Source organism: Pelobates fuscus, chromosome 1, assembly GCF_036172605.1.
Source record: "Pelobates fuscus isolate aPelFus1 chromosome 1, aPelFus1.pri, whole genome shotgun sequence".
NCBI lineage: Eukaryota > Metazoa > Chordata > Amphibia > Anura > Pelobatidae > Pelobates > Pelobates fuscus.
Genome location: NC_086317.1, coordinates 369052007 through 369196185, shown reverse-complemented (window position 1 = coordinate 369196185; position 144179 = coordinate 369052007). Strand labels below are relative to the sequence as shown.

The 144179-nt window shown below is 41.9% G+C and overlaps 1 protein-coding gene across 1 annotated transcript; it reads left to right on the top strand.

The window, feature by feature from the left end:
• Window positions 1-76636: 76636 nt before the first annotated feature.
• LOC134600849 (uncharacterized) lies at window positions 76637-79931 on the top strand (the record flags this gene model as incomplete). The annotated part of the gene is made up of 2 exons (XM_063445239.1): window positions 76637-77095; window positions 77889-79931. Coding segments are annotated over 2 exons (2502 nt in total), but the record flags the coding sequence as incomplete, so codon positions are not given.
• Between the last annotated feature and the right edge of the window lie 64248 nt (window positions 79932-144179).

Sequence of the window (144179 nt, the reverse complement as noted above, 5' to 3'; positions counted from 1 at the left end):
AGATTGTAAATGTTCCAATGAAACATTCATTATCTGCAGATGTGGCAGGGACAGACATGTCAAATGCAAGTCTTTTGGGATTTTTTTGAACTCATAACCACAGAAAACAGTATATAAATAAATAAATTGAAAGAATTCCCAAGTTTCAATAAACCTACTGACAGCTTATGTGAAATAAACTGAGGTAAATTATGTTTCAATATATAGAAACAGAATGTGCTTTCTTGAGTTAATGACCAACTAGTTCCGAAATCTGAGACGCATGACGTGGAAGGTTGAAAGTGTTGGTCAATTGCCCATTTAACTTTTCCTTTACTTTAAAAAGTGTATCATTTTTTTCAACAAAAAATTACCTCAGATCCCCATTTTTCATTAATACAATATAGTAAAAAGTGAAATTGTGTTGGTTTGAAATTATGCCATCCTGAAAATTTTTCACACAAAGTGGTTCAGAAGAAATCTTTTTTTCACAGTACGGAAATTTGTTATAAAGTATTGTTACAAGCAGACATATCTTTCCTTACTTGTTTAATCATTTACTTAGATATTTAGTACTGTATGAGCCACAACAGAAAAAAATATCAAGTATCTGGATCCAAAAGTTAAACTGAAAAGAAATTAAATGTGGGTGATCAAAGAGAGAAATGAACTAAAATCATTATTTCATGTAAACATGAATAAAACAGATTGTAAAATACATGATAAAGAGTGAAAGAGAAACCCTAGATAAAAACAAGAAAAAAAATGAAATGGAAAACAGAAAGGGAGGAAAAACACTTGCCTCCTGTAATTACTAAAATTAAAAATGTTAATGCTGAGAAATAAATGAGAGTGGCAATGGTCAAAAGTAAAATACACACAAAATCCATCGACTGCATCTCATTCTGTATGTGCGCCAGAAGAGCATTATTCAGCAACAAGTTGCACAGAAAGCACAAAACCACATAGATGTCCCCCAATATAGCATTTGTCAGGCCCAGTGGGTGACATAAATTAATACCATGCAACAAGCTACATACTAGGGGATGCTTACCAAACTGAACCCCCTGAAACAGAACATGGGAAGCTGAAATACCACATTAATAGATCTAGATCTATAGTGTCCCAAAGAAAAAAAGATGAGAGACAAAATTCATAATTGCAGTAATAGGGTCTGTAAAGGAATCATGATCCATTGACATAGACGCTGCAGACAGATAGCAGCATCTAGTGCCCGGAGCCCAGGAGTACCATAGCAGGTATCTATCTGCAGCCGATAATACAGTGACCTGCCAAGAAAGTGTTCAAGCTATGAGATGTAGCATTACATCCAGGATCAAAGAATGAGTGTTCTCTTTTGGATCCATCCGAAAATCCAGAACACCTAAGAGAAGGAGAGGACCCTCACACAATAGCTCCAGAATGCCTGGGAACCAAGTTTTGCTCTGCAAGAGATGAGCCATAATGAAAGATCACCAGAGCCAACTTGGCAAAGGGGGGGGGGGGGTGTATGCCCTCTCCCCCAAGGTGGCAAATCTCAGAGAAAGACATAATCTTTCCTGCATTTCTGATCTGGCAGCCAGCTGAAGAACGCTGGATTTTGATGATTGTGCCTGGAGGTGAACAGGTCCAAGTAAAATAGTCCCCTGCTCATGTAGAGGAGGGAAAACACTGTCATCTCAAGTTTACAGAAGCTGGTGTTCCTCCAATGCCCGGAAGAACAAGTCTGTGGTGAAATTAGTCTATCTCGAAAGGTTTTCCCCCTTCAGGGAATTGAGACAGACAGTAATCATAGATTTCCCTTGTGAGTTTTTGTGAGGCAATTAATATTCCACATCGCTGACACTCCTGAGTAGGATGCAACAATTTGACCTGTCCTGTGCCAGCAGGGCCGCCATCAGGGCATGACAACCGCAACGGTTGTCATGGGCCCGGAGATCCTGGGGGGCCCAGACTGCTCAGGTCGTCTGGGCCCCACATTCAGTGGGAACATACCGGATCGCAGGGGGCCCTGCGACCCCGGTATGTTCCCACTGGGCCAGCCTCTTCTCCTGGGGGGCCCAGCAGCCGGTCACCTCAGGGCCCCCCAGAGGCTGGCCCTGCTGACACCCGGCGGGCGCGCGAGGGAGCACTCTCCTGTGAGTGCTTCCTCTTCAGCTCCCTCGCGCACCGTACTGATGCCGGAGCCGGAAGATGACGTCATCTTCCGGCTCCGGCATCAGTACGCGGCGCGTGAGGGAGCTGAAGAGGAAGCACTCACAGGAGAGTGCTCCCTCGCGCGCCCGCCGGGTCACCGGGTGTCAGGAAATTTGAGTGGGTGGGGGTGAGGGGGGAATTTGAATGAGTGGGGGGGAGAGGGAAGGCAGGAAATTTGAGGGAGGGGGGAGGGAGGAAATATGAATGAGTGGGGGGGAGAGGGAGGGAAGGGAGGAAATTTGAGTGGGTGGGGAAGGGGGGAATTTGAATGAGTGGGGGGGAGAGGGAAGGCAGGAAATTTGAGGGAGGGGGAGGGAGGAAATATGAATGAGTGGGGGGGAGAGGGAGGGGGGGAGGGAGTAAATATGAATGAGTGGGGGGGAGAGGGAGGGAAGGGAGGAAATTTGAGGGAGTGGGGGGGGAGAGGGAGGAAATTTGAATGAGTGGGGGGAGAGGGAGGGAAGGGAGGAAATTTGAGGGGGGAGGGAGGAAGGAAATTGGAGGGGGAGGGAGGAAGGAAGGAAATTGGAGGGGGAGGGAGGAAGGAAATTGGAGGGGGGAGGGAGGAAGGAAATTGGAGGGGGGAGGGAGGAAGGAAATTTGAGGGGGGAGGGAGGAAGGAAATTGGAGGGGGGAGGGAGGAAGGAAATTGGAGGGGGGAGAGGAAGGAAATTGGAGGGGGGAGAAGGAAGGAAATTGGAGGGGGGGAGAAGGAAGGAAATTGGAGGGGGGAGAAGGAAGGAAATTGGAGGGGGGGAGAAGGAAATGAGAGGGAGGGGGAGAAGGAAATGAGAGGGAGGGGGAGAAGAAGGAAATGAGAGGGAGGGGGAGAAGAAGGAAATGAGAGGGAGGGGGAGAAGAAGGAAATGAGAGGGAGGGGGAGAAGAAGGAAATGAGAGGGAGGGGGAGAAGAAGGAAATGAGAGGGAGGGGGAGAAGAAGGAAATTGGAGGGGGGGAGAAGAAGGAAATTGACGGGGGTAGGGGGAGAGATTGACATCCATCACACACACACACACACACAATGCACCCCTTGCACACAGAAAAACACACAATGCATTACACACAGACACACATACACAAGCAATGCATCCCTTACACACAGCAACACACAATGCATCCCTTCCGCACACTCAGTGCATCCCTTACAGACACACACACTGCATCCCATACATACACAAACTCACCTTGCAGCCCTTACACATACAAACACAGATTCACACAATGCATTCCTTACACACATCAGGACACCCCCCCCCCCCCACACACACACACACCCCTGTGAACAAACTCATTGGTGGAACATGAAGGTGGACCCTGGGACCCAGACCTTGAGCTGTGTAAAGGGCCCTCAAAAAATGGAGCTGCTTCTCGTTCTCCCAGAACATTGATTTTTGTGACCACAGTTACAAACCGCCTCCAGAGAGCCTGTTCTACACCAGACCAGTGGAGCCAGACGGCAGCTGAAGCCCATCATCATCCTCATCTGGTTGTAAGTAGGCAATCTAGTATATTATTCATGGCACTAATCTTTAATTTACCTCACATTAAAGGGACACTATAGTCCCCAGAACCACTGCAGCTTAATGTAGTGGTTCTGGTGTCTATAGCCTGTCCCTGCAGGCCTTTTATTGTAAACACGGCGGCACTGCAGCACTGTGTTAGTTAACATGGCAGATCATATGGGTGAGGCACTGTGCTGCCACATGGGGGGGCGGCAAACTTTACTTTTGCCTAGGGCGGCAAAAATCCTTGCACCGGCCCTGCAGACACTACATCCCTGTGGGCGGACTCAGGGGGGGGGGGGGGGGTGGGGGACTCGGGTGCAGGCGCCGGGGGGCCCAGACCTTGAGCTGTGTCAGGGGCTGCAGATCACAAATGAACCTGCCATTAGTTCTAGACATCTGTGCAAAGAACTCACGTTTTGACATTCCACACTGCACCCAAGCCGCACAAACTGCCATCTGACTCCAGTATGAAATATGCTTGGGATCATAAAATCACCCAACCATTCCATGCTTGAAAATTTCAAAGAAACCAAAGGAGTTCCATCGAAGCATCCTCCATCAGCAGGCCTTCCTGATAATATGAAGGTGTCCTCTGGAGGAATCTGCACTTCAGGCAATGTATTGCCCAATAAAGGAGTGGACTTCGCTTGGATGGAAGAGAAAAGCAGGCCCACTATCCTGGCCAGTAGGAAGAGGGGAATTGACTTCTGCAGAGGTAACAAGTTCTTTGTGGGTAGCCACTACTTTGATGCAGAGAAGTCAGAGAATGCCAGAGATTGAATCAATCTTAAAACTAAAAAACTGCACTGACCAGGAGAGTCAAGCATGGATTTTGGGCACAATGTGTCAAAACTTCTGGTACAGGATGATCAGTGAGCAAGATTGCTCACCTCTAACCAGCAGCGCACCAAAACCAGGGTGTTCATCCCCTAACCAGAAGTAAACCAACAAAGAGCAGGTTATATTTATCAAACAAGAGAAGCAGACCCACACCAATCTAGGACATTCCCAGAACCACAGTGGGCACCCTGAAATAAGACAAGGGCCTCTAGGCCACAAGGCCACATCTTCATGTTTCCAGGTAAGAAACAACCAATGGCCCTGGGACTGCCCTGAAGTCGAATAGAGGGTAGTCCACAGCACAGCAATGCATGGTGAAGGTTGTAGTCACAAAACCAACTAGCATCTGGTGAGAGGAGAACCAAAGAGAATAGGAATTAATAAAGAAGGAGCCCTAACAGACACCCTCTAAGTGGAGATGATGTGCAGTACAGCAAACAACGTTGTTAAGACTCAAACCCCTGATGTAATGGACTAAACATTGGTGGCTAAAGCATTAGGGGATAAAGCAGACCCAACAGGCAAGGGGCATATCAAAGCCCAGGATAAAGGAGAATTGGATCAAAAACTCCAGAGACAAGCAATAATGATGTAAAAAAAATCTATAGATATGTATAATTACACATATACATATACATGTGCCTACAGTCACCAATGCTCCTATGTGAGGCAAATTGAATTGGACCTTTTCCTGGACATCATGCTAGGAGAAGGCCATGGCAGGGCTGAAGGAGATTCAGTGCTGGAAAGAAGGTGAGTAAATCATGTATTTTCATTTTGTATTTTTTTTTAAATTCAGTTTAGGAGGGCACTAAAACTACGAAGGAACATAAATAATGTAGCATTAGGAATACAGATGTTTGTTCCTAATGCAGTGTTCCTTTAAATTCTTAATTATAATATGAGAAATACTGCTATACAATAAAAAGAATACCAGGTTCAGATATTATAAACATTCTCTCATTTGGGCATTCTACCAAAAATACCTGGCACATTGAAAGTATGGTAGTCTGCCGAAACAATGCTAGTCTAATTTGAAAACATTCAATTTGATGATCGATTTAGCAGCATTGAATAGCAGACGTTTTCATTTCATTGTTTGTATGTCTGTTGTGTTCAATAGTAATTGCAGTTTTTCAATTGTTTACCAATAGAACATCCTCCATCATTTGCGGAACATCGGGCAAACAACATTTTCACATATACAAGAATATACATATACCTTTCATACTTTGACTTGTTATTATCATTAGTTGTTGTGTTTGCACTGTCAGGGTACCTGAGGCCTCTACCTCTAAGGGAGGTAGAGACTTGGTGGTGTATCCGTCCAGGCGAGCTGTTTCCTCCGTTCCTCGCGGTTCATCCAGTCACTTAAACACCGGCCGCGAGGAATCCACGTCCTTTTCTAGCAGGACGCTCAATACGTGACGTCATGACGCTATCACGAGCAATCTGTCACTCAAGTGTCCGATATCCAATCGGTACTTGTCAGAGGCGTGATTTCCATCCAGAGCCAGGGTATTTAAGCTTACTCCTTACTTCAGCTCATTGCCCTGTCGTGGTTCTAGCTTGTCTAGTCACTCAGTGCTCTGGTATTCTAGTTTGCTCTATTGGTTTTGACTCGGCTCGTTGTACTACCCTGCTTCTCTGTTATCCCTTGACCCGGCTTGTCTCTCGCTTATCTGTCTTCTCGTTCCCTCGACCTCGGCTTGTCTCTGACTATTCTTTACTCTCGGTACGTTAGTCCGGCCATTCTAAGGCCCGGTATACGTACCTTTCCACTCTTTGTACTCTGCGTGTTGGATCCCTGTCCCGATCCTGACATGCACATATCTTCTGGCTTGATGTTCACATATTTTCTGTTTACCAGCTAGCCTTTTGTGTGCATGTTTGTATCCTTCTTATTATCCACTTTCAACCAAAATAACTTTTTTTTTGTACAGAACAAAAGAAACATAAATAAGTAAAAAGAATAAAATATATAACCTAAAATATGCAGCATGCTCCATTTTAAATTTACTTTAAAGCTTGTAAACTTTATAAAATTACCTAACACAGGTATAATTACAAAATACAGTAATGCATTGCAATAAAACAGTATTAGTGTATTAGTTGAAGATTGTTACTTTTGAGTCATGAGTAATTTTTGCTAAGATAGCATACAGTTATATCCTTCAGCCTTTGTCAAGTCTAATATAATATGTGCAACAACCATAATTATTTTAATCCCAATAACTATAAAGCATCAATAATTAGATCTCAATAATGAAATCATTTGACTCACATGATCGGGAGCGAGGACAGGCCAGGTGTTTTGACCACACCTTGCCAGAATCGACATCAGGGACCTCTGATATCACACCTAAAATGTGGTGTTGTCATGCTGTGCAGCAGTTCAATCCACACAAAGAAAAGGAAATAAAGGCAATGAGAACCAATAAAATATTCTTGCTGAGGTGCACAAATAGTGCAAAGGAGGATAAGAAGTAATTGTCATATCGGGTGGGTGTGACTCATGATCAGTGCATATTATAATAAATATGTAGATAGAATATTAATATTGACATTTATTTTAATGCCCTTCAAAAGAATTATGATTCAGTAAAATAGAATTACAGTAATAAAAGTGTATATATATATATATATTAATGTATTAATGTGCGAACACCCACCATATATGACAGTTGACAGTATCCTGAAAGGTGTCTATCTGGGTTACAACTTGATTTTAATATAGCCGATTTGTAGGCTGATTTTTCTTTGTGTACTATTTGTGCAACTCTGCAAGAATATTGGATTGGTTGTGATTTCTTTTTTATGGCCTTATTTTGGGTGGATTGTGTCATTACGCAGCATGACATCATCACATTTTTACATGTGATGTCAAACACCTTCTATGCAATTCTGACAGCACACCTGCCCTCATTACAAAACAGTATCCATAAGTTTAAAGAAAAAAAAGAGCACACACAGAGTAGTACAGTAAACTCACAAGATAGTAATAAAGACAGGCAATTTAGAGTTAAGTAGATCCGCTACTGATCTCTTCTTTTCTCATTTCAAAGACAATGAAGGACATCAAGATACTTTTTTTGCATGATCAGTCATATTTGCAAAATCAATGCCAAAATTTCACAATTTCTGCCAGGGCATGCAAACTTGGAGCACAACTGTATACTCTAAAAGCACTAGTGTAGTGTTGATTTCAGAGAGGAAGACTTTTTCATTCACTTACCCTCTAACACCACCACAACACTACTCAAAATTATTCAGCCCCCTAAATAGAATCCTCACAACAACAAATATGCAAAACAGGTGTTGTCTCAAGCACACCTGATGAAACTAGTCATTAGTTGCACCAGGTGTTTTTGAGCTGGAACAGTTGAAATACCTGAACTGTCAAGGGGTTTGTTGAGTGTCATGTTTTACAAAATGTTAGAAATCAAAATAATGGTCTACAGAGTTAAGAGAAGAGATCATTTCCATTCACAAACAAGGAATAGGATACAAAATAAGATAGCAAATGCACTGCATGTTCCTAGAGATACCATTGAAAGCATAGTTCACAAGCTCAAAGTTGAAGGCTCAGTGGTTACACTACTTAGACGACACAGAAAAACAAAAGGTCTCAATGGCTGCAACCAGGTTTCTGAGAAGGCAGGTTGTGAAAAACCCTTGAGTGACTTCAAAAGGCCTGCAGCAAGACTTGGTGGCAACAGGCACTGAGGTTTCAGTAAGCACAGTAAAGCTTACTAGAAAATACGCTGAAAAGAACATTCTGCCTAAAATTAAGCATAGCGGTGGCCCAGTTGCTGCTTTGCATCCTTTAGCACGGGAAACCTGCAGTGTTTGGACGACAAGTTGGATTTATTGAAGTATAAAGAAATCCTAGGAGAAAATGCTAAGCCATCTGTGAGAAAGCTGAAGCTTGGGTTTCCAACAAGGCCTAAGCATACCTCAAATTCCAACAAGTCTTGGTTGCAAGTCTTATGGGATTTGAAGAAGGCGGTTGCAGCATGGAAACCCAAGAAAAATAGTAAACGAGAGACCAATGTTCATGATCAATGTGCTAAGTCTCCTCAGGAACTCTGCCATAAGCCGGTGTTTGGCTATGTATCTCATTTGCAGCAGGTCATAACAGCAAAAACTTTGGGGTAGTGGCTACGCACGGCACAGAGGATCAAAGTGTGAGGTGTAAGCTCCTTTGCTGGCTGTGCATTTGAATTCACTCAGGTGGACCCTATGAATGGTCCCCCAGCCCCACAATAAAGCTCCAATAAAGCTCTGGGGGTCTAAAGGGGGTCTGCCTTGACGTTGGCAGGCGGGCAACCCTCCAATGGCCATTGGAGCAACTAAATGACCTCCATTTGTCTAAATATACATAGGGATTAAAGGAGAAAGCGCAAGTAACATTTTCTTTTCTTTGGTTTTTACTATATATTGGGGCTGATGTGTGTTGCAGTCCTAGCTGCTTAAGCGCAGGACTTCTCTTTTTGTATTTGTATTTACTTTGTATCACACAGCCTGGTTACAATGCTGCTACCCATCCCATGTGTTCCCTATTAAGGGTTAATAAGTAAAGGGGTGTATATAAAAAATACCCCTTTCTGTCTCATTAGAGATATCTTTGCCAGAAGCTCAAGGAAGCAGACTGAAGGGTCAGTGTTAGGACCCGCTTAGGGGGGTCTGCCTTGACGTTGGCAGGCGGGCATCCCTCCAATGGCCATTGGAGCAACTAAATGACCTCCATTTGTCTAAATATACATAGGGATTAAAGGAGAAAGCGCAAGTAACATTTTCTTTTCTTTGGTTTTTACTATATATTGGGGCTGATGTGTGTTGCAGTCCTAGCTGCTTAAGCGCAGGACTTCTCTTTTTGTAAAGCTCTGATATATACCAGAGCCCGTCACCATCTAACAACGACTATTATCAGCTGGTGCAATGCTGGTTTAGAAAACCCGAGCAAACACTGCAACTGGAGGAATCCTGGAAATCAGCATGTTGACTGCTACAAAATCAGTGTTATTTTCAGGGAGCAGACGAGCAAACTAGTGATTATACAGGAGAGGGGATAACAGCCCCTACTAAAAAGCTGCTCACAAGATCACCATTGAGCCATATTAGCCCAGCTACCTCAAATGGGCCAATGGAGGCTTCTATGGAGGAGGATGGCATGGACCTTCTTTTACACTTGAAAATATTATATTTACCACCAGACAAGACTCCACAGGGAGTGGACTTTTGGGAGATATCAGTTTTTCTTGCAAGGCTCTAGAAATCACAGAGTACCGGGCGCGAGATCATCCTCCAAATCATATTTTGTTTTTAATTTGTTAAACAAGGTCCAGATTAACAAGGTCCGTTTCCGATGCTAGGGAACCAGGGCAATCTGACAAAAAGTGGGCTACTGGAACAAATCATTCCTGGACACGGAGCGAGAAACTACACCTGCTTGAATGCTACTACAACAGCAGATACAATGAGCTATGGATGAACAAGAGACCATCATCTACCCTGACACCAAAACAGCTGGTTACACAATGTTTAAACATCTTCAAGAGAAATCTAGTGTCACAACTGGAATTAAACGGACTACAGAAGAAATCACTCATGCACCATGAGGAGAAAGAAATTCCCATAACCACATTCTTACCAGCACCAGAGAATTGCCAACCTGAATCCTTACCCCAAGATGGCATAACAACAGATATAAGGGAAAAGATCCTAGAAAAACTAGCAGTTGTTGACCAGCTGACAAGACTACCAAAGATCACTGGAAAGCTACCACCAGACAGCATGCTAGCTGCAGTTAATGAAGCATTGTCCACAATCCCGACCTGCACCATCACAGAGACCAACAGGCTCAAATATGCCACAGCTACTTGACTACAAGATCAGGCTCAAGGAATAGCAATACCCACCATGGAGACTACGATTGGTAGCTAAGATAAAGACAACAAGAAAGGAAGTTAGTAAGCTGGATCAGCTTAACAAAGGTGGAAAAATCAAAGATAGATCCTGGCTGCTGCGGAAGTACAAGGATATGCCCATACCAGAGGCAAAGGCTGACAGCACTGGCAACCAGACTGAGCAGATACACCAGAGAAGCAGAGTCTAAGAGAATCAATGCCCTCTTTACCAAATAACCATCCAAGGTGTATGCACAGCTACAGGGTAACCTCCACATCTCCTCGCAAGACCCACCCAGAGCTGAGTCTGAACAGTACTGGAAGAATATCTGGATAAAGAAGTTAACAGCGCTGCATAAACTCCTAGCAGCACAAATTAACGAGCTACTAGCAATAGGCTCCCACCATGACTGGCTAACACAAGGCAGAACAATACTGATCATGAAGGAAGGGAACAACACCAGCCAACTACCAACCAATAACCTGCCTCCCCTCAACATGGAAACTCCTGTCAGGCATCATAGCCTCCAATATCCAAGGGCATATGAGACAATATACTTAGAAGGGAATTGGAAACAACACCAGAAGTTTAAAACACCAACTACTGGTAGACCAAGCAGTCGCAAGGGATTCTAAGACCAGACAGACCAATCTGTGCATGGCCTGGACTAACTACAAGAGAGCCTATGACACAATGCCACACACATATGTAGCGGAGAGCTGATTTCTCGCAGCTATTCTCCACTTTAGATCCAAGGGAGGCTCAGGAACAAGTCATTAGTAAATCCACAGCAGAGTTTCCAGCAGGTAAAAAGGTTCAGCGAAATCCCCACAGCACTCCCAATAACTGGACGACACACAGTTTCAGGAGTAGAACTGACAATCGTTTATTCCAAGGTTTCTTATAAAGCCTGCTCCCATGCAAGGGAGGGAACTACAGTAATTATGACAGTAACCAATACCATTCTTGTTACCTCCCACACATCTCCTCCCCTCAGAGTGAGTCATAATCCCCTTAAGTTATACAGTACTTTACCCCAAACTTGGATGTACCCCTAAACCATCACATATCCTTAATATCAGGGTACCGCTAGGTAGCCCTGATCTGGGTGAATATAATATCCAAAATTCACCCAGATCGGACCAGGGGTTCGGTAGTTACAGGCAGGGGAAGTTTGACCGACCGCACACGAGTTGGTATCCGAAAAGGGTTCCACGAGAATGGGCCCTGCGGTCGGTCTCCGTTCGGCAGTTAAAACAGGCATTTATAATTGCCATCCACATTTACATTCACCTAGATAGTGATTCCCTCATTCGGTACTTTATTACTACCGAATGGGGATTCGTTATGTTTCTCCGTTCGGCAGTTACGGAGCTCTGGAGGTCTCAGCGGTGTTTGGTTGTTTGAGTGTCCGATTGGAGTTCCAGGCACTCGACGACCAAACACCGCTGGGATTTTCATGCGTAAGATGGCCGCCGCCACGTGTACGCATGCCGAATGGCGGCCACCCAGATACAATGCTAATGAGCCGGTTAACTTGCGGTTGGAAGGAATGTGAACTGTAATAGCCGGCACACTTCTCTCTGGGGTGGTCCCTCCGTTCGGTAGTTTCCATAAGTATATAGTACGGATGGAAACTACCGAATACCATACAATTCACATAATACACACACGAATAGCAATTTCAACATAGGGAAAACATATACAAACATAGGCACACAGGCATTTTGCAGGACAGGCTCACTGCATTCCGCTACACATGGATACTGGAATGCATGGCTCTCTACAAGGTCAGCAAGACAATAACAGCCTTCACCAAGAACTCAATGGGCAAGTGGAAAACAACTCAAGAAGCCAATTCCAGGACAATAACTCAAGTGAACATCAAATGTGGCATATACCAAGGTGATGTGCTATCCCAAAAGTTGTTCTGCACAGGCCTCAAATCCCTTAGCCAGATAATCAAGAAGAGTGGATACAGATACAGGTTCAAGAGTGAAGCTACCATCAGTCACCTACTCTACATAGATGGCATCAAGCTGTATACCAATAATGAGCAGGACACCTAACTAGGATATACAGCAAGGACATCGGAATGTTGTTCGGACTAGAGAAGTGCCGGCGGATGATAGCAAAAAGAGGAAAGATGATCAGGACAGAAGGAGTTAAAGTTCCATAAGGCCAAATAGAAGATGTAAAGGGAAAGCTACAAGTACCTGGGGGTACCACAAATGCATGGCAACCATGAGGAAGAGGAAAGAAGGATAGCAACATCCAAGTACCTCCAAAGAGTCAGACAGGTCCAGAAGTCCCAGCTCAATGGCAAGAACAAGATCCAAGCCATCAACACATATGCCCTACTGGTCTTTAGGTACCCAGCTGGAATAATAACCTGGCCAAGAGAAGAACTGGTCAACATGGATGTCAAGACCAGAAAACTACTCACTTTGAATGGAGGATTCCACCCAAAATCCAGATTCAAGAGACTGTATATCTGCTGGAAGGAAGGAGGTCGGGGCCTGATGAGTGTCAAGGCCACAGTCCTGGATGAAACACAGAGCATCCACAAGTACATCATGAAGATGACTCCCAAAGATGAACTGCTAAGGGAATGCCTGAGACTTCAGCAGATAGATGCAGAAAAATAGGAGGATCCTTGGCAAGACAAACCTCTCCATGGGGTGTACCACCAGCAGATAGTGGATGTGGCTCACATGACAAAATACTACCAGTGGTTGGAAAAGGCAGGACTGAAAGAAAGCACTGAGGCACTAATCCTAGCAGCACAGGAACAGGCACTCCACACCAGATCAATAGAAGCTGGAGCCTACCGCTCCAGGCAAGACCCAAGGTGCAGACTGTGCAACGTGGCCTCTGAGACAGTCAAGCATTTAGTAGCCGGATGAAAGATGTTAGCAGGAACAGTATATGCGGAGAGACACAACCAAGTTGCTGGGATTGTGTACCGAAACATCTGCACAGAATATGGATTAGACCTGCCTAAGTCCAGATGGTAGATACCACAAAGGGTAGTTGAGAATGACAGGACTCAGATACTGTGGGACTTCAAGATTCAGACAGTCAGGCAAGTTCTGACCAACCAACCCGACATCTTGGTGGTAGACAAGGAACGGAAGACTGCAGTCATGGTGGATTTGGCAATACCCAGTGACTATAACATCAGGAAGAAGGAACATGAGAAGGTAGAGAAATACCAAGGACTGAAAGAAGAACTAGAAAGGATGTGGAAAGTAAAGGCAGTAGTAGTCCCAGTTGTGATATGAGCACTCGGGGCTGTGACTCCCAAGTTGGGAGAGTGGCTTCAACAGATTCCTGGTGGAACATCTGAGATCGCTGTCTAGAAGAGTACAGTTCTAGGAACAGCTAAAATACTGCGTAGAACACTCAAACTCCCAGGCCTCCGGTAGAAGATCCGAGAATGAGGAATAAGCATACCACCCAGGAGGGGTGAGAAAAATCAATAAAAAAAATATATATATATATATACATATACATATACATATATATATATATATATATATATATATATATATATATATATATGTATAACTTCCCCCTTTTTTCTTCTCATCTTCTCCTCTTCTCCACAGTCCCTTTGCTATTTGTTGGGGATCCAGATATTCTTACCAGTTCACTTTTGTAAATTGGGGACTGGTCTGATAAATTCCATCTTTTCAATTATTTTGTTTATGTTAAGCTCAGTCAGCATCTGGATGCCAGTCATATGCCACATTTCTCCTTAGATGTGCATTACATTTCTTGGTAAGTTTCTTTTTTTCTCCTGATAACTTGGTGAGATTTGCACCATCTTATGATAGTTACGTGGTTAGATTACTGTATATAATTATATACAAGTTTTGTATTTTTTTGTTGCTTATATTCTCTCTTTTTCCTTTCTTTCTTCTTTTTTTTTAAAGTAATTAGCTTTGGTACTTTGAGTCTAAGTTGTATGACAATGTTCCAATCAAGAGAATAATTTAGTACTTGCAATGGCAAATTGTAAGATGATGACTTTGGAGGTCAGGGGGCTAAATACCCCAGGAAAACATACTGTTCTAATCAACAAGATGCATAAATGCTCCCCTGATGTATGCTTTATTCAGGAGACCATTCTGGTCCAATCTTATATTAAAAATATACTTCACATGCATATTACAGTAATTATCATAAAGGGAAATCCAAAGGGATTGCAATTATTTTTCTAAATAATGTTAACTTTAAACTGATACAATGCATTACTGACCCCCAGGGTAGATTTTTATATGTGAAAGGATTGATTAATAATGTGAAATTTACTTTCACTAATTTGTACGCTCCTAATAAGCAACAAGTGCAAATTATCTGTAACATTTTAAATAAGCTTGATATTACAGAAGGAATTTGTGTGGTAGGGGTGGATTGGAATATGGTCGGCCAGATATTAAATAGCCCTTTTAAAGGTAGGCACCACCATACCATCAAAGAGTCTTATTTAAAAACAATATCACATTTACATCAATTAATGGATAGCTGGCAAATGGCTGATCCATCTGAAAGGGATTACACTTATTACTCTCACATAGCTAACAGCTATTCCAGATTGGACATGATCGTGTTATCTTAGAGACATCTCTATTACAAAAAATGCATATTGGTAATATTACTTGGTCGGATCATGCTCCAGATTCTTTACATCTTAATTTTCAAGGGTTGAATAGCCCAAACTCACAGTGTTGTTTGAACGAGTCCTTACAGGCCGACCACATGGTGGAGGAGGGCATAAGGGCTACTCTGGAATTATGTTTTAAGAATACTGCAAGCTTAGACACCTCAATCCTATGTATTTGGGATGCCCATAAGTGTGTTGTTAGAGGAGGTTTGATTAAATGGGGTAAAAACACACAATTGGATCAGCGTTCAATAACAGAAAAAAATAAACAACAAGGCAGCAACCCTAAGAAGGGGAACCCTCTCAACCCTTCAAAATAAAAGAAAAAAGAAAGAAGGGCGGTGCCACGTAAAAGTTACGGTCACAGGAGATGATAAAAATTACAATATTTGTTTAATTGTCATTTTTATCATCTCCTGTGACTATAACTTTTTTTGTGGTGCAGACCTTCTCTCTTTTTTCTTGATTAAATGGGGTGTCTAAATTAAAAAAGTAGAAATTTCCAGAATTGCTTTATATCCCAACAAATACACTTAATAGAATTGGCTCATAAACATAAACCTATCAATGAGAATCATCAGCACCTGGTGGCTCTTCGTAAGGAATTGAAAAGTATACTTAATTTATAGTCACAACGTGCCTTTCAATTGACACGTAAGACATTCTATTAATCCGGTAATAAATGTGTCAGAGCATTAAAGAGTAGGCATCAAATTTCATATATAGCCAAAATTATAGATGACATGGGGAACCATCACATGACTACAGACTCAATAGCAGAAGCATTTCGCTTGTTCTTTTAAAAAGTGTATAATTTCCCATGCCCATTAGGAACTAGGAATCTATGCATGATTATATGAGTTCTACAGTGTCTCAGAAAATATCTAATTATCAGGTAAATATTTTAGATGCACCCTTAACAGTGGGGGAATTTTAAAAGGTAATTAAAACTGTACCAGCAGGGAAGTGTCCAGGACCTGGCGGTCTTACTGTACACTATTATAAAGTATTCCAATCACAGTTAGTATCACAATGTATCTGTACTTTTAATTCCCTACTTCTTAGAGTTTCATTAACTCCCCCCATGTTACAAGCCTCAATTACAGTTATTCCAAAACCAGGAAAGGACCTGGTAATTGTGGGAGTTGTAGGCCAGTCTCCCTGATAAATACCAATTTAAAACTATTTGAGAAGATGGACTACACTGAGGTGTAATTGCCATGTGGGAGTATATTGGACTTAAGAGCCATATTCACTGTACCATCCCACTGGAGACTGCTCTGCTTATTCTCATCCACAGTTAAGGTACCTACTACAAGTTATTCGAATACATGCTGGGCTGATACATTCTTTTTGCTGACAACTGACTTACATACACTGAGGTGTAATTGCTATGTGGGAATATATGGAGATTAACAGACCATGTTGTGCCTTTTTGATTGCATTAGTTGCCATAAATGGGTGTCCTCTGGTTCTCATGGCACACAACCTTGGGTGAACCCCGTATATCCACACAGGTGTTCTGCACATTCCCTACAGGGATCTCCCACATCCTTTATATTGTCTGGAGATACACACATGCTGTACACCTGTTTTATTGCTGACCCTTGAACATACGTCACATTGGAAACAATTACGAAGATAACCCCTCAATATCACCCCAAATGGGGAATTAAGCAGGGGATCAACCTCATAATTCTGAGACTACCACATGTCCCATTCACTTAAGGGAAACACCCTTTCATACACCTAGAGTTTGAGCCCCTCTTCATGGCACTATCATTGTAGACGGATATACTGTGAAGTCGATTCCTGGGTGAGCCCCAGTTGTACTAGGAGCCTGGCACCTTGCGTGCGTCTCCACTTCTCTTGCTCCCACTGATTGTCGCTCTCCTCTTACAGGCAGACCGACCACCATGAGCGACACACCTCCACCAGTAGGACTTTAAGGCCATGCTTAATTCCACAGTCGCGGCCACAGTGGAAAAGGCCACTGTGGCCGCGACTGTGGAATTAAGCATGACCTGACCCAGGTCCACGATGGGGGATCAATTCTAGGGGAAAAGCTCAGTTGAAAAAAAACCAAGAGTTTTGAAAGAGTGGACTGGCAAGACCTAACCCACTTTGACTCCAAGTACGTGATCGAAAACCATGCTAGGTGATGAATATCAGGAAAAGGATACCGGCACAACTCTGCCCAAGCCCTCCGGAAGGAGGTTTTTCTGGATGAAATGGGGGTACCCATGTTCAATCCACGCACTTTACGACACCCCAGGTCGTCGGTATGGACACTGCCGGATCATCGGGCACAATTTGTCCATTACTGGCTCCACAAGCCACTGGACAAGGAAGTGCAGGCACGCCTACAAACCAATTGCTCCATCCCCTTCTCCTCCCAGACAAGGTGCCTATCACTCCGGAGTTTGACACCACGATAGTGGTTTTCATTTCCAGGACTGGAAGAGACAAGACAAGCCGTTGGATCTACTAGGCCCATTGGCTAAGATACTATTCTCTGTGGATCTGGCCCTCTCACTGGGCACGCAAATGGACCCAAGTGACTTCTGTAAATGGGCCCAACACTCTACCTGCATGCTGGGTAACCCCAATGCGGCCCTCTGTACAGAGAGACGCAAGACAGCACTGTTGAGGATGGACTCAAAACTCCTGGAATTGGGCTCCAAAGAACTGGGACCCTTGGCAAAGGGACTCCTATTCGGTGAGCCTTTTATAGCAGAGTTTAAGCGACAGGTCAATCTGTTCATGACGCTGACCAAAGCCCAACCTTCACTCAAGCATGGTTTCAGACCACCAACCTGCAGGGGTGGTTTTGGGAGTGCTTGTTGGCAGAGTGGCCGAGCCACCAGCCAAATTTGGTCCACTGGACCCAGATCTTATTTACAATCTCCCTCCTTCATTCCTACAGAACTGGTTGAAGACCGTGGCAGATAGTTGGATCCTGCAGACGGTCCAGGGCTATACCATCGAGTTCGACTCCCAACCCACACAAACCGCCCGACCACCTCTGTTGCAGGTTTCACGGGAACACTGACTCCTCATAGACAATGAGATTCGCTCTCTATTCGCCAAAGGCACAATTCACCAAGGACGATTGGGGCTTCAACAGCAACATCTTCCTTGTCCGAAAAAAATCGGGAGACTTTCAGCCAGTCATCAACCTACACTGGCTCAACGATCATGTTGCCTATTGACATTTCATAATGCAAGGTGTACATCTACTCCGGGATCCCCTACTGGCCAACCCGTCTCGATCCCAGGGTCGCGTATCATTCGGTACCCGTGGCGTCTATGAGTCGTTGCTTTTTAAGGTTTGTATGGGGTCGTCAGTCATGTCAATTTACTTTGGCCTCAGTTTGACTCTGTGGTGCCTCACGAAGCTACTGAAGCCAGTCATGGCCCATTTCTAATCCGGGGCATCAGTCGCATTGTCTACCTGGACAACCTGCTGATCTTCTGCACCGCAGAATCCAGACTGCGCTCACAGACGTACTTTGTGGTTCCTGGACTTTCTGGAACTGTCTAATATGAGGTTCAAGTTGGCTAGGCCTCCAGCACCTAAATATCCTAGTCTCTGGGATGTAGATTTAGGGCTGCGTTTTTCTTCAAGGCTGACCAGATAATTTGGGCTTATCACTGAGACAGCTTTCCGCGAAACTTACGATACTGTTGTGCCTCATCTACTTCAGACGCATTTCGTATATTTGCGTCTTCAATGTGGATGGTTCTTCCTTTTCCCTGGACGGTGTTTCCTTTGTTTTACATGTCAGACAGGATTGGATTCTTCCTCCATTTTGGATCTGTTTTTTCTAGCAATTCCCGATGGGTTTTTGTTGTTGTTTTTTTTAACAGTGAGCAGTCACAGGGGAAGAGCAGAGAGAGCCGGGGGTAGTGGGTGAGAGCAGGGAGAGCCTGGGGCAGAGGGGGAGAGCAGAGAGAGCCTGGGCAGTGGGGGAGAACCTGGGGCAGAGGGGAGAGCAGTGTGTGTGTGTGTGTGTGTGTGTGTGTATCTGTATGTCTGTATGTCTGTATGTGTGTCTGTGTGAGTATGTGTATCTGTGTGCCTGTATCTGCATGTATTATTGATGTGTGTAACAGTGTGTCTGTGCAAATGTATGTGTGACAGTGCTTGTATCTGTGTGTCTTTACAACTGTATGTGTGGCAGTGTTTGATACACATACTGAACCACATGCAGATGCACAGACACACATTCAGTTGCACAGACACACTGATACACACACTGACACACATGCAGATGTACAGACATACAGATACAAACATTGCCACATATGCAGATACATAGACACATAGATGCAATCACTGACACATGCAGATACACAGACACACTGATACACATACTGACACACATGCAGATACAGTGTGTCTGTGTATCTGCATGTGTGTCAGTATTTGTATCTGTGTGTCTGTATCTGAATGAGTGTTAGTATTTGTATCTGTGTATCTGCATGGGTGGGGAGCCTGGGGCAGAGTAGAAAGAGCCTGGGATGGGGGGGGGGGGCAGGGAGAGCCTAGGGCAGAGCAGGGAGAGCTTAGGGCAGAGGGGGAGAGCCTGGGGCACAGGGGAGAGCAGGGACTGTCTGGGGGAGAGGGGGAGAGCAGGAACTGTCTGGGGCAGAGAAGGGGGTGGAGTAGGGAGAGTCTGGGACAGAGAGGGGGTGAGCAGGGGGAAGAACAGGGTGAGCAGGGAGATCGTGGGGCAGATCAGGGGGAGTCTGGGCCAGTGGGGGTGAGAAGGGAGAGCCTGGGGCAGAGGGGAAGAGCAAAGAGAGGTTGGGGCAGTGGGGAAGAGCAGGGAGATCCTGGGGCAAAGCAGGAAGAGCCTGGGCAGAGGGGGATATCAGAGAGAGCCTGGGGTAGTGGGTGGAGAGCAGGGAGAGCCTGGGGCAGAGGGGGGGAGCAGAGAGAGCCTGGGGCAGTGGGGGAGAGCCTGGGGCAGAGGGGAGAGCAGTGTGTGTGTGTGTGTGTATCTGTATGTCTGTATGTCTGTATGTGTGTCTGTGTGAGTATGTGTATCTGTGTGCCTGTATCTGCATGTTTTATTGATGTGTGTAACAGTGTGTCTGTGCAAATGTATGTGTGGCAGTGCTTGTATCTGTGTGTCTTTACAACTGTATGTGTGGCAGTGTTTGATACACATACTGAACCACATGCAGATGCACAGGCACACATTCAGTTGCACAGACACACTGATACACACACTGACACACATGCAGATGTACAGACATACAGATACAAACATTGCCACATATGCAGATACATAGACACATAGATGCAATCACTGACACATGCAGATACACAGACACACTGATACACATACTGACACACATGCAGATACAGTGTGTCTGTGTATCTGCATGTGTGTCAGTATTTGTATATGTGTGTCTGGATCTGAATGAGTGTTAGTATTTTGTATCTGTGTATCTGCATGGGTGGGGAGCCTGGGGCAGAAGGAAGAGCAGGGAGAGCCTGGGGCAGAGCAGAAAGAGCCTGGGATGGGGGGGGGGCAGCAGGGAGAGCTTAGGGCAGAGGGGGAGAGCAGGGACTGTCTGGGGCAGAGGGGGAGAGCAGGAACTGTCTGGGGCAGAGGGGGAGAGCAGGAACTGTCTGGGGCAGAGAAGGGGGTGGAGCAGGGAGAGTCTGGGACAGAGAGGGGGTGAGCAGGGGGGAGAACAGGGTGAGCAGGGAGATCGTGGGGCAGAGCAGGGGGAGTCTGGGCCAGTGGGGGTGAGAAGGGAGAGCCTGGGGCAGAGGGGAAGAGCAAAGGAAGGTTGGGACAGTGGGGGAGAGCCTGGGGCAGAGGGGCAGAGCAGAGAGAGCCTGGGGCAAAGCAGGAAGAGTCTGGGGCAGAGGGGAATAGCAGAGAGAGCCTGGGATAGTGGGGGGAGAGCAGGGAGAGCCTGGGGCAGAGGGGGAGAGCAGAGAGAGCCTGGGGCAGTGGGGGAGAGCCTGGGGCAGAGAGTGCAATGAGAGCCTATGGTAGAGAAAAACAAATATATTTGAAATAACAGCAACTATGTTCATTACAAACATTTTGCTAATATGTGGGGTACAATTTATGGAAACGGGCTGCCAAGGGGTACTAGAGTGAAAAAAGATTGGGAACCACTGCCCTAAAGGAAACATTATGCAAGTGCAAAGCAACATTTGCTCGGAATTTCAGACCTAGCTTAAATTCAGGTTATAAAACCCAATGAATGGATGCAGCGTTTAAATATTTTCTCCTCTTTAGTATTATGATTTTACTAAGATAATTTTTATGTTATTTTGACTGTATAGCTTACATGTGTAGGTGAAAGTGAAAATATATAGCATATATAGGTGTGTGTGTGTGTGTGTGTGAAAGCACGTCTAATTATATCAGTGTGTCTGTGTGTCTGTGTGTCTGTGTGTGTGTGTATTGCATACACATGCATTCAGAATGATTACACACAAAAAATTATTAACATATACACTATCAATAGTTTACATATGCTATGTTAAAATGTTTATGTATGGGGTTGATAAGACTCAGCCAGGTATAGGGGACTCTAATACATTCATTGTCCTTGCTTTTGTACTGCTAATATTGTGTCAGTATGAATTAAACATAGTCAGAGGTAAAAGTGGAGCATAAATAGTTTGCTATTGTAAAATAACCTGTAAAAATATAAAGGATGATCATGAGACATGAAGCAATAAGGAATGATTAAAAAATAACTTGGAGGGGGAAAAATGCATGCTAAAAACTACCAAGATGTGGAGCAAGAAAAGGCTTCTTGCTGTGCTCTTTTAGTATAGATGCTGCTTAGTTAAATTGAGGCATTAATAGCAGCTGGAAGTGCTTGCAAACATATAAAATGAAGGATAATTTTCTATTCCCTACATGCAGTCCTACCCAGTTGAAATGTTGTCTTAAAGGTCTTCATGTTACATTAATTTGTATTTGATTAATTACCAGCTCAAAGACCAGCTTTAGGGATTAAAAAGGTATCTTCACTGCCATTAGCAAGCATATCAAGTCACAAGAGTAAAACTAAACATGCAGTAGAATTAATATTATCATAGGAAGGGGAATTCAGAAGGATCAAGTAATTGTACTATTAATTAAAATATATAAAAAAGGGAACAAGAAAAAAAGTTAAGCAATAATCAATTATGTGTTTAATTGAATAGCACACAATCTGCTATTGTAAAGAGAACATTTGAAATAATCAATTACAGAAGTGATTAAATAATATATGCTATAGTTGTTACATAATAAAGAAAATAGATAATACATTACCAGATTAAATAACTAATGCATATTGGTCTTAACCCCTTAAGGACCAAACTTCTGGAATAAAAGGGAATCATGACGTGTCAGGCACGTCATGTGTCCTTAAGGGGTTAAATACAACCAAAAAAAAAAAAAAAAAGGCAACGTATTATATTCGAGATAAAAAAACAAAACTATATGTTGTTGTTTTTTCTTGTCATATAGATACAGTATATAAAAAACAAATCTGATGTATTGTTTAATTAATGTTCTGTTAACTATTAAGCTGTTTAAGTATGATTTAAACTAGAGTTCTAGAGTTTCTGAAAAATTGCTAATGAAATAAACATGCAGATATGGGCTTTGCCAAGATTATTACTATTATTTTTATTATTATTTTATTATTTATATAGCCCCATCAAATTTTGTAGAGCTGTACAAAGCTGTCAAAGCTACTTTGATGATAAAAGAACCCATGGGTGGTTAAGTATTCAATAACTATATTTCAATAACAAAAAATGTGTTTTCAACAACAGGGAATTCTGAATAGATAATTTTAGGAATTTGTGTGCAGATATCAGGACCTTAGACAATTTTATTGAAAGTTTATTTCAAGACAGGTTAACCTCAGGACAGCAGTTACAGACATTGATGAGATTTACTCTTCCAGGCAGCAGCTGCTATTTGCAATTCAGTCTTATAGTCAGATAGTCAGTGACGTCACTGAGGGGCGGGGGGGGGGGGGAGGAGGACATTTCCCCCTCTACATTTTGCAGTTCCTCCCCCAATTGAAATTCAAGTTGGGAGCACTAAGTCTCCCTTTTTAAGCTGCAACAGCACTGTCACTGTGGAACTGTGTTCCACCCTTTTTCCACGTGTGGCCAGAGGGGTCATAAAGAGCAGCGCAGGGGAGAGACAGGGAGAGGAAGCTCAGCTCTGCACAGAGGCATCTGGGCAGCTGCTGGTAAGTGTGATTCAGTGTGTGGTTCAGTCTGTGTGTGTGTGTGTGTGTGTGTGTACGTATGGGTCACTCTATGTGTTTGGGTTGGGGGTTCAGTCTGTGTGTGGGGGGGTCAGTTTGTGTGTATGGGTCAGTCTGTGTGGGGGGTCAGTCTGTATGTGTATGGGTGTGGGGGGATAAGTCTGTGTGTGTGGGGATCAGTCTGTGTGTGGGGTGGGGGGTTCAGTCTGTGTGTGGGTGGGTCAGTCTGTGTGGGGTGGATCAGTCTGTGTGTTTGTGTGTGTGTGTATGGGTGTGTGAGGGGGTCAGTCTGTGTGTGTGGGGATCAGTCTGTGTGTGTATGGGTCATTATGTGTGGTGTGGGCCAGTCTGTGTGTGTATGGGTCAGTCTGTGTGTGTGTGGGTTGGGTCAGTCTGTGTATGTATGGGTCAGTCTGTGTAGGGGAGCAGTCTGTGTGTGTGAAAGGGTCAGCCTGTGTTTGGGGGGGGCAGTGTGTGTGTGTGTGTGTGTATGTATGGGTCTGTATGTGTATAGGTCAGTCTGTGGGTTTGTATGGGTCAGTCTGGGCTTGTATTGGTCAGTCTATGTAAGTAGTTGAGCTCCAAGTTAGATACCTCTTATCTCATGAGGGAAAGAGGAATATTCTTTTTTTATTTGTAAACAATTATTAAAGTAAAAATTGTAAAGCTCTGCCCTATCCCACCCTCTACACCCCCTGAACACAGTACATGCTCCAGACAGTGAACCCCCCACATACAGTACACTCCCACCAACACAAAGTACACCTTTGCATACACACACATCATCTATCCACCTACACTTCTTCCCCACATACCTTTAAACCCACACACACATACAAATATACATACATACATACATACATACATGCTCCACCCCATTACACACCAGATCTCATATATAAACATATATATATATATATATATGAAATCCAAAGAGGTAGCAGCACTCACGGTCCAGATAAAAAATCCAAATTTTATTTAAAATGATCGACGTTTCAGTCCACTACACGGGACTTTCCTCAAGATCAACAGTTCTAACCAATTATATATATATAAAATAACTACAGTTCCTTGATAAACACACAATGAATACACATACACTCACAATGCAGACCCTAGATGCACACGCACATACTTTACAGGCCTTTCAGCACACACACAAACATATTTTTGCACACACTCACAAATTCCTATTTTTATTTTTATTTAAATCCACCCAGCCTTTGGGAGAACTGAGTTGATCTTTCCCTTGGTTCCAGTGTGTTTCCTCTCAGTCTTCCTGCAGTTTCCCTCTGCTCCTCTGCGCGCTCTCTGTAGTGATGCCGGGGTCGGAGTGACATCATGTCACTAAACAGCGCGCAAGGGAGCAGAGATGAACTGCAGGAAGGTTACTGCTCCCTTACGTGCCGCCTCCATGCTCCCTGTGGCGGCCAGCTCTAATGTTTCATGCATTGCTTAGCAAAGGGCTGACAAATGCTAGGCGCCAGGGAGAAATGTCTAGTCACCATGGTGACCTGGAGCCTGGAATTTGTCGAGCCCTGTGTATGTATGTTTGTGTGTGTGTATGTATATATGTATATATATATATTTGTGCTCGGAATTTTTAATAGGTTATGGAATGTATCACAATATGCAGAGTTGGTTGAGGTGTGCCAAAACCAATGTACGAGTAGGCCTGTAATAAAAAGTGGGCCCACAAAGGTGAAATGTAATATATAGATCGGTGGATGGGGTCAATCAGCTTGAACGGCATAGGTGAGTAGGGGCTAGGAGTTTAAGTAGGGGCCATAACTCTTCCTACAAATTCACGCCTAATGGCCTTTTAACTTGTGCTCGGAATTTCTAATAGGTTATGGAATGTATCAGAAGATGCAAAGCTGGTTGAGGTGTGCCGAAACCAACGTACAAGTAGGCCTGTAATAAAAAGAGGCAAAAGGAGGATTGAAGGAAAACACACTTTATTGCAAGTTACAAAGCTAGACTTCTGAGAGCTTGTCGAGGTTCTCTCTCTGATCGTGGTATGTAAGTATTGTAAATAGAGGATTTCCAGCGGCCCAGTCTCTTAATGATGTGGACTGGTGTGTTTGAGCTTGATGCTGAAGATGCTGCGCCTATACGGTAGGAGTGACCGGAGAAGGAAGCCGGGTTGTAGCCCAACCTTGACAGTAGAGTTCTGACTTGAGATGTGAATTTAGCTGTGGTGAGTGGGTGCCCTTGGAGTAGTAATAGTGGAGTGTCCAGTATATATAATGTATATGTGTGTGTGTGTATGTATATATGTGTATGTGTGTGTGTGTATATATATATATATATATATATATTGTGATCCTTGTTAGTAGATAGCACGGTCCTCTAGGGCAAAACATGCACAGTCCTTTTTTTTTCTTATAATCCCGGCAACTTTATTTGTAAATTTACACATCAGGCAGCAGCAAACGAAACATAAATGCAATGATGTAACACAAATCCCTACAACAAAAAGCCTAGCTCGTCTGAGCACTAACTCACATCAGATTCCCTATCTATCAGGGGTTAAACTATAACAAAATTTGTGGGTTTCACCAACCTAGTGTATTTGTCCGCTCTCAGCACTCCAGAGCTCCAAGCCAGCCTTGACTGCTTCCTTCCGCACTCCTAGTGCTCCAAGCCAGCACTCCCAGTGCCTAGTCTCCTTGACTCTCTTACTGGAGAGAACACCCTCTCTCTTACCTGCTTCCTGCGAGAAAGCCAGCAATCCCCCTGTACCTGCCTAGCAGGGAGTGGTTTATTCCCACTGCTACAGCTGATCATCTCCAGCTGAGCAGTGGGCTGGAGACAGTCCAAAAACCCTGGACTGGATCTTTGTCTCCCAAGAAAACTACTAAACTGTGGAGTGGAGCATTGGCCCACCCTTCTCCAAATACTCTACCCCAGGGGCCCATAACTAAACAAAGCTTTGTGTTGTGCAACACAAAAACTACACATACTTCCCCTGGGGTTAAAAGGCCTCTCTGCCTTCACTTTATCACAATATATATATATATATATATATATATATATATATATATATATATATATATATATATAAAATCACAAGCTTTGCACTCCTACTTACAAAAATGTAGAACCTGGTGCTAGATTGCACTAGACATGCAGAACAAAAAAAAATCAGCTGAAGTTTCCTTTCCTACCAGGAACTTTCATCAGGATAACAAACAATCTAGTTATCCTGATGAAAGTTCCTGGTAGGAACTGAAATGTCGATATTTGGAGTAAAAAGAAGCTTTATTTAAAAGAGTGATGATTTTTTTCTGTTCTTCTATATATATATATATATATATATATATAATATTGTCCAATGCTTGCACTCCTGTAGAATTGTCGATATAGCCCGGTGCTTGTCAGCAGAATTTATAGAGATCAAATGTAGGAAAAGCACTCCAAGGAATTCTTTCAATGTTGAAAATAAATAACTTAACTTTATTCGGCAACTGCCATGAAAAATTCATGGCAGTTGCCGAATAAAGTTAAGTTATTTATTTTCAACATTGAAAGAAGTCCTTGGAGTGCTTTTCCTACATTTGATCTCTCTCTCTCTCTCTCTATATATATATATATATATATATATATATATATATATATATATATACATATATACACACGTTTTATAACTGCCCCCTACTAGTTTGTCCCTGGCCACTTATGTGCCCCCCCTAAGTATGAATCCTGGAGACGCCACTGCTTATAATTGATGCTACACAATATTTAAACGTTTTCATTATTATTCATGCACTTAAACGACACTCCAAGCACCAAAACAACTACATCTAAATGAAGTTGTTATGGTGCCAGGAGGCCCCTTGAGGCATAACCGAATGCTTTAACCCCAAAGTTATCTCCAGTGACAATGTCCTCTCCATCTCTATATTTAAAATAGGAAAAACTACCACAACAAGGGGACATAAATTAGAAGGGAAAAGGTTTAAAAATAATATCAGGAAGTATTACTTTACTGAGAGGATAGTGGATGCATGGAATAGCCTTCCAGCTGAAGTGGTAGAGATTAACACAGTGAAGGAATTTAAGCATGCGTGGGAAAGGCATAAGGGTAGGTAGATTGCACCTGAGGACCTATCTGACGTCAAAACGCATTGTGCTATTGTTATACTGTAGTGAGAAAAAACAAACAAACAATCATTTGTAATAAATACCTTTATTATCTACAAGTTGGTTCCTGGTTCCTGTTTCTTCTGGAGATTCCAAGGTTCCAGAGATACACCTTTACAAATATCCCAATAAGTGGATGAAATACCTTTATAGTTCAGAGCCACTCTTTAAGGGTTCTGGAAAGTGTGAGTGTTCCATTTTTTTGTACCACTGTTATATTTATGTATACAAGTTAAATTATGGTTCCTCTGCTTTGTATTTGTTACATAGTGTCCTGTTAAGAAAAAGACCCGCTGCATTACGTTTTTCCTAAAAGGTAAATAATAGTAATCACAGTGTGCTCTTTGACACTTTTTTCTCTGTGGTATTTTTGTATCTATGTTAAGTGTACTTGGTGATAATACACTTGAAGTGTTTTTAGGCTGCACTTGGATTATTATTTGTTTGGAGCGCCCTATAGCCCTTGTTTTTTTCTTTCTATACATAAGGCTATCATAGCTATAATATAAGGCCAAGGACTAATGAAAGTATTTTGTAAATTGGGCAGACTAGATGGGCCGAATGGTTCTTATCTGCAGTCACATTCTATGTTTCTATGTTTCCCAGGTGGCATACAGCTTCTGAATTTTCAGATTCACGAAGCGCAGAGTGGTGCAATGAAGGGACACTGCTGACTGGCTGAGAACGGTCAGCTGACACTCTCAGCCAACTCAGTAACTCCCCATTCACTAAACTGGTTTTAAAAGAAACATACTCTTTCAAAGCCAGTTTTGTAAATGGAGAGTCACTGCCTGGTTGAGAGCATCAGCTGACCGCACTCAGCCAATCAGCGGCACCCCTGCTCAACAAAACTCCGCTCTTCCTGAATCTGAAAATTCAGAAGATGAATGCTGCCTGGGGGTAGAGGCAACTTTGGGGTTAAATAATTCAAAAACTGTTTAACCCCTTGAGGTAAGAGTGCTTCCAGGCACCTCCTGGCACCATAACAACTTATTTAGATGAAGTTATTTTAATGCCTGGAGTGTCCCTCTATTGTAGTATTTAACAGACCATAGTTATTCCAGTTATTTCCAGTTATGCTAATTCATCCATCATTTTTATTATGTCCTGGCTATTATTGCAGTTCTCTAATGATAAAGTTCTCAGTGCACTATATTTTCTATACTTACAGCAATGAGTTTCTACATTAACTAGACCTGTGCATCTGATGCTTGACTTTGTCCATGGAAATATTGCCAAGGTAAAATAATTCTGGGGAATATTAAGATAAACCAAAAAGAGTGTGAAAATGGGCCATTCATATATTTAAAGATATATAGATAATATACATATTTGCACTTTTCCTACCAATAAAAAAAATAAAAATCACAATTCAGTAGAAAATGGAGGTGTAGTAAAAATCCTAATTCACAATATCTTCCCTCCACCCACCCCTTCCTTTTAAATTCATATAGCATCACTACCTGGCCTCCTCTCAAATTGATTAATTTTAATTAATTATTCAGTCTTTCCCATATACTAATCCTGATTGATTGACATACATTTTTTCATTTTTGATCTCATATTATATTATTACTATAGGTGATATATTATTGATTGAGTTGAGTCCATATCTGTTTTAAGAATGCATTATGTAATGGTTGCAGAATTTCCCTCGTGTTTTATTAACTGCTACTTTTATTAAGCAGTTTTATAAAGTTCAAACATTTCCTTATTTATAGTTTTGGTTTAATATCAGGGCATTAATCTGGCTTATTTAATTTATGCTGTATCTATATATATAGAAATTACAGTGGAAATCTGAGAACAAAACTACAGATATGATCAATATAAATGTAATAAATTTTAAAAAATAAAACAATATATATATATGTATTAAGGCCGTTTGGCCTGTATTTGTGGGAGGGGCTTAAATTAATTCACTCCCCTATATAAGGGACACCCCTTACTTGACTCATATCGATTGAGGTCAGCAGCAGAATGATTTCCACTTCCGGGTCATCCAGATGCCATTTTACCTGATTACTCCATGAGGTTTTCTAAGCAGAGCTGTGTCAGGAATCCAGCCACAGGCTTTTCTGGCCTACCACCTTCTTTCTTCAATCCATCACTGTGGATGGTGTCCAAGTGACTCACAAACCGTAAGTCGACCTACCCGTTACGCCAGGCATCAGTCCCACGGCACCATGCACGGGTCAGGTCCTCACTTTACGGCTGCATTTTGTCTAAGTCTGTTCTAAAACCATTGCAAGTTCATGCATATCATTCGTTTAAACCCCCTACTGGTCTTTGGGTGTACTACAGGCTTCTTAGACATTATCACATTTCATGTACAAACCAACGAACCACTGCATTTTCGCCTACACACTGACCCCTACCGGTCATTCGGTGTACTACAGGCTTTTCAGACATTATTGCATTTCATGTACAAACCATCGAACCACTGCATTTTCGCCTACACACTGACCCCTATCGGTCATTCAGTGTACTACAGGCTTCTCAGACATTATTGCATTTCATGTAAAAACCAACCACCGCATTTTTCACCTACACACTGACCCCTATCGGCCATTTGGTGTACTACAGGCGTCTTAGACGTTTTTTGCATTTTCATGTACAAACAACTAAACCACTGCATTTTCACCTACACACTGACCCCTACCGGTTTTTGGTATACTACAGGCTTCTTAGACATTATTGCATTTCATGTACAAACCAACGAACCACTGCATTTTCGCCTACACACTGACCCCTACCGGTCATTCGGTGTACTACAGGCTTTTCAGACATTATTGCATTTCATGTACAAACCATCGAACCACTGCATTTTCGCCTACACACTGACCCCTATCGGTCATTCAGTGTACTACAGGCTTCTCAGACATTATTGCATTTCATGTAAAAACCAACCACCGCATTTTTCACCTACACACTGACCCCTATCGGCCATTTGGTGTACTACAGGCGTCTTAGACGTTTTTTGCATTTTCATGTACAAACAACTAAACCACTGCATTTTCACCTACACACTGACCCCTACCGGTTTTTGGTATACTACAGGCTTCTTAGACATTATTGCATTTCATGTACAAATCAACGAACCACTGCATTTGCGCCTACACACTGACCCCTACTGGTCATTTGGTGTACTACAGGCTTCTCAGACATTATTGCATTTCATGTACAATTCAACGAACAACTGCATTTTCGCCTACACACTGACCCCTACTGGTCTTTTGGTGTACTACAGGCTTCTTAGATATTATCGCATTTCATGTACAAATCAACGAACCACTGCATTTGCGCCTACACACTGACCCCTACCGGTTATTCGGTGTACTACAGGCTTCTCAGACATTATTGCATTTCATGTACAAACCAACAAACCACTGCATTTTTCACCTACACACTGACCCCTATCAGTCATTCGGTGTACTACAGGCTTCTCAGACATTATTGCATTTCATGTACAAACTAACAAACCACTGCATTTTTCACCTACACACTGACCCCTATCAGTCATTTGATGTACTACAGGCTTCTAGGACGTTTTTGCTTTTCATGTACAAACAATAAACCACTGCATTTTCACCTACACACTGACCCCTACCAGTCATTCCGTGTACTACAGGCTTCTCAGACATTATTGCATTTCATGTACAAACCAAATAACCATGGCATTTTCGCCTACATGCTGACCCCTACCGGTCAATCGGTATACTACAGGCTTCTCAGACTTTATTTCACTTCATAAGCAAACAAACTAACTACAGCATTTTCGCTTTTATACTGACTCCTATCTGTCAAACGGTAGGATTAACCCCTTAAGGACATATGACATGTGTGACATGTAATGATCCCCTTTTATTCCAGAAGTTTGGTCCTTAAGGAGTTAAAGGGTATTTTAACATACAATCAGCATTTCTGACCCCTACTGGTCAACAGCAACTGTCTTCACATGTCATATACAAGTTACCAGCCAATATAAATTACACATAAGATTGTTTTAAACATAACCATAAATTAAACTCCAGCACGGGCTCAACTTCAGGTTTTATTCACAATAATTTACATTTCACATAAAGACCAACAGTGGTTCTATCAACACTGCCACCTACAGGTCTGTCAAGTACGTTGACAATTTTCATGGGGTTTTACAAACACCAAAACACTGACCCCTATAGGTCAACAGACAAACAACATTTTACATACCAATCAGTATCCAACTGCACTGCCACCTATAGGGCACTCTGCAGATCTCCAGTGCACTTGCATTTTGCAACACCATGTTCACTGACCCCTACCATTCAATAAGACATACAACAATTCACATAGCAAGCACTATGTCAACATCTGGTATAAATACATATATTATTACACAGTAGCAGACGCATCTGTATATACGTAACTGGTAATATAGTTCACATACATTTTTCACAGCACGCTGCTCACACAACAGACTTTCCCCTAGCAAGGGGACATACAACTTACAAGGTGGGGACAGACCAACTTTTCACTTGTACATACGGCACTTAATGGGTTAAGATTGATACATATTTAACCAGTATGGCTACGATGTTTAATATTTACACATCACGGCACTTTACTTTTCACATATACTGTACGTATTAAGATAAGCTTGGTCTATGCCACATTTCCTTATGCCATACGGTTTTATCCATTCAGGTTACAGTTACTACTAAAAACCTATACGGATTGTCAGGTTCAATACCATACTACCAGGTACATACACCTGCTCACGTAGTTATTCATCTCTTACCTTCCCTGGAATAGTAATAGTGTACTGGCAATTAGGGTTCTAGGGCCCAATAGGTATTACCCCCTTTTTTCTCTGCATTATGCTTTGGTTAGTGGTCCCGCGAGGCCAACACCCCGCCTCACTCGTCGGAGGCATACACCCCTCGGGCCACTCATGAGCTAGCCGCCTCGCATTGTATCATAGAGAGGGCCTCACCTGTCACTCCCCTTCCTATTTTCTGGTTACTGTCACCGAGAGGCCAACATCCTGCCACAACATTCAGTGGCCACACAAAATCCCCTCGCGCCAAGCATAGATAGAGCCTCTCAAGCCACTTGGCAACTAGCAGGGCCTCACCAGTCACCCCCAAAAAAAAACAAAAAAAAAAACACCAAGCCTAATCGTTTCGCCTTACGGCTTAGCTAGCAAGCCAGTACAAGAACCCTGGGTACAAATAATAATTGCATCTTTATTGTTATTTAAGTATTTCTCCAAAAGATGGTGAAGAATCACCTCTTCCTAGCACCCCGGCTAGAATTGATACACCTTCAAGCAGAGGAGATGTTGCTAGTCCAGCAGCAATCAGATCCTGGACGATCCCACACATTACCATCGACCTAAGGAGGTGACAAATCCCCTACCCTGCTACAGCAAGGAAAGCAGAGTTATTCAAACTCCTCCATACATCAACGGACAACACGAAGGCAGGGGAGGGCCCAGCTACATCAACTCAGGTGACACCCAGGCTATGCTAGCCTCACTCATAAACTCATGAGCCCTCCCAAAAAAATAAAAAAATAAAAAAATAAAAATAAAAAAAAATTATGATAGACTGGCAATCTCGAGTTGGTCACCACAGCCCTCACAAGGCTGGGCCTCACACTACTCTACAACCAGCACCAACCGAAACTTGGTTACCTGGTACAATCAATTCTTATGACACACAAGACGTTAACCTTGCACGTATGATCCCAGCACATTGGGGAAGCAAGGCATATATATGTATCGGTGATGGTCAGATCCAGGGATTCCAGGTAAATCGGGAACTGACCATCCCTTGGTTGGGTTGGCATTTTGGAATATGTAGAGATGTTTATTTGTGCAGGTACCCATACAGAAGGGAGTTTGTCCCAAACAAATGGATGAGCACTCTCAGGCTCCAGGTACCAGCACCTCTGAACTACCAGAGACCATTGATATGAGCAGTTGCATTGCACATAGACTGTTGCATATATGTTCAAATGGTTCAGGGCACATGACAAACCATGTGTCCCAATACAACTTACAAATAACGTACGCACCATCTGTACACACTAATGCATTTTCAACACTACTGACTCATCACCCTTCCAGACTTGTAGTAGATTTACTAAAGCTCTGGAGCTTCAAAGGGCTCCCATACAGGTATCATAAACACACCTTCAAGGAATATAGCATGCCCTCACTTACAGTCAGCACAACAAAACCATTGGCTGTAAACACACTCATAGCAAAGATTTGCAGAAGGGTCTTCCAATCTCCACCATTTACAGCATGGCACCAAACACAAACACATTGGTATTGTCACAAGGAATCTTCCCTTAAACAAAGACTAACCGTAGCCTTATTGGCACCACACACCTCGGCTACCCCAAGTCTCAACTCCCTCATACCCTCCGAGGAGTTTTCTTACTATACAACACCATTGATCTACCTTTACAGCTATCACTCAAGCATGGGTTGAAGCTTGGTTAAGGAAGACCAATATCATCAACGCAGTAAACGGCTACCATCTACCCTACACACTGGCACTTACATGGCATAAATTGGGCAATCCTTTCCCTGCTCAACTTTCGAGCTACAGATTAGCCTACTATCGATATTCGCAGATACTCTGTGCTGGTTATGATAACATATCCAGAGGCCTTACAGTCATACACTATCTAGAAGACTTCTTGTTGATCAAAGATAACATATTTTTCACTAGAAGCCTCACGGCAGCTTAGTCTGGTTGACCACTTGGGCGTTCCAGTACACCATAAGAAACAGAAGGCTCAGACACTATCATCACATTACTGTACATATGACTTGAGTCGGCATCCATACACGCAAGTTACCACAAGACAAATAGGGAACATTCTCAACTACATCAATCACTACCTCCTGCTTAGTACTTACAACTGCAAGGAACTACAATCCCTACCAGGTTCCTTAATTTTGCCATGCCAATCATACCACAAGACCACGCTTTCACATCCAGAGTACTTTCCCCTTTTTTCCACACTTCCAACATGACGATCAGAGGATGTCCCTAGACTGTTGGCCATGGCATCCAGGTTTGGAAATTTTCCCACCACCTCAGCCCCTTTGGGAGAACTTCCCAATTGTAGCCGCTGCTGTGGCATGGGGTAAATCATGGTCAGGGTCATCAATCCGTTGTTACTCAGACAACTAGGCACATGTCATATCATCAACAAACGCCACTACTCATCCATAAGGTCATGATATTTCTGGGGAACTCACTTGGTTGGCCACTTATCACATTTCACTTTCATGTACCAGACGGGGGTATACATCCCTGCCGACAATTGTCTCATTTATATTCCAGGCATGTTCATCATACGCTTCCTACAGCTGCCCATACAGTCACGGCCACTCTTTCGTTCCAGAGACAAAATCATGGATTAGACATACTCATGCAGCATAGCATGCACTATCCCACCTAGCACTTTCGTCCCATACTTGTCTGAATGCATAACACAGCTTTTTACCTGGCTTAAAGAATCTCATTGGAACACAACATAGCTCAACCTGTGTCATAACATTTCTCCTAGGTTTTGCTTCTTTTTGCCACCTTAAACTATCTCACACACCATTAATTATATTTTACAGGCATTCAACAACACAGGATAACCTATGGCCAAAACTACCATAACTTCATGCTATCATACCAGACAAGAATATACTCAGAGGTTTTCAGGAATCCATTCCCCCATGATACTGTCAGAGATTACCAATAGCCATCCAACTTTTCATCCTTATCGGACCTATTAGATCTACAACCATTCAATTATACACCAAGTCGGCCATTACCAGCCATGCACATTGCCTTTTATGCCTTTCTCGGGCCAGAGAATCCACTACCATCACCACCACTCAGACAGATCATTGTCTTCAACGATCCCACGTACGTAAACACATATATCATTACCTATTGGCTCTACCACATTCCGAAACGAGTCAACACGGACCAACAGTAGAGATAACATACTATCCTACCCACAACAAATGGTGTCCACTTTCGGTCCTAGATTCCTACCTTCAAAATTCTTCCAGGAATTAAATACTGTAATGCATTTAAGGAAATGTCTGGTTAATTTGTATATATTTGTTGACTGTATTAAATCTTTGATTATTCATTTTTGCCCTCTTTATTTACAGGCCTACCGTATCGTCGGTCTCGGCACACCACAACCGACTTGCTCCCTTTATACTATCCTACGCTTATGCTGGATCCTTACTCCATATACGGCTATTTGCCCCTTACACAAGTATTAAGGCCGTTTGGCCTGTATTTGTGGGAGGGGCTTAAATTAATTCACTCCCCTATATAAGGGACACCCCTTACTTGGCTCATATCGATTGAGGTCAGCAGCAGAATGACCCTCCCACCCACTCCTCATTTCAACACTTTCTCTTTTCTTTCCATTTACTTTACTTTCTTACTCCTTGGTGGGCCCTCTTTATTTACAGGCCTACCGTATCGTCGGTCTCGGCACACCACAACCGACTTGCTCCCTTTATACTATCCTACGCTTATGCTGGATCCTTACTCCATATACGGCTATTTGCCCCTTACACAAATATATATATATATTTATATACATATATACATATTGTTTCATTTTTTAAAATTTATTACATTTATATTGATCATATCTGTAGTTTTGTTCTCAGATTTCCACTGTAATTTCTTTAGTGCATTTATAATTCACCACATATGGATTACCTTTTTTCTTCTTCTCTAGTTCACCTAGCTATGTAATCAATAAAAATAGGCATTTCCCTATTTTTATATCTTCTCTGCTGACCCTATTTTAATGAAATGGCCTCTTTGGACTCTCTGAAAAGCACAACACATTCTTGTAAGAGTTGTTGCCATTGCCTAGAATATATTATTTGATGTTGTTTTCTACTATATATTTATTTCCTTTAGTAGCCCAAAGGGTTCCTTTTAACCTCTAGTATGTTTTAGCTGTTAGCTTTTATCTCTAGAAATGTGGGAACATGCCTAGATGAAACTGGTATACCACAGTATTTTCTTTAACAGTTTTCATCAGTTCCCATATTTACTAAAAATAAATTATGTATGTTCATTGATTATAGACGCTAGAGTGAAACGTTAGATCTCTTTTGCATTTAGTACTTTCAGCATGCTGTAGTTACTTTATACAATTGGTTTCCTACAGGAATTCAACCAAAGTATACAATGTGTGGGGAAAACTATGCAATTTTTATTTTATATTAAAAACTTTTTAAGATTTTTCCTTTGGAGACAAAGATTTTAAAGTATAATTTTTATTTTATTTTTATATCACAGTATTAACTATATTTTCCTCTAGTGCAGCTCCTCACTGGCCTCTTGTTTTTATTATATTTTGAATTCATGTTTTAACTGTGATATATATTCTCTTTTCTGTTTTTGAATAGGTGAATACTTTAATGATTACAAATCTTTGGTAACACTGTTATTCTCTAATTTAAAATGTATACTTAAAACCACAAGAATTCTATCTGAAATCAAATCCCATAAATAAAGTGGCTACCGCTTCTGTTTACTATTAGTCTACAGCAGTGGTTGGTTAGACTGGGAAAGTATTTATGATAGCTTGGTCTTAATACAATTACTAGATTATTGAACAACATAGCAAAACTATTAGGTTAGATGAATTTTAGAAAATACTTCTACCCAATTTAATACAGTTTAGAAAATACAGTCTAAGGATCAAATCACAAGGTCCCCGACTTTACAATGACTGAATTTACAATGGGAACATGTTCCATTAACAAACCCTTTCCTCTCTATATTTTAACAAGATCAAACATTTTCCCTTACACCAATTGCTCTTAATTTCTGCACAACTCAGGATATCTTCTTTGCCGAAGATATAAATGGATCACAACTTTATGAACTGCCACACAAGCTAATAGACTTTTGCCAGGACAAAACCACAACTGACATGGTGAGATCCAACCATTATTATTAATCTTTTGGAAGATTTTAACCCAAAGTAGTGGATAGCGCAAAACGGGTTTGTTAAAAAGTGTAACACTTATGATAATAGAGATCTTAGAAATCAGCAGCAATCACCCAATTTGTGTAAAACAATCCAATATCCAGAAAAAGATGTTGCACTAGAGTATTAATATGTGTATCTAGTAAGGTCTCCCCTGAAAAAAACAATATGTGAACCACTAAAAATGAATTTGCAAAAATTTCATAAAAAAAGGTGAAAAAGAATAAATAAAGATTGCCAAGTCCAACATATGAAATCAGAAATAGTACACAGCACCATTGACTGTTCGTTAGGCAGGAGACAAAATCTTCCAAAATCCAGAAAAAGATGCACTATTTTGTCTGTATATGTATCTTTTAGATGATGTTTATGAAGGTTTACCGGTGAGATATGTACTTCCTAGATACACATATTAATACTCTAGCGCAACATCTTTTTATGGATTTTGGAAGATTTTGTCTCCTGCCTAACGAACAGTGAATGGGGCTGTGTACTACTTCTGATTTCATATGTTGGACTTGGCAATCTTTATTTATTCTTTTTCACCTTTTTTTATAATTTTTTTGCAAATTCATTTTTAGTGGTTCACATATTGTTTTTTTCAGGGGAGACCTTACATTTTTTTGACTATGGGATTACAGTAACGGCTACATACATCAAATCATGAGGTAGATTCACCGGACTATGAATTGGTCATTGCCGGAAATTTGTCAATTATTTTTCTGTCATATGGTGGCAGTAACCTCTGGGGTTTTGCTCCTCCCTGTGGACAAGACCTTTAACAAGCTTTTTTAAAAGGATCCTCCCCCTTTAGGTATAAATACTGAACCCGCAAAACCTACCCCAGTCTTCTTTCTTGTCCCGATAGGGATGGACAGGACTTTCGTTGATGGTGAGGCACACGGGCTGTTGTCTGGGGGATCCGGTCCGAGAGCTGCCCGGGTGGGAGGCTGAGTGGCCCATGCTCCGTTGTCTTGCCGTTACGGAGTGAAAGAGGCTGTTGGATTTATGCCGAGAAGGTTGCCGGCAGAATGCTTCCCCGGGAGGCGGAGCTCGCTCTGAGCAAGCGCACAGCGGTGGAACGCACGCCCTGGTGGTGATTGCGTTCCACCTAAGCTTCCGGGTGCGCAATGACGCATGCGCAAACGGAAGCTTAAAGATATACACACAAAAAAAAAAAAAAAAAAAAACCCGCGAAATTTGAATGTAAAAGCTGTGCTGGTACCCACTGACAGCATGGATGCAGGTCAGAAGTGGTACGCCGTGTCACCTGCCCCCCCACACGGCTCAGAGGTATTTTGAGGTAAGATTGATAAAGTAATCTTTACTTTGAAATACTTTCTGAAGAAGAGTTTGGATTCTAAGTGCCTCCATTTATTTTTTTCCAGATATGTCTAGTCCACCTGAGATGGATAAGGAAAAGCTAACCCCCACGCCTAGAAAGGCTACGGTGAAGTCCAAACATATTGTTTGCAGCGAATGTGCAACTCCTCTCCCAGACGGGTCTAGGAAGAAAATATGCAGTCAGTGTACTGCAAACTCTTTGGAAAGAGAAAAGCAAAAGGATATGCAATCTTTCCTATCCTGGTTCCAGGAGAACTTGTCCCATACCTTGGACTCGATTAAAGAATCTAAAAGGGTAGAAGCCCCCATTCATCAAAAGATTAATAAAAGAAAGAGAATTTCTTCATCTGAATCATCTTCGGGAGAATGTTCTTCTTCTGGCGAATCAGTGGATTCAGGTTCCTCGTCAAGCGAACCAGTGGGGTTTCCCCCTGAGGCAATCCGCAAATTTATTAAAGAGTAAATCTGACAATCCTACCTCAGGGATCGGAAAATCCAAAGAAGGGCTTTTCTGTCCAACAGAGCCTAGTTGAATTTGTATTTAGGGAATGGAAAAACCCGGAAAAACGTGCCTTTATTTCCAGACACTTCAGGGATGTCTTCAGGCTGGCTAGCGACGTTATGTGGGAAGATCTCCCAAAGGTTGATGTTCAGGTGGCACAGATTGCCAAGAGAACCACTATCCCTATAGGAGAAACTGCAGCGTTAAAGAATCCTATGGATAAAAGAGCCGAAACCTCGTGTAGGCGGGCTTATCAGACAGCTGGTTTCCAATGCAAAGCCTTACTGGCAGGAGCTGCAGTAGCCAGAGCTAATGAAGTGTGGCTAAAATTTGTGCAGGAAAATTTATCGTCTGGTCATATTGAGGATCTAAGTCACATGTTTCAGAACATGCATTTGGCGAATGAATTCCTTTTGGATATGTCGACTGAGGTGCTTAAATTGGCCTCCAGGATTATGGGTTTGTCTTCTGTAGCAAGACGTGCCCTATGGTTGAGGTCTTGGTCTGCGGATACAGCGTCAAAAGCAGTCCTTTGTGAACTTCCTTTGGAGAAGTCTAAATTATTCGGCGCCCCCTTAGAGGAAATCATAAGACAGATGTCTGAAACCAAGAAGGCACTTCCTCAAGCTAGGAAGTCCTCCTGGAGACCGGGGTACAGAAATTACCAATCTAGGGGTAGGAGATCCTTTCAAGAGAGACCACATTTTTTTTCAAAGAAAGGAAAAAAACCGGAAATTTGAAAGTAATGAGGTCAAAAGATCCTTCAGAGACAAGGGGAGACGTTTTTGACGCCAGAGGTGTGGGAGGACGGCTCCAATATTTTTTTCCGGTGTGGGAACAGACCACGGAGGATCCATGGGTTCTAAAGATTATCCGAAAGGGACACAAGATTATTTTTCTGGAAAAACCAAGATCAAGGTTCCTACTTTCGACTTACCAGTCTGCAAAAAAATCTCGAGCCCTAGATTATCAGTCCAGGCTGCTTCTACACAAAGAGGTTATAGAAAGAGTTCCAAAAAAACAGGAATTTCGGGGAGTCTATTCGAGACTATTTCTAGTTCCAAAACCGGACAACTCGTTTCGGCCCATTCTGGATTTGAAGAAAATAAATCAGTTTATCCCCTATCACAGATTCCGCATGGAATCAATCGCATCGATTTTTCCTCTATTACAAAAAGGCGACGTGATGGTAAAGATAGACTTAAAGGATGCATATCTTCATGTTCCGATAGCCACCGCTTCAAGGAAATATTTAAGATTTGCAATAAGAAGAAGAAGAGGTCACATCCTTCATTTCCAATTCAGGGCCCTGCCTTTTGGTCTGTCGTCCGCTCCAAGAATCTTTACAAAGATCCTGTCTCCTCTAACTGCTCATTTGAGGGAAAGGGGTATTTCAATTATCCCATATTTAGACTGGCTTCTAGTGGCTCATACCGAGGATCAACTACACAAGGATCTGCAGGTCACTATAAGGTTTCTTCAGGACCATGGCTGGATCTTGAATCTAAAGAAATCAGTTTGCATTCCAACCAGGGTTATAGAGTTTCTCGGTTTCGAGATCAATTCAGACTCCATGTCAATTTTCCTTCCCAAACGAAAGAGGAAACAGATCCGAAGAACGATTTCCAACCTCCAAAGGATGAAAACTTGTTCCTTCAGAGAGGCCATGAGTGTGTTAGGCCTTCTTACGGCCACCTTCCCGGCGGTCAAATGGGCAAGATCAAAGGTCAGGCCCTTACAATGGAACATCCTGACTTCCTGGTCAAAGAAGGTGGAAGATCTGGACACAATATTCCTGCTGTCCCCTCAGGTGAAGACGCAATTAGATTGGTGGAAAACCTCAGAGTGCCTTTTAAAAGGTTTATCCTTTCTACCAAAGGTCTGGCTAATAGTCACCACAGACGCTTCAAACTCAGGTTGGGGAGCCCACTTAGGCTCCACCATGTTCCAAGGAAAATGGTCTTCCAAGGAAGCAAAGGAGTCGACAAATTTCAAAGAATTATTGGCGGTTCTGTATGCTCTTCATCACCTCAGACCTTGGCTACTGCAAAGAGCGGTCAAGATACAGTCAGACAATCGCACGGTAGTCTCTTATATCAATCGACAGGGAGGAACCAGAGCAAGAAGGCTTTACAGTCTTTGTACAGAAGTTATGGAATGGGCGCAGAGAAATCTAGAAGACATCGCAGCGGTTTACATAAGAGGCAGCGAAAATGTAATAGCCGACGATTTGAGCAGAGGGAAGTGGGACCAAAAGGAATGGTCTCTACACCCAGACGTATTCAGAATCTTGACTGGAAAATTCGGAGTCCCAGAAGTAGATTTGATGGCAAGAGAATCAAACAAAAAGGTTTCCCACTTCGCCTCCCTTTTCAGAACGGATCAACCCAATTGGATAGACGCTTTATCGATAAAGTGGGATTTTCAGCTGGCTTACATCTTCCCTCCTCTGCCCCTGATCCCAAAGGTCCTCCTCAAGACACGTACGGACAAGGCGAGGATATTGGCGATAATCCCTTATTGGCCAAACAGAGTCTGGTTTGCGGCCCTAAAGAAGATGACTATCGACTATTGGGAGCTTCCCATTTCAGTTCATCTCATTGTGAACAGGAACCTACCCTTGAAAGTACTGGAAATGTTCAGGTTGACGGCTTGGCTACTGCAAGGCTGATCCTTCGGAACAAGGGCTTGCAAGATGAGAGAATAACAGTCTTACTACACGCAACTAGAAGATCAACTTCTAGGATATACTTCAGAATTTGGTCCAAATTTCTTCACTGGGGTAGGGATCACCGGGTCTCGATATTACAACCGTCTATAGATAACATTCTTCAGTTTTTGCAAGACGGCTTTGACGCAGGCCTGGGAGTCTCCACTCTCAAGGTTCAAATCTCAGCTTTGAATTTTTTTCTTATTAAGGATTTGGCAGCCAATGTTTTCGTCAGAAGATTTTTTAGGTCCATCAACCTCAAGAGACCTCCTAAACGATCGATCTTTCCGACGTGGGACTTGTCCCTAGTCCTTCAGGCCCTTAGTACTAACCCGTTTGAACCCTTGGAGGAAGTTCCTTTGAAAATTTTGTCCCTTAAGGTATTGTTTTTGGTAGCCATCACGTCTGCCAAAAGAGTGGGAGAACTTCACGCCCTATCCTCCTCAGATGAATTCACCATTTTTCATGAGGACAAAGTGGTTCTTTACCCAAGACCATCTTTTCTTCCAAAGGTTTTATCTTCAAAAAATGTTAATCAGCCTATTGTTTTACCTTCCTTTTTTAGTGCGCCCTCATCTCTTCAAGAGCACAGATGGCAAAAGTTGGACGTCAGAAGAGCGTTATGTATATATTTAAACAGAACAAAGGAATTCAGAGTTTCGGATCACCTGTTTGTTAATTTTCAGGGTCACCAAAAGGGCAAGGTGGCTTCCCGTGGGACCTTATCTCGTTGGCTTATTCGGGCTATCGATTTGGCATATTCTTCCTCAGGTCTGCAGTCTCCTGCTACAATCAAGGCCCATTCTACTCGAGCAATGGCTACCTCATGGGCAGAAAGAGCACTTGCATCTCCAGAAGTCATTTGCAAGGCGGCATGCTGGTCGTCCTTCAACACCTTTATCAAGCACTACCGGCTAGACATATTCTCTGCCTCTGAAGCTGCTTTTGGGCGTAAGGTGTTACAAGCCGTCGTGTCATAGGTCCCGCCCAGAGGGATTCTTGCTATATCCCAGAGGTTACTGCCACCATATGACAGAAAAAACAGAAATTTTTACTTACCGTAAATTCTTTTTTTCTTAATATGGTGGCAGTATTATTACCCTCCCTCTTTATTAAAGAATTTTTTGCATTGGATTGTTTGCTTGTTCTGGTTTTCTTTACTTGTTACGTACTGGGGTAGGTTTTGCGGGTTCAGTATTTATACCTAAAGGGGGAGGATCCTTTTAAAAAAGCTTGTTAAAGGTCTTGTCCACAGGGAGGAGCAAAACCCCAGAGGTTACTGCCACCATATTAAGAAAAAAAGAATTTACAGTAAGTAAAAATTTCTGTTTTTGCAACTGTTCAACTTGTTCTTTTTGACATGTACTTATTATTGATTTTGAATTCATGACATATACCTATTTTTATGTACAGTGCCTTACAAAAGAATTCACCCCCTTGGCATTTTTTGTGTTGTGTTGCCTCACAACCAGGAATTAACATGGATTGTTTGAGGATTTGCATCATTTAATTTACAGAACATGCCCACAACTTTGAAGATTTATTTTTTTATTGTGAAGCAAACAACAAATAGGACAAAATAACAGAAAAAGTAAATGTGCATAACTATTCACCTCCCTAAAGTCAATACTTTGTAGAGCCACCTTTTGCAGCAATCACAGCTCCATGTCACTTTGGATAAGTCTCTATGAGTTTGCCACATCTTACCACTGGGATTTTTGCCCATTCCTCCTTGCAAAACTGCTCCAGCTCCTTCAAGTTGGATGGTTTGCGCTTGTGAACAGCAATCTTTAAGTCTGACCACAGATTTTCTATTGGATTGAGGTCTGGGCTCTGGCTTAAGGTAATCGGTTGCACAAGAGCTTTTTATGGGCTTCATAACAAAGGGGGTGAATACATACGCACATGTCAATTTTCTGTTTTCTAGTTCTAAAAAATAGTTTTATGTATATATTTTTCTCATTTCACTTCACAACTTAGACTATTGTGTTCTGATCCATCACATAAAATTCAGAATAATAAAACATTGAACTTAAGGCTGTAATGTAACAAATTGGTAAAAAGTCAAGGGGGTGAATACTTTTGCAAGGCACTATATTCTGTGGCAGAAACCTTGCTTTGTATGACCATATATAATACCTATTTCTGCACCCTTCTAAATAATAGCAGCATATTTTTCTTTATTAACCCCTTAAGGACGCAGCTTCAGAAGCTGGACATGCCCTTAAGAACACAAGCAATTTTTTGCATTTTTTGCCTTTTGTTTTCAACTGCAATTTGCATCAACAGATATTATATATAATTTTCTAAAGGACAAAATGGGCTTTAATTTGGTGAGACATATACATATATAAAATCTAATTTATTATTAAAAGAAAAATTTGTTCACAGTTTTGGCAATAATAGCATGTGCAAATTATGTCCATCTTAGGAAAAGTAATTCAAAATAAATTAATTTATGTGTCTTGTTTTTCAAAGTGCATAATATGTATAGGATTTCAGCTTATTTTAAAAGTTACAGGTCACAAAATACAAGGAATAATATACAATTTTAATGTGAAACAATTTTAGAAGTTGGTATGTTTGACTTGTAAGTTTAATGACAGTCATATACAACAACACTGCTAAACAAAAGTATATATTTATATAAAATGGATATCACAGGCTATTTATCTAAGGGTATTCTGACACTTTATTCATAGTCATTTCCCCACCAATCTCTGCTAATATTGTAGTAAAATTGAGTTTTTTTCAGTTTTTTGACATATACACATATAACAAGGTTTTTTTTAAGGTGTATTTTGTAAAGCTGCTGTGTGCTATTCCTGGTTCAGCTACATCTGCTGAGTACAACAATACCCTCATTGTATGCCTTTGTCACTATTTTGGGAAGCTACAATGACATATAAGAGGCAAGACTATTTCAGTTTCTACAGTTAGAAAATTCAAAGATGGATTTGATGGACCTTTGTCTTATTTTGGGTCATTGTAGTAGTGTGGTTGTTCAAATTACCACATAAAGGCCTTCCATTCACTAAAGTAGCCTCAAGATGTCGTCATTTTTTTACCATTATATGTCAAAGTTTGTGGTAAAAAAATATTTTTCACATTTTTTACTTAAGCATTACATTTGTGCTGGGTGTTATGTATATTTGATATGTTCCACTATGATCGAACACCCCTAACTATACTCAGCTAACACTTCTGAGTAAAACAATACCCCCCATGTCTGCCTTTGACAAAATTTATGTGACGCTAGAGTGCCATACAGGAGATCTGACCATTTCAGTTAGGAAATAATTAGGAATAATTAGCACTGAGTGCAGCTTCTGGTAAAATACCTTTTCTACTCCAGGTGGTTTGTGATCACCTAAACAATGACCGTGACCCTATTGCATTGCTAATACACATTTGTCTACACGTTTTAGGGTGTTGTAGGGTTAAGGTGAAGGATAGGGAAAGGTTGGGTAAAATTTAGTGTAAGCATTGGTCAAGGTGTATGGTTAGTAGAGAGTTAGGGGGGAAGTTGGAATAGAATTAGCATTACCTATAGCAGAGGTCAACCCTTCCCAGGCACCAGGTCGCCGTGGCCACAAGGATTTGAGTCCTTGCGCCTGGGATTTGTTTGCTCATTCAGCCCAAGGGGGTCAGCTGCCTATGAGTGGAGGCGGGCGGCCGGCTCATAAAGAGCATGCACATTCGATCGTCTAAAGGGAGAGAAGTTGCAGTCGGTCGGCCAGCCATCTGATAGAGAGCATGGGGTGTTCGCACGGGCGGGAAGCTCCTGGAGGATTGAGACAGATGGACAGGCACGCAAGGGAGCTGTAACCTCCCTCCCTGCTCTGTTCCCTCGCGCATCCTCCAGTGATGCCGGGAGCCGGAATATGACGTCATTCCAGGCCAGGCATCACTAAACAACACTCTATGGAGCAGAGCAGGGAGATGACCGAAGCCGCACTGCACCCCAGGGAAAGACGAATTACTCCAGCTCCAGGTAGTGTTGTTATTGCAGTGACAGTGAATGTGTGTGTGTGTCAGTGAGTGAGTGTGTCTGATAGTGAGTGTGTGTATGTCTGTGAATGAGTGTGTGTTTGTGTCAGTGAGTGAGTGAGTGTGTGTGTGAGTGTGTGTCAGTGAGTGAGTGTGTGTCTGTAGGTTTGTGTGTCTGTGAGTGAGTGTGTGCTTAGGTGACTTGTCCCCCTTCAATCACACATGCAAAGGGGTTTTACTCACCTTTTTTCCCCCACATTGTGCTGGTCTTGCCGCAGCTGGCCCTGACTACATGACTGCGATCATCAATCTTGATGATCTCAGCCAATCCATGCTTTCCAATAGGAAAGCATTGGGAGGCTATTGCGCATGTGTTGCAAAACGCCATGCTGCGTCAATCAACATCTCCTCATAGAGATTAATTAAATTAATGCATCTCTATGGGGAACATTCAGCTCCTTCATGCAGAGCATGGAGATGCTAAACGTAGGTGCTGCGTACTGTGCAGCACTGATCCAGGATGCACTTTAGAGGCCGTCTGAGTGACTTTCACTAGAAGTGTTACTTGGCAACAATGTAAATGTTTGTCTGAAAAGGCAGGGTTTACATTGAAAAGTGTAGAGGCACAGGTTATAGACACGAGAACAACTACATTAAGCTGTAGTGGTTCTGGTGACTATAGTGTCCCTTTAAGAATTGTATTTTTGACATTTTGACCTACTGATCTCTCCTGGTGCTCCTCCTACCTCTCCCAGCGCTCTTTCAGTGTTTCTTTCTCTGACTCTGCCTCTTCCCCCAACCACTCTCTGTCGGTGTCCCCCAAGGTTCTGTCCTTGGTCTCCTACTATTCTCTATCTACACTGCCTCCCTTGGTAAACTCATCAGCTCCTTTGGCTTCTGTGGCGAAACCAACCTCGCCACTGGGCCCTGGAGAAGCCTGTTTGCTAGCCTCCTACCTACTGACTATGGCCCCTGGGTCATTTGGGGCATATTGTACTGTATATTGCTGCTACTGGCCCTTTTAACAGCATCTATGGACATATTGGGACTTTTGGGACTACTGTCCCTTTAAGACTGTGAAGCATATTCGAGTGTACTGCCTGTAATATTATATATGTATTTATAGATGTGTTAAGTTTATCCTGGGTGATTTGTATGCAGCATTCATCTGATTGTTCGGTAGAATCACTCCATTCAGTATATTGAGTGAAACTACCGAACAACCAGACCACCCAGGAATGAGTGTGCCTCCAATTACCGTTTGCAACAATGTTGCAAACAGGTAATTGGCAATCAGTGCAGTGTGGTCTTTTGTCCTCTGGGTGGCCGCCATTCGGGAAACAAACACGTGGCGGCGGCCATCTTAAACTACCGAACAGCGGTGTTTTGCCGTCGAGTGTCTGGAACTAAAATCGGACACTTGACTAGGCAAACACCGCTGAGACCTCCATACTTCCAGAAATTCGTATGGAAACTACCGAATGACCCGCCGTTCGGTAGAAAGAGCCCCATAAACAAGGGAATTCATTCAAACCCTCTCCAGGCTCTATAACACAGGCAATTCGCCTGTTTTCATTCCCTTGTTTGTGACCGACCGCAGGGCCAAAATGCATGGAACTGTTTTCGGATACTTTACCCCTGCGGTCGGTCAAATCTTTGGAACCCCATATCTCACGAACCATTCATCCGAATTACTTGAATTTTGGATATGTTGTCCCCCTGAATAAGGGCTATCCAGCGATGCTGGATTTAAAGGTGTACCCCCGGGTTTTGGGGTACATCCAGAACTTGGCTGAAAAAGGGTACCGGATAATTGAGTTTAATGTTATCTGAGGGGAGGGGATGTGTGGGCTGAACCATGTATGTGCTTGGTTATTTTATGCCTCCCCCTGGGTGTGGCCTGTATGTGGATTAGTGTAATAAAAGCCAGGCTGGATGAGCCAGTCCAGAGTTCCTGTTTTAACCTCAAAGTGATGTGTCGTCTCATTATTGGGGGAAGGATTGATTGTATGCTGTTCCAGTTGACTGCTAGGAGTACAGGCCTATTCGTATGGTTCCTATTCAATGGTCTACAGCATTCATACGCTTGGGAGAATTTAAAGGTTTCTCGGATTCGGTGATTATGGTGTCTGCCAGAGTGCTTGGAGTCCTCAGGAAGCACTAGGAGCATCCATTAACGGAGGTACTCAGTCGGGGTGCCAGGTGATCCGTTACAGCTTCCATTATCCTTTCTATGCGGATGACGCGCAAATCTACCTGTCCTCTCCTGATCTCTCTCCGCCCATCTTGACTCGTGTCTCTGACTGCCTCTCTTCGATTTCCAAATGGATGGCTGCTCACTTCCTTAAACTCAACCTGTCCAAAACAGAACTTCTGGTCTTTCCTCCCTCAAGTGTTACTACTCCCGTGTCTCTCTCTCTCCAAGTCAACAGTGCTACCATCACCTCTACCTTGCAGGCTCGCTGCCTGGGTGCTCTTATTGACTCCAACCTCTCCTTCACCCCTCATGTCCAATCAATTGTCAAATCCTGTCGCTTCCATCTCAAAAACATAGCGCGCATCTGCCCCTATTTAACCCCGGATGCGACTAAGGTGCTAGTCCATGCTCTTGTTCTCTCTCGCCTGGACTACTGCAATACTCTTCTCAGTGGTCTTACGTGTTCCCAGATTGCACCACTGCAATCTATAATGAATGCGGCGGCGAGGCTCAGTTTCCTGTCCGCCTGCACATCTCACGCCTCCCCGCTCTTTCAGTCCCTGCATTGGCTTCCAGTTAGATATAGGGCTCAATTTAAAATTCTGGTGCTTGCTTACAAGTCCCTACATAATGCTGCTCCTACCTACCTATCCTCCATAACACACAAGTATGTCCCGTCGAGGCCCCTACGCTCTGCCAAAGACCTACATATATCCTCTGTCCGTACTCCCACCTCTAACGCTCGCCTCCAAAACTTTTCCGGGGCTGCACCTCTTCTGTGGAACTCCCTTCCCTTCTCCGTAAGAATTTCACCCAGTCTACACTCATTCAAAAAATCATTAAAAACTCACTTCTTCAAGAAAGCATATCAATTAAACTGTTAGCAGGTTTTCATCACCCACCCTCCATGACTCCTCTCCTGCAACTGTCAAAAAATACCTACTAAGCCCTCAATTAATGCTTTTCTAACAACCTACTTCGTACCCCTACTTTTACCCTCTGTCACTATACCCCACTCCCTCTAGAATGTAAGCTCATGGAGCTGGGCCCTCCACCCCTTTGTTCCTGTAAGTCCAGTTGTCTGGTTACAATTACATGTATGTCAGTCCACCCATTGTACAGCGCTACGGAATTTGATGGCGCTATATAAATAATAAAATAATAATAATAATGTGACCAGGGACTATAGCATTAGGAAACACATTGCCTGTATCTTGATCAATGTGTGAGCAGGGTTAAATCCCTGCTCACACCAGAAAATCCAGGTATCAATAGATACCTTGGGCCCTCTGTCCGCTGTGGCCATTTTTAGTAACCTTTTTGATGAAGTGCGTGCAGCGTTGAAAGGCAATGTGGCATGTATCTCTTTAAATATACATTTAAATGCTATAACAAGTTTATAGTGTGCGCAGAGTTAAAACCTAGGATTGGTGGATACCTGTGGCTGCCCTTTGTCAGCTGGTGTCATTGTCAATAAACGTAAGCTGACTGTTGAGCTTTATGCATTGCTGAATTGGGATGGGCTATGAGTGTTTCTGGGCTGCAGTTTTGTGAAGGGAAACAACCCCAATGTCTTTCTGAATGCCACCAAGCCAATTGTGATTGGTGCTGCCCAGCATCGATCACAATCTCCATTCATGATTACAAAGAATGCAATTTTTTCAGAAAGCTATTCGATGATTGTTGTAGATTGCTCTCTTTTGTTTTAACTGCGAAACCATCTTCTGATATCATAATTGATATTACAATACGGTGTACTAAGGGTTAGGATTAGTGGTGGAGTTAGGATTAGGGCAGGGTAAGAGTTAGATTTAGGATAAGGTTAGTTTAGGGTTAGAGTTAGGCTAAGCTATAATTCTGAGATTTGATTAATGCTGTTAACCCCTTAAGGACCAAACTTCTGGAATAAAAGGGAATCATGACATGTCACACATGTCATGTGTCCTTAACCCCTTAAGGACACATGACATGTGTGACATGTCATGATTCCCTTTTATTCCAGAAGTTTGGTCCTTATGGGGTTAAGGGACTAAGGTTAAGGAAAAGGTTAGAGAAAGGTTGAGTAGGTATACAGTTAGGGTTAGTGTAAATGTTGGGCAAGGTGTATAGTTGGTATAGAGTTAGGGGGAGGTTGATATAGGGTTAACAATAAGTACCAAAATATATTTAGAACCTAGACATAATAGGCAATTAATAGTCAGGTCTAATACATACAAGTCAATGTTGAGTTATTTTTATTTAGTTGCACAGCATGTATAAACATTATTCTAAATAAAAATGTAAAAAAAAATAGTTTAACATTGTATTCATACGTAATGTTGTGTTATGTAGAATAATGAATGAAATCCTGCTCTATCCTATAAAAAAACAATATATAATATGTATGAGGGAATGGAAAGAAAATCCTTAAATTACTTTCAAAAAAACAGAATGCATAAATTCTAGATTTAGTTTAACTCAGAACGTGGACAAGTATTTCTGTCCCTAATGAATTAACAGGTTAATTTGGGGGTGGAGAGAGGGGATGATTTATTTACAATAAGGATGTAGACTTATCAGCCCAGATATGTGGTTGCGTTAGATTCAGTAGATGTATTTTTAAAAAAAGTCTAGATTATTTTTTAGCAAAAGAAGGCGAATATCTATTATTATCAGCTTATTGATCCAAGGAGAAATAAGATTGACATATTAAAATAAAGAAATTTGTTTCTCCTTTTTTGATTTACAATTGCAAATAGCTTCAAATTATGTTTTTATTTGCTCATTTTTTATATAATTTTTAAGCCTTTAGTAAAAGAGATATATAAGCATATAATCAATTACTCCATTCATAAAACAAAATGTGCATTTTGCAACAGCAACAGGTTAATCAAATAATCCAAAAAGAGTTGGCAGAAGGAAAAGGATGACAACAAGATAAGAATAAAAATTAAGAGGTGCTTCACTTTCCTTTTTGATTATCAACAAAACAATGATTTGTGAGAAACTGAGCATTGACGTTTATACCCATATGGTGAAGACTTTCTTCTTTTTCAGTTTGAATGAATTCATTATTTCACAAAATAATCTGTATGTAACACACAGGTCAATTTTTAAGGGAAGTAATATTAAAATGCATTAAACTCAAATCAATCTTATGTTTTACTTTTCTGTTTTACTTCCTTGTTGTTTGCAACAATTATTGGCCTAAGACATCTCCTTTAATAAGAGGTAGATCAATGTGACAGGTTTTGATGTACTTTCAGCAGTCATTGAATATGCAAACAGTCTGTGAAGGATGCATTTATTACATTTTCATTATTCTGTTTAATTATGTTCTTTTGCACTTATCGTACAGTTTGCATTTATGGAGTGTAAACTAAATTTTATACAAAAGGGGAAACTTAATTTGCTCAACACTATGCTTCAAGCCATGGCAGTTTCAAGAGTAGTATTTAATTGTTTCTGACATAAATGCACTCATCAGTTTAACATTGAAAGGCAGTTGAATGTCTGTACCAGTCTATATGGAAATTGGGCTGAATTGTTAACTGGACAAGCCACGTTTTTCTTTCTTTTTCTTTTTTTTTTTTTTTATAGAAATTATTTTCTACACATACACATTCATTTCTATAAGGCACCACAGTTCTGTGTAAAAATGTATAACAAGCATGAAAAAAACATAATTAGAATTATTAATTCAGCAAACATATTACCTGTTATTAGCTAATGTATTGCCTACTCTTAATTTAACAATTGTTTAAAATCATAATAACCATATGAAAAGACAGAATCATCACAGAACTTGAAAATAAAAGGTTTATTCTCTATTCTCAGACATGCTTAGCACAAAACAAACATAAGTTGATCCATGTGAATATTTTCTAATTAGGCAAATATTATTTTGATAATGAGAATCACTTTTGTATATGAAAGACTTAAATGTTTTGCCTACAATTCATTATATATATTTGTGTTCGGCGCACCAAGGCCATAATGAATGAAAGTGAGTAAAGTTGTTTTAACGTAACACAGAATATATGAAAGTTGGTTGTGGTGTGCTGGAACCGACAATGTGGTAGGCCTGTAAATAAAGAGGGCAAAAAGGAAATACCACCATGCATGCAAATTTATTACAATCAACAATCATTAGTACTCTTATTTATAATGTCATATTAAAAAAGCCTGGTCTGATTTCTTGTACAGGTTTCAGTATATAGCAAGAATAGGCTGAGGAATTGCAGCAACCAAGTGTTTTGATAATATGTACAGGTATGTTCCTGCCTGAGGCAGTGGATGCTGCCCCAATTCTAAATGAGTGACCTGAATAGTTAGAAGGTTTACGACCACGCCTCATTATTAATATTTTTATATAAAGCATGAATTTGGCGATAGTAAGTAGTGACCCATGTAGTAATAGTAGGGGTTGTGATGGGTGACTGTGTGGGTAAATCAGATATTTATCCAATATGTTTTCCAGGCACCATTTGTTGTGCATAGTGTAATATGGTATGTCAACCGTTTGACTTATTTAGCTCATTTGTGTGTGGGTTAGTGAGAGTATGTCACAGTTGTGATGTTTTTTTTATATATGGCCATTTAAGACAATAATGGGTGTTAGAATTTATGGTCTGAGAAAACCATAATATGCCAGGTAGCAAGCCAATTTTATGACTTGTTTGGTATGTGGTTCGAATGGAGCAGAGTTCAACAGATGGAGAGGAATTGAAATAAATGGCTGTTAATGCAAAGTCGTTTTGGTGGTTGAGTGGTGCTTGGTTTTTGGATATCTTTTAGGATGTTTTTTTCCTGGTATGAAGATACAAAACTTGGTTTGTTGGGCCATTGATTGGGCATATGATGTTGTTTTCCTGTTAGATATAACTTTATGGTATTGCATGAGACTTTTAGTCTAAGGTGGAAAAAAGAGACAAAGCCCACCAAAGATTCCATAGAAAATAAATCAGATATTTGATATTTTGAGATAAACCTAGTGAATAATTGGAATGCCCTATCATATGAACGTTTAATATTGTGAGAGTGCCAGTTGTGTGAGGTCCCGGTCATGAGTTAAAAGTTAATTTAATCCATGGTCAAGTCGTGAAACAGAGGGGTGGTTGTAGCTGGTCATGAGGCAGTAGGGAGAGCTTTGTGAAATGCCTGAAAATGAAACTGAGATAAATGACCAGCAGCGACCTTTTGTACACCAGGAACACGAATACAAACCAATAAAAAATTATTACAAGCGGTTAAGTCAATCTCCTGAGGAATTATGGTCAGTGACGATGAGCATCCCTTGTTTATTATGTGGCATGTAGCCTGGTTGTCTGAGAAACCTTTCACGTACGATCTAACCATAATTTACTCCAAGCCACCATGGCGGCAACTATGGGATACAATTAAAAAAGAGCAGAGGTTAGGGAAAAACCTTCTATGCCCGTTGCTTCTCTCGACCAACTGTCCCAGAGCCAATCATCACCAAACGTAGCCAGTGTTGGCTGCTGCATCAGTTCAGATAGTTGGTGAGTTGTTGCAGATTTGAGAGATAAACATGTTTTCCACATTCCATGTTAGTAGGAACTTCTGCCACATGAGCAGATCTGTTGTAGCTCGGGGGTCTAATATAATGCATCTATCATCAGTATGGAGACAGGGAATTGGCAAAGGAGTTTTGAAATGAAAGATCTGCCTTGCGGGATAACCCTCATAGCAAAATTGGGTATCCTAAGAGTGATTGCAGTTATTTGCAACTGCACAAACCTAATCGTGTGTACTTGTTGATGTTTCTTAGGATACAGTCAATTTTGTCTCTAGGGAGGTTGGATTGCATGGCTATTAAGTCAAGTTGTATGCCTAAAAAATATATTATGGTATCGGGTCCCTCCATTTTTTCCGGTAAAGGACACCCAATTGCTCAAAACGTTTAATGGTTTCTTGTAGACTACATAGGGGGGTAAGTGTGGTTTTCAATCGTGAGGAAGTCATCCAGGTAGTGAATGACTGTGGGGAATCTACACACATTAAGCAACAACCAGCATAATGTTTCTGCAAAGTTGCCAAAAATTCTCGGGCTGCTTTTGGAACCAAAGGTCATCCGGAAGAATAAGTAGTATAGACCTCTGCACGACATGTAGATGCCAGAGTGCTGGATGTATGGGGAGAGGTTTGAAGGCGTTGACCACTTTAGTTTTACTTAGCCAAGTGCCTTCACCAGCCATGCAAATAGCATTGATGGTGTTATCTATGGTAGTGTACTGAAGGTAAAATTAATCTGATCAGGGAATTCAAACTAGGAATGGGGAGCAGATAGATCAACAATCAACCTTTGTTTCAGGGAGTTTTTCCCTGTGACAAATCCAATAGTATTGGTCCTCCATGATGAAAAAAGTGGGGATTGGAAAGAACCCAGTAGAAAATCTTGGTCTACTTCTTATTTTAATAGTATGTCTACATCCTCTGAATTTAGTTTGGCTGTTTGTAAATTTTTTCATTCGACTGTGCCAGATGGTTTGTAGACAATGCACGTGTGTGATAGGGATATAAAGTTACCCGGAGATATGTTCAGGGGAAACCAAACTGTACATTTCTTCGAGCGCACTCGGTGAAGCAATCAAATCAGACACTTGTGATTCAAATATTACTTCCTCTTTTTAATCAAAGTTTACAGTTTATATAGCTTTATGACTTGCACGACAAAAAACTGGATGTTTGTAGTCACTTTGCACCATGAAAGGAATTTACAGAACTAAGCATATTTCAATAGCTATATGTAAAAAAAAAAAAAAAAACACAAGAAGGGGGACTGAGGGTAAAGCTGCAATCGTCTCCTCAGAAACCACAGCATGTCACAAGTAAAGAATTTATGTTTACTTGTCAGACACTGAAACTAGACTAAAGGTTCAAAGCATAACATGAAAGTAAAAACAGACTGGACATCCGGTCATCTGTAGCTTGAGTCTTGGGTCAATGTGCCTTCCATCACATGTGGTAACCTTGTAATGATCTGATAATATATTAGATAAAGCAGCCACATTTACCGACGTCAAATATGGTTTGGGAAACATTTAATTGGGACACATATTCTTTGCTTGACTCTAAAGCACTGAGAACAAATGTGCAGAAGCCTGCAAGCACTAAAGCCACATGTGCCCACATTAAAGTTGTTACAAATTTGGGATTTACCCAGGAACACAATTGTACAACCCAATTTATCATTAATAACTTTGTCTGATTTGGTAAAAGAGCTGGGAAAGGAAAGGTTGGGAGAAACCTCAGACGCAATAGGACAAAGGTTTGCTGTGTGAGAAGTTAATATACAAATTGCACAGGCTGGTGTCCTGAGGCCTGCAAAACGTTTAGTATCTAGTTGACTCCAGTCTGTCTTTATAATATTTAATTTTGACACCGTTTTTAATTGCTTTTATCACATTAATTTTGTATGCTCGTAATGCTCTTACAATAGATTAATTTATTACACTTTAGCTTATTTAGCACTATTATTTGTCTATTTATTTGTCTCCCACATTTTAATTTTGTGTAGGACCTACCGATATTGGGGTACTGTGAAGTAGTGGTGGGCTTAACACAATATGGCCATATGGTGGAACTGAACCCCATATTTTGTCTTCTTAGATAGGCAAATTAAGTAGCCTTATAAGATTATTTGTGTATTTTTATGTGTGTACCGTAATTTAATTTGTATCATTTATATTGAACTTAGTCAGAGAAGCTTTTGCCAAAAAAGACCTGTGGAAGTCACAAAAGGCCAAAACCCTGTATTTGTGCACCAAGTCCACCAGCTTGTGCAAATACAGATTAAATTCCTCTCTCCTATGAGGATAAGCAGCGCAGATAAGCAGAGCTGATGATGTCTCTGTAAATCCTAAATGCCAAAACAAATTCTGAAATGATTGTTTCCTTTTTAACCCCTTAAGGACACATGACATGTGACATGTCATGATTCCCTTTTATTCCAGAAGTTTGGTCCTTAAGGGGTTAAACAAGATCTCTAGCTTACGAGACAACAGGGAAATTGCCATAAGTCCTATTATCTACGATATCCTGGGAGGCAATTATGAGCGACACCAGATTTACATCTTTGCTTATCCTTTTTTATATTTCATGGAACCATATCTGCTGAATTAACAACGTTGGGGGTAATCATGGTAGATAATGAATTAGCCGGTTGCGCGGTAGGAAGTCCTGTCAGGTAAGTAATGGTTGGCCCGGCAGGTGACATGGCCAGGCCACCACACTCTAGTCTTTTTAGTATTTTATTAATCTGACCTATGGAGGACAAGACTGAATGCCGCATGGCCTGAAAGTCTGACATGTTAGAACCATTAGGGCCTTCCCCGGCATCAGCGTTATCAGTACTGGTACATATAAATCAAAATAGTTTCACCTTCCTAGCTATGGCATATTCCATATGCATAGTTCTTCTGTGATTTGTGGAATAGCCCATGACTTAATAGAAGCAGGACTAGCCATGTCCCCTCTCTGACTAGGCATACAGGATCTAGCAGGGAGGCGAGGCCTTACTAGATGCTAAAGGCGTGAGAGAGTCTCTGTCTATGCATTGGCTCAAGGGGATTTCATGACTACTGAACATTGTGATGGGGTGTTGGCCTCTCGATGAGTTTTAAAGCATAAGACAAAATGAAGTGACAGGTGAGGCCCTACCTATGCCATCATGTGAGGCGAATAACTATTAGTTGGGCTGATGGGCAAACTCCCTCCTAGTATGAGGATGGATGTTGGCCTTGCAGAACCACTAACATAAGGCACAGAGGTCTGAGGAAATTAGGGTCTAATGGGCTCCTAACTCCCTAGCAGTCATTAACCATACTAACTGGAGGATGTATGGTAGAGTAGATGTAAATCATAAGAAAAGGACATACCTGGTTTGGTAATACCAGATATGTTGTTTAGAATCAGCATGATGTCTATAGATGAGACCAATGGAAGTTAATTAAACAGTCATAGTATGTTTCGACTGATGTACTATGAATGTACGCAATAGCAGCACCTACCAGGTCTTCTAGCAGACAAGAAGATTCTATGATCAACCTATGAATAATCACATTCCACTCTGCTCCTGATTGTGTTCATACCTTCAGTTTCTATTTGTTTGATCTCAGGTATTTGACCCTTGCCTGTATTTGATGAGCCTGTGCTGCATGACCCGAGCTTTGGTTTTCTTGACCATTCTTATGTTTGACCCTTCTCTACTGCAATCCTGATATTATGCTATCAAAAACCCTGCTTCCTTGTGGGCTTCATCTTCTAAACTGCACACCTTACATAAACATTACTGTCTATATGTTCTATACATTCTTGAATGTCTAGGCATTAGTTTAATAAATAATAAAATTCTCTAATAACTAAGAATGTCAGAAACAAATCAGCATGCCAACAAATACTTTGATTTATTCTCATATTACACTGTTATATTGTTAGTCTATACAATTTGCTTGTTAAATGTTTACCTTGCACTTTATTCTTCATGTGGTAATTATTCATGTCTGCTTTGTTATGTGATATGCACTAGATGTTTTCTATTCTGTATATGGATTAATTGCAAAGAATAGCTTGAGAGAGGTTTTTAGATTGAAGTGTTATCATTAAACTATTGATGTTTTAAGCTACTTATAACCAAGTGATCTCTCTCTGTCTCTCTGTCTCTCTCTCTCTCACTCTCTCTCTCTCTCTCTCTCTCTCTCTCTCTCTCGATATATATATTTATATATTGTGTGTGTTACTGTGTATGTATATATAGTTTATACACTGATCAGCCACAATATTAAAAACACTTGCCTAATATAGCGCAGGCAACCTTCTGCTATTCAAGAAACAGAGCTGTCATGTAATATTTACAGTGCTAAGCTCCAACTGCAGCCTCTCTTTAACTGAATAATCTCCCTTCTGTCTGACTTTCCTGTAAAAAGATGGAGCAGCAAGGCTGTGAAATATTCTGAAACAGGGTTGCTCAAATGATAGATCCCCAGATGTTTTAAAACTGCAGCTTCTGTGATGCTTTGTCAATGTAAAGGCATTCTAAAGGCAATCAAAGCATCATGGAAGTTGCATTTCTATAACATCTGCGTATCTAACTTTTGAGCACCCCTGCTCTAAAATATCATTTATATGCAGATGACAGGCAAATCTACCGGTCCTCTCCTGATCTTTCCCCGTCCCTCGTGACTAGTGTCTCTGACTGCCTCTCTGCTATTTCTAACTGGATGGCTGCCCACTTCCTTAAACTCAACTTAACCAAAACTGAAATTCTGGTCTTTCCTCCCTCAAGAGTTGCTACTTCTGTGTCTTTCTCCCTCAATGGTGCTACCATCAGCTTCACCATGCAGGCTCGCTGCCAAGGTCTTCTCTTTGACTCCGACCTCTCCTTCACACCTCATGTTCAGTCTATTGCCAAATCCTGTCGCTTCCATCTCAAAAACATTGCGCATATCCGACCCTACTTAGCGCCAGATACGACTAAGGTGCTGGTCCATTCCACTGTCCTTTCTCACCTTGACTCCTGTAATCCGCTTCTCAGTGGTATTATGTGCTCCCAACTTGTGCCGTTACAGTCCATAATGAATGTGCCAGCGAGGCTCATCTTCCTGTCCGCCCGCCCGCACCTCCCACACCTCACCCTTCTGTCAGTCCTTACATTGGCTTTCTGTAAGAAATAGGGCTCAATTTAAAATTCTGGTTCTTGCTTTCAAATCTCTACATAATGCTGCTCCCACCTAGCTATCCTCCCTAATACACAAGTATGTCCCATCTAAGCCCTTATGCTCTACTGAAGACTTACAGGGAGTGCAGAATTATTAGGCAAGTTGTATTTTTGAGGATTAATTTTATTATTGAACAACAACCATGTTCTCAATGAACCCAAAAAACTCATTAATATCAAAGCTGAATATTTTTGGAAGTAGTTTTTAGTTTGTTTTTAGTTATAGCTATTTTAGGGGGATATCTGTGTGTGCAGGTGACTATTACTGTGCATAATTATTAGGCAACTTAACAAAAAACAAATATATACCCATTTCAATTATTTATTTTTACCAGTGAAACCAATATAACATCTCAACATTCACAAATATACATTTCTGACATTCAAAAACATAACAAAAACAAATCAGTGACCAATATAGCCACCTTTCTTTGCAAGGACACTCAAAAGCCTGCCATCCATGGATTCTGTCAGTGTTTTGATCTGTTCACCATCAACATTGCGTGCAGCAGCAACCACAGCCTCCCAGACACTGTTCAGAGAGGTGTACTGTTTTCCCTCCTTGTAAATCTCACATTTGATGATGGACCACAGGTTCTCAGTGGGGTTCAGATCAGGTGAACAAGGAGGCCATGTCATTAGATTTTCTTCTTTTATACCCTTTCTTGCCAGCCACGCTGTGGAGTACTTGGACGCGTGTGATGGAGCATTGTCCTGCATGAAAATCATGTTTTTCTTGAAGGATGCAAACTTCTTCCTGTACCACTGCTTGAAGAAGGTGTCTTCCAGAAACTGGGAGTTCAGCTTGACTCCATCCTCAACCCGAAAAGGCCCCACAAGCTCATCTTTGATGATACCAGCCCAAACCAGTACTCCACCTCCACCTTGCTGGCGTCTGAGTCGGACTGGAGCTCTCTGCCCTTTACCAATCCATCCATCTGGCCCATCAAGACTCACTCTCATTTCATCAGTCCATAAAACCTTAGAAAAATCAGTCTTGAGATATTTCTTGGCCCAGTCTTGACGTTTCAGCTTGTGTGTCTTGTTCAGTGGTGGTCGTCTTTCAGCCTTTTTTTACCTTGGCCATGTCTCTGAGTATTGCACACCTTGTGCTTTCAGGCACTCCAGTGATGTTGCAGCTCTGAAATATGGCCAAACTGGTGGCAAGTGGCATCTTGGCAGCTGCACGCTTGACTTTTCTCAGTTCATGGGCAGTTATTTTGCGCCTTGGTTTCTCCACATGCTTCTTGCGACCCTGTTGACTATTTTGAATGAAACGCTTGATTGTTCGATGATCACGCTTCAGAAGCTTTGCAATTTTAAGAGTGCTGCAAGATATCTCCCTATTTTTGACTTTTCTGAGCCTGTCAAGTCCTTCTTTTGACCCATTTTGCCAAAGGAAAGGAAGTTGCCTAATAATTATGCACACCTGATATAGGGTGTTGATGTCATTAGACCACACCCCTTCTCATTACAGAGATGCACATCACCTAATATGCTTAATTGGTAGTAGGCTTTCGAGCCTATACAGCTTGGAGTAAGACAACATGCATAAAGAGGATGATGTGGTCAAAATACTCATTTGCCTAATAATTCTGCACGCAGTGTATGTCTGTCTTCTCTCTGTACTCCCATCTCTGATGCATGCCTTCAAGACTTCTCGAGGGCTGCACCGTTCCTGTGGAACTCACTTCCCTCCTCCGTTAGATGCTCACCCAATCTCTACTCCTTCAAAAAAATCATTAAAAAACACCTTCATACAAGCGTATCAATTAAACTATTAATAGCTCATGACTGATTCCTCTTTTGCAACTGTCATTAGTCTAATACTAGCCTTACCTTTTGTGTCACTTACCCCACTCCCTCTAGCATATAAGCTCATTGAGCAGGGCCCTCAACCCCTCTGTTCCTGTGTGTCCAACTTGTCTGGTTACAACTATATGTTTGTTCATCCACCCACCGGAAAGACCTGCAGAATTTGTTGGTGCTATATAAATAATAATAATAATAATATTATTATTATTATTATTATTATTATTATTATTATTATCAACAACAACATTACACAATTTTAAATAAGTTCCCCTACAGTGCTATAAAAAGGATTAACCTTGTTGATATTGATGATAAAACTAATATAGTTCTGTTATAATTAGTAAAGGCAGCATAGAAATCTCTACATAAGTGTATTTATTATTATTATTTTATTTTTATGGCGCTATCAGATTCCGTAGCGCTGTTCAATGGGGTATCTATGTATTTGTATCTATGGTATCAGGGAGGCAATCATAGAAATACACAAAGAAACATACACATCTAAATATTATATTTTTCCAATGCAGCTCAACTAGAAGTCTTTGAAAGGCAGGTCTCTGCCTCTTGAGTTCAGTGCAAATAAGCAAAGCAAGCCAGGAAGTATCAGGATATGTTGTCTGCTTTAAAAGCAGTGTAATTAATATAATTTATAAAATTTAAAATTTCTTTTGAAATCTACACTTTTTTCAAAATGAAAAAAAGAGGACACACTTCTACATAAAGTTTGTTAGCATGTTAAAGTGCTTTAGGAGTCTGGAGTGAAACATAGAAACATAGAATGTGACGACAGATAAGAACCATTCGGCCCATCTAATCTGCCCAATTTTTAAAAATACTTGCATTAGTCCCTGGCCTTATCTTATAGTTAGGATAGCCTTATACTGTGTTGATTCCCTTTATGTATTTAAACATTTCTATCATATCCCCCCTGTCTCGTCTTTCCTCCAAGCTATACATGTTAAGTTCCTTTAACCTTTCCTTGAAAGTTGTATTCTGCAATCCATGAACCAGTTTAGTAGCCCTTCTCTGAACGCTCTCTAAGGTATCAATATCCTTCTGGAGATACGGTCTCCAGTACAGCGTACAATACTCCAAGTGAGGTCTCACCAGTGTTTTGTACAATGGCATGAGCACTTCCCTTTTTCTACTGCTAATACCTCTCCCTATACAACCAAGCATTCTCCTAGCATTTCCTGCTGCTCTATTACATTGTCTGCCTACCTTTAAGTCATCAGAAATAATCACCCCTAAATCCCTTTCCTCAGATGTTGAGGTTAGGACTCTATCAAATATTCTGTACTCTGCCCTTGGGTTTTTACGTCTAAGATGCATTATCTTGCATTTATCCACATTTAATGTCAGTTGCCACAACTCGGACCATTTTTCTAGTTTACTTAAAGCATTTGCCATTTGGCTTATCCCTCCTGGAACATCAACCCTGTTACATATCTTAGTATCATCAGCAAAAAGACATACCTTACCATCAAGACCTTCTGCAATATCACTAATAAAAAACATTAATGAGAATGGGTTTGAAGTACAGATCCCTGAAGTACCCCACTGGTGACAAGCCCATGCTTCGAATATACTCCATTGACTACAACCCTCTGTTGCCTGTCACTCAGCCACTGCCTTACACATTCAACAATATTAGAATCCAAACTTAAAGATTGCAGTTTATTGATAAGCATTCTATGTGCAACAGTGTCAAAAGCTTCTTTAACCCCTTAAGGACGCGGGACGGTTCAGGACCGTCATCGGCATTTTTGCGTTGCCGACCGACGACGGTCCTGAACCGTCCTAAATTTAAGAGGTACTTACCCGATCGCCGTCGTTCCCCCGGCGGCGATCGGCGTTGCTCCCGTTGTGGGGAGACTGCCTGCAGCCCAGACAGTCTCCCCATGGCGGATTAGGACCCCTGTGGCCATGTGATCGCCCAACAGGGCGACCACATGGTCACAATAGGTGTCCTAGACTCTGCCTGCAGGGGGACTGTCTGTGCTGACAGGCAGTCTCCCTGCCAGTGTAAAATCAAAAAAAAATTAAAGTTATAGTGAATAAAAAAAAAATATTATATATGTGTATATATATGATATATAGACATATATTATACCTATATAATATATGTCTATATATCATATATAATGTCATGCTAAGTGTATTTTTATATTAATATGTACATATATTAATATAAAAATACACTTATAATTAATTTACACACGTATATATATAATATATATAATAACTATATATATTGTGTATATATATATTATTATAAAATACGAATAATAAATAATTTAAATTAAATGTAAAAAATTAAAAATAATAATAAAAATTAAAAAAAAAATATATATCTATACGAAATGTTATTCTAACTGTATTTTGATATTAATATATATATATTTATATCAAAATACACTTAGAATGAAATTGTATATATATCTATGTATATATAAATAAATAAAAAGAATACAAACTATTCATATGTCCATATACAAAATGACATAAATAATTATATAAATATACACGTAGACTTCAAATATATAAATATGCATATATATTTAAATTCTACGTGCATATTTATGTAATATTTTTACATAATTAAGTTATTTTATTGATTGCAATTTAAGGGACCTGCCTGCCAACCCAGGCCAAAAGTCTAGAGAATTTAATTTGCTAGCACTGTATTTTACCCTGTAACGTTCTACGACACCCTAAAACCTGTACATGGGGGGTACTGTTTTACTCGGGAGACTTTGCTGAACACAAATATTAGTGATTCAAAACAGTAAAACGTATCACAGCGATGATATTGTCAGTGAAAGTGACTTTTTTTGCATTTTTCACACATAAACAGCACGTTTACTGATGATATAATTGTTGTGATACATTTTCCAGTTTTGAAACACTAATATTTGTGTTCAGCAAAGTCTCCTGAGTATAACAGTACCCCCCATGTACAGGTTTTATAGCGTTTTTGAAAGTTACAGGGTCAAATATATGGGTCAAATATTTTTACATTGAAAATGACCAGGTTGGTTACGTTGCCTTTGAGAGCGTATGGTAGCCCAGGAATGAGAATTACCCCCATGATGGCATACCATTTGCGAAAGAAGACAACCCAAGGTATTGCAAATGGGGTATGACCAGTCTTTTTTAGTAACCACTTGGTCACAAACACTGGCCAAAATTAGCGTTCAATTTAGTTTTTTACTTTTTTCACACACAAACAAATATGAACGCTAACTTTGGCCAGTGTTTGCGACTAAGTGGCTACTAAAAAAGTCTGGACATACCCCATATTGAATACCCTGGGTTGTCTACTTTAAAAAAAATATGTACATGTGGGGTGTTATTCAGCGATTTATGACAGATAATAGTGTTACAATGTCACTATTGATAAATTTTAAAAATATATGTTTTGAAACCGCAATATCCTACTTGTACTTATAGCCCTATAACATGCAAAAAAATAGCAAAAAGCATGTAAACACTGGGTATTTTTAAACTCAGGACAAAATTTTGAATCTATTTAGCATTTTTTTTCATTCGCTTTTGTAGATGAATAAAAGATTTTTCACATAAAAGTCAAAAAACATGTATTTTTTTTCAATTTTTCATCATATTTTTTCATTTTTTAAAAATTAAATTACATGAGATTATATAAATAATGGTATGTAAAGAAAGCCCCTTTTGTCCTGAAAAAAACAATATATAATTTGTATATGAACAGTAAATGAGAGAGCGGAAAATTACAGCTAAACACAAACACCACAAAAGTGTAAAAAGATGCCTGGTCGCAAATGTACAACATCGCAAAAAAAGTCCAGTCCTTAAGGGGTTAAAACAGTGTCTCTTTAAAACAACTGATGCTTGTGTTTTCATGTTACTTTCAATTAGTTACCATTGTTTACTCTGAGAGTGCAGAAGTATACAAATGACTTTTCCTCAGTTACCCAAATTTTCTGATTCATTCTAAATATATGTGTTTAAGAGTGTGTCTATGTTCTGCACTATACATGCTCTTATTTTACTATATATGAATAAAACATTCTAAAGTTTATTTAAAGGTCTTTCATAATTGGGAGAAAGCAAAGCTCAACACATGAGTCATGGAGCAAATTATTATGCTGAGAATTATACCTTCATTAAATAAGGTAAGCATACAAATTCAGAAAAAAAAACACTTTTCACATTACTGAATTATGAAAATTATATAGCTATTAATAGGAAACATATATATGACTAAAACTAGGAATCCATAAGAGGTACCAAAAAGAGTGGCTTGTATGCCATTAGCTCCAAGCTCCCATTGCTAAAATAGTAGAGTATAAATAAAGATAGCATGGAATATGCTAGCAAACCATTTATTCGCAAATGATAAACAAAACTATATCTACAGTTGTAATCAAAATTATTCAACTCCCATTGAAAATCAGACTTTCAGCTGTGAACAATGAATAAATCAAACAAAAGCCATTTAAATAGCTTCAAGTGGTTCTCCAAATTCCACTGAAAATGCAACTTATGACTTATTCAGTCTCACAATTATTTAACCCCCTCATGGCAAGTATCTTTAGTACTTAGTAGAGCACCTTTTTGCTATTATGCCCTGCTACAAACAAGATGCATAGCCAGACACCAGCTTTTGGCAGTGTTAACTGAAGAATCTTAGCCCATTGCTCATGAGGAATGGCCTCCAGTTCAATAATAATTTTGGATTTGTGTGCTGCAACCACCTTCTCCAAATCCCACCAGAGAGTTTCTATGGGGTTCAAGTCTGGAGACTGTGATGGCCAACTTTCCAGGACTTCTTCTGCAACCAAGCCTTGTTGGAATTTGAGGTATTCTTGGGACCATTGTCTTGTTGGAAGGGCCAATGATGCCTGTGGCAGCCACTCTGGTAGGGACACGAGTCTCTCCACCAAGGATGTTCTACCCCTTCTCTAGATCTCCGTCAGCGCCGCCTTCAGCGATTATATCTGTGTAGTGTGAGATAGCTTTTCCCCCCAGACATTAGCCGATATTTAATGCTGGGAGTAGACTGGTTTATCAGGGCATGGTACACAATTTATACACGGGGTCTCCATACAGTTCAACGCAACTCCTACCCGGCGTCCCTGTGTCTGGGACATAATTGAGTCAAAGGTTGGTAACTCAATTATCTCTCACTTACAGGGACCCACAGAAAGTACCCCAAAAAACATTTAATTTCCCCAGGAACCCCCGCAAATCTTATATTCCCAGATCGCCCAGATCCGAGTGGCCAAGTTGTCCAAATGGCCTTTGGATCCATTTTGTGGAATGGAATTGCCATCCGTGTAAGGTTTTGACTGACTGGCCACAATGCTATAGCCCAAAATAGTTCCAGAGTGAAAAAGGCTGTGGCCAGTCTCTGTTCGGGAGTTCTTGTGTGCGTAAAAAGGAATGTGCCTTCCTAGTTACAGGAAGCAAATATTCTTTCTGTTCGTGCGAACATTTTGTCCAAAAAGCACTCTCCTCGCTTATTTAGGGAAGAAGCAGGAGGCAGTACAAATTTAGCAGGTTTTGCGGGATAGCCTGTCAGATTTTAGTTCCAGGAATTCAACATACGAGTACCACTTCCTGACTTTGCAAGACAAAATAGCCGCTATCCTATACCCCACATGTTTGCTCATGACGGCCCCCTCAGAAGAACACTTGAGTTAATGATATCAAAAAGGTAAACAAGCCAGGAGGTGTTCTGGATACGGCGGTATAAAAAGGGGACATTTGGGACTTAGTTCAGTTAATGAACGATAGGGAAAGAAACAAACCGAAGGTATAACCAGTAACAGGGTGGTCTGTCACAATGCCCAAGCATCAGCTTCCTCAAAGACAGCATTATGTTTTCTCATAGGATTTCCTGATAAGTCAATGAATCCATCTTCCCCTCCACATGCTGCAGGTTTCCAGTGATAAAAAATTAAATGCAGCCCCAGGGCATTACCGAACCACCACCATGATTAATTGTAGGCACTAGGCAGGGTTTTATTTTAAACATATGCTTCATTCTTCTTAATCCAGACATACTGCTCATCCATTGGGCAGAAAAGTTCCAGTTTAATTTCATCACTCCACAGAACACAGATCTACAGTCCTAAAACTTATGTGGCTTATTTAAAAGATTTTTTATCATGTTGGAGCAGACTTTTCTTTTTTTATGCTTTTGGGTCTGTAGTGGTGTATGTCTTGGAGTATTGGCATATACATCTTCTGTGTTAATACATGCCTTACTGTGCTCACTGATGTCCTCCACAGCCCTCACTCAATGGCAGTGGGTGAAGCATTAATTAAATATACTCGGGGATAGAAACGCCACTGATCACCCCACAGTTATGTCCAATCCCCCAAAAAATAAAATTGCCACTCCCAATAAAATAAAATCTGCCTACCCATCTAGTAAGGATGAGACAAATAAATCTTAATATTCTTCATTGTTCTATTTGAGAGACAAAAAAATTGTCCAAAGAAATGTTGTTGTTTTTTTACATTCTTTATTTTGGTAGTGCATAGCTTGACATATAGGAATATGGAGACAATATAGGAATATGGAGACATAATGGTATCCCTCTCCGTCCAGTATCCTTCAGATTAAGTCTCTTGTTTGTCAGGAGAACATTCAGCGCTAATGCTGTGATGCCTGCTACTTTCCTCCTGTAAGGTCACGTTTCGGCGTGACCACACGCCGTCCTCAGGGGTGATTACAATAAAGCTTATGAGCTTAAGTTATAAATTTACCACCCGGACAGTTTTTTGCTCACTGCTGATACCCCTGAGGACGGCGTGTGGTCACGCCGAAACGTACGTCGCGTTCTTCTGTGTTTTTAATACTCTTTGAGCACTTTGCTCTGAGCACCTTTTTCATTTATGTTTTTCTAGCATGTGTGTGTAACCTGGGGCTTCAGATGTTATGACAGCATTTAGATTAGAACACCCACGAAGGTGTTTTATAGGAGATAGGGTATTAGCATAGCACTACTGTTTTGTTGGGAGTGTGTGTTTCTCCCTTTCCCTGTTCTCTCCTACTGCTTTGTTACCTGAGTTATGTATGGGGGTACATATTGCCTTCTATCCCCTCTCCGTTTTTTGTGAGGGTTCCTTTTGGCTATTAGGCTCTTGACTAGCCCTGTTCCTACCATACATATTTCTCCCTATATTATTCTGCCCATCACTGATAACCCAGGTTTTTAATATATTTCAATAAAGGCTTATTTATTTTTTGGCAACTACACTACTGTTGAGATTGGACTGGGTATTTACCCTCTGGGCGGTCTTTATATAAGACATCCCTTTTTGGGGTTTTTTTCTTCCTTTTTTCTACAATTTCCAGGGTTACCCCCTTTTAACCAGTCCAGGTGACCTCTATACTCTGGAGGCTCGGCAGTGGGATACGGGAGTGTCTTTTCCTCCCCCCCCCCCCACTTTCCAGCCTTTTGAGTTTCCTTTTTCTTGTTATCACATTGCTATGAAGACTGTACAGGATCCATCGAAATGACATGGTTACAAGATTAGCCATATTACTAGGCTCATATACTGTGTTGACAATGTTGCGGTACTTGTTTTAAAACATTATATTGTAGATGTCTACGAGCTAACAACGGGGCTTGTCTGTCGTAACGCCTCTTTACGTTTCACAACTATATGCTCTTGAATTGTTACCGCAACTTTGTACTTCTATTTTGCAAAAATAAAAGAAATAAAGAATTTGAAAAAAAAACTATTTCATATGGAACTTGTATTTTATATATAAATGGTATACATAAATCTACACACATTCATACACACAAATATATAATATAAATATAAATATATATATATATATATATATAAATATATATATATATATATATATACGTATGTGCATTTTAAAAATTTGCACAAAACAAACAAAACATGTGAGACACAGTTCTTTTTGTTTTTCTGATAATAATGGAACAGTCTTCATTAAAATATTCATGCCATTTTCATTGTCTCAAACCACAGGACATATAAGCTTGTTTTGATCAAAAATGTTCCTACTTCTTTTCAAAGCAAATGGTATATTTCATGTTTTAGGATTTTGTTTAATCATCTCAGTGTGTTTCTATTGATAGTGAATAAGAAAATGCAGATGGCACTTTGAAAATGTGTGTGACATCACAGAGCCACGATCTTCTTTTCATCAGAGAATGTAACACTGATTACTATTTCCCCTTTTTTTTCTGCTATACTATAAAATAAAGTCATGAATTGAGAGAGGATGTGGCACTTACTTTGCAGATAACCTTTTAAAAAAAATAATTACTTTATTTTCTGTGCAGCACTCCATTTCTGGCAAGTTGTTGACTGTTATAATGTAGCAAGAGGTCTAGTTTTGGTTATGGATAGAATGCTTAAAGTGACACTCTAAGCACCAAAATAACTTTACCCTAATGAAGCAGTGTGGCTGTATAGCTCATGCACCTGCTTGCTCATCTTGTCTTGCTTCTCGACCCTCTGCAATAATTGTTTTTGCTATTTTTACATTTATTTATTACACAATGGTAGACAAAGGTTCACAAAATGAGCCATGGACTGACACAAACTGCAAGCTGGAATTTTATTTCCAGCAAAATGCCTACAAAAGCTCAGTATCCAAAATGATCCAATCTGTTGTATGACAACAACAACAATCTTAAAAAAAATATATTCAGTTTGTCCCCTCTTTGTTGGTGTGCTGAACAAATTATGTCTCTATAGAGACAGAAAGTGAGGATGAATTTCATCAAGGTAAGTTTCACAGCAAGGTTTATGTCTTTTTTGCTTTCATGACTACCATACCACACTACAAGAAAAATATTTATTTTTCACTAGATCAGTCGAAGCTAAAAGCAATGATATTGTGGTTACTGGTAAAGTAACAGTCTAGTCTTGCTCCGACACATAAGATATCTTTGCCTGTCCAAATCAAACGATAAAATTGAATACCCTGGATATAAACTCATATGATTAGTGTTAGCATGACTTAGTTATGATATTAATACAAAGTTAGTACAAAACAAAAAGCTTACATAGAACCAGCAAAATGTGACCTACCTTTATAGATAAAGACTTGATGAAGATGATATAGGTAGATCACTTGTTCAACCAAATGCCAAATAATGCTTATAAAAAACTGAACTCCCCTCTCAATCTTTAATTTATTTGTAATTATATTTTAAGGAACAAGATAGATTATGCAAAATAGGGAAGGCCTAACCACTTATGATGTTTGACCCCAAGTTTCTTCCAAAAGTATAAATTCTACTTATGTAGAAAGTAAGTGAGCTAGAAAGTATATCTAGAATAGGCATAGTACATTACATTCTGCTAAACTATCGTATATATGAGCTAGTAAATATATAACAGGGTGAAGCTTACCTCCCCTACCAGCAAATTATTATTATTATTATTATTATTATTATTGCCATTTATATAGCGTCAACAGATTCCATAGCACTTTTCAATATTATGAGAGGGGGATGTAACTATAAAAAGGACAATTACAAGAAAACTTAAAGGAACGATAGGTTGAAGAAGACCCTGCTCAAACGAGCTTACAGTCTATAGGTAATGAATATGTTGTAAGTAAATGATAATACAAATAGTTTCCTTGTTACAACCTGACAATTAGAGAAAGTTGCAAACATTTTTAATAAATTTTCATAGTATGCCACAGCATACCCTGCATCACAATGAAAATAAAAGTAAAAAGCAAAACAAGTGTAAGAAGGAATATAGAAAATTCATTCTGAACAATACAGAAATCGAAATGCTTTATTTGCGCAATCATGTATATCAATTAATAGACTGAAATATGCACAAACACAGTAACTCCCCCTTTGATCTACAATTGTCCAAATGGCATGAGCGTCTGCAAGGGATACCCCATAAAAATGCAGTTGCTGCAGCCATTGAACTAATTAGCAGGGAGGCTTCATGTTTGACTGAACCACTTACTCATTGTTCACACCTCAGGGTATGCCGTTGTATTATTGAGAGCTAGAATCAGCCTTGCCACATGTACAACACACACACACACACACTGATCAGCACACTTACAAAATATACTGTATGAAATCTTTTAAAGCAACAACAATTTCTATTAATAAAACGATGAAAAGTGTATGTATGAATTTAACGTTTTTTCAGGGTGGCTAAAAATCATGACACATATGTATGTGTCAGTGTGTTACTGTGTGCCAGTGTATGTGTCAGAGTGTACATTAATGTGTATGTGTATATGTGTAAGTATGTGTGCATGTGGCAGTTTTTGTGCGTTAACCCAAGCATTCAAATTACATCAGTACATTGCAATCAAGTGTAAACATTACATAAAAACATGCCCCTGCAGTCAAACATCAATATTACTCACAAATGTATACTCACATTGAAAAGCCAATTCTACATACAAACACATTCATGCAATCAAATGCAAACATTATATACAAACACAGCCTTGTAATAAAATACCCAAAGTTTATATACACACCCCTTCATTCAGGCACCAACACTACACACAAAATTACACCAGCATTTAAAAAACCAACAACACCACATTCAAACATACCCCTGCATTCAAATGCAAACATCACATAGAAGTACACCACTGCATTCCAATGGCAATGGCATATACAGCTCTACATGCATGAACATTTACTGCATACAAAACATGCTTACATTAAAAATGCACAACTCAGAAATACAACCCTGCAAGGATGGGCAAATGGTAGATTCCCCACTGACGTAGAAGTGTGGACGAGCATCTACCTCTTGGCCACCCTTGCAATAGAGGGGGGTCCAATTGTGGTGGAATCTCGGTAAAAATAAATTTAGTAGGCCGAGATTACCACGTGGCATGTGTACGTGCATATGCTGACGTATCGATCAGTTGGTTGTACGAGGCAAGATACGATCAGTAGTGTACGGAGCATGTGCAAGAATACAGGATGTAGTATTCCCCCTCCTCCATTGTGCTGGACAAGCCATGCGGTCAAGCAGGAAGTTAATTCTTATTTGTATTGATTGGTCAAGAGAATGTGCGGGTGGAGCTTAATATGGGAGGAGTTATGTGCCTATATAAGGAGCCTGCACTATTGTCCGGGGCTCAGAACTTGTGGTATTTTGGTGACGCTAGTCCCTCTGAGTCCCGATCGGTGATCCAATAAAGAATCTCTTCCTTCCTGAAGAAACCTGTGTCCATCTCTCTGTGCTTCGCTTCCGTCAGTTTCTCCGGTATCATTTGGTGCATTGGCCGGGAAGCTCATCGTTCAACGGTAGCTGAGAGGCAGAGGCGTGAGACGGTCTATCTTTGCCCACGTTCTCTACGGCTGCACCCCTGAACTTCTGCGTGGACCTCCCTTCGTCTCGGCGCCACTGGTCTGTTGTCCAGGAGATCATCGGCCTCTACGTGAGAAGTGCTGGGGTGTCCCCGTCGATGAGTGTGAACTCAGGTTCAGGAACAAGGAGGTAAGACAACTGCTGTTTTAGACGGCAGAACCCACTAGGGGTATACCGATTGTGCGGTAGGCCCAAAGGGGTTTAAATCTGTGTATCTGCCCCCTCTGTCGGAGGGAAGGAGCGAAGGCGCACCGCTCGATCGAACGCTCTTTAGTCAGACCGTTTGATTTTGTTAGTCAGGCGGGGCTCTGGTGTAAATAGCCCTAGCCGGACACCGGTGTCTTGTCTAGACTAGCGTTCTAGGGTGTATATTTTGTTCGCTAGGTCGGAGGGACCGGGAGACTAAGCGGCGTCTGTGTAAATTCGGTTCGCTAGCTCTCATCCTATCTGGGCTAAGTGGGAAGGCGTGTAAATTTGGAACCCACTAGACTTTTGATAGTTATCGACTAAGAGGCGTCTGTGTAAATTCGGTCCTCTAGCTCGCTATATGTGGTGCTTGGGCAGTGTGGCTAACCAAAACGTATGTAGATTGTTTTTAGGTAGTCCATCAAGGTACTGGCCAATAGTTTAGTTGGGAATTGTAAGTGTGATAAAGATTGTTTAGTAAAGTGTATATCTTGTTAGATAGCGCGAGCTCAGCCGTCTAGCGAGAGTGTTAATAGTGTGTTGCTGTATTATAGTGCACGGTACCATAACCCTGTATATTTACTGACACTGTATATAAGTACTAATCATTGTCGTCCATTGCATGTTTAACACCATAACCACTAATAATTGTATTGTGACCTTAACTTGTGCTTTGACCTATGCTAACCGTACTGTAACCGCTATTTGTAAAAGACGATGTTACTGGGGTGTGTTATAGACGGGTAATTCGTATATAGAGAATTATAGCGTGGGTGACTGTATAGTTACGCCAAAGGGCATAATATTGATTATTTAGTGACTGGTGTAACAGCTGTGTGTGTACGGGAATTCCCTGAGTGTTTATTGTGTTATTGTATACGTTTCACTTGGTAACTGTACCACGTGGTGCTGTTGCCAGAGGAAACGGGTGTGACTGTTGAATAGTACGCGTGTATAGTATTCGTTGTCGACGACGTTCCATTGTTAAGTATGGGTGCGTCGCAGTCAACGATTCCGGATCCCTTAGGTTGTATGGTGAAGAATTTTAAAAAGGGATTCAAAACTTGTGATTTTGGGGTTAAAATGTCTCCTGTACGTTTGGTCACTTTGTGTACTAGGGAGTGGCCTACTTTGGTTGCGGCATGGCCGCCACGTGGCAGTTTGGATCCAACCCTGGTACAGCGCTTACACGTGGCTGTATCGGGTAGGCCTGAACTTTACGGCCAGTTTCCTTATATTGATTGTTGGAGACAGGCCGTAAATGACTCGCCAAAATGGCTCCAGACATGCCACGAGGAGCAATGTCGCCTCATGGTAGCTAGGACTTGTTTGTCCACTAGGACTGGTGTTAGGCCCATTTTGGACACGCCCCCTGAGTCCGAGATCCCTTTCCCGCCCCCTTACTTTCCGTTAAGAGGAAGTGACGCAAATGCAGGAAGTCCTGCAACCCTCCCCTCATTACCCTCATCCACTTCCGCTTCCTCCTCCAGTACAGGATCCACCCCCCCTCGTACTAAATCTCCCCTTCCGGAATCAGAACCAACCCCCATTAAAAACGAATATCCTGATTTGGCGCCACTTCAGACTTCCGGTCAAGCTTCATCTAGCTCGGCTCGAAGTGTTTTATTTACAACCTTTTCCCAAAACCAAGCTCCCACATCCCCATACCCTATTTCTCCCCGACTGGAACCTATGACTGACGCCCCTCCACGTAGCCCCATACAGACCCGACAGTTGACCAGTGCCCAACAATTAAAACACTATCAGATGCCTCTTTGTCAGGCTTACCTTGCTGGGAGTCCAACATGCAGAGATAAAAGCTCACCCTTGCATTTAGACACAGGCCAAGGTGGTCAAGGTAGAACTCACCTGGCCTGTGAATCTGTGCACGGGGGCTGTGCAGGTAAATGCTTGTAGTCGCAGTACAGACAAGGAAATCCAGGAGAGTAGTCGTAGGTAAGCCAATGGTCAGAGGGTGCCGGAAATCAGGGGATACGAGTAACAAGCCAAGGTCAAAGGATGTCAGAATTCAGGAGATACGAGTCACAATCCAAGGTCAGGCGTATACTTAGTACGTGGAGTAGCAACTCTCTAACCAGAGTCATTGAACTGACACTGCCCTTAGGGAGGAGCAGTGTCTTATACCTTGATGATTAGTATATCAGGTTCAGCTGGATAGTGATAGACAGGTCTGAGCCAGGTGAAGTCCAGCCCCTTAGTGCTGCAGGCAATACAAGAGAAAACAGGAGTTATCCCAAGTCCTGAAATGGCTCAGATGTTAAAGAGCAGGTTCAGAACTGCCAAGCATACAGGTTCAAATCCCTCTTCGGGCAATAAAAGGGCGACCCCGTCTGGCAGTCTGGAGGTCAAGGCGTAAATCCTGACAGTACCCTCCCCTTAAGAACGCACTCTGGGCGTGAACAGGTTCCTTTTGGGAACTGTATTCCTCGTCTTCGGACTCCGTATCACTGAGGAAGTCCTTGTAATCGAAGTATCCAGAGTGGAGTCCCTCAGTCGGGGACCTTGGGGTATCAGTGTCGGGTACTGGTGGAGAAAGGTCTGGGCCATTCAGAGACCTGGTGCAGGCGGAAATAAACTTAGTCCCACCAACCATATTATCTGAACTATTTCCCATCGGTGAGTTTTCTGGAAGTAGTGTTTTCTTGTGGTCTTGAGATCCACTGGCATCAGCAGCCATCGTAGTCTGGGTACTCTTCTGCATCACGGAACTTGGAAATATCCGACAGCACCTTTGACATTTTTTAGGTCGTGTTGCCGGAATAACAGGGTGCAGCTGAATTGTACCCACTTGAAGAGGTTCAGGCCGAGTTGGGCGAATAGGGCAGTGAGAGATAAAGTGCCCTTTTCCACCACAATAAAAACAGAGACAACGCGCCCTCCTTCGATCTCTTTCTCTAGATGGCAGTCTTGTTTTAGAGCGGACGAAGCATATCTCCATGGGTTCCTCCCTGTCCACTGGAGATTCACAGCTAGCTAGAGGAAAACCAGGGTCACAAGGCGGTTCCTCCATGTCCATTGGAGTTTCATAGCTAGCTTGAGGGAAAACAGGGGTACAAGGAGGTTTACTGGAGGAGGGTTTGCGTTGTGACCTTATGGGGACTTGGTAGGAGTCCTTTTCTTTAGGCAACAGCGATCTGCGGTTAGATGGAGCAGGCTTGGGAGTAGCTTTTCTGGAGGTAGAGCTCTGAGAGTCCATTGCGGACATAAATGACTCCCAACTGTCCAAGACAGTGCTTTTCTCCTGTAGCTTCCGGTATGCCCACTCCTTGATCCGTCCGACAAGTAAGTTGATGGCCGAACGGACCTTGACAAAGTCACTGTTGTAAGTATTAGGCTTGAGAGCAAAAAGAAGTTCACAATCCAGTCTGAATGCTGTGAAGGAGGTACGGGAACCATCAAAGCGGTCAGGCATCACAACAAACGGTTCTGGAACTGGGCGTACTGTGCCTTTAAGAGATAAAAGTTCTTGCTGCAGTTCCGAAACAGTCTGGTTCAGGCTGGACACTTGCTGAGCAAGGGAGGTGAGCATTATCTCTGTGGACTCCATAATGGTCAGTTCAATATGTCAGGCTTACCTTGCTGGGAGTCCAACATGCAGAGATAAAAGCTCACCCTTGCATTTAGACACAGGCCAAGGTGGTCAAGGTAGAACTCACCTGGCCTGTGAATCTGTGCACGGGGGCTGTGCAGGTAAATGCTTGTAGTCGCAGTACAGACAAGGAAATCCAGGAGAGTAGTCGTAGGTAAGCCAATGGTCAGAGGGTGCCGGAAATCAGGGGATACGAGTAACAAGCCAAGGTCAAAGGATGTCAGAATTCAGGAGATACGAGTCACAATCCAAGGTCAGGCGTATACTTAGTACGTGGAGTAGCAACTCTCTAACCAGAGTCATTGAACTGACACTGCCCTTAGGGAGGAGCAGTGTCTTATACCTTGATGATTAGTATATCAGGTTCAGCTGGATAGTGATAGACAGGTCTGAGCCAGGTGAAGTCCAGCCCCTTAGTGCTGCAGGCAATACAAGAGAAAACAGGAGTTATCCCAAGTCCTGAAATGGCTCAGATGTTAAAGAGCAGGTTCAGAACTGCCAAGCATACAGGTTCAAATCCCTCTTCGGGCAATAAAAGGGCGACCCCGTCTGGCAGTCTGGAGGTCAAGGCGTAAATCCTGACACTCTTCGTCTGAATCCTGGGCCAGCCTATATCGATGCCGCAGGCCAAATGGCACATGCTGACCCGGTCTTCGTATATGTCCCATTCACGACAACCGATCTCTTAAATTGGAAGACCCACAATTCCTCGTATACTGAGAAACCACAAGCTATGACTGATCTGTTCACCTCAATAGTACAGACGCATAACCCGACATGGGCTGATTGCCAGCAGTTATTAATGACTTTATTCAACAATGAGGAAAGGACAAGAATTAATCAAGCGGCCATTAAAGCACTAGAGGATAAAGCCCGTACTTTAAACCAAGCCAATCCATCAGCATGGGCCGCAACACATTATCCCAACACCGATCCCGATTGGAATGTAAATGGTGCTGATATGGTTCAACTCAGAGCCTATAGAGACGCTATAATTGCTGGCATGAAAGCCGGAGGAAAGAAAGCCATTAACATGTCGAAGACAGTTGAGGTGATTCAGAAAAGTGATGAAGCGCCCAGTGTCTTTTATGACCGATTATTGGAGGCATACCGCTTGTATACCCCCTTTAATCCGGAAGACGCAGACAATTCCCGAATGGTGAACACCGCCTTTGTCAGCCAAGCTTATGGAGATATTAAGCGCAAGCTACAAAAGTTAGAAGGGTTTGCAGGTATGTCCATCACCCAACTAATGGAGGTAGCGAATAAGGTATACATGAATAGGGAAACAGAAAGTAAGAAAGAGGAAGAGCGCAAGATGCGCAGAAAGGCAGACATGCTAGCGGTAGCGATCGCAGGCGTAGATAGACGGGGCCCAGATAGAGGCGATAGTAGATGGAATGAGGAACCTCTAAGTAGAAATCAGTGCGCATACTGTAGGGAAGAAGGGCATTGGAGAAATGAGTGTCCTCGAAGAGAACAGTGTGAGAGAGACAGACCTAGGACAGGTTATGGAAACTTTAGAGGCAGAGCGAGAGGTAGAGGAGGCCCCGGAGGGAGTAATGGTAATAGAGGGAGCAATGGGAACAGAGGAAGTGTTAGGGAAGATAGATATATCCCAGCAGCGCAAAGGTCCCGCGATAGAGAAGGCAGGGACTTTGTAGGATTGGCTGACACGGTCATGGAGGACTATTGATACCGACCGGGCTCCATCCCCCTTGGTCGAGCGGAGCCTATGGTCGATGTATCAATAGGGGGAAAAAGGAGTGCGTTCATGATCGACACTGGTGCTGAACATTCAGTGGTGACTAATCTAGTTGCTCCTCCATCTGGAAGGACTATTACTGTAATAGGAGCAACTGGAAGAAGTGCTGAAAAACCGGTTCTTAAAAGTCGACTGTACATTGGGAGGCCACGTAGTAAAACATCAATTCCTTTATATGCCTGAATGTCCAGTCCAATTGCTGGGACGTGATATGCTATCAAAATTACAAGCGCAGATTACGTTCCTACCAAATGGAACAACATCCTTAAAGTTTAATGGACCTTCAGGTATCATGACATTATCCGTACCAAAGGAAGAAGAGTGGCGACTTTATACAGCGTTGACTAGCCAAAACCCTAGGAGTGATGAGTCATTATTCAACATACCAGGAGTTTGGGCAGAGAACAACCCACCAGGACTGGCCCGCAATATTCCACCTATAAAAATTGAACTAAAACTTGGGGTTTATCCAGTGAGCCTAAGACAATACCACATCCCGCAGAAGGCTAAGAAGAACATCCAATCCTATCTGGATAAGTTCATACGGTATGGTATCCTAAAATTCTGTACTTCCCCCTGGAACACCCCATTGCTGCCTGTTCAAAAGCCCGGTACAGATGAGTATCGACCTGTGCAGGACTTGAGAGCAGTCAATGATGCGGTTGTTAGTATACATCCAGTTGTACCCAATCCATATAACCTGCTTGCTTTAATTCCGGGTGGGGCTACTTACTTTACAGTCTTAGACCTCAAAGATGCCTTCTTTTGCCTCCGAATTGCCGCAGAAAGTCAATGTATTTTCGCTTTCCAATGGGAGAACGCTGTAACGGGCTCAAAACGCCAAATGACTTGGACAAGACTGCCCCAAGGGTTTAAAAATTCACCCACCCTATTTGGTTCAGCCCTAAGTCAAGATCTACTGGATTTCGAGTCCATCCCAGGAGAGTGTGTATTGTTACAATATGTAGATGACTTGTTGATAGCAGCAGTTACAAAAGAAATCTGTCAGCGAGCAACGCACGATCTACTACACATTCTCTGGAAGGCAGGATACAAGGTGTCTAGAAAGAAGGCTCAGTTATGTTTGCCAACTGTCAAATATATGGGATTCCATATCTCTGAAGGTCAAAGAATTATGGGGCCAGAGAGAAAAGAAGCTGTGTGCCAAATACCGATACCCAAGAATAGAAGACAAGTGCGAGAATTCTTGGGGGCAGCAGGCTTCTGTAGGATATGGATTCCCAGCTATGTGATACTGGCAAAACCTCTGTACGCAGCTATCAAAGGTACAGAGCACGACCCCTTCTTATGGACCCAAGAACAGCAAACGGCATTTGAAGATGTGAAGAAGGCTTTGATGAGTGCCCCAGCATTAGGTCTACCTGATCACACACGACCATTCTACTTATATGTACACGAGCAAAGAAGAATGGCTGTGGGAGTATTGACACAGTACTTGGGATCATGGCAAAGACCTGTTGCCTACATGTCTAAGCAATTGGATGCAGTGGCCAGCGGACTTCCACCTTGTCTAAGAGCCGTAGCTGCAGCCGCCCTGCTAGTAGCTGAAGCCGATAAACTCACTTTGGGTCAAGAACTTTATGTACGAGTCCCACATGCAGTACAGACGTTGTTGGATTACAAAGGAAATCATTGGTTTAGTAACAGCCGTATGACCAAGTATCAAGCAATGTTGTGTGAAAACCCAAGAGTGCATTTAGAGACTGTAAACACCTTAAATCCAGCTACCCTTTTGCCACAACCTACTGAAAGTCAACATGATTGTTTGGAAGTAATGGATGAAGTATTCTCAAGTAGACCAGATCTTCGTGATTTTCCCATCCAGAACCCCGATGTTCAATATTATACCGACGGCAGTAGTTATGTGAAAGAAGGGATCCGCTATGCAGGATATGCAGTAACAACAATAGACAAGGTGATAGAAGCTCGGCCACTGGCGAAAGGAACATCAGCACAAAAGGCAGAATTGATAGCACTGACACGAGCGTTACAATTGGCTGAAGGTTTAAGAGTGAACATCTACACGGACTCCAAATATGCGTTTTTAACCACTCATGCCCACGGAGCTTTGTATAAAGAAAGAGGACTACTGAATTCAGAAGGCAAAGAAATCAAATACGCAGCTGAAATCCTACAACTATTGGAAGCAGTGTGGGAGCCGAAAGAAGTCGGTATCATACATTGTCGAGCGCATCTGAGAGGAGATGGTGATGTAACCAAGGGAAATCGGATGGCAGATAGTGCAGCTAAGCGTGCTGCTGAATCAGGAAGACAGGAGTATGTGGGGCATATAGCTGCTCTTATACCAACTCCACTGTCCCAATGGACTCCAGTTTATACAGCTCAAGAAGAGGAGTGGTTAAAGACTGAACCAGGAAAGTATTTGGAGAACAAGTGGTATCAGCTAGAAGATGGAAGAATAGTCATACCAGCATCACTAGCGGTAGAAATTGTCCAAAATTATCACAACGGGACACATTCTGGGAGAGACAGCACTGAAGAATCTCTCAGAAAACATTTCTACATACCAAGATTGTCCAACTTGACTCAGGCCATTGTACGAAGATGTGTAACGTGTGCTAAAAATAATGCAAGACAAGGACCAGTAAAGCCACCAGGAGTCCAGTTTATGGGGGGACTCCCCATGTCCGATTTACAAATTGACTTTACAGTGATGCCTAAATCGGGTGGACATCGTTACCTGCTGGTAATTGTGTGCACCTATTCAGGCTGGGTAGAAGCATGTCCTACTCGTACAGAGAAAGCAGGAGAAGTTGTGAGATTCCTGCTATGAGAAATAATACCCCGATATGGACTACCCTGTTCTATAGGATCGGACAATGGTCCAGCTTTTGTTCATCAGTGCCTACAACAACTGACTCATATGCTTGGTATAAAGTGGAGGCTTCATACAGCATATAGACCCCAGAGTTCTGGTAAGGTAGAGAGAATGAATAGAACTATTAAGAATCAGTTGGCTAAAATGTGTCAGGAAACCCAACTTAAGTGGAACGTTCTCTTACCCATAGCTTTATTGCGAATCCGCAGTACCCCTACCAGAAGGATGGGCCTCTCTCCTTTTGAAATCATGTATGGGCGACCACCTCCCGTACTTGGTAACTTAAGGGGGGACTTGAGTCAGTTGGGAGAAGGAATTACCCGGCAGCAGGTTGTAGAGTTGGGTAAGACTATGGAGGAGGTACAGAAATGGGTACAAGATAGATTACCTGTGAATATTTATCCCCCTGTTCATAGTTATCATCCAGGAGATCAAGTGTGGATTAAAGAGTGGAATAATGTACCGTTAGGGCCCAAGTGGAGAGGTCCTTATGTTGTTCTTTTGTCTACCCCTACAGCGATAAAAGTAGCCGAAGTGACTCCGTGGATACATCACTCCAGGGTTAAACCAGCAGCATTCGATTCTTGGCAAGTTACAGCAGATCGAGAGAATCCCTGCAAGATCCGGTTAAAACGCACTACTCAGTCGGAGTAACGAGGAACTATTGTGGATTACAAATTTTATTGTTACAGGGATTTGGTGAAGTGAGTGTTTTTAGACGGCCATAATAAAGCCTGTCCGCTCACCGACATATAGTTTATAAGCCAGGGAAAGTCTCGAAGGGACTCCTGTGAAGACGAGCAGAACTCCATTCCCTGCAGCCCTTACATCCTGGAAGCTGAGGTGCCTTCGCACGGACGAAGACTGAGGATGACGGCGAAAGATGTATTGATGATAGTGTTTATTTATGTGTGTTTTTATATTCAGGAAGGTAGAGGTACCGACACTCCTAGCTGTGAGGTATGCATTAAGACTACGAGAACAGGTAACCATATTTCCCAAACCCTAATTTGGCATTCACAATACGAGTGTAAAGGAGATGTATCGAGATGTAGATACCTAAATATAGACTATAGTGTGTGCCATTTAGGAGTAGGAGAACCTAAGTGCTTCAGTCCGGAGTATCAACCCCGTACAGTTTGGTTGACTCTCAGGAATGGAGATCCTCAGGGGACCCTAATTAATAAAACGGTGTTAGAATCCGTACATTCTTCGGGTGTTCTGCTATTTGATGCTTGTAAGGCGATATCAAGTGGTAGAAAGCCGTGGAATGTATGTGGGGATCTTAGATGGGAGAGGACGTATGGGTCTAATGATAAATATATTTGTCCCAGTAGTAAAAATAAATATGTGAGTCCTAGATGCCCAAATAAAGACTATAACTTTTGCCCATATTGGTCTTGTGTGGGGTGGGCGACTTGGGGACAGACAGTAGACAAAGACATGATAGTGACTAAGTTGCCTACCAGCCCATATTGTAAGTCTATGGAATGTAATCCCATCCATATACTTATAAATAACCCCGATAAGTTCTTAGACAAATATGGCAATTTATTTGGGTTTCAGATATACGGGACGGGTTTAGATCCTGGGACAGTATTGTTTATAGGGATAGAGACTGATACGGTATCCTCCCAAACTCATCAAGTATACCATTCCTTTTATGAAGAGATGAGTATAGATAATAAGATCCCCCATAATGCTAAAAACCTGTTCATTGATTTAGCCGAAAGTATTGCCGGTAGTCTTAATGTTACCAACTGCTATGTGTGTGGAGGTACTAACATGGGAGACCAATGGCCTTGGGAAGCAAAGGAGGTAATGTCCGGTTCTGAGGCAGTTGACCAACTAATATCTACACAAGCCGATTATCATATGAGTGTTAGAGGTAAATCTGAGTGGAGATTAAAGACCTCCATCATAGGTTATGTTTGCATAGCAAGGAAAGGAATAATGTATAACACTTCTGTAGGAGAATTAACTTGTCTAGGGCAAAAAGCTTATGATGATGATACAAAGAATACAACTTGGTGGTCGGCTTCAAATGTCTCAGAACCACCTAACCCGTTTGCTAGATACGCCAATTTAAAGGATGTGTGGTTTGATTTATCCATCACATCTACCTGGAGAGCCCCAGCAAATTTGTACTGGATATGTGGTAAGAAAGCCTATTCGGAGTTGCCACAGGACTGGGAAGGGGCATGTGTGTTGGGTATGCTCAAACCATCCTTCTTCTTGTTACCGATTGAAACAGGTGAGACTTTAGGTGTTAAAGTGTATGATGTGAATCATAGGAAGAAAAGGGGACCCATAGAGATAGGCGCCTGGGAAGATGATGAATGGCCTCCCCAGCGTATCATAGATTATTATGGGCCAGCCACGTGGGCAGAGGATGGTACCTTTGGTTATAGAACCCCTATTTATATGCTCAACCGTATTATAAGATTACAGGCGGTGGTTGAGATTATTACTAACGAAACATCACAAGCGCTCAATCTTCTAGCGAAGCATAACACCAGGATGAGGACAGCAGTCTACCAAAATAGATTAGCCTTGGATTACCTTTTGGCAGTAGAGGGAGGTGTATGTGGGAAGTTTAACCTGAGCAATTGCTGTCTTCAAATAGATGACGAAGGGCAAGCAATAGCTGAGCTTACTAGCCATATGGTTAAACTAGCGCATGTGCCTACTCAGGTATGGAAAGGGTATAATCCAAGTAGTTGGTTTGGTAGCTGGTATGAGTGGTTTGGAGGGCTTAAGGCAGTGGTAGGCGGAGTCTTACTGATTTTAATGTTGTGTCTACTCCTGCCGTGTCTTATACCCTTAGTAGTTAGGTCTGTGCAAAGCCTGATAGAAAATATAGCAGAGAGGAAGGCTGCTGCACAGATAATGGTGATTTATAAGTATAAGGCTCTAGATCAGGGAGAACCAATGCAGGAAGATGAGTGTTAAAGATTCACATCATAAGATAAGTCTGGTCTGGTTCAAGGTAACTTGCGGTGTATGCAAACTAAGGTTAAGTGATGCCTCAAGTAATTGTAAAACATCAAGAGGCATCAAAGGGGGGAATGTGGTGGAATCTCGGTAAAAATAAATTTAGTAGGCCGAGATTACCACGTGGCATGTGTACGTGCATATGCTGACGTATCGATCAGTTGGTTGCACGAGGCAAGATACGATCAGTAGTGTACGGAGCATGTGCAAGAATACAGGATGTAGTATTCCCCCTCCTCCATTGTGCTGGACAAGCCATGCGGTCAAGCAGGAAGTTAATTCTTATTTGTATTGATTGGTCAAGAGAATGTGCGGGTGGAGCTTAATATGGGAGGAGTTATGTGCCTATATAAGGAGCCTGCACTATTGTCCGGGGCTCAGAACTTGTGGTATTTTGGTGACGCTAGTCCCTCTGAGTCCCGATCGGTGATCCAATAAAGAATCTCTTCCTTCCTGAAGAAACCTGTGTCCATCTCTCTGTGCTTCGCTTCCGTCAGTTTCTCCGGTATCACAATAAAGCATTGCACCAGGGCCCTTTCTACATTAGTTCTGCCACTTTCCCACGTCATTACACTTCTGAATAGTCCAGAATGAAATGTGCAAGATCTTTTAATGATCAGGTTCAGGATCTCAGTCTTAATATTTTCTAAGATTTGGATTTGGATAAGGAGGTCATACAGGATTAGGCTTTAAGTAGGCCTAAATTCATAAACATGGTTCAGGTAGTTTGCATGGCACTTCCTGCAATTGAGACCAGGTAAAAGTAAAATGACAACCACAGTGCAACCTAACAAGTCAAAATATTTTCCTAGGTTGAGAAATGCAAAATCTCTTTTCTGTTTCTTGTATATAGACCATTGTAAATGAGAATACAACAGAAGAAGAGTAAGTGCTAATTAACAATAGGGCAGCAACGCTAAAAAGGGAAATCCTGTTAGACCCTTTAAAATACAGAGAAAAGGTGACAGAAAAAGAAATAAGGAACAAGTCAGAATAAACAATAAATAATAGTGAAATAGTCTAAATGGAAGGATCTCACTCAGATCAAATGGTTGGTAACATGCTTAATCGTGATTAGTGTCCTCAGTGTCTTTTTCCAGGTAAATCCACTTATATGTAAGACAGAAAAGTAGAAGGAACCAATAGTGCAATATGTACAATCCAATATAATCGCTTTACGGAAAAAGATGGTAGTAAACTCACATTTATGAGAGCTATAACTAGCTCTAGTGTGTAGGGCATACAGCGGTATACACCCCGCTTATGGGATATGTAGTAGATGCCTTCGGGGGTATGTCCAACACTCAAGAGAGGGGTAAAAAGAAACAACTGATAGTGCTCACTGTATAAAATATCAGTAATAAATTAATAAAATAATACTCTCAAGTGTAGAGCAGGCTAACTGCTCTTTGATGGCAGCATTGGTGGTATGATCCCTACCTAGGGTATCTTGGAGTACTAATTGTCAGGGCTCCGCGGGCAGCGGTGAGGGGAGGCTGCAATCCTCTCGCAGCACTCACCCTCGGTCCGTCGCCGCCCGCGGTCCCCTCTCCCCTTACCGTTAAGCGAGCGGCGTCCTCTCCTCCTGACACGCCGCTCGCGTCCTCCTCTCCTCCTCCCAGCGGCAGCATGTCTAACGCTGCACGCTGGGAGCCGGCACTATTATCTAAGCGCCGGGGTCACTCACGTGACCCGGCGTTAAAGCTACAGTGCAACAAACACAGTGGGGGGTATAGATATCCCCCACGTGTGTTTGTTAATACTGATTGGTGGTTAGCCAATCAGGATTCAGGCTAGGATTTAAATACTTACCTTTCCTGTCTATCTGTGCCCTGTTGTGGTCTTTGCTTTATAGTATCGATTGTGAACGTGTGCTTTCTGGTTACGTACCCTCTGGCTTGTTATACTGACTTTGTGACTTTCTCCTACCCTTTGACCTCGGCTTGTTTCTCGTTATTCTGTTTTCTGGTTCCCCTTACTCGGCTTGTCTCCTGACTATTCTTTGTGTGCTTAGCCCGGCCACTCTAAGGACCGGTACAGCACACTTTCTGTGTGTGTGTCTGTGTGTGTGTTAGCGTGTTGGGTTCCCCGGGATCGTGACATTACAACAGGGCCATAATGGAACCTGCTGACATACCACAGCTCCTAGTTAATCAGGAGGCTAGAATGGATGGCTTGGACCACCGTATGGATCAGTTTGCTCAAGCTTTGCAGACCATATTGGCTCGTACTGCACACCTGCAGCCTGCCGTCCAGGAGGCGGTTGCTGCTGTGTCCGAACCCATTGCCACTCCAGTACCCGTTCCTGCCCATGTAGTCCATATGACACCGCCACAGCGCTATAGTGGTGACCCAGCATTGTGTCGTGGTTTCCTCAATCAAATTGACATCCATCTGGTGATGAATCCACGTTCCTATCCCACCGACAGATCCAAAATTGCCTTTTTGATAAACCACCTGTCTGGGAGAGCTTTAGCATGGGCAAACCCCATGTGGGAAAATATGTCTCCTATGTCCTTTGCGGATTTTTTGTCCGCATTCAAACGCACGTTTGATCAACCCGGTAGGGTTGCCTCTGCTGGCAAAGCTCTGCTTAGGGTTCGACAGGGTAACAGATCTGTAGCGGATTATACTATCGAATTCCGCACTCTAGCAGCTGAAGTGGTTTGGAATAACGACGCCCTCGTAACAGCCTTTCAGGAGGGTTTGGCCGCTTACATACTGGATGAAATAGCATCCAGGGAACTGCCTGTCCTTCTAGATGATATTATAGACTATGTAATCCTTATTGATAACCGCATTAGAGAGAGACGTAGTCAAAGACGGCTGGATACACGGGTGTTACCTGCTCTACCCAGTACTGCATTACTAGCGTTACCCGCTCCTAGGCAACCATCCCCCGAACCCATGCAATTGGGTGCTACGGGGTTAACTGAGGCTGAAAGAACGTATCGTAGAAGGGAGGGGTTATGTCTCTATTGTGGAAAGAGGGGTCACCACTGTAATACATGCCCTAAATTACAGGGAAACTCCAGCACCTAAGGCCTAGAGAGGGGTCGGCCTCGGGTGTTATGACTTTGTCCCCTCATGTGTCCATCTCCAGACCATTTATTACGGTCTCTCTTTTGGTCAATAAAACCACCATAACAACTAAAGCCTTGATCGATTCAGGTGCGGCTGACAACCTTATGGATGAGACCTTTGCCAGAACCGCAGCCTTGACTTTGATCCAAAAGGCCACACCCTTGGCCGTTGAGGCCATAGATGGTAGACCCCTTGAGAGACCTCTGGTGACCCATGAGACCCAAGATATAGAGATGTGTGTGGGTGCTTTACACAAGGAAAGGTTAACCTTCCAAATAATTGACTCCCCTACTGCTTCCATAGTTCTGGGTTTTCCCTGGTTAGTGAAACACAACCCAGTACTTGATTGGGGTTGTTTAGACATACTCTCCTGGGGGGAATCTTGTCAACGAGACTGTATGGCCCAAGTACGTCCCATTTGTTTACTTAACGTGCCCACGGCTAAACCGCTTTCTGTTTCTGTCCCTTCTGTGTATGCAGACCTTGCTTTGGTTTTCGAAAAAAGGGAGGCAGATAAGCTACCCCCACACCGTGAGTATGACTGTGCCATAAACCTATTACCGGGTACTATGCCTCCTAGGGGTAAGGTCTACCCTCTTTCTGAGAAAGAAAACCAGGTCATGGAGGAGTACATACGAGAGGCCTTAAGTAAAGGTTTTATTAGAAGGTCCTCCTCTCCTGCTGGTGCTGGTTTCTTTTTTGTGGCAAAAAAGGAGGGCCATTTGAGACCGTGTATAGACTACAGAGCCCTAAACAATATAACGATTAAAAATGCCTATCCGATTCCCCTCATTACCGAATTGTTTGATCGTGTCAAAGGTTCTAGATATTTTACTAAACTAGACCTCAGGGGGGCTTATAACCTTGTTCGTATTAAGGAGAATGATGAATGGAAAACGGCGTTCAATACGCGTAGTGGGCATTACGAGTATCTGGTCATGCCTTTTGGATTGTGTAATGCTCCTGCCGTTTTTCAGGACCTCATAAACGATGTCCTTAGAGATCTACTGCATGTCTGTGCTGTAGTCTACCTAGATGACATACTTGTATATTCTCCAGATTTGAAGACACATCATACTCATGTTAGGATGGTGCTTAAAAGGTTGTTGCAGAATGGTCTTTATTGTAAATTAGAGAAATGCTTATTCGACCAAACCTCTGTACAATTCCTGGGTTATGTTATTTCTGAACAAGGATTCAGCATGGATCCTTCAAAATTGGAAGCTATACTGTCCTGGCCCCTTCCCCAAGGACTTAAGGCAATACAGCGATTTATAGGGTTTGCCAATTATTATAGAAAGTTTGTTAAAAACTTCTCATCCATTATTTCCCCTATCACTAAACTGACAAAAAAGGGTTTACACCCCAGGGTTTGGAATCCTAATGCTATTGTGGCCTTCGAGACTCTAAAAAAGGCATTTGCCACTGCCCCTGTGTTACACCATCCTGATCCTTCCCTTCCCTTTGTACTGGAAGTAGACGCCTCTGAATCAGGTATAGGAGCAGTGTTGTCACAAAGACAATCGTATGACGAACCCCTCCTTCCCTGTGGTTACTTTTCAAAACGCTTGTCAGAGTCTGAAAAGAATTACGACGTTGGGAACAGGGAATTATTAGCTATAGTGATGGCATTTAAAGAATGGAGGTACTTGTTAGAGGGAGCTAGACACAAGATTTTGGTTATAACCGATCATAAAAATCTATCCTATATCGCAGATGCTAAGAGGTTATCCTCTCGTCAGGCTAGATGGTCTTTATTTCTCTCACGTTTTCAGTACATAATCACATACAGGCCTGGTTATCGAAATGTCAAGGCTGATGCCATCTCCCGCCAGTACGAACCTGTAGATTCTATTACCTCCACTCCTGAGCCCATTGTACCCACAACTAATATAATAGCTACTACCCGTTTGGTTATCTCGTCTCTTTTTCTTGATGGTATCAAGTCATACCAACCCCAAGCACCCTCTGAGACACCTACTGGTAAGCTGTACGTGAAAGTAAAAGACAGAAAGAAGTTGTTGACTTTATTTCACACAGCCAAAACGGCTGGTCATCCAGGGGTTACCAAGACTTACAAGGGTCTTCTCCAACAGTTTTGGTGGCCCTCACTCAAAAAAGACGTGGTAGATTACGTGCAGGCTTGCCGTGTCTGTACACAGTGTAAGTCCCCTAATGTTAAACCCCTGGGACTCCTTATGCCCCTATCTGTACCCAAGAAACCGTGGACACACTTATCCATGGACTTTATTGTGGATCTTCCTTCATCTGATGGGCAGACAGTAATTTTGACTGTAACGGATAGGTTCTCCAAAATGGCGCACTTCATTCCGCTTAAGAAGCTACCTTCTGCGGTTCAGTTGGCTCAGGTGTTTGCCAAAGAAGTGTTCCGCTTGCATGGTATACCACAAGATATCGTATCTGACAGGGGCCCTCAGTTTGTCTCTCGGTTTTGGAGAGGCTTTTGTGCTGAGATGGGGGTCTCCTTATCGTTTACTTCCTCCTATCATCCGCAATCTAATGGAGCTGCCGAACGAGCAAATCAGTCTGTGGAGTTGTATTTACGCTGTTTCACGAATGCACACCAGGACAACTGGTCCCGTCTCCTTCCCTTGGCTGAGTTTGCCAGGAACACTGTGTCTCATTCTTCTACTGGCGCAAGTCCTTTTATGGTGGCTTATGGGTTCCAACCCGCTGTCCTTCCCGGTGTATTCTCCGACAAGGGAATGCCCGCTTTGGACGAGCACCTCGCCTCCTTACGGAAGATGTGGGATCAGGTCCATGCTGCTCTTTGTCGTGCTGCTGCTACTCAAAAGAGGTTTGCTGATCGTCGTAGGTGTGCGGCTCCTTCTTATGCTCCGGGTGATAGGGTTTGGTTGTCCTCTAGGAATCTCCGCCTTAGGGTTCCCTCGATGAAGTTCGCGCCCAAGTTCCTTGGTCCCTATAAGGTGTTGCGTAGGGTGAATCCTGTATCCTACTCCCTGGCCTTGCCCCCTTCCATGCGCATACCTAACACCTTTCACACCTCCCTTTTGAAGCCCTTGCTCTGTAATCGGTTCTCTGGCTCTCTCAGGCGTTCCGATGCCCTCCGCGCAGTCTCTAGTGACGTATATGAGGTGGCTGCTCTCCTTGATTCTCATTTCTCTCGAGGTCGGTTGCAGTATCTAGTTGATTGGAAGGGTTATGGCCCGGAGGAGCGGTCGTGGGTTTCTGTCTTTGACTTGGACGCCCCCTCCTTGATCCGCTCCTTTCATGCGCGGTTTCCTTTGAAGCCTTCGGCTTCCCGCCCCCTGGGCGGTCTTCGAGGGGGGGGTTATGTCAGGGCTCCGCGGGCAGCGGTGAGGGGAGGCTGCAATCCTCTCGCAGCACTCACCCTCGGTCCGTCGCCGCCCGCGGTCCCCTCTCCCCTTACCGTTAAGCGAGCGGCGTCCTCTCCTCCTGACACGCCGCTCGCGTCCTCCTCTCCTCCTCCCAGCGGCAGCATGTCTAACGCTGCACGCTGGGAGCCGGCACTATTATCTAAGCGCCGGGGTCACTCACGTGACCCGGCGTTAAAGCTACAGTGCAACAAACACAGTGGGGGGTATAGATATCCCCCACGTGTGTTTGTTAATACTGATTGGTGGTTAGCCAATCAGGATTCAGGCTAGGATTTAAATACTTACCTTTCCTGTCTATCTGTGCCCTGTTGTGGTCTTTGCTTTATAGTATCGATTGTGAACGTGTGCTTTCTGGTTACGTACCCTCTGGCTTGTTATACTGACTTTGTGACTTTCTCCTACCCTTTGACCTCGGCTTGTTTCTCGTTATTCTGTTTTCTGGTTCCCCTTACTCGGCTTGTCTCCTGACTATTCTTTGTGTGCTTAGCCCGGCCACTCTAAGGACCGGTACAGCACACTTTCTGTGTGTGTGTCTGTGTGTGTGTTAGCGTGTTGGGTTCCCCGGGATCGTGACACTAATTAGTAAAAAGCCAGGTAAAAATAAAATAATAAAAAGTATATTTAAAAAGATGATTGGCACAAATAAGTGACCAAAAAACTTTATTTAGCTTTAAAATACACAAAATTAAATATCCATAACACGTTTAGTCTAAACATACTTTTTTTAAATGGATTAAGACATACTACCTGGCTAGTGGGCTTTAAATAGGGATAAGAACACTTAAAGGGACACTATAGTCACCCAGACCACTTCAGCTCAATGAAGTGGTCTGGGTGCCAGGTCCCTCTAGGGTTAACCCTGCTTGATGTAAACATGATGTTTACATCTGTGGTTAAGCCAGCCTATAGTGGCTGTCTTCCGGCAATGATTGAGGTATATTATGCCTCAATCATGCAGAGCGTCCATAGGAAAGCATTGAAAAACAAGGATGCTGACGTCGGCGGGGGAGGAGCAGTAAGGGAGCCCGACGGGGGAAAAGGGTGAGTAGCTGAAGGGGTTTTAACCCCTTAAGCAACCCGGGAGGGGGACCCTGAGGGTAGGAGCACCCTCAAGGTACTATAGTGTCAGGTTTTCCTGACACTATTGTGTCCCTTTAAAAATGGTGCCAAAATGTGTTCACCAATCATAATTGTGTAATTTTAAATGTTAAAGGAACACTATAGTCACCAGAACAGCTATAGCTTAATGTATAATAGCTCCCTTCAGGCATTTTCATGTAAACATTGCCTTTTCAGAGAAAAGGCAGTGTTTACATTGCCTTTAGGGACACCTTCAAGTGGCCACTCCTTAGATAGCCACTGGAGGCGCGTCCTGGATCAGGGCTGCACCGTAAGCAGCCCTGCCATTCAGCGTCCCCACGCTGATTGGCCAAAACAGTGCTTGGCTACGCCCCCTTGTTGATATTAGCAGCATTTGATTGGCTAGAAATTGGCTATTTTGATGATGTCACCAAGGGGGCAGGGTCATCGGCGGCAGACCCGTGGTAAGTTTTAACCCATTCTGAGGGGGCTAAGGGTGTGTGTGGGGGAGGAGAGGGGGGTCAAGCCACCTAAATGGTGGGTTTTCACTCTAGGGTCAGGAATACATGTTTGTATTCCTGACCCTATAGTGATCCTTTAATAAAAATTAGTAAATTAATATGTTTTATTTAAAAAAAATAGTGTTAAAGGAATTAGTTGTTATAAAATAATTGGAAAACGAGGGTGGGAAAGTCATTAATAAAATAAAAATAAATAATATTTTTCTGTCATCTTTTTATTGTAAATGAGAGATTTACCCAATTTCATTCTGAAATACTTCCAGTTTGTATATGCAATATCTGTATATGATGTGCAAGAAGACTATCATGCAGCCTATAATCTGTGCAACCTGTCACTGAAACTGTTAAAGGAAAAAAAAAAACCTTAGTTAAATTGTATGTTTTTATCAAACTGTCTGTCTGCCTGTCAAGCTTTGTAATGGGACTCTCAATATATCTATTCAAATAAGATACATATTATTTTAACTAGTTTGACCTGTCAAACCCGGTATAGTAAATACAATGGCCTCAGTTTAATTTTTTGGGGTAAGCTTTTTTTAAAAATGATTTTATATTTTTTAATCTTTTTTCTTTTTTTCAAAAATACATCTTAGAAACTGCAGCTGTTCAATATTGGGCTTAATGTTATATTATTGGATAATTGGATTATTGCATGTCAATAAAAATTATATTTAGTTTTTTTTATTAGATATATATATATATAAACACAAAATCTGAAAATATATTTGACATATGTAATCATTTTAAATTATATTCAATGATATTAAATTGAGCCCACTATTAAACACAGTTTCTAAGAAGCTTTTAAAAAATAATAATATATATATATTTTTAATCAATTAACATTGGTACCCTTGTTAAATATGAGAAAATATTTTATTTATTGTTTAATCTTTTGATCTTTTGTTCAAATAATACACAAAAATACTCTGCTCTCATGGATATCAAACTATTGCAAACACAAAACAGATTTATGCAAAAACAAATGTTTTAATTAGATACATGTGTGGCACATTTGTTGGCACCCATATGAATTCATTTGATAAAAATATATTTGAAGTATATTTTCACTGACGTTTTAATTTTTTTTTTGTACATTGTAGGGCAATGTACATACAATTATAATTGCCACTTGTGTACTTTTCAGAAGGTATAAACTGTGTAAAACTGCATACATTAGACATCCCAACACAAAAAACTATTTTCTGGGAGGTGGCTTTAGCAGCTACTGCACCCCCCACATCAACAAACACACACACACACACACACATACACACACCAAACATGTATGAAGAAGGACATGACCTGTTATTGACATACAGATACACACACTGGCACACACAGATACTCACAATGGCATACGTATACACACTGGCATATACCCTCAGATACACACACAGACACACACAATGACATACAAACTGGCACATTCACACAGATACACACACACATAGATAAACACACTGACATACACACACTGGTACATAAACACGCACATATGCACAGATACACACACTGAAACACCCATATTATTAATATTATTATTATATTATTTATAGAGCGCCGTCAAATTCCGCAGCGCTTTACAATGGGTGGACGAACAGACATGTAGTCGTAACCAGACAAGTTGGACACACAGGAACAGAGGGGTTGAGGGCGCTGCTCAATGAGCTTACATGCTAGAGGGAGTGGGGTAAAATGACACAAAAGGTAAGGATAGTATTAGACTAGTGACAGTTGCAGAAGAGGAATCAGTTGGGAGCTATTAAGATTTTAATTGATACGCTTTTATGAAGAAGTGGGTTTTTAATGATTTTTTGAAGGAGTGGAGACTGGGTGAGCATCTAACGGAGGAGGGAAGCGAGTTCCACAGGAACGGTGCAGCCCTCGAGAAGTCTTGAAGGCGAGCATCAGAGAAACACATACTGGCACATATTAAGAAACACATACTGGCACATACACTCAGATAAATACACTGACACACAAATACACACACTGGATCATACATACAGATATACACAAACACACAAATTAACACACTGACACACACTGGCACTTACACACAGATACACACACACACACACAGGGACACAAACTGGATATACACACATATACACATACACACACTGGCACACACACACAAATACACACACCAGCACACACAGATACACACTGACACACACACTGGCACATAAACACATGCCCAGATACATACACTCAGATACACACACACACACACACACAGAGTTGGACATGCTTTACTAGATTGCACTTCCTGTGGATATTGATTTTTGTGATAAGTAGATTTGCTACTATTTATATTCACTCAGGGTTTAAGACTGAACGTTGCTATGTTTCTTTACCAGAAAATGTGCAAAATACTAGGTTTTTTGAAAAATGGGTGCACTGCTACAAATTTTGGATATATAGATTTTTGTAGTAGTGGTTGCATCGAGACTGTGACTGGAAAATCACCTCTCTTTATTATTATATATATGATATAATAATATATATATACCTACATGAGTTTAAGGACAGATTTAGTAAATAGGTATTCCAACACAAAATTAATTATTAGTTTATTGTCAATGTTCAAAATTGACAAATTAATACATATCCTTATTTTGAAACATAAATACTGTGACTTAATTTCTTATCGAACAATGTACTTTCTTTACTGCCTTTGTACTAAAACTCAACAGTAAAAAAAGGAGTGTCTCATGAGAAGGTCAGCACACAATGAAATCCGGTCTTCTCTGGACTTCCCAAGCTGAGAAATCCTTTATGAATTATTAACATTACAACAGCTTATACACACTAAGTAGAAATATTGCACAATGTTTGTAGTTCTAAAAATCAGTAATAACCTCTAAATAATACAGGTGCTATCAGAGGTATTGGCACAAACTCATAAGACATATAATCCAAGCCAAGAAAATACACATGGTCCTGGAAGGTGTGGAAGAATCCTTATGGTTTTCTGAATAATTACACGTAATGCATTTGTATCTGTAATGAAAGCCAAGAAAAAAAAACACTCAAGTACAGAAGTTTTTCTCCCTTGCGGATTTTGATACAGAAAAGACACCGTTAACAGTCATTAGGCCATTTTTTTTTTTTAATTGCTTATTTAACTATTTCATGATATGTCAAAAATGTGATCAAGGCCAAGCCTTTCATATATATATATATATATATATATATATATATATATATATATTTATATATATATATTTATTTATATATATATATATTTATATTTATATATATATATATATATATATAAAGGCTTGGCCTGTAGTTGTGGGAGGGTCTTGGATTCCCTTTAAAAGGGCTGCCAATCCACTCCCACCTTACCGTTACTGGTCTGGCGAGTCTGAAACGTTTACTTCCGGTTCAGACCGCCATTTTGGATTTCTCGTACCTGTTTCCTCGTGGTCTCCTGGTCCGGTGCTCTCCTGGGTGGTCCGGTGCTCCCCTGGCTCTCCTTCCCGCCGCCAGCGTCCGCACAGCTCGTCCGTTACTTGCCGCCGCAAAAACCATAAGTGTAAAAGTGAAAGACGTTAAATGCTAATAAACATGAAATCGGTTTACATTTAAAGTAAATAATCAAATTACATACTGAAGCACCAGAGAGCTAGATATATATTGTGGCAAACCTAGCCACCCTCACTCACAGATACACACCCTGATATATACACACAAACACACATGCACACACACAGATGCACACACACAGATGCACACGCTGGCACCTCCCCCCCCCCCCTGCCCCCGGCACCCCCACACACACACCTTGACACAGATACACACAGATATGTAATATTTTTTTATATCTACAGCCTCCATGTTAGCTTATCTTGTGTGTCTTGCTTGTAGTTCTCTACCTGCTGCTTGCTGGTGGGAGTGAAAGGTGTGGAGCAGCTCTTCATGCTCCTTCTCCTCTCTCCTCCCCTCATGCTGCAACTGCCCCTTCCGCGCTGTCTCTCTGCACAAAGCTGGCAGGAAATGACTGGCAGTCACTTCCTCCCAGCCTGCCGACTTAGCTGAAATGTTTTCTAGTGCCATCATAGCACAGAGGAAACATTTTGCGGCACCCCTGTGTTCACACAGTTTGGGAACCGCTACTTTAACTGCATGATATTAAAGTGACACTATAGACACCCAAACCACTTCATCTCATTTTGCTCTGCTAGGTGTCCCTGCCCCCCTTAGCCCTGCAATGTAAAACATTGCAGTTAAAGAGGGGATAAAGACTGCTTCTAATAGCTGTCTCCCAGACAGTCATTTGAGATGCTTTCTGCTGTTTCACAGAGTTTGACTACGCTTTGCCTCCCCCTTGCTATAGTCAATGTGAAAGCTAGACTTGGGATCACTTCATTTCTCTATGATAGTGAAAAGATATTAATTTTTTAGTCAGAAGTTGGAGGTACTTTGGAGGCAGCACTGTCTTCATTTAAGCCTCCCTTACAATGAGTGAATATAGGAGAGACATATAAATAATAAATGAACCCTTGTTTATCATGTTTATGTAGAGTTATATTGTTTATATAGCGATTAGGAGATTAATCCACTTTTTATAGGAAGAATGCACTTGGGACACAAAAAGTTGAGGGAAAGGTACTTTTCAAAACTCAAAGTCTTCTTTTACATTACCATTTACAATATGTAAGAAGGGAGGCTTGGAATGCAGTCACATAGAACTAATGCTTTGTGTGTCTTTTTTCAACGTACAATGAGATCTGTGAGTTTTAAAATGCTGGGGTATTCTTAGTAAATGACTGATAATGGCAGCTCCTTTCCCAGAGCTGTCATTATCAGTGTTTAACTGGAAATTGTGGATTGCATATTTTGCATGTTGTGATATTCAAAGAATGAGCATGCCGAGACAGTCACTTACACTGATCAGCCACAACTTTAGAACCTTTGACAGGTAAAGTGAATAATATTGATTATATCATTACGATGGCACCTGTCAAGGGATGGGATATATTAGGCAGCAAGTGAACAATCAGTTTTTATTATTTGTAGGAAGCAGGAAAAATTGGCAAGCAAAAAGATCTGAGTGACTTTGACAAGGGCCAAATACTGATGACTAGATGATTGTGTCAGAGCATCTGCAAAACAGCAAGACTTCTGGGATGTTCCCAATGTACTGTGGTAAGTATCTACCAAAAGTAGTGCAAGGAAGGATAACTGGTATCTGGGCCATGGATGTCCAAGGCACATGGGTGCAAATGGATCACACAAAATAGCCACTGTAGTTCAAATTGCTGAAAAGCTTAACCCCTTAAGGACCAAACTTCTGGAATAAAAGGGAATCATGACATGTCACACATGTCATGTGTCCTTAAGGGGTTAATGCAGGCCAGTGTTAAAAGAAAGTGTTAGAACACACAGTGCATTACAGTTTGAGGTCTTAAGCAGGTGGTTTTAATGTTGTGGCTGATCAGAGTATTGTCTACAAGTAGATTTATTTGACTTTCCTGGTATGAAAGCAATGCTGAAGCAATTTTAAAACACAGAGAAAGTGTGCAAGTGTGCCTGAAGATATAAGTATAGTGTAAGGCATACAGCTATTGTAGTAATCAAAATGTTAACCCATAATTTTAATGCATTACACTATAGTATCCCTTTAAAGGAATATAAGGTACAAAAAAAGCAACCAACAATAAACACAAATTGGAATGCAATACCAACAGTTAAATTGTCAAGACCTTGACAAATAGTCCCTTCCTCCACTTTGTCTGTAAGTGGGATAGTAATTATTATTATTCCAGCAAAGATCCCCAAGTGTTATCCAGTTATAAGAAATTCTATAGAGGGCAACGTGGCTACATAGCCAGAATTACACTGTGAACAGTGTGAGCATATGCCATAGTATATACTCTATCAATTTACTGAAAATGCCGGTGGATAAACTACTTATCCCATTAAGACCCCCTGAACAGGGATTAATAAAAAAAAGATCATAGATCATAGATTGATCTTGATTGGTGTAGTCTCTTTCTGATAATGGAGGGCCTGCCTCTCTGCAAACTACCTCTCTCAAGCATGCAACCTCAGGGTTTGATAAGGTACATATTGTTTATTTAATTATTTTTTTTGTATTATCTATACAATGCATTAAAATTATGGGTTAACATTTTGGTTACTGCATTTAGCAGAAATGGAGGAATAGCCCCACCACTGAAGAGAAGATTTCAACTTATGTTATATTGTATATACGATTCAAAACACAATTAATATGAAAAAGCAAGCAAAACCATTTCTGAAAAGGTACATTTTATGCACGAATAGTCTTTTAGTAAGGTCTAAGTGGAAAACTAATTATTTACTTCAAAATATAAAATATTGGTAAAAGAGTCAATCCATAGACTAAGGTGCACTTAAGTGTTCACAGTAATTTGATCTATTGAATTTGCTCCACAGAAATTTACATTGTACTGAAATGTAGTAATTTATAATGCACCTGACATTCTTTCTTAAGTAACGTAATGTATTTTTTTTTCTCAGTAAGATCCCTGGTTTTGTCAATAATAATAATGATAATATACATCTGAATTAAATAATCTTTGAGTCTTTTACGCCAAGTGCATTTAAGCATCTACAGATTCAATGAAATTAGGATCTTGACTTGTGGGAATGTATTAAGATATGTACTGTAAGTAATCTAAGATGGATATATTTTTGAAAAAAATAAATAAGTAAATGTATTTTCTGGTTAAACTCTAAAATTTCCAGTAAGTTTGAAATATTATTCTGTAAAGCTGGAAGTTCAGTCTGGTGTTACTCTTTAAAATTGTCTTCATTGAAGGGATAGCAAGTTGATGTCAAAACCAATATATGATTCTCCTTATGATGATACCTAATGTTCTCAATTTGGCTGACTTAGAATTGTTGTTTGTCCCCTGGCAGACACTGAGTTTCAGATGCACACTTTCAATAAAAATTACTCCATTACTGCTTTTTATCTGCTGAAATCTGAAGACTAGTGTACTCACCACAGTTGACAAGACTTTTAAAATATATTGGAATATGATAGGAATTGTCAGTGAGAGGTGAAGACAGTTAGAATGCCTGCTATCATGTATACCCAGCTGTATCTATGAACAGTTTTTAGTTTAGTTTTTTTTACAATGTTCTCAGCAATTCCACATATTATGATTCATTGTCTGATTCCAACATGTCTGATTTCATCACTACAACAATGGCTACTTGGGGAGAGGGGATATGATTGGGAATTTTATGGCAAGACAGGAGGCTTCATATTTGCTTTACCTTCTTTACTGAAACCTCCAGCAGCAAATAAATAGTTAACATAACTTTTCAGAAACAACCAATTAGAACAAAGAACAGTAGAACAAAACACTCAGGCAGACCCTCCCACTTCCTCTTTCTTTGCCGCTGCCTCCAGGTTAGCACTTCCCAACTCAGAGAGTGTGTCTGCTCTAGGCTGTTTATTGCTTTATTGTTCATGTATTACTATATGCTGCATGTTTTCCTTGGTTTCTTAGCTGCATTTAATTAGTATGTTTGGTTACTTATTTAACCCCTTAAGGACACCTGACATGTGTGACATGTCATGATTCCCTTTTATTCCCGAAGTTTGGTCCTTAAGGAGTTAATCTAGTTTTGTGTGGTGCTCTTGGACTGTGTGCATTATGTGATTTCAGCATCGGCGCCATGTTTTTACCTGCCCCTTCCTGTGTGCTCTCCTGGTCGGCGGATGCTTTACATCAAGCGGCTGCATTTGCCGCGAAAGACTGCGGCATGTTACCGCAGCAGCCATTTTGTTGGAGCCACAGGGCTCCCATGCGCTCGCTTTGCATCTCGGCTGTTGGGGCGCACTTGCAGTGCTGCGTGGGGTTCTACTGGCTGTGTTGCTGGCCCCCCTTTCCTCCTCTCTCTTGCAGGTTTTTATGTGAACACAACACAGTATGTAGTCTGTAGACATGAGTGTGCTGCTGTCCCTCACTGTTTGTTTGCATTACTACCTACTAAACTGTAGTGTTTGTTTTGTGTTCCAGCTCCCTCCCTGGGAGGGGGGAGACTGTATGTTACAGAGTGATACAACTTTGTATACCTGGTGTTCAGGCCCCTTATTACTGACTTCACGGTCTTACAATGTCTAGTGCCTAAGTGCACTGTATAGGGCGGGTGACCTCCCAGCCCTCTCTGGGCCATGATGGGTGATGTGTTTTGGCTGATAATTCCTATTACTGACAGCCAGCTACAAGGAGTCATCCTGTCACTCACATCCAGCCACAGGTGGACCATCATGTCACTCATTGCCAGCCATCCTGTCACTCGCATCCGACCACAGATGCGCCATCCTGTCACTCACAGCTAGCCATCCTGTCACTCATGACCAGCCACAGGGTGCTGTCCAATCACTCACAGCCATCCATCTTCTCATTCACAAATATTTGCATCAGACAGAGGGTGACCTCCTCTCTATTGGGCTGCTCTGCTTTAAGCTATAGTACTTGTTGGGTGACCCCCTCTTGCACTCTGGGTGACCCCCAGCCGGCCACACGCCCTCTACCTCACTGACTTATGCTTTTTTTTCTCTGTTTTTACTATGGCCGATGTCTCAGCCTTTATGTGCCCAAAGGCCTCCAGGCTTTCATGGACTCCCTACCTAAGGCGCTTGCCGCCTTCAATGGGGTTGACCTACTCCTCTCACCCCTGGCTCTAGTGGCTCTAACTCAGATGGTTTTCTCCACCCCTTGGGGACAAGCTCTGCATGCAAGCGTCCCTTAACAGGCTAAGGCGCCCTCATGCATAAGGGCAAATTACCCGCTAAATTGACTAACGGAGATTGATCTTTTTTTTCTCTCTTTCGTGTCTTCCCATCGCTCTCAGATATTTGCACTGTTAACGTGGAAGTTTTTTTCTCTTTCTCCCCTGACGGTGTTTCATTTTTCAGTATCTGGCACAACACAAGTTTATTTCTTTGTCTGTGTCGTACTCTTATTTTACAGATGGGCCACATCTCTGGATGTCTTGTTGTCTTCGGACCTATATCACCGTGACTTGGTCTCTTCATTTCTCTGCCCGTGGGTGGCTATTGATTTTATATGTGCAGTCTCTAGCTCTCTGCCTCTGCAGGCATGGATAGATCCTTCAACGCACTGCAGTATTGTTGACTCTGGTATCCAGTGGGTCCCTTGTGGATTTTCTCCGAGACGCAGATTGGTCTATGGAGTTGATTTTTCACGCATTTTTTTTCGTTCACGCTCCAATGTTTCTTCTGCGTTTATGTCTGGGCGTTAAAATGGCAAATATGAAGCCTCCTGTCTTTCCGTAAAATTAGGGATTATTCTAGCCTTGTTTTTTTTTTACGTTTCCCTCCCTGGATTGTGGGTTATTTTGGGGGTATTTGTTGTGATTTTGTAATATTTCTGTCATGTGTTTGGTTGAATTTTACTGTGATTTAATGCTAGTTGCCTGTTTGAGTTTATTCATTATGTCTTACTGTACTGCAGTACTAATGTGTTTTGTATGACATTCTGCCTTTGCTGTTTACTTTCACAAAGTTTATTTTTCCTTGCAGTGTAATCAGGATTTATTTTGGTTCTGGTGGTCTCTCGTTTGATTGTGCCTTCTACAGATTGGCTCAGTTGTATTTCGTGCTCTCCTGCTCGACCTCATCAAAGAAAGAGGAAGTGGGAGGGTCTGCCTGAGTGTTTTGTTCTACTGTTCTTTGTTCTGATTGGTTGTTTTTATTATAATTTCTGAAGTTATGTTAACTATTTCTTTGCTGCTGGAGGTTTCAGTAAAGAAGGTAAAGCAAATATTTGCCTCCTGTCTTTAATACAATTTAGATTATTCCTTCATCAAGGCTAGAATAATCCCTAATTCTATTATGGGTAAAAGCTGAAATGGGTTAGACATTGCAACCCCTCCCTGGACCTTCACTTAGTGATGTGCAGCTGAGCAAGACTGCAGTAGTGGATCTTAAGGTTCCTTTACCTGGGCTGTCACTGTAGGTCATAGTGGCTTCCAGAATAGGTGGACTAGCCAGAGATATGAATGAAGAAATAAAAATATAGAGTCACAGCGTGTTACCCAAATAGATACCAAAACACTCAAAACACCCGTGTGGTAACCTCTCTATCCACACAAAAATCACAAAATAATATACATACAATGGGTGGAATAGTTCGGTTCAGGGTAAAAGACGATGGTATGGAAACAAATGGAATAACTGTGGAGATAAAAATAGTGTACAAGCACCTAGTGCAATATCATACAGTACAAGTAAAAACAACGTAAACTGAGTTCTTTAGTACTCACAAGGAGGGAGCCAATTGGAAATGGCTCAATCCAGATGCCTGTGGGATAGTTAGAAGGGATCCCACTCCCTTCCAAAGTGCAAATAGTGCTTCACCGGTTTCAAGGAGAAATGTCCACACCAACAAAATGTTAGGGACTAAATCCTTTTAATGAAGATGAATAAAATGCAGGTAATAATGTATAATACAAACAAAAAAGCAAACTCAATAAAATCCACTAAGATTGTGGTAAAATATAAAAGTCCTCTGTGGGGGTAAAAAAAACTTGCAAAACGCGTTTCGCCCAAGTCCTGGGCTTCCTCAGTTGCTGATGGTGTCCTGTTTGGAGGTGTCCTTATGTATCTGCTCGGGGAGATGCTTACTTCCGTGTTCGCGCGCTTTCCCCGTTTCCGGTCGCGCGTCTATGACGTGTTTCCGGTCCGCGATCTGTAAACTGGATCGTTGTTGGAACGCATATGCGTTCCACATATTCAACAAACTTTATTGTTCTCGTTTTTCAGTCCGTGAACGGTGGGAATATCAAATAAAATGTTCGTTTTAAATGAAGTGCATAGAGAAGTAAAAATAGGTTAATCAAACGGATACATATATTTATAAATAGAACATATAAATGAACAGAAATGCAAAGTCTTATAGAAACCCTTAAAGATAAAGGAAAGTATATTCCTAAGTGTGTCTATTATTAATTATCTTATCTTAACAGTAGTTCAGATCTTCTTTGTGAAAATATTAATAATTAATAAAAACTTTCTGGGAGATGAAATCGAGAAGAGAAGGAAGGGCAATTCCTAAAAGGGGAATCTAAAACGTATTACAGAAAAAGAGAGTAAAAATATTGAGCCATGTGGATCATATAACACTAGATCATAAAATTCAACATATCAGACATATATACATAAAATTAGACTTTCAGAGAGATACAACTCTGGTATAGTCTCTTGGGGTCCCAATCGTGCTATATAAAAATTAAGAATAAAAATACCATATTAATATGCTAAAATGTGGTATACTACAAGATGTTATAAAAAATGACATATTTCGAAATCTGCATTAAGACCATTAGGTATGAGAGTATTAAAGTTAAAAATAAATCTCATTTCTTCTTTCCCCAGCTTATTAATATAATTGCCTCCCCTCCAATCCTTTTGAACTAATTTTATTGCGCAAAAAAATAGGCCTGTGGGGTCTTGGCTATGTTGACTTTTAAAATGCTGGGAGACAGAGTGCGTTTCAAGGCCTCTTTTAATATTTCGGACATGTTCCGCAATCCTCACGTTTAAAGGTCGTATTGTTCTTCCTATATATAAGAGATTGCAGGGGCATTTCAGGATATAGATGATTCCTTTAGAGTGGCATGTAAGGTGATCTTTGATTTTGTATGGTCGTCCTATCATTCCCCCTAAATCTGTAAGGTGCCTTTTTTTATTTTTTGTGACTCTACATGGTAAGCACTCTCCACAGCCATAAAAGCCTATCAAATTATCCATAAAGTGCTTGGGTTTTGTAGTCTCTAGATTACTTCTGACTAACATATTTTTAAGGTTACTTGTGCCTCTGTAGATCATTCTTGGTTTAGGAGGTAGAATATTTTTAAGTATGGGGTCGTCCCTTAAAATGTGCCAATGCTTATTAATGGCTCTTTTTATCTTTCTCGTATTGCCATTATATTTACTAATAAAAGGGACTTCGTTGGAATTATACGACATGTTTTTAGATTTATATTTTAAGAGCTGGCTTCTATCTAGAAGTCTAATTTCTTCCATGTCTTTCTCCAGGTCTTTTTCGTCGTATCCTTTCTCTATGAACTGTTTTTTTATGTGTTCAGCCTGTTTGGTGTATTCTGTTTCTTCTTTACAATTCCTCCTAATCCTTTTGAACTGTCCCTTGGGGGCATTGGTTAGCCACGGAGTATGGTGGCAACTGGTTCGACTGATGTAACTGTTGGAATCCACAGGTTTAAAATAGTTTCTAGTAAAAATACTTGATCCTTTTATATAGATGTTCAGGTCCAAAAAATTGATGCTAGTACTACTCACATTACTGGATAATTTTATGCCCCAATCGTTATTGTTAAGAAACTCCAGAAATCGTGTCAGTTCGCAACTACTGCCAGCCCAGATAAAAAATATGTCGTCTATGTACCTGCGGTAGGACACCAAGCTCGCCCTCCAGTCATGGCCACTAGAGATGAAGGATTCTTCCCAGTATGCCATGAACAGATTAGCATAACTGGGGGCGAACTTGGTGCCCATCGCCGTACCACACACTTGTAGGTAAAAGCAATCCTGAAACCAAAAAAAGTTATTAGTTAAAATAAGTAAAATTCCTTCTAAAATGAACTCTATTTGTTCTTTCTTAAAAGATGAATTTTCTAAAAAGTGCTTCGCTGCTTCCAGTCCTTTTTTGTGGGGGATTATACTGTACAACGAGCTAACATCACATGTTACCAGGAAGTTCCCTTCTTGCCACTCGGTCTGTTCTAATGTTTGGAGCATGTGGATGGTATCTTTAAGGTAATATGGGGTTTTGACCACTAAAGGTTGTAACATAATATCAATGTATTCTGATATTCTTGTGGATACAGAATATATGCCTGATATTATCGGCCTACCTGGTGGGTTGTGTTGATCTTTATGTACCTTAGGTAGGTGATAGAACACCGGTACTTTAGGATAATTAATGGATAAAAAATCGGCTTCTTTCTCATTAATGATTCCTAATTCTTTTCCTTTAAGTATATATTCTTCAAACTTTTTTTGTATCTCTCCCGTTGGGTTTGATGGTAACTGTTGATACGTCAGGGGATCCAAAAGGATTTTGTTCGCTTCTTTTATATACTGGTCTTTGTTAAAGACGACGATTCCTCCCCCCTTGTCAGCCGGTTTTATAACAATCTCCTTGTTTTTTCCCATCTCTTTTATCGTTTTTTGTTCTTTACGTGATAGATTTTGCTGATAAATAGTGGTTTTCTTAATTTTGTTAGCTTCCTTCATGACCATGATCTCAAAGGCCTTCATCTGATCAGAGATCATATGTCTCGGAAAAAAGGTAGACTTATTTTTGAGATCAGAGTGCATGAAGGTATCATCTTGTACAGTAATCGGCCCATCTTTTTGGTTATAAAAGAATTTTTTTAAAGACAATTTCCTAATAAAATGATTAAGATCAATAAAAAAATCAAATGAATTAAAATCTGATGTCGGTGCAAACTTAAGACCCTTTCTCAAGATTTGCTCCTGTTCAGCTGTGAAATCTTTCTGTGTTAAATTAAAAATACCCTTTACATCCGTTTTCTGTTTCTCTTTTCCCTGTAATTGTATTCCTGTTCTTCTTCTTCTTCTTCTGAGGTTCTTTGCCTTTTTCCGGGAGACTCTTGGGGGAGAGTCTTCTGGGACCACTGTAACCTGTTGTTGATTGGGTCCTTCCGAAAAAACGAGGAGGAGGAGGATGCTGTCTCTGTTAAGGCTAAATCTTGCCTTGGTTGCGCATGCTGCTTGATGGTAGGTGCAGTTTCTAAATCCCTACTCCTCCTGTTCTCCGTAATTCTATCTCCATCCCTACTCCTCCTGTTCTCCGTAACTTTTTCTCCATTTCCGGTGGGTTTCCTTGGTATTCCATTTCTGACCACTGAGCTATAGCTTTTTCCATCCTCATAGGGCATATGCTTTCTTAGCCCTGGGGTATTAGGTTCTCGATACGTATTGCGGCGTGGCCCTTGTGTGTTGGGTTCCCACCGGGTGTTCTTGTATTTTGATGGGGATCTCTCTCTATGGTCTCCCATTCTCTTATATTTTGGTGGGGATCTCTCTCTATAGTCTCCCATTCTCTTATTATATTTGGGTATATGTTTCTCATACCCCGAATTATATCTCATTCTATCGTTCCTATTTCTATAGGGACTTCCTTCTCTTGTTTTTCCATTTTTATTTGGTTTCCTCACATTTCCTGTTTTATAGTCATTTACATCTCTGAGGTATTTTCTTTTTTTGGTCTCTATGACCGTATTTTCAATTTTATCTACTTTTGTTCTGATGTCTTTGACTATATCGTTAAAAATCTCAGGGCTAGTGTTCTCAATAAGGTTCTCTTTCCACTTAATGATATCATCATTAAGTTTGGGAAGGCTTTCTTCCCTTCTGGCTACAATGTAGCCCATAAGGCTAAAGGAGAAACCGTCCAGCATTTGATTCCAACCTGTCATGAAATGTGGATCATCTCTATCTGAGGTTGGTTCCTTTGTGAATCTAAGGCCTCTTGGAGTGATCCTTTCATTAACATATTTGTTTAATGTTGCTATCTCCCATTTTGTTTTCATTTCCTTGATTAGTGTCTTTTCTAAATTATATTTACTTTTGTCTACACTGTTATAGTCTTGTGTTAGAGTACTATCTTTTCCTCCTATAAAACACATATCTATATTTTCAATACGGTAATTCCTATTTTCCAGAAATGCCATTTGTGATTAATTAACGCTTGGCTCTATGAGAGGATGTAATAACAATATGAAGAAATAAAAATATAGAGTCACAGCGTGTTACCCAAATAGATACCAAAACACTCAAAACACCCGTGTGGTAACCTCTCTATCCACACAAAAATCACAAAATAATATACATACAATGGGTGGAATAGTTCGGTTCAGGGTAAAAGACGATGGTATGGAAACAAATGGAATAACTGTGGAGATAAAAATAGTGTACAAGCACCTAGTGCAATATCATACAGTACAAGTAAAAACAACGTAAACTGAGTTCTTTAGTACTCACAAGGAGGGAGCCAATTGGAAATGGCTCAATCCAGATGCCTGTGGGATAGTTAGAAGGGATCCCACTCCCTTCCAAAGTGCAAATAGTGCTTCACCGGTTTCAAGGAGAAATGTCCACACCAACAAAATGTTAGGGACTAAATCCTTTTAATGAAGATGAATAAAATGCAGGTAATAATGTATAATACAAACAAAAAAGCAAACTCAATAAAATCCACTAAGATTGTGGTAAAATATAAAAGTCCTCTGTGGGGGTAAAAAAAACTTGCAAAACGCGTTTCGCCCAAGTCCTGGGCTTCCTCAGTTGCTGATGGTGTCCTGTTTGGAGGTGTCCTTATGTATCTGCTCGGGGAGATGCTTACTTCCGTGTTCGCGCGCTTTCCCCGTTTCCGGTCGCGCGTCTATGACGTGTTTCCGGTCCGCGATCTGTAAACTGGATCGTTGTTGGAACGCATATGCGTTCCACATATTCAACAAACTTTATTGTTCTCGTTTTTCAGTCCGTGAACGGTGGGAATATCAAATAAAATGTTCGTTTTAAATGAAGTGCATAGAGAAGTAAAAATAGGTTAATCAAACGGATACATATATTTATAAATAGAACATATAAATGAACAGAAATGCAAAGTCTTATAGAAACCCTTAAAGATAAAGGAAAGTATATTCCTAAGTGTGTCTATTATTAATTATCTTATCTTAACAGTAGTTCAGATCTTCTTTGTGAAAATATTAATAATTAATAAAAACTTTCTGGGAGATGAAATCGAGAAGAGAAGGAAGGGCAATTCCTAAAAGGGGAATCTAAAACGTATTACAGAAAAAGAGAGTAAAAATATTGAGCCATGTGGATCATATAACACTAGATCATAAAATTCAACATATCAGACATATATACATAAAATTAGACTTTCAGAGAGATACAACTCTGGTATAGTCTCTTGGGGTCCCAATCGTGCTATATAAAAATTAAGAATAAAAATACCATATTAATATGCTAAAATGTGGTATACTACAAGATGTTATAAAAAATGACATATTTCGAAATCTGCATTAAGACCATTAGGTATGAGAGTATTAAAGTTAAAAATAAATCTAATTTCTTCTTTCCCCAGCTTATTAATATAATTGCCTCCCCTCCAATCCTTTTGAACTAATTTTATTGCGCAAAAAAATAGGCCTGTGGGGTCTTGGCTATGTTGACTTTTAAAATGCTGGGAGACAGAGTGCGTTTCAAGGCCTCTTTTAATATTTCGGACATGTTCCGCAATCCTCACGTTTAAAGGTCGTATTGTTCTTCCTATATATAAGAGATTGCAGGGGCATTTCAGGATATAGATGATTCCTTTAGAGTGGCATGTAAGGTGATCTTTGATTTTGTATGGTCGTCCTATCATTCCCCCTAAATCTGTAAGGTGCCTTTTTTTATTTTTTGTGACTCTACATGGTAAGCACTCTCCACAGCCATAAAAGCCTATCAAATTATCCATAAAGTGCTTGGGTTTTGTAGTCTCTAGATTACTTCTGACTAACATATTTTTAAGGTTACTTGTGCCTCTGTAGATCATTCTTGGTTTAGGAGGTAGAATATTTTTAAGTATGGGGTCGTCCCTTAAAATGTGCCAATGCTTATTAATGGCTCTTTTTATCTTTCTCGTATTGCCATTATATTTACTAATAAAAGGGACTTCGTTGGAATTATACGACATGTTTTTAGATTTAGATTTAATTAGTTCAAAAGGATTGGAGGGGAGGCAATTATATTAATAAGCTGGGGAAAGAAGAAATGAGATTTATTTTTAACTTTAATACTCTCATACCTAATGGTCTTAATGCAGATTTCGAAATATGTCATTTTTTATAACATCTTGTAGTATACCACATTTTAGCATATTAATATGGTATTTTTATTCTTAATTTTTATATAGCACGATTGGGACCCCAAGAGACTATACCAGAGTTGTATCTCTCTGAAAGTCTAATTTTATGTATATATGTCTGATATGTTGAATTTTATGATCTAGTGTTATATGATCCACATGGCTCAATATTTTTACTCTCTTTTTCTGTAATACGTTTTAGATTCCCCTTTTAGGAATTGCCCTTCCTTCTCTTCTCGATTTCATCTCCCAGAAAGTTTTTATTAATTATTAATATTTTCACAAAGAAGATCTGAACTACTGTTAAGATAAGATAATTAATAATAGACACACTTAGGAATATACTTTCCTTTATCTTTAAGGGTTTCTATAAGACTTTGCATTTCTGTTCATTTATATGTTCTATTTATAAATATATGTATCCGTTTGATTAACCTATTTTTACTTCTCTATGCACTTCATTTAAAACGAACATTTTATTTGATATTCCCACCGTTCACGGACTGAAAAACGAGAACAATAAAGTTTGTTGAATATGTGGAACGCATATGCGTTCCAACAACGATCCAGTTTACAGATCGCGGACCGGAAACACGTCATAGACGCGCGACCGGAAACGGGGAAAGCGCGCGAACACGGAAGTAAGCATCTCCCCGAGCAGATACATAAGGACACCTCCAAACAGGACACCATCAGCAACTGAGGAAGCCCAGGACTTGGGCGAAACGCGTTTTGCAAGTTTTTTTTACCCCCACAGAGGACTTTTATATTTTACCACAATCTTAGTGGATTTTATTGAGTTTGCTTTTTTGTTTGTATTATACATTATTACCTGCATTTTATTCATCTTCATTAAAAGGATTTAGTCCCTAACATTTTGTTGGTGTGGACATTTCTCCTTGAAACCGGTGAAGCACTATTTGCACTTTGGAAGGGAGTGGGATCCCTTCTAACTATCCCACAGGCATCTGGATTGAGCCATTTCCAATTGGCTCCCTCCTTGTGAGTACTAAAGAACTCAGTTTACGTTGTTTTTACTTGTACTGTATGATATTGCACTAGGTGCTTGTACACTATTTTTATCTCCAGAGATATGAATGAAATCACAGCCTTCTTCTCTAGCCATTCATACTGCATACCTCTCAGAGAGCAAATTTGGAAAGTCACACTAGGGAGTCAGGGAGCTAGAGAGATCCAGAAGGAGGTGAACAGGGTTTAAGAGAAACACAGGGGATATGGGAAGAAGACTAGAGAGGAAAGCAAGGTGCAGAGCAGGGCTAGAGAAACTCTCAAGCGATGCCTGGAGCTGAAAAGATATACAAGAACTTGAGAGTGTTGAACGTGGAGAGACACATAGAAATAACAATAAATTCCATGGGGGAGATACCAACAGAATAATCCATCTTGAGTACCATATACCACATTAATGCTATTAATGGTAACCAATAAAAAAAATATGTACTTAGCATTAGATGAAATTATGATTAATTAAAAGTAATGCCATTAGCTTTTTCTGATATGTATGACATTTTGCTCAAGTCAAAGACAACACAGATGCACCATAAAGGGGATGTCCATTAATTATCACGATAAATTGGAGAGACTTGGAGATGAACAGCTGTTAGTCAGTGTTTGGACATTAGACCAAAAGGTTTGTAAAACCTGGCAAAACTGTGAGAGATTAACCATTTTTCCCACACTGCCAGCATAGAGGACTTTTATTATCATTATCAAATTGTGACTGGTTTCGAAATATAGAATGTTTTGAGAAACACCTTGCATATGTGATAATGCCCTGTATCATTGTGTATTGAAAACAGGGGGATTTGGGGCACCTCCAAAGGAGCATCCGAAAGAAAAAGGTGTGGTGCTCAACCCAAAATGAATCTTGTCTGAACTTAAAAAAAACATAGAAAAAGCCATAAGACTTATTTTTTCCCACAGAAATCTCACTTTAACAGTGCTCTCACTACTGCAAGGGATTCTGGGCAGGCATATGCAAATGAGATCCACAAATAATCACATTTTTGCTTCATAATTCCACTTTATACATGGATTCCTTGGAGTATGTGTCTGCTGTATTGATACCGGAGAAACTGACGGAAGCCGAGCACAGAGAGATGGACACAGGTTTCTTCAGGAAGGAAGAGATTCTTTATTCGGTTCACCGATCGGGACTCAGAGGGACTAATGTCACCAAAATACAACAAGTTCTGAGCCCCGGACAATAGTGCAGGCTCCTTATATAGGCACATAACTCCTCCCATAATAAGCTCCACCCGCACATTCTCTTAACCAATCAAAACGAACAAAAACTAACTTCCTGCTTGACCGCATGGCTTGTCCAGCACAATGGAGGAGGGGAATACTACATCCTGTATTCTCGCACATGCTCCGTACACTACTGATCGTATCTTTGCCACGTGCAACCAACCGACCGATACACCAGTATATTGTCAGGATCAGGACAGGGATCCAACACGCAGAGTACAAACAGTAGCCAGATACGTATACCGGACCTTAGAATGGCCGGACTAACGTAAGTAGTACAGTATAGAATGGTCAAAGACAAGCCGAGGTCGAGGGTAACAGAAGACAGGTAAGCGAGAGACAAGCCGAATCAAGGGTAACAGAGATAAGCAGAGTAAGGTAAACAAGCCGGGTCAAAACCAAAAGGGATAATAGAATACACAAGCACTGAGTGACTAGAACAAGCTAGAACCACGACAGGGCAATGAGCTAATGGAAGAAGCTCTGTTAAATACCCTGTTCAGAGCAGTAACCACGCCTCCAAGGCGTCCTGATTGGTCCTGCAGCCATTGACTGACAGGTTGTTCCGGGGGAGTGTCCTGATGACTACTTCCTGCCTAGATGCTGTAAAAGGCAGTCACTCCCTCGCGGCCGGCCTAGCATGACCGGATAGACCGCGGGGAAGGGAGCCATCAGACCGTCTGGATGGAGGAACAGCTAAGTCTCTACCTCTTTCGGAGGTAGAGACCACAGGTACCCTTACAGTACCCCCCCTCTCAGATACGCCCACCGGGCGGAATGAACCGGGACGAGATGGGAAGCGAGAGTGATACGCCCTGCGGAGACGGGGAGCATGAACATCCTCCTGAGGTACCCAACTCCTCTCCTCAGGACCATATCCCTTCCAATCAACCAGAAATTGTACTCTCCCCCGGGAGATTCGAGAATCAATAATAGAGTTAACCTCATACTCCTCCTGACCCTCCACCTGAACGGGGCGAGGAGGGGCTATTGTGGAGGAAAATCTGTTACATATGAGTGGTTTCAGCAATGAAACGTGAAACGAGTTCGGGATGCGTAAGGTATTAGGAAGAGCTAAACGATACGCAACTGGATTGATACGGGTCAGCACCCTGTAGGGTCCAATATAACGAGGAGCGAACTTCATGGAGGGCACTTTTAAACGGATGTTCCTCATGCTCAGCCATACCCTATCACCTGGAACAAAGACCGGAGCCGCCCTTCTACGTTTATCAGCGTGTTTCTTGACCAACATAGAGTTGTGCACAAGGATTTGTCGAGTTTGATCCCACAACTTCCTCAAATTGGCAACATGAACATCAACCGACGGCACCCCCTGGGAAGGGGAATCCGAAGGAAGAATAGACGGATGAAAACCATAATTCATGAAGAAGGGGCTTGAATGAGTAGAATCGCAAACGAGATTGTTGTGTGCAAACTCCGCCCAAGGAATCAAACCGACCCAATCATCCTGGTGTTCAGAAACAAAGCATCGTAAATATTGTTCGATTTTCTGGTTGGTACGTTCAGCAGCTCCGTTAGACTGAGGATGATAGGCAGAAGAAAAGTTTAATTTAATACCAAGTTGAGAGCAGAAGGACCTCCAAAAGCGGGAAACAAATTGGGAGCCTCTGTCCGATACAATTTGAGAGGGTATCCCATGTAGGCGAAAAATCTCCTTAGCGAATATCTCTGCCAATTCGGGAGAAGACGGGAGTTTAGGCAGGGGAATGAAGTGTGCCATCTTAGTAAACCTGTCAACCACGGTGAGGATAACAGTCTGTCTTTTAGAGATAGGTAGATCGACAATAAAGTCCATGGCCAAACAGGACCATGGTTTTTCTGGAACCTCCAAGGGGTGCAGGAATCCACATGGAAGCGTATGGGGTTGTTTGGTTTTAGTACAAACTTCACATGCAGCGATGAACTCCTCAATATCCCTCCGTAAAGCAGGCCACCAGAAGTCCTTAGAGATCAACGCGTAAGTTTTGCGAATACCAGGATGTCCCGCCATCTTGCTATTATGTAAACACTGTAAAAGTTCCAGTTGAAGAGCAGGAGGAACGAAATGACGGCCCGCAGGAGTCTGTTTAGGTGCTAGATGTTGCAACTTAATGATCTCGGACAGTAATGGAGAATGAATCCTGAGATTCGTATTAGCAATGATATTGCATTTCGGAACTATAGAAGAAAGAACTGGTTCAGGTACAGTAGAAGGTTCATATTGGCGAGATAATGCATCAGCTTTAGAGTTTTTAGAACCAGGTCTGTAAGTCAGTACATAATTGAAGTGAGTCAGGAATAAGGACCAACGAGCTTGTCTAGAGGATAAGCGCTTTGCCTCCCCAATATAGGACAAGTTTTTGTGGTCCTTCAAAATCGTAATAGAGTGTAGGGTCCCCTCCAACAAATGTCTCCACTCCTTTAAGGCTTTAATGACTGCTAACAGTTCCCTTTCCCCGATGTCATATCTGCTCTCAGGCCCAGAAAATTTCTTAGAGAAAAAACCACAAGGGTGTAACGGTTTATCCACCCCTAACCTTTGAGACAGAACAGCCCCAACTGCTGTCTCAGAGGCATCGACCTCGAGCAAGAAAGGCAGAGTCGTATCAGGATGGACTAGAATGGGAGCCGAGGCAAAAAGTTCCTTGAGAGTCTTGAAAGCACCAAGAGCTTCCTTAGACCAGAACTTAGTATCAGCCCCTTGTTTGGTCATATTGGTAATAGGCGCAATGATAGAGGAGTATCCTTTAATGAAGCGCCTATAGTAGTTGGAAAAACCAATAAACCTTTGGATAGCCTTGAGTCCTTTGGGCAAGGGCCAGTCTAAAATAGATTGGAGTTTTACAGGATCCATTTTAAAACCCTCCCCAGAAATCACGTATCCAAGAAAGTCTACCTGAGACTGATCAAAACTGCACTTTTCCAATTTGCAATATAGACCATGTTGCAGCAGCTTGTGTAATACCTTTCTGACCTGTCTATGGTGAGTCTCAATCTCCTTAGAGTGTATTAGTATGTTGTCCAGGTAAACAATAATACAATCATGCTGAAACTCCCTAAGTACCTCATTAATCAAATCTTGAAATACTGCAGGAGCATTGCATAGTCCAAATGGCATAACAGTGTATTCGTAATGGCCATACCGGGTATTGAATGCCGTCATCCACTCGTGACCTTGCTGGATTCTCACCAAATTGTAAGCCCCTCTGAGATCTAACTTGGTGAAGATTTTGGAGCCCTTAAGACGATCAAATAACTCGGTAATCAGTGGGATAGGATAGGCATTTCTGACAGTTATTTTATTCAAGCCTCGGTAATCGATACAAGGTCTCAGCGTGCCATCCTTCTTCTTAATGAAAAAGAACCCAGCCCCGGCCGGAGAAGAAGACCTCCTGATGAATCCCTTTTCTAAATTCTCCCAAATATACTCCTCTAGAACCGAGTTTTCCTGAACAGACAAAGGATATACATGGCCCCTCGGAGGCATAGTGCCGGGTAGCAGCTTAATCTTACAGTCAAATGACCTGTGTATAGGCAAAGAATCGGCATTCTTCTTGTCAAACACTGTCCTTAAGTCTAGGTAAAGGTCTGGTATTTGTCTTTCTGTGGACTGAGTAGGATTCTCCGGTATGTTAATATTAGCTAATGGAGAAACCTTGCACAAACACCGATCCTGGCAGCCCTGGCCCCACGAGAGTATCTCTCCTAACTCCCAATCGATAATAGGGTTATGTTTTTTCAACCATGGGTACCCCAGAACTATGGGAACGGAAGGAGACGAAATGAGCAGAAGAGATAAATTCTCCACGTGTAGGATACCAACATTTAAATCAATGGGTACGGTCTCACGAAAGATAACAGGGTCTAGTAGTGGTCTACCATCTATGGCCTCAACGGCCAAAGGTGTCTCCCTTAGCTGGGATGGAAAATTGTTCTTACTAGCAAAGGCTTGGTCGATAAAATTCTCAGCAGCACCGGAATCTATCAATGCCATAGCCCTTACTACTTCCTTCCCCCAAGTTAAGGAAACTGGTAGCAGAAGCCTGTGATCCTTATAATTAGGAGTAGAGGACAAAATAGAAACACCCAAGGCCTGTCCTCTAGAGGAACTTAGGTGCGAGCGTTTCCCGGGCGGTTAGAACAGTTCGAGAGTAAATGACCCTTGGCTCCACAATACATACACAAACCCTCTCTTCTCCTGTGCTGTCTTTCCTCCTCAGAGAGGCGGGTATACCCTATCTGCATAGGTTCAGTAAGCAAAGATATCGTGGAGTCAGGACTTGGAAAAGCAGGAGCTAACCTAAAAGAAGGTCTCTGGTTCCTCTCTCGAGTGTTCTGTCTCTCTCTTAGACGTTCATCTATACGAGAGATGAACGAAATTAAATCCTCTAAATTCACAGGGAGTTCTCTGGTAGCAACCTCATCAAGGATTACATCAGATAGGCCATTCAAAAATACATCCATATACGCCTGCTCATTCCACTTGATTTCTGCCGCCAGAGACCTGAACTCTAGTGCATAATCCACCAGTGTTCGGTTCTCCTGTCTCAGGCGCAACAGTAATCTGGCTGCATTAACCTTTCTACCTGGAGGGTCAAATGTTCTTCTAAAAGCAGCTACAAATGCGTTATAGTTATAAACTAATGGGTTATCGTTCTCCCATAGTGGGTTGGCCCATCTCAGAGCTTTCTCAATGAGTAGGGTGATAATAAATCCTACTTTTGCCCTATCTGTAGGATAAGAGCGAGGTTGCAATTCAAAGTGGATACTAATTTGGTTTAAAAAACCACGACACCTCTCAGGAGCCCCACCATAGCGTACTGGGGGGGTAATGCGAGAAGAAGCACCCACTGTGGTTACCTCTAGACCTGAACAGACAGGAGAAACAGGGGTATTACGTATCTCCTCTGGTGGGTTATTGGCACAAGCTAATAGAGCCTGTAGCGCAAGCGCCATCTGATCCATTCTGTGATCCATGGCTTCAAACCTAGGATCAGGAGCAGCCAGCTGACTGTTTGTACTTGCAGGATCCATTGGCCCTGTCGTAATGTCAGGATCGGGACAGGGATCCAACACGCAGAGTACAAACAGTAGCCAGATACGTATACCGGACCTTAGAATGGCCGGACTAACGTAAGTAGTACAGTATAGAATGGTCAAAGACAAGCCGAGGTCGAGGGTAACAGAAGACAGGTAAGCGAGAGACAAGCCGAATCAAGGGTAACAGAGATAAGCAGAGTAAGGTAAACAAGCCGGGTCAAAACCAAAAGGGATAATAGAATACACAAGCACTGAGTGACTAGAACAAGCTAGAACCACGACAGGGCAATGAGCTAATGGAAGAAGCTCTGTTAAATACCCTGTTCAGAGCAGTAACCACGCCTCCAAGGCGTCCTGATTGGTCCTGCAGCCATTGACTGACAGGTTGTTCCGGGGGAGTGTCCTGATGACTACTTCCTGCCTAGATGCTGTAAAAGGCAGTCACTCCCTCGCGGCCGGCCTAGCATGACCGGATAGACCGCGGGGAAGGGAGCCATCAGACTGTCTGGATGGAGGAACAGCTAAGTCTCTACCTCTTTCGGAGGTAGAGACCACAGGTACCCTGACATATATGCACGTACACATGCCACGTGGTAATCTCGGCCTACTAAATTTATTTTTACCAAGATTCCACCACATTCCCCCCTTTGATGCCTCTGATATTTCACAAGTACTTGAGGCATCACTTAACCTTGGTTTGCATATACCTCAGGTTGCTATGAACCAGACCAGACTTTTCTATGATGTGAATCTCTCAACACTCCTCTTCCTGCATTGGTTCTCCCTGATTTAAAGCCTCATATTTATATATGCCCATTAGCTGTGCAGCAGCCTTCCTCTCTGCTATATTTTCTATCAGGCTCTGCACAGACCTAACTACTAAAGGAATAAGACATGGCAGGAGTAGACACAACATTAAAATCAGCATGACTCCGCCTACCAATGCCTTAAGCCCTCCAAACTGCTCATACCAGTTACCAAACCAACTACTTGGATTATACCCTTTCCATACCTGAGTAGGCACATGCGCTAGTTTAACCATATGGCTAGTAAGCTCAGCTATTGCTTGCTCTTCGTCATCTATTTGAAGACAGCAATTGCTCAGGTTAAACTTCCCACATACACCTCCCTCTACTGCCAATAGGTAATCCAAGGCTAATCTATTTTGGTACACTGCTGTCCTCATCCTGGTATTATGCTTCGCTAGAAGATTGAGCGCTTGTGAGGTCTCATTAGTAATTATCTCAACCACCGCCTGTAACCTTATAATGTGATTGAGCATAAATATTGGGGTTCTATACCCCAAAGTACCATCCTCTGCCCAAGTAGCTGGCCCATAATAGTCTATAATATGCTGGGGAGGCCATTCATCATCTTCCCAGGTGCCTATCTCTATGGGTCTTCTTTTCTTCCTATGATTCACATCATACACTTTAACTCCCAAAGTCTCACCTGTTTCAATAGGCAACAAGAAGAAGGATGGTTTGAGCATACCTAACACACATGCCCCTTCCCAGTCCTGTGGCAACTCCGAATAGGCCTTCTTACCACAGATCCAGTACAAATTTGCTGGGGCTTTCCAACTAGATGTGATGGATAAGTCAAACCATACGTCCTTTAAATTGACATATCTTGCAAACGGGTTGGATGGTTCTGAGACATTTGAAGCCGACCACCAAGTTGTATTCTTTGTATCATCATCATAAGATTTTTGCCCTAGACAAGTTAATTCTCCTACAGAAGTATTAAACATTATTCCTTTCCTTGCTATGCAAATATAACCTATGATGGAGGTTTTTAATCTCCACTCAGATTTACCTCTAAAACTCATCTGATAATTGGCCTGTGTAGATATTAATTGTTCAACTGCCTCAGAACCGGACATTACCTCCTTTGCTTCCCAAGGCCATTGGTCTCCCATGTTAGTACCTCCACACACATAGCAGTTGGTTACACTAAGACTACCAGCAATACTCTCAGCTAAATCTATAAACATTTTTTTAGCGTTATGGGGGATCTTATTTTCTACACTCATCTCTTCATAAAAAGAATGGAATACCTGATGAGTTTGGGATGTTACAGTATCGGTCTCTATCCCTATAAACAATATTGTCCCAGGGTCTAAACCCATCCCATATATTTGGAACCCAAATAAGTTACCATATCTGTCTAAGAATTGGTCAGGATTATTTATAAGAATATGGACTGGGTTGCATTCCATAGACTTACAGTATGGTTTGGTAGACAACTTAGTAACAATCATATCCTTGTCTGCTGTCTGTCCCCAAGTTGCCCACCCCACACAGGACCAATATGGGCAATAATTATATTCCTTATCTGGGCATCTTGGACTTACGTACTAGTTTCTACTACTGGGACAAATATATTTATCGTTAGACCCATACGTTCTCTCCCACTTAAGATCCACACATACATTCCACGGCTTTCTACCACTTGATATCGCTTTACATGCATCAAATAGCAGAACACCCGAAGAATGTATGGTTTCTAACTCAGTTTTATTTATTAGGGTCCCCTGTGGATCTCCATTCCTGAGGGTCAACCAAATTGTACGGGGTTGATACTCCGGATTGAAGCACTTAGGTTCTCCTACTCCTAAATGGCATACACTATATTCTATACCTAGGTATCTGCTCCTAGACACATCACCTTTACACTCATATTGTGAATGCCAAATTAGGGTCTGGGAAATATGATTACCTGTTATAGTAGTCTTAATGCAAACCTCACAGCTAGGAGTGTCGGTACCTCTACCTTCCTGAATATATAAAGACATATAAATAAACATTATCAATAACACTTATTTCGTCGGCTGCATCCTCAGTCTTCGTCCGTGCGTTGGCACCTCAGCTTCCAGGATGTAAGGGCTGCAGGGAATGGAGTTCTGCTCGTCTTCACAGGGGTCCCTTCGAGACTTTCCTGGCTTTTAACAATACGTTGGTGAGTGGACAGGCGTTATTATGGCCGTCAAAACACTCACTTACCAATCTCTGTAAAAACAATAATTGTAATCCACAATGTTTCCTCGTTACTCCGACTGAGTCGTGCGCTTTAACCGGATCTTGCAGGGATTCTCTGGATCTGTTGTAGCTTGCCAAGAATCTACTGCTGCTGGTTTAACCCTGGAGTGATGAATCCACGGAGTCACTTCGGCCACTTTTATTGCTGTAGGGGTAGACAAAAGAACAACATAAGGACCCCTCCACTTAGGCCCTAATGGTATATTATTCCACTCTTTAATCCACACTTGATCTCCTGGATGGTAACTATGAACAGGGGGATAAATATTCACAGGTAATCTATCTTGTACCCATTTCTGTACCTCCTCCATAGTTTTACCCAACTCTACAACCTGCTGCCGAGTAATTCCTTCTCCCAACTGACTCAAATCCCCCCTTAAGTTACCAAGTACGGGAGGTGGACGCCCATACATGATTTCAAAAGGAGAGAGACCCATCTTTCTGGTAGGTGTACTTCGAATACGCAACAAAGCTATAGGCAAAAGAACATTCCACTTAAGTTGGGTTTCCTGACACATCTTTGCCAACTGATTCTTAATAGTTCTATTCATTCTTTCTACTTTACCAGAACTCTGAGGTCTATATGCCATATGAAGTCTCCACTTAATACCAAGCATATGAGTCAGTTGTTGTAGGCACTGGTGAACAAAGGCTGGACCATTATCCGATCCTATAGAGCATGGTAGTCCATATCGGGGTATTATTTCTCGTAGCAGGAATCGCACAACTTCTCCTGCTTTCTCTGTACGAGTAGGACATGCTTCTACCCAGCCTGAATAGGTGCACACAACTACTAGTAGGTAGTGATGTCCACCGGATTTAGGCATAACTGTATAGTCAATTTGTAGATCGGACATAGGGAGTCCCCCCATATACTGAACTCCTGGTGGCTTTACTGGTCCTTGCCTTGCATTATTTTTAGCACATGTTACACATCTTCGTTAAGTTGAGTTAAGTTGGATAATCTTGGTATGTAGAATTTTTTTCTGAGAGATTCTTCTGTACTATCTCTTCCAGAATGTGTCCCGTTGTGATAATTTTGGACAATTTCTACCGCTAGTGATGCTGGAATAACTATTCTCCCATCTTCTAACTGATACCATTTGTTCTCCAGGTACTTTCCAGGTTCAGTCTTTAACCACTCTTCTTCTTGAGCTGTATAAACTGGAGTCCATTGAGACAGTGGAGTCGGTATAAGAGCAGCTATATGTTCCTCATATTCCTGTCTTCCTTATTCAGCGGCACGCTTAGCTGCATTATCTGCCATCCGATTTCCTTTGGTTACATCACCATCTCCTCTCAGATGCGCTCGACAATGTATAATCCCAACTTCTTTCGGTTCCCATACTGCTTCCAATAGTTGTAATATTTCAGCTGCGTACTTGATTTCTTTACCCTCTGAATTCAATAGTCCTCTTTCTTTATACAAAGCTCCGTGGGCATGAGTGGTTAAAAACGCATACTTGGAGTCCGTGTAGATGTTCACTCTTAAACCTTCAGCCAATTGTAACGCTTGTGTTAGTGCTATCAATTCTGCCTTCTGTGCTGATGTTCCTTTTGACAGTGGCCGAGCTTCTATTACCTTGTCTATCGTTGTTACTGCATATCCTGCATAGCGAATCCCTTCTTTCACATAACTACTGCCGTCCGTATAGTATTGGACATCAGGGTTCTGGATGGGAAAGTCACGAAGATCTGGTCTACTTGAAAATACTTCATCCATCACCTCCAAACAATCGTGTTGACTTTCAGTAGGTTGCGGCAAAAGGGTAGCTGGATTTAAGGTATTGACAGTCTCTAAATGCACTCTTGGGTTTTCACACAACAGTGCTTGATACTTAGTCATGCGGCTGTTACTGAACCAATGATTGCCTTTGTAATCTAGCAACGTCTGTACTGCGTGCGGGACTCGCACATAAAGTTCTTGACCCAGAGTGAGTTTATCAGCTTCAGCTACCAGCAGGGCGGCTGCAGCTACGGCTCTTAGACAAGGTGGAAGACCACTGGCCACTGCATCCAATTGTTTAGACATATAGGCAACAGGTCTTTGCCATGATCCCAAGTACTGTGTCAATACTCCCACAGCCATTCTTCTTTGCTCGTGTACATATAGGTAGAATGGCCGTGTGTGATCAGGTAGACCTAATGCTGGGGCACTCATCAAAGCCTTCTTCACATCTTCAAATGCCTTTTGCTGTTCTGGGGTCCATAGGAAGGGGTCGTGTTCTGTACCCTTGATAGCTGCATACAGAGGTTTCGCCAATATCGCATAACTGGGAATCCATATCCTACAGAAGCCTGCTGCCCCCAAGAATTCTCGCACTTGTCTTCTATTCTTGGGTATTGGTATTTGGCACACAGATTCTTTTCTCTCTGGCCCCATTATTCTTTGACCTTCAGAGATATGGAATCCCAGATATTTGACAGTTGGCTGACACAACTGAGCCTTCTTCCTAGACACCTTGTATCCCGCCTTCCAGAGAATGTGTAGTAGATCATGTGTTGCTCGCTGACATATTTCTCTTGTAACTGCGGCTATCAACAAATCATCTACATATTGTAATAGTACACACTCTCCTGGGATGGACTTGAAATCCAGTAAGTCTTGACTTAAAGCTGAACCAAATAGGGTAGGTGAATTTTTAAACCCTTGGGGCAGTCTTGTCCAAGTCATCTGGCGTTTCGAGCACGTTACAGCATTTTCCCATTGTAATGCGAAGATACATTGGCTTTCCGCAGCAATTCAGAGGTAAAAGAAAGCATCTTTGAGGTCTAAGACTGTAAAATAGGTAGCCCCGCCCGGAATTAAAGCAAGCAGGTTATATGGATTGGGCACAACTGGGTGTATACTTACAACCGCATCATTGACTGCTCTCAAGTCCTGCACAGGGCGATACTCATCTGTACCGGGCTTTTGAATAGGCAGCAATGGGGTGTTCCATGGGGGAGGTACAGAATTTTAGGATACCATACCGTATGAACTTATCCAGATACGATTGAATATTCTTCTTAGCCTTCTGCGGGATATGATATTGCCGTAGGCTCACTGGATAAACCCCAAGTTTTAGTTCAATTCGAATGGGTGGAATATTGCGGGCCAGTCCTGGTGGGTTGTTCTCTGCCCAAACTCCTGGTTAGTGATGTACCGAACTGTCCGCCGGCGAACAGTTCCCGGCGAAATTAGCGTGTTCGCGTTCGCCGCGGCGGGCGGACACATGCGCAGTTTGATCCGCCCCCTATTCGCCATCATTGGGCAAACTTTGACCCTGTGCCTCTCGGTCAGCAGACATTCCAGCCAATCAGCAGCACTCCCTCCCTTCCACACCCTCCAACCTCCCTCCCAGCATCCATTTTCGATTCATTCTGAAGCTGCATGCTTAGTGAGAGGAGGGAAAGTTTAGCTGCTGCTGATTAGATAGGGAAATTGATAGCTAGGCTAGGGTATTCAGTGTCCACTACAATCCTGAAGGACTCATCTGATCTCTGCTGTAAGGACAGCACCCCAAAAAGTCCTTTTTAGGGCTAGAACATCAGGCTGCTTTTTTTTTTTTTTCCTGTGTAATGTAATTGCAGGTGCCTGCCTGCCAGCTTCTGTGTGAGGTTCACATTGGATACTGTGCCTACTTGCCCAGTGCCACCACTCATATCTGTTTTAACAATAGGTTAAGCTTTACATTTAAAATAAATATTTTTTTTTCACTGTAATAGAAGAGCAGTTGCCTGCCTGCCAGCTTCTGTGTCAGGTTGGATGCCTTGCCCATTTGCACAGTCAGTGCCACCACTCATATCTGTTTTAACAATTGGTTAAGCTTTAGATTTTAAATAAATAATTTTTTTCACTGTAATAGAAGAGCAGTTGCCTGCCTGCCTGCCAGCTTCTGTGTGAGGTTCACATTGGATACTGTGCCCACTTGCCCAGTGCCACCACTCATATCTGTTTTAACAATTGGTTAAGCTTTAGATTTAAAATAAATAATTTGTTTTCACTGTAATAGAAGAGCAGTTGCCTGCCTGCCAGCTTCTGTGTCAGGTTGGATGCCTTGCCCATTTGCACAGTCAGTGCCACCACTCATATCTGTTTTAACAATAGCTTAAGCTTTAGATTTTAAAGAAATCATTTTTTTCACTGTAATAGAAGATCAGTTAGTTGTCTGCAAGCGTCTGGGTGTCAGGCCTACTTCAGCGTGTGCTCTGTAGACCTGTTCCAGCGTGCTTTGACAGCTGCCAATCATATTTGGTGTCTCTATAGCGTGCTTTTAAAACCAAAATTTGTTTTTCACTGTTATAGATTGAATAGCAGTTACTTGTCTTCAAGCGGCTCTGTCAGTCCTTCCTTCAGCGTGTGCTCTGCAGAACTGTTCCAGTGCACATTGCCAATCATATCTGGTGTCTCTATAGCGTGCTTTTAAAACCAAAATGTTTTTTTCACTGTTATAGATTGAATAGCAGTTACTTGTCTTCAAGCGGGTGTCTCAGGCCTACAGTGTGTGCTCTGCAGAACTGTTTCAGTGCACATTGCCAATCATATCTGGTGTCTCTATAGCGTGCTTTTAAAACCAAAATTTGTTTTTTACTGTTATAGATTGAATAGCAGTTACTTGTCTTCAAGCGGGTGTCTCAGGCCTACAGTGTGTGCTCTGCAGAACTGTTCCAGTGCACATTGCCAATCATATCTGGTGTCTCTATAGCGTGCTTTTAAAACCAAAATTTGTTTTTCACTGTTATAGATTGAATAGCAGTTACTTGTCTTCAAGCGGGTGTCTCAGGCCTACAGTGTGTGCTCTGCAGAACTGTTCCAGTGCACATCGCCAATCATATCTGGTGTCTCTATAGCGTGCTTTTAAAACCAAAATTTATTTTTCACTGTTATAAATTGAATAGAAGTTACTTGTCTTCAAGCGGGTGTCTCAGGCCTACAGTGTGTGCTCTGCAGAACTGTTACAGTTCACATTGCCAATCATATCTGGTCTCACAGTAGCTTGCACGCATAGTACCACTAATCCCAAAAAAAATTACAGGCAGAGGCAGGCCACCCCGCAGGGGCCGTCGTGGTCGTGGTGCTGTGATTCCCTTTTGCCCTAGAATAATGCCCAGTTTTCAGAAGCCACGTACCCTGAACTTGAAAAGTTCTGAGGACATAGTTGACTGGCTAACACAGGACACCCAATCTTGTACAGCCTCCGCTCGGAACCTTGACGCACCATCCTCCTCCAGCTTAGCTTCAGGCACCTCTCAAGATAGCACTCACCCGCCTGCCGCCACCACCAAAACTAGCACCACAGCCGCTTTACTTGGTATGTCAGAGGAGTTATTCACACACCCGTTTGAAGAAATGAGTGATGCGCAACCATTATTGCTAGAGGATGTAGATAACAGGGATATGTCTCAGGCAGGCAGCATTAAACACATGGAGGTACGGTGTGATGATGATGATGTTGTACCCGCTGCTGCTTCCTTTTCTGAGTTGTCAGATACAAGCGAAGCGGTTGATAATGACGATGCGTCCATGGATGTCACGTGGGTGCCCGCTCGGCAAGAAGAAGAACAGGGCGAAAGTTCAGATGGGGAGACAGAGAGGAGGAGGAGACGAGTTGGAAGCAGGGGGGGGGTCGTCGCAAGGAGCTAGTGGCACAGTCAGACAGCATGCATCGGCACCCGGGGTCAGCCCGACAGGACACCAATCAACGCATGCTGTGTCCACCACCAGAATGCCGTCATTGCAGAGCTCAGCAGTGTGGCTTTTTTTTTGTGTGTCTGCCTCTGACAACAGCGATGCCATTTGCAACCTGTGCCAAAGGAAACTGAGTCGTGGGAGGTCCAACACCCACCTAGGTACAACTGCTTTGCGTAGGCACATGATCTCACATCACAAACGCCTATGGGATCAACACATGAGTACAAGCAGCACGCCTACTCTAAGCCGCCATCCTCCTCCTGGTCCAGCATCTTCAGCCACGTCAACCACTGCTGTCCTTCTTGCCCCCTCTCAACCATCCGCCACTCCGTCTCCCGCCTTGAGCAGTTCCCACTCATCTGCCCACAGTCCTGTGTTTCTGTCAAGGACATGTTTGAGCGTAAGAAGCCAATGTCACCAAGTCACCCCCTTGCCCAGCGTCTGACAGCTGGCTTGTCCGAACTATTAGCCCGCCAGCTTTTACCATACAATCTGGTTGAGTCTGAGGCGTTCAAAAAATTTGTAGCTATTGGGACACCGCAGTGGAAGGTACCCGGACGGAATTTCTTTTCACAAAAGGCAATCCCCAACTTGTACTCGATTGTGCAAAAGGAAGTCATGGCATGTCTGGCACACAGTGTTGGGGCAAGGGTCCATCTGACCACTGATACCTGGTCTGCAAAGCATGGTCAGGGCAGGTATATCACCTACACTGCGCATTGGGTAAACCTGCTGACGGCTGACAAGCAAGGAATGCGTGGCATTGCAAAGGAGTTGGTGACGCCGCCACGAATTGCAGGCAGTCCTGCTGCCACCTCCTCTACTCCTCCTACTCCATCCTCTTCCATAACCTCCTCGGCTGAGTACTCTTGTGCCGCTGCTTCTTGCTCCACATCAACGGCACCCCCCCAGCTCCCCAGGTACTATTCCACATCCCGGATACGGCAGTGTCACACCGTCTTGGGTTTGACTTGCTTGAAAGCAGAGAGTCACACCGGACAAGCACTCCTGTCCGCCCTGAACGTACAGGTGGAAAAGTGGCTGACTCCGCAGCAACTGGATATCGGCAAAGTGGTGTGTGACAACGGAAAAAAATTACAGTTAAAAAAAATAACAGTTAAAAAAAAACAAAAAACGTAAATATAACAAAACTACAACATTTATGCAAAAGGTTGAGGTCCTGCAGTAAAATGTTGATCAGATAAGAAGTTAGGTGGTATTATTTGTGAAAGCGGGTAAGAGAAGAGATTGGCTGGGTCAATGGACAATGGATTTACTGCATGAGTAGGGGGCAACATACCATGCCAGCCAGGGTAGGCTGCTTCTGGATACAATGGAAAAGATGGATATGGGAGACCTGCTGGAACAGTATTTGGCACATGGAGAGGTGGCATAATATTAGCACCCTGACTCTCTCCTATAATTACAGAGAATTCTCCTGGGAACTGAAGGCCATTGCTCAAATTTTGGAGCATATTCATGATCTCAGGCATGCCAACTTCCTCTCCTGTATCCTCAGAATTCTGATTCCACTGCTCAAAATTTGGGAAACCTGGAGGAGGGAGCCCTTGCTCGGCCATTTGTCTCTCCTCTCGGTCAACATCTGCTAATATGTCAGAGAAAATATCATCTGGGATATCCAAACCTTCTTTATGTTTCTTGGAAGATTTTTTGGGATAAGCTGTCCAGGAAGGATGGCTTGGAAGAAGCAAGATCAGAAGCAGAATAGGATGGTTGTCTTCCAAACCTGGACCTCCCAAAGGATGCAATCTTTGAGGGATGGGTTGGCCGGCAGGTAGAGGCACTAGGAACGCCTCCATGCCATGACTTCTGATGATTGCATATCTCAGCTTCCGATTAAGATAAGAATACAGCCGAGCATATGAAACTGCATCAAATGAAGTTCTTTGATTCAGTCGGATCACACACATGTCCTTGGTGCACTCTGGCCAGATACGATCCACATATTCCCAAACAGACTCTTGCAAAATGCATCCTTCGGATGTTAACACTTTTGGTAAATCATGGCAAAGATGACTGCTATAACCAGACTCTGGCGTGGCTGTAACTTTAAACTGCTTTATAGAGAACATGTGAAGGAATCCCTTCCACACACTTGAGTCTGCTGGATCTGTGAGTCTAGTATCTGGATCATACAATTTCTTGTTCTTCTTTTTAATGCATGAAGAATGTTGATTGCCATTAGTTATATGGTGTTTCCATATTTTCTCTGGTTTCTTGGTAATTACCCATTGGCTTAAGTCAGCATCACCTGGGGGGTTTATCAGCCCTTTGCATATAAGGCAGTCCTGATCTAAAAGGTGGCTCTTGTGTTGGGATGTTGTGTCCCTTTTCTCTGAGATGCAATCCTGCTGAGAATCCTGAGGCTGCCACACAGAATCAGACAGATCCTCTAGGGTCAAGTTCTGATCGGGCATGGTATCAATTTCAATTAACCCCTTGTGTGTCAGCTTTGTCATCTGAATCTGGTATGGCTGTCTTTCCTCTTTCTCGATTAGTTCCAGTGCATGTTTTCTCTTTTGAATTCTCCAGTTGGCCAGCTCCTGTGCAGCCATTTACGTTGCACTCATTAGAACCAAACACTGTGGGGTGATTTATGGCCCCCACCCACCACGCAGGGGTGGGGGCCGAGGGGGGGAGGACAGTAGGTCCCCCATTGTGATTTATGGCCCCCACCCACCGCGCAGGGGTTGGGGAGGACAGTAGCTCCCCCCAGTGTGTATCATGGGCTTTGAGGACAGGTGTCAATCCATACCCTCCAAGTGACCCTATGTAGGGGTAACAGTCCCTATTCTGCTCTGTGTCAGTGTGTATCATGGTCTCTGTGGACGGGGAACAGTCTCTATTCTGCTCTGTGTCAGTGTGTATCATGGACTCTGTGGACAGGGAACAGTCCCTATTCTGCTCTGTGTCAGTGTGTATCAGGGGTTTTGAGGACAGGTGTCAATCCATATCTGCCAAGTGACCCTATGTAGGAGGAACAGTCCCTATTCTGCTCTGTGTCAGTGTGTATCAGGGGCTTTGAGGACAGGTGTCAATCCATACCTGCCAAGTGACCCTATGTAGGGGGGACAGTCTCTATTCTGCTCTGTGTCAGTGTGTATCATGGTCTCTGTGGACGGTGAACAGTCTCTATTCTGCTCTGTGTCAGTGTGTATCATGGTCTCTGTGGACAGGGAACAGTCTCTATTCTGCTCTGTGTCAGTGTGTATCAGGGGTTTTGAGGACAGGTGTCAATCCATATCTGCCAAGTGACCCTATGTAGGGGGAACAGTCCCTATTCTGCTCTGTGTCAGTGTGTATCAGGGGTTTTGAGGACAGGTGTCAATCCATATCTGCCAAGTGACCCTATGTAGGGGGAACAGTCCCTATTCTGCTCTGTGTCAGTGTGTATCAGGGGTTTTGAGGACAGGTGTCAATCCATATCTGCCAAGTGACCCTAAGTAGGGGGAACAGTCTCTATTCTGCTCTGTGTCAGTGTGTATCAGGGCTGGGCTTTGAGGACAGGTGTCAATGTTAGGTGATTTCTGCCCTTTATGGATTAAAAGCAGACTCTGCATCAACAGTTTTGCCATGGATCCCCCTCTGGCATGCCACAGTCCAGGTGTTAGTCCCCTTGAAACAACTTTTCCATCACTATTGTGGCCAGAAAGAGTCCCTGTTGTTTTTAAAATTCGCCTGCCCATTGAAGTCAATGGACGTTCGCGAGGTTCGCCGGTTCGCGTACATTTGCGGAAGTTCGCGTTCTCCGTTCGCGAACCGAAAATTTCGGGTTCGCGACAACACTACTCCTGGTATATTGAATAAGGATTCATCACTCTAAGGGTTTTGGCTAGTCAACGCTGTATAAAGTCGCCACTCTTCTTCCTTTGGTACTGATAATGTCATAATACCTGAAGGTCCATTAAACTTTAAAGATGTTGTTCCATTTGGTAGGAACGTTATCTGCGCTTGTAGTTTTGATAGCAAATCACGTCCCAGCAATTGGACTGGACATTCAGGCATATAAAGGAATTGATGTTTCACTATATGGCCTCCCAATGTACAGAGTCGACTTTTAAGAACCGGTTTTGCAGCACTCCTTCCAGTTGCTCCTATTACGGTGATAGTTCTTCCAGATGGAGGAGCAACTAGATTAGTCACCACCGAATGTTCAGCACCAGTATCAATCATGAATGCACTCCTTTTTCCCCCGATTGATACTTCGACCATAGGCTCCACTCGGCCAAGGGGGATGGAGCCCGGTCGGTATCAATAGTCATCCATGACCGTGTCAGCCAATCCTACAAAGTCCCTATCTTCTCTATCGCGGGATCTCTGCGCTGCGGGATAATATCTATATTCTCTTACACTTCCTCTATTACCATTACTCCCTCCGGGACCTCCTCTACCTCTCCCTCTACCTCTATAATTTCCATATCCTGCCCTGGGTTGGTCTCTCTCATACTGCTCCTTTTTGGACACTCGCTTCTCCAATGCCCTTCTTCTCTACAGTATGCGCACTGATTTCTACTCAGGGGTTCCCTATTCCACTTACTATCGCCTTTATCCGGTCCTCGTCTATCTACGCCTGCGATCGCTACCGCTAGCATATCCGCCTTTTTACGCATCTTGCGCTCTTCCTCTTTCTTAGTCTCTGATTCCCTGTTCATATATACTTTATTAGCTACTTCCATTAGTTGGGTTATGGACATCCCTACAAACCCTTCTAACTTTTGTAGCTTGCGCTTAATATCTCCGTAGGCTTGGCTGACAAAGGCAGAGTTTACCATTCGGGAATTCTCAGGGGCTTCCGGATTAAAGGGGGTATACAAGCAGTATGCCTCCAATAATCGGTCATAAAAGACACTGGGCGATTCATCACTTTTCTGTAACACCTCAGCCGTCTTAGACATATTTATAGCTTTCTTTCCATCGGCTTTCATACCAGCAATTATAGTGTCTCTATAGGCTTTTAAATGAATCATATCTGCGCCATTAATATTCCACTCGGGATCAGTGTTCGGATAATGGGCTGTGGCCCATGCTGCTGGATTAGCTTGATTTAATGTACGGGCTTCTTCTTCCAGCGCTTTAATGGCCGCTTGGTTTATCCTAGTCCTCTCCTCGTTGTTAAATAATGTCATTAGTAATTGCTGGCAATCAGCCCAAGTAGGATTGTGCGTCTGGACTATCGAGGTGAACAGGTCGGTCATGGCTTGAGGTTTGTCAGTGTAAGAGGAATTATGGGTTTTCCAATTTAAGAGATCGGTAGTTGTAAACGGGACGTATACAAAGACTGGGTCAGCATATATTAATTGACCTTCATCATTAAGGTGTGCTGAGCCGGGAGCCAAACGAAGTGGCATTTGATAATGTCTAGGCTTTAGGGCACCGGTCAGTTGTCGGGTTAGTATAGGGCTTCGTTGGGATGCGTCGGTTAGGGGTTCCAGTCGAGGGGTAGTAAGGCATGGGGATGGGGAAGCTTTATTGTGGGGAAGAACGGTGAATAAAATATTCCGGGCCGGGCTAGAGGAAGCCTGACCGGAAGCTTGATATGGCGCCAAATCAGGATATGTGGGTTTAACGGGGGTTGGTACCGGAAGGGGAGGTTTAGTAATAATGGGGAAGGGACTCTGAACTAGAGGAGGAAGTAGATGGGGACAACGGGGAAAGGGGTGTAGAGCTTCCTGTATCACTTCCTATTCCTCTTCCTATGGAGGAGGAGTAAGGGGGAGGCATAGGGATCTCGGACTCAGGGGGCATGTCCAAAATGGGCGTAACCATGGCCCTAGTGGACAAACGAGTCCTGGCCACCATGAGGCTACATTGCTCCTCGTGGCATACTCGGATCCATCTTGGCGAGTCGTTTACGGCCTCCCTCCAACAATCAATGTATGGAAACTGTCCGTAAAGTTCAGGCCTACCTGATACAGCCACGTGTACACGCTGTACCAGATTAGGATCTAAACTGCCACGTGGCGGCCATGCGGCAACCAAAGTAGGCCATTCCCTAGTACATAAAGTAATCAGGCGTGCAGGAGACATTTTAACCCCAAAATCACATTTTGTAAATCCCTTTTTAAAATTCTTTAACATGCATCCTAAGGGATCCAAAATCGTCGACTCCGACGCGCCCATACTAATCAATGGAGCGTCGTTTCCAACGAATACTATACACGCACTCTATCAACGGTCACACCCGTTCCCTCGGCAACAGCACCACGTGGTACAGTTACCAAGTGAAATGTACACAATAAAAACACTGAGGGAATTCCCGTACACACACAGCTGTTACACCAGTCACTAAACAATAGATACTATGCCCTTTGGCGAAACTATACAGTCACCCACGCTATAATTCCCTATATATGAATTACCCGTCTATAACATACCCCAGTAACATCGTCTTTACAAACAGTAGTTACAGTACGGTTAGCATAGGTCAAAGTACAATTTAAGGTCACAGTACAATTAATAGTGGTTATGGTGTTAGACATGCAATAGACGACAATTATTAGTACTTATATACAGTGTCAGTAAATATACAGGGTTATGGTACCGTGCACTATAATACAGCTACACACTATTAACACTCTCGCTAGACGGCAGAGCTCACGCTATCTAACAAGATATACACGCTACTAAACAATCTTTAACACATATACAATTCCCAACTATTCTATTGGCCAGTACCTTGATGGACTACCTAAAACTATCTACATCCGTTTTGGTTAGCCACACTGCCCAAGCACCACATATAGTGAACTAGAGGGCAGAATTTACAACAGAACCCTCTTAGTCTATCTACTCTATCAATAGTCTAGTGGGTTCCAAATTTACACGCCTTCCCACTTAGCCAAGATAGGTTGAGAGCTAGCGGACCGAATTTACACAGACGCTGCTTAGTCTCCCGGTCCCTCCGACCTAGCTAACAAAATGTACACCGTAGAACGCTAGTCTAGACAAGACACCGGTGTCCGGCTAGGGCTATTTACACAGAACCCCGCCTGACTCCAAGCCAAATTAAACGGTCTTACTAAAGAGCTTTCAATTGAGCGGTGCGCCTTCGCTCCTTCCCTCCACTGGAGGGGGCAGATTCCGTACACAATTCAAACCCCTTATGGGCCTACCGCACAATCGGTATACCCCTAGTGGGTCCGCCGTCTAAAACAGCGGTCGTCTTACCTCCTCGTTCCTGAACCTGAGTTCATACTCATCGACGGGGACACCCCAGCACTTACTACGTAGAGGCCGATGATCTCCTGGACAACAGACCAGTGGTGCCGAGACGAAGGGAGGTCCACGCAGAAGTTCAGGGGTGCAGCCGTAGAGAACGTGGGCAAAGATAGACCGTCTCACGCCTCTGCTTCTCAGCTACCGTTGAACGATGAGCTTCCCGTCCAAAGCACCAAATGATACCGGAGAAACTGACGGAAGCCAAGCACAGAGAGATGGACACAGGCTTCTTTAGGAAGGAAGAGCTTCTTTATTCGGTTCACCGATCGGGACTCAGAGGGACTAATGTCACCAAAATACAACAAGTTCTGAGCCCCGGACAATAGTGCAGGCTCCTTATATAGCCACCCGCACATTCTCTTAACCAATCAAAACGAACAAGAACTAACTTCCTGCTTGACCGCATGGCTTGTCCAGCACAATGGAGGAGGGGAATACTACATCCTGTATTCTCGCTCCTGCTCCGTACACTATTGATCGCATCTTTGCCACGTGCAACCAACCGACCGATACACCAGTATATGCACGTACACATGCCACATGGTAATCTCGGCCTACTAAATTTATTTTTACCGAGATTCCACCACATTATACCACATCTTTGAAGCATAACTCAGGAAGAGGAGCAAAGCTAGTGAGTTGTGTTTCAAAGCTGTTGTATACAGCAGACACATACACCAAGGAATCCATTTATAAAATGGAATTATGAGGCAAAAATTTGATTCTTTGTTGATATAATTTGCATACGCCTACCCAGAATCCCTTGAAGTAGTGAGAGCACTGTTATAGTGAGATTCTTATGGCTTGACTGGTGTGTGTATTTGTATTTAGCAATGTATTAACTATCCACTTACTTCAGGTAGGAGGGGTTTTCATTCACACTTTTTGTCCCATCACAACTCTGTTGGAATGTACTTTATCTGGATCTGGATAGTTGTGGATGGAGTCCTTTTATTATCTCTGCTGAATGCAGAGAGGATAATTTTGAAATGTTGCATTGACAATTAGATTTTGTGGCTCATTTTTTCAGTGCCTGTGTTTTGATGAAAAGGCATAGGGCAACATATAGTGGTGTGGGAGATATCTGTAGTGTTATTCAAGTATTCCTCTAGTGACCTCTTCATCTTATCTTTCACTGAGGCATCTCCCAGAAGAGAATCATTAAAATGCCATACCCCACTTCTATTTTTATTATTATTATTATTATTATTATTATTATTATTATTATTATTATTATTATTATTATTATTATTATTATCATTGCCATTTATATAGCGCCCACAGATTCTGCAGCACTTTACAATATTATGAGAGGGGGGATTTAAAGGAACACTATAGTCATCTAAATTACTTTAGCTAAATAAAGCAGTTTTAGTGTATAGATCATTCCCCTGCAATTTCACTGCTCAATTCACTGTCATTTAGGAGTTAAATCACGTTGTTTCTGTTTATGAAGCCCTAGCCACACCTCCCCTGGCTATGATTGACAGAGCCTGCATGAAAAAAAAAACTGGTTTCACTTTCAAACAGATGTAATTTACCTTAAATAATTGTATCTCAATCTCTAAATTGAACTTTAATCGCATACAGGAGGCTCTTGCAGGGTCTAGCAAGCTATTAACATAGCAGGGGATAAGAAAATCTTAATTAAACAGAACTTGCAATAAAGAAAGCCTAAATAGGGCTCTCTTTACAGGAAGTGTTTATGGAAGGCTGTGCAAGTCACATGCAGGGAGGTGTGACTAGGGTTCATAAACAAAGGGATTTAACTCCTAAATGGCAGAGGATTGAGCAGTGAGGCTTCAGGGGCATGTTCTATACAACAAAACTGCTTCATTAAGCTAAAGTTGTTCAGGTGACTATAGTGTCCCTTTAACTATAAATAGGACAATTACAAGAAAACTTACAGGAACGACTGAAGAGTGCCTATATGGACCCGGACATTATTTGCACTAGAGCTAGGTTCATAGCTCTCCGTTTGTGAGTTTATAATATACATTATTTATATATAAATACTTTTGCTCTATAGAATTTGCACTATGTTTTATTGCTACTTATAGGTACCTATGGTAATATGCAAATGTTACCTACAATACTGACATCACTTTTAAAGGTGATTATTACTCTTGGATTTTTTTGTCTGTATAAGCGCTACATTTTTTTCATTCTATTGTAATACAGAGAAAATAGAAGGGGACCAAGGACAGAGCCTTGGGGGACTCCAGCCGAGATAGGACGAAGGGAGGAGGTATCATTAGAAAAGCGGACACTGAATGAGCGTTGGGAGAGATAAGAGGAAAACCATGAGAGGACAGAGTCACAGAGACCAAGTGATCGAAGAGTTTGAAGAAGAAGAGCATGATCAATATGGCACTAAGTTAGGGACTGTACTCCCTGAATAAGCAGTAAGTAGGTATATAAACCATGAACCAGGATAAAATTTAAACAATTTATTAATCAACTTCAGAAATAAAAATGGAACAATGTCCAAAAGTTATACCGGAACGCATTTCACTATTTAAAATGTAATTTCCTCATCCGGATACAATGTTCAACATTGTATCCGGCTGAGGAAGCAAAATTTTAGTATAGGGATATGCCTAAGGCTATCCTAACTATAACATAAGGCCAGGGACTAATGAAAGTATTTAAAAAAATAGTCAGACTAGATGGGCCAAACATTTCTTATCTGCCGTCACATTCTATATGTCTATGTAGGGGTGCCTATATGGACCTGGATGTTATTTACACCAGAGCTAGGTTCATAGCTCTCCGTTTGTGAGTTTATTGCTACTTATAGGTACCTATGGTATTATCCAAATGTTACCTACAATAATGACATAAATTTTAAAGGTGATTATTACTCTTGGATTTTTTTTGTCCGTGTAAGCGCTACATTTTTTCATTCTATTGTAATACAGATAAAATAGAAGGGGACCAAGGACACAGCCTTGGGGGACTCCAGAAGAGACAGGACGAGGGGAGGAGGTATCATTAGAAAAGGGGACACATTGAGCGTTGGGAGAGATAAGAGGAAAACCATGAGAGGACAGAGTCACAGAGACCGAGTGATTGAATTGTTTGTAGAAGGAGAGCATGATCAATATGGCATGATCAATATGGCACTAATTGCAGCATATTGTAATAATATCCTAATTTAGAATGGCCAAACTGTCTGCCTGCAAATTCAGTAAAACTGAATTGTGCAAATTGGGTTTGAGCATATTTATAAGCAGACAGCTGCCAATTCTGTCTAATTATCATTGTATTTAAACTTTCAGTTGTGTATTTCCATCATTCAGTTCCAGATTTCAGTCATTCAGTTGCAGACAGACTGAAATGAATTCTGAATTTAATTCAGAGGATTCATTCGAAATCTTGACATTTTCTGGGAACCTTTTCCAGATTTTGCAGACTGAATGCCCCCAAATGATGGATTATTATCTGAACTGGATTATTCTCATAATACTTACTGGGGGAAGACTATAGTTAATAACCCCAAAAGTCTTTACTATGGGCAGCTATCCACATACCTGTAATGGGAATTTTCATAGAGTAAATAATTTCTGCTCCCCTTAATTTACTATATTATTGGTCTGTTTATTTTTTCTTCTACAATGTATACTTTTTACTGGGTGTAATGACAGTGGCGCAAAAACAAGAAAATGTAGTTCTTCTTTGTTGAAAAGTGGGCACTTGTTGCACGACTGTTAGTCATGTTAATAACAATAGACATAGGGTATGGTGGTAGAGGAAGCTTTAGGAGGGATGCTGAATGAGTGGAGGGACCCATTATAGGGTCAGCTTTAGGAAAAGATGATGACAAAAAAGAAAATGGGGGCACACCCAGAACATGCATTTCGAAGAAATGGTGCTGCCTTACAGACCAAAATCTATCCATAATAAAGATTAAAAGAACACTATAGTCATCTAAATTACTTTAGCTAAATAAAGCAGTTTTAGTGTATAGATAATTCCACTGCAATTTTACTGCTCAATTCACTGTCATTTAGGAGTTAAATCACTTTGCTTCTGTTTATGCAGCCCTAGCCACACCTCCCCTGGCTATGATTGACAGAGTCTGCATGAAAAAAAAAAACTGGTTTCACTTTCAAACAGATGTAATTTATCTTAAATAATTGTATCTCAATCTCTAAATGGAACTTTAATCACATACAGGAGGCTCTTGCAGGGTCTAGCAAGCTATTAACATAGCAGGGGGTAAGAAAATCTTAATTAAACAGAACTTGCAATAAAGAAAGCCTAAATAGGGCTCTCTTTACAGGAAGTGTTTATGGAAGGCTGTGCAAGTCACATGCAGGGAGGTGTGACTAGGGTTCATAAACAAAGGGATTTAACTCCTAAATGGCAGAGGATTGAGCAGTGAGGCTGCAGGGGCATGTTCTATACACCAAAACTGCTTCATTAAGCTAAAGTTGTTCAGGTGACCATAGTGTCCCTTTAAGGAACAGCACACACATAAAAATACAGTTTTACATTTTATAAGGCTACTCATAATCACCTATCTCAGGAAAAAAAATATAGGGATTCAGTTCCTCCATATGGCCATATTGTGTTAAGCCCACCACTAATTAGACACAGATATATAAGGGAGAGAGTGTAAGGTCACTCATATAATGGAATGGCCTATGACTAACAATGTATACAAAACCAAAGGTTTAGGGATGAAAAGATATAGAAAATCCCTATAGAAAGAGGACTAACCCATTAGATAAAACAACATTTATTAAGGTCCTAAAAGATATTTAATATGTCAAGTGATGAATTTATAAATCCATTATATAAAAGAAATGTTGATATAAGGTCTCTGTGGAAAAGATCTCATTGATCTTAGCCTGATGAATCTTGTAGATATAAGCTACATTGGACCTGTATGATTTATAATGAACGAGTATAGCCTGATGGGAGTAGATCTAAAAGTAACCCTAAGCTGTTGCTATACTTCCGTGCCTTCAAGGGCACCCCTAAATAAAAAGGTAAGCCTCCCACCAGGTCTATACTAAAGTAGCAGGGTCTCAATATAAAGGAAAAGTAGCGAGATTTCAGACCCCTCCAAGAAAGTTGTCATACACCATACCCATACACATTTCCAGTATATTATTCCTGGGGTTTATTCAGAACCTTCAAACCCTTTTTTATTAATATATATATTTTTTAATATGTTTAGGTGGACTAATCACCTCAGTATCAGCTGTTATCTGTACATGTGATCTTGCGGTTGTGAATATATATCTTGACCTTGAGAAAACAACGTACCTGTACTAATTGTACATAAGCAAGACAAAATCAACACACATCATTTAAGCCGTAATGCTATAATAAAGTTCTTCTAATATTTTTAACAGTCCATCACAGTTGACTCCCCCTACCTACTTAACGTTTGTGTGGATTCATCTCTGCTGTACATCATGTTTTTTCATGTTTAAACACTGAATTTGTTAGAGATACCAATAAATATAAGCTTAATTTTATCGATAATTTAAATTTTTGTGTTGTGTAGGCAGGTCCCCAGTGCACTGCTTTGCTCATGGGCCTATAATGCTGATAAAAAAAGTCCTGGGGAAATTTAGAAGATGAGGAATAATATAAGAAGTGGATATAAATTTGGTGGGATTGGCAGAGAGACACTGAAAAGGGGAACATGTCTGTGTATTTTTTTTTTATCTACACAAGTGTGTGAAACTTTTCTGTGTGTTTCTTTAAATGGGTTTGTGCATTTCTGTACATAGGAATGTTTGCATGCATATTTCTGTCTATACATGAATGTTCAATGAATGACAACTCTTACAGGAATTTGATTGTCTAAATCAGGGGTTCCCAACACATGGTACACGTACCCCCAGGGGTACAATTCAGTGACTCAGGGGGTATGCAAAATAATTTTGCTAATGGCGGCCTCGCGGTTTGGGAACCCCACCATCGGGTAAACCGGGCAAATGCCAGCCCTAGCAGGGCCAGCGCTATCCGAGTGCCTGCCCTGCTGTGTACCATCATGGGCCGGTGGGGAGATCAAAGATCTCCCTCACCAGCCCACAGGCACTGACAGGCAGCCTGGAGAGGGAGGAAAGGAGGAGCCGGGAGGCGGAAGGTTCCTCCCGTGAGTTCGGCAATTCGGAGCATTGCCGCGGGTTACAATGGCAACGCTCCGAGGATCTTGCGGGAGGACTGAACTCTGCCTGCTTTTGTGTGTCTGTTTTAGATTCCATGGTGTATTCATGATTGGTACCAATTTATAAAATAAACTCAAAATGTGTCAATAAGTGTTATGGGTAAGGTGGAACAGGAAGTATTAAAAGGTGAGGTTTTCAGAGTGGGGGTGGGGTCAGAGAGAATGGCCAAGAGCATAGGTTTTGCTTTGCACTGGGTATTTTTACAACCTTACTACAGCTGTTATGTAAATAAGTATACTGGTGGCAGAGGTGGTACCATTACATCTTAGTAACTAACCCTATATTATCAACGTTTGAATTTGTTTTGCAAAAGGCTAAAGGAAATAGTTAACTCCTTCATATATCTCTGACAATAAAAGCATCTGTACTATGCTTGGGGTTCTGCCACTGTGGCAGAAGCAGCCACAAGAGACTTTTGCACTAAGTATTACATTGTATTTGAACTGTATGTCTAATGTAATCGGTACCCGAACCAGAAACTCTTAGCCGGTTCGGGAACCGATTAAAGTACCGAAAGAAAGACCACCCTGCTGTGGCCGTGTGCCTCACCTTAGGGGAAGGCAACAATGTTGCAAGTATTAGCAATTAGGTTCGTGTGTGGCCACCGTTCGCATACCGAACACGTGGCGGCGGCCATCTTAACTCCCGAACAGCGGTGTTCGGTCGTCGAGCGTCTGGAACTGAAATCGGACGCTCAACTACCCAGACACCGCTCAGACCTCCAGAACAACGGAAACATACGATTCAAACTGCCGAACGGCCCGCCGTTCGGTAGGATGAATCCCCCAGACTAGGGGATTCATCCGAATGCAGAATTAGAGCCGGATGGCTAAACTGTTCGGTACTTTTTGTTCATTGAAATAGACCGACCGCAGGGCCAGAATTCATGGAGCTGTTTTCGGCTACCAAATCCCTGCGGTCGGTCAAAACTTTAACTGTCTGTAACTCCCGAACCCCGGGTCCGATCTGGGTGAATTTTGAGTATGTTGCTCACCCAGATCAGACCTACCAGGGGACCCCTTATTTGTCTCCGTATCCCCTGTATTTAGGGGACATCCAGAAAATGGAGAAAACTCTGTTCCCACTAATGAGTTTAACTGTTAATCTAAGGGGAGGAGAGGGAGAGGAGGTGACCACAATAGGATTGGATACTGTAAGTTACCTCCCTTGCATGGGAAAAAGACATAAAAGCAAATGTGTGAATAAAGCTGACAGTTGACCTCCAAGCTATGTGTCGTCTAGTTCTTGGAGGGAAGGGATTATAACTACGCTACCTGTCTTGTACCTGTCTTGGATAGCTGTTCCTGTCTACCAGCGGAGATACCTTGGATCATACCTCTACTCCGCTACAGCCACACCTATGATTTGTGTGATATGAATGATGAGATGCCTCAAAATGATCACACTTTATCCCCTGCTCACATGTTTTTGACAAGTGATACAGACAGCAATATGTTTAGCTTCCTGCTTTCAAGTGAAGTATAATGGGGCTGAAAAAGTGATGATGACAAATATGGCATGATTTTAGAATTTATAAAAATAAAGATTTCATGTCCCTGTATCATCAATGGCTTTTATAATAGGTATTGAGTAGAACTGAGAATTGCTTAATCAAAATCAAAATAACAGATGGAACAGGTGTAATATATTCACACTTTTAAGTTGAAAGATAAAAGATAACATTCTCAACTAGATTCTTGAGAAAGTTTATGTAACTATTAATAATACTAATTCATCTGATTTCTGACCTGTAAAAACTTGTATTAACCGTGTGTATATTTTACACTTGTGATTTTGAGGTATTTAATAAAGTCAGGACATCACTAAAATTTGGAGGTTCATTTACCAATGCTGGAACTGTGGAATGGAAAATATTCAAAGCTAGACTAATAGAAAAGCTGAGCTGGAAATATTTTCAGAAAAAAATGCAATTTCCTTAGTTAATGATTCACAATATCAGGTGTGGTTTTTTTTTGGTGTTTTTTTTTAAACTCATATTTTGTTTTCAATTTGATATTTTTTATTGTTTTGTAAGAAGCATGGAGTACAGAAAAATGAAAGGGAGAAAGGGAAACCTCCAATCATACAGTGCAGTGTCAACATTGTACAATCCTGTGTACTTCCGTTTACATGCATTAATGATGTACATGTCACCGCATGTGCAGGCAGCATCACCAATCATTGACATTAAAAATGAGTATACGCTGTCTGAAGGTGTAAAGATATATCAGCTGCATATTGTTGATGTCTGTTTGCGACATTGTGGTGTAGTAGCGGGGTCCCACCTGGGGGAGCCATTGGCTTTCATGTACCTGGTGAGGTATGCTTTTGTCGAAGGGATGCCGTCAGGGTACCTAAGCGTGTGGCCTGTTCAGGTTCATGTCAATGAATCAGAGAGTATGTAACTCTCTCTTAACTGGGTGGGTTTTTGCAAATCCCTAGTTTTTGTAGGCAGATATTCAAGTTGTCCTACATTTCCCTTCCGTCTCCCCTCCTTCCCACCGGGGGAGATTAACGTCTCTGGTCGGTCCCGCACTACCACTCTTGGCATACTGGAAATGTGAGTAGGGAGGTTAAGTGATTAAGGAACTGTATACAATAGGAACTATATACAAGGTGGGTATGTTGTGAGCTGGCATTTTTGCTGTTGGTATAGGGTACTTAACAATGTGAATAGAGTAAGGAGCACAACCATAAATCTTTATATATATGAAAAAATCTTTATTAAATGGGTATATACTATAGGACTGTCTTTTTAAATATTATCCACAGAAATACAAAGTCATGCTATTCAAAAGCATTTACCAGAAAAACAATTTTTTAGGCAAATATAAACGCTCAATGCGGAATAAATGAATTAAAGAAATATCATACAAACAGACCACTATAATACTAGTATAATCAAAACCCAGACATATAAAAAAAAAAATGCATCAAACCATACCAAATTCAGTGAGAAGCAGGGACAGAGTCAATCAAAAAAAAAAACAACGTTCCGGCTGAAAAGCCTTTATCAAGGGAGCGATTTCTTTCATTCATTTATTACGCATTGAGCGTTTATATTTGCCTAAAAAATTGTTTTTCTGGTAAATGCTTTTGAATAGCATGACTTTGTATTTCTGTGGATAATATTTAAAAAGACAGTCCTATAGTATATACCCATTTAATAAAGATTTTTTCATATATATCAAGATTTATGGTTGTGCTCCTTACTCTATTCACATTGTTATGTATTTTGGGTTCTTTAGGGGATAGAGCCTTATGTGGGTGAGCACCCAGTATTCATTACATTAGCCTTTTACTGGGGCTATTTTGTTGTTTAGTCGAGAGTACCCGCCATGTTTCATTTGCATTATCTTTGGTATAGGGTACTTAGTCTGATGTGCTAGCTCAGGTTCTATGGGAGCCTGTGGCCTGTTGTTTCCAGTTGTCTGCACAGTAGGTGTAGCAGTCACCTTCAGCGTGCCTCAACATTGTTTTTTTGTTTTTTTACCTTCTTCTTCTGTCCTCTTTCCCCTTCCCAAAATGGTCATACTCAGGTTACCGCCTGATTCAGGTCCCCAGGGCTCAGTATGATGTGAGTATATCGTTCCCATTTTTCTTTGGCTTCTAAGATAGATTGCTTTGACCCAAAGTGTTTACTATCTCCTGTTTCATAGTCTAAATTTAGATATTTGCAGTACTAGGGCCTCTTTACTTGGTATGGTCATTGTTTTCCAGGCTCTAGCAATGAGTAGGTTTGCTGCTATATGAATGTGGAATAGTAGACTGGAGTCTACGTTTGTATACTCCCCCAGGGTCATGAACAGTAGGCTGCATTCTGGCATGAGTGATACGGTATCTCCTAGAGCTAAGGATACCATTCTCTCTACCATATTACAGAACAGTTGTATCTTTGGACAGGTCCACCATACGTGGTCAGGGCCGGACTGGCCCACCGGGATACCGGGCTCCTGCCTGTTCCGGCAGTCGCAGGGGGGGGGGGCTGGCTGTGCTGGCTCTGCTCGCGCTACTTAATGAGACTGGGGCCAGAATATCCGGTCTCATTAAGCTGCGCGCTGGGGAGCAGAGCTAGCACAGCCAGCTCCACCCTGCGGCACCCAGAACAGCCAGGAGCCAGCTCCCCCCTGCGGCTGCCAGAACAGCCAGGAGCTAGCTCCCTCTGCGGCTGCCGGTACAGCCAGCTCCCCTGGCGGCCACCAGCACACCTGATGGGGCTGTCTGCCCTGCAAGACTCCTGTCCGGTCGCCCACAGGTAGCTATATAATGTGTCAGTGTGTGTCTGTGTCATGGTGTGTGTGTGTGTGTCATGGTATGTGTCATGGTGTGTGTGTGTGTGTGTGTGTGTGTCATGGTGTGTGTGTGTGTGTCTGTCTGTGTCATGGTGTGTGTGTGTGTCTGTGTCATGGTGTGTGTGTGTGTGTGTCTGTGTCATGGTGTGTGTGTCTGTGTCATGGTGTGTGTGTGTGTGTGTCTGTGTCATGGTGTGTGTGTCTGTGTCATGGTGTGTGTGTGTGTGTGTGTGTGTGTGTGTGTCTGTGTCATGGTGTGTGTGTCTGTGTAATGGTCTGTCTGTTTCATGGTCTGTCTGTGTCATGGTGTGTGTCTGTCAATGTGTTTGTGTGTGTGTGTGTGTGTGCCTGTCATGGTATGTGTGTGTGTCTGTCATGGTATGTGTGTGTGTCTGTCGGTCATTGTGTGTGTGTCTGTGTCATGGTGTGTGTGTGTGTGTGTGTGTGTGTGTCTGTCTGTGTCATGGTGTGAGTGTCTGTGTATTGGTCTGTCTGTGTCATGGTCTGTCAAGGGGTGTGTGTGTGTGTGCTTGTCATGGTATGTGTGTGTGTCTGTCATGGTATGTGTGTTTCTGTCTGTCATTGTGTGTGTGTCCGTCATTGTGTGTGTCTGTCATGGTGTGTGTGTGTCTGTCAAGGGGTGTGTGTGTGTGTGTGTGTGTGTGTGAGTCTATCATGGTGTGTGTGTGTTTGTGCCTATCATGGTGTGTGTGTGTCTGTCATGAAATGTGTGTGTCTGTCATGAAATGTGTGTGTCTGTCAAGGTGTGTGTGTGTGTCAAGGTGTGTGTTTGTTTCAAGGTGTGTGTGTCTGTCATGGTATGTGTGTTTATGTGTCTGTCAAGGTGTGTGTGTCTGTCATGGTGTGTTTGTGTCTGTCAAGACGTATGTGTGTCTGTCAAGACGTGTGTGTCTGTCATGGTATGTGTGTCTGTCATGGTATGTGTGTCTGTCATGGAGTGGGTGTGTCTGCCATCTGTCATGGTATATGTGTGCGTATGTCATGGTGTATGTGTGTGTCTGTGTGTGTTTAAAAAATAGTGTTTTTACTCACCTTTTTTTTCCCACGCTGTGCTGCGGGGTTAGCATAGATTTTTTCCAGGGCTGCTTTGTATCCCTAGTCCTGCCCTGTACGTAGTACATAGTCCCCTTATCTGTGAAGCATGTCCAGCATCTATTGGAGGTGTTGGAGTAAATGCAGAACAGTATTTCCGGTACCATGTACCATCTATATTGCAATTTGCGCCTAAGTTCCATATGGGAAGCAAAGCTTGTCCTGCCTTTGTGTCCCATAAAGGCATTTCTCCACTGGTCCCTGTCAAAGGTTTTACCAATGTCTATGTGCCACTGTGTTTCAAAGGAATCTGGTGTCTTCTTAGTGGGCCTGTGTAACGGAGCTGCCTGTACCCTGCTGGGTACCTCTGCCGACAGATACTCCTAGTGCTTCTCAAGGACCATCAGCACCGCACCGGACACCATAGCCCCAGCAGACTCCATGAACTGCCATAGCTTGGTTAGGGTCTTGCCGTCTCCTTCCCACCCTGGTCCAACCTCTGGATCCATGACCGTGTGGGAAGGACCTTTCCTCCAGGAGAGTATAGCTGTATAGCTGAAAAGAGCTCTTACAAGAGCTAGCAGTGATATAGCAGTTATAGCTGTTCCCTACAACACGAGACAAGGCTGCCAGTTGAGGATAAGAAGGTCTGGTTTATTGAGCACAAATGCATTTATTTTATACACAACCAATAGGAACAATAATTATTACTGTAACACTCCCACATACAGTCAGCAAGCCCTCCCCTCTGCCTGTGATATAATTAACAAAGACAATGGACT